General features: G+C 38.8%; 4 protein-coding genes and 1 long non-coding RNA gene across 10 annotated transcripts; 3 read left to right on the top strand and 2 right to left on the bottom strand.

The window, feature by feature from the left end:
- The first annotated feature begins 27,453 nt into the window (after positions 1-27,453).
- LOC143723986 (uncharacterized) lies at positions 27,454-37,659 on the top strand. Its single transcript, XR_013197211.1, has 3 exons — positions 27,454-27,583; positions 28,110-28,245; positions 36,099-37,659. It is a non-coding gene; the product is annotated as an uncharacterized LOC143723986 (long non-coding RNA).
- Positions 37,660-47,922: 10,263 nt separating this feature from the next.
- Positions 47,923-84,960, bottom strand: tbc1d4 (TBC1 domain family, member 4). 6 transcript variants are annotated; one of them, XM_077215597.1, is made up of 20 exons: positions 83,901-84,960; positions 76,987-77,598; positions 76,066-76,155; positions 74,833-74,937; positions 73,644-73,776; positions 73,463-73,554; positions 73,256-73,366; positions 72,505-72,624; positions 71,901-71,951; positions 68,680-68,885; positions 67,530-67,682; positions 65,206-65,357; positions 64,705-64,914; positions 62,259-62,420; positions 54,388-54,546; positions 53,855-54,099; positions 52,999-53,158; positions 52,646-52,815; positions 51,356-51,532; positions 47,923-49,930 (listed from the first exon to the last, which is right to left on the bottom strand). In XM_077215597.1, the coding sequence occupies exons 1-20, from the start codon at positions 84,306-84,308 to the stop codon at positions 49,700-49,702; spliced, it is 3,747 nt and encodes a 1,248-aa protein (XP_077071712.1). In that variant the 5' UTR covers positions 84,309-84,960; the 3' UTR covers positions 47,923-49,699. The 6 variants fall into 6 exon arrangements, with proteins under 6 accessions (XP_077071712.1, XP_077071711.1, XP_077071713.1 ...); XM_077215596.1 differs by having other exon boundaries at positions 72,505-72,627; positions 83,901-84,914; XM_077215598.1 differs by lacking the exon at positions 67,530-67,682 and having other exon boundaries at positions 72,505-72,627; positions 83,901-84,895.
- A 5,851-nt stretch (positions 84,961-90,811) lies between these two features.
- On the bottom strand, positions 90,812-92,949 carry commd6 (COMM domain containing 6). The gene is made up of 7 exons (XM_077215360.1): positions 92,758-92,949; positions 92,310-92,368; positions 92,079-92,144; positions 91,901-91,977; positions 91,563-91,731; positions 91,320-91,472; positions 90,812-91,225 (listed from the first exon to the last, which is right to left on the bottom strand). Exons 1-7 carry the CDS (start codon positions 92,780-92,782, stop codon positions 91,175-91,177), a joined length of 600 nt encoding a protein of 199 aa, XP_077071475.1. The 5' UTR covers positions 92,783-92,949; the 3' UTR covers positions 90,812-91,174.
- A 642-nt stretch (positions 92,950-93,591) lies between these two features.
- On the top strand, positions 93,592-108,533 carry morc3a (MORC family CW-type zinc finger 3a). Its single transcript, XM_077216550.1, has 19 exons — positions 93,592-93,691; positions 95,277-95,349; positions 95,730-95,862; positions 96,768-96,991; positions 97,247-97,403; positions 97,593-97,740; positions 99,929-100,060; positions 100,355-100,474; positions 100,592-100,689; positions 101,089-101,187; positions 101,274-101,402; positions 104,658-104,732; positions 104,894-104,936; positions 105,023-105,118; positions 105,207-105,285; positions 105,362-105,416; positions 105,526-106,681; positions 107,560-107,795; positions 107,924-108,533. The coding sequence occupies exons 1-19, from the start codon at positions 93,650-93,652 to the stop codon at positions 108,060-108,062; spliced, it is 3,234 nt and encodes a 1,077-aa protein (XP_077072665.1). The 5' UTR covers positions 93,592-93,649; the 3' UTR covers positions 108,063-108,533.
- A 333-nt stretch (positions 108,534-108,866) lies between these two features.
- Positions 108,867-120,379, top strand: chaf1b (chromatin assembly factor 1, subunit B). The gene is made up of 14 exons (XM_077215150.1): positions 108,867-109,001; positions 109,531-109,664; positions 109,766-109,898; positions 109,978-110,098; positions 110,560-110,663; positions 110,934-111,030; positions 111,174-111,258; positions 114,202-114,295; positions 114,469-114,538; positions 114,992-115,083; positions 115,737-115,896; positions 118,825-119,361; positions 119,582-119,661; positions 119,799-120,379. The coding sequence occupies exons 2-14, from the start codon at positions 109,539-109,541 to the stop codon at positions 119,936-119,938; spliced, it is 1,839 nt and encodes a 612-aa protein (XP_077071265.1). The 5' UTR covers positions 108,867-109,001; positions 109,531-109,538; the 3' UTR covers positions 119,939-120,379.
- The last annotated feature ends 1,899 nt before the right edge of the window (positions 120,380-122,278 follow it).

Genomic DNA, 122,278 nt, shown 5'->3' with positions numbered 1-122,278 from the left:
ACGGGGTCGCAGATCTTCTTGTATCGGCCTGGCTCTTGTGTCTCTAATAGAGATGCACGGTTGGCGGTTATAGCCGCGGACTCCACGGATAAACCGCGGATCGGCGGATGACGTGACGGAAAAAAATATTGTAATTAAATTCGGGCGGGTGGCGGGCGGTTTCTAGTCTCGCGGCTGTCATCAGCAGCGCTTCTATCAGCGGATGGCGGGCGGGAAAATTGGTCGAAAACGTTGGTGCGGATGGATGGCGGACGGATGATGAGTTTTTTGATGCGGTTGCGGATGAAATAATAGCCCATCCGCGCATCTCTAGTCTCTAAACAAACCTTTGGAGATGGACGTGTGCTGAGTCCCAGACCCTCTCGCTCTCCTGGAACCAATGATGGACTCCTGGAACTTCGAATGGCTCTCCTGACCAGGGAAACAGGGGCGGCTGGAAGCCGAGTGCACTGGAAGGGCGTGAGACCCGTGGTGGACTGTTGAAGGGAGTTTTGTGCATACTCGGCTCAGGGTACATACCTGCTCCAGCAGTCCTGATGATCATGGCAATATGACCGCAGGTATCTCCCGATCTCTTGTATTTTCCGCTCAGTCTGGCCATTGGACTGGGGGTGACACCCGGAGGTTAAAGGGGACATATCATGCTTTTAAATAATTCCTTTTTACATGTAAATCATACATTTGTGGTCTATATAAAGCGGAACTGCAATGCTTGGGTCTGAATTCCTCATTATTATAGCTCCACAGGCCCCTTTTCTACCCCTTTTCTGATGTACGTCTGAGAGCAACTCGTTTTAGTGCGGTCTCATTAAATGCAAATGAGACAATTCATACCCCGCCCCCTCTCCAGGTTGCAGAGGTGACACTCGTTTCAACTCCACCCCGTTCGGCCATTTCTTTAGTTTGATAGCAGAGATAAGATTATCTAGCGGCACAGAAACTTTTTATTCACACGTTATTAACAAAATGTCAACAACGGAAGACTTGTCCATCAAGCCTTACATGTTTCGAGCCAGAGCCAGACCCGGAGCGAGAAAAATATGACCAAAACAGAATATAAAGATATCAACGAAGCACCTGAAGAGACTAATATCAACTTTTCTGTACTTATAAACACTCCAAATATACATATATAAAGGTTGAAGAACGCTTTCCGAACCCTGGATATGAACTGTGGTCCTCAGTCTGATACAATATCTTCTGGTATTCTGAAATGGCGAAATATCCGGGTGAATAGGGTTTCAGCAGTCTCGAAGGCTGTGGGCAAACCTGGCAGAGGGATGAGCTTACATGCTTTGGAAAAGCGATCGACGACGACCAGAACACACGTGTGAGAGTCAGCAGAAGGAAGGTCCGTGATAAAATCCACACCAAGGTGAGACCAGGGTCTTGTGGGTACTGGGAGTGGTACAAGTTTACCTTCTGGGAGACCTGGGTCATATTGGGCCACCAATATCGTTGTTGTACGAGTGAGAGGCTTTGTTGGCTGAGTCCATGAGGGACAGACGTAGACAAGTCGGAATGTAGGTCCGTCCCTCAGGACCTCCTGGCGAAGCAGGTTCTGACCGGGGGGCATCAGCAATGTGATCATGTAGACTCCACTGTATAGGGCTGATAATTATGGCTGGAGGGAGAATGGATTCCGGGCTGGGGGTGATAGTGTCAGGTTGGTACATACGAGACAGAGAGTCGGCTTTGACGTTTTTGTCTTTAGGGCGGTAAGTTACTTTGAAATTGAATCTTGTGAAGAAGAGTGACCAGCGGGCTTGACGGGAATTGAGTCTTTTTGCATCTCGAAGGTATTTCAGGTTTCGGTGGTCGGTAATGACATTAAAAGGGTATTTTGATCCCTCCAGCCAGTGTCTCCACTCCTCAAGAGTGAGTTTGATCGTCAGAAGTTCCCGGTTGCCGATGTCATAATTCTGCTCCGCCGGGAACATCTTCTTGGAGAAGAAGGCAATTGGATGGAGTCGTGGAGGCTTCCCCTGCCGCTGTGATAGGACCGCTCCTACCTCGGTGAGTGCGTCTACCTTGACGAGAAATGGAAGATCTGGGTTTGGATGGACGAGGGTAGGAGCGGAGCTGAAGGAGGTTTTGAGTTTTTCAAACGCATCGGTGGCTTCGGTGGTCCAGGACAGAGACTTGGCCCCTTTCTTCAGGAGTGAGGTGATGGGTGCACTGATCTGACTGAAACCTTGAATGAATCTTCGGTAGCAGTTTGCGAAGCACAGGAAATGTGTAAGTTCTTTGATGTTGGAGGGTAGTGGCCAGCTGGAAACAGCTTCCACCTTCCATTGGTCCATGGTGATTCCGTGAGGAGTGATCACATAACCCAGGAAGTGGATTGTTTTTGATGAAACTCACATTTCTCCAGTTTCAGGTAGAGCTGATGATCGTGCAGACGTTGAAGAACTGACATGACATGATGGTGGTGCTCGGACAGGTTGGAAGAGTATATGTGGATATCGTCTATGTAAATGATTGCAAATTGGTGCAGGAAGTCTCTGAAGATCTCGTTCATGAACCCCTGAAATACTGCAGGAGCGTTGGACAGTCCGAAGGGCATGACCCTATATTCATAGTGGCCAGCAGGGGTGATGAACGCTGTCTTCCACTCGTCTCCCTTCGTAATCCTCATCAAATTGTAAGCACTGCGCAGATCCAGTTTAGTGAAGATCCGAGCACCACGGAGTTGTTCCAGAGCAGCTGGGACTAGAGGAAGGGGATACCGATACTTAACGGTGGAGTTATTGAGGGTCCGGTAGTCAATACAGGGGCGCAAGCCTCCGTCCTTCTTGCCTACAAAAAAGAAACTTGAAGCGGCAGGGGACGTAGATGGACGAATGTAGTCTTGACGGAGAGCCTCCTCAATGTACTCCTCCATGGCCTTCTGTTCCGGGATCGACGGTGGATAGATCTTACTACGCGGTAGAAACGCCCCAGGCAGCAGGTCGATCGCACAGTCCCATGGCCAGTGTGGTGGAAGTTTGGTGGCTAGTTGTTTATCGAAGACATCCTGGAACGCCCGGTAGGTGACAGGTATCTCATGATGTTCACTGGTGGGTGGACTTTCTACTGAGGTAGAACATATAGGGATATCACGGACTGGAGATGATGATGAGTGATGAATCTCCTTGACAGGATACAGACAGTGTGAGAAGCAGACATTTCCCCATTGGCAAATCTCACCCGAAGACCAGCAGATGTTAGGAGAGTGGAGTTCAGCCACGGCCGTTCCAGTATGATATCTACCGTAGAATCCTCCAGCACCAGAAACGACAAATCCTCTTCGTGAAGGCATCCGATCTTCATGGTGATGGTGGGACTGCTGTGACATATCCGCCCACGACCGAGCGGTTTACCCAGGATGGAGTGAATATGAAGAGTCTTTGGCGGGTTTGAAGCTTTTGTAGAGTGGAGAATGAGATGAAGTTGCCAGCAGAACCAGAGTCGATTAAAGCTTGCGCTGGAAGATATTGTTGGGGGTAAGTGAGCTAAACTGAAGTGTATTTCATTTGTGAAATGGGTGACTGGGGACATACTGTACTCACCGCCGGTCTTGGGGGACGAACTGGACAGGAGATGAGCAGGTGGCCGGCGGTTCCACAGTAGAGACACAGATTATTGTTGATGCGATGTTGACGTTCGACAGAGGATAAATGCATTGAATTGATATCCATAGGTTCTGGAGCTGAAGGGTTGACAAAGGTTGTGGGACGAGGAGGAGGCAGTGGAGGGCTATCGAGCTGGCAAGTAGTGCGCCGTTGGTCCACACGAATGGATCGTTGGATGAGACTTTCTAGAACAATGACATCATCGTAGGTGGCTAGCTGTAAACGAATCTCAGGATCTAAACCGTGACGGTAAGCCGTAATTAGAGCCGACTCATTCCATCCGCTGGAAGCTGCCAGGGTGCGAAATAGTAACGCATACGAGGAGATCGATGTTTTGCCTTGACGTAAACGAAATAATTGATCATGAACAGACAGAGAATTTGAGACTTGAGCAAATACTTCACAGAAGTGGCCAATGAAATCTGTGAGCAATTGGGTAACAGTACCTTTTGCATCCCAAAGCGCCGGTGCCCAGAGCAAGGCTCGTCCAATGAGGAGAGAAATGATGAAAGCGACCATCGCTCTCTCTGAGGCGAACTGCCAAGCATGCATCTCCATGTAGAGCTCGCACTGTAGAAGAAAGCCGCTGCACTCCCCTTCCTCGCCAGAGAAGGTTGCTGGTCGGGCCATGGGACTGACAGAGGCAGACGGAAAAGGATTGTTGGCGGGTGGTGGAATGGCGCGCTGAATGTCTCGCAAGACATCGGTGATGGTGACCGGGACAGAAGCTTCCTCTTCGCCAGTGATCTGTTGGTTCGTGCATGTTGGTCAGATCTTCTGTCATGAATTAGAACAACACAAACAGGTAAAGTTTGCAATGACGTTTATTTTGCACTCAGGAACAGACACGGCAGGTAAGTTGAAGAGTTGGTGGAATAATTGAATGAATGAACGGATGGTTTGGGTTTGACAAAGTCTCTTATCTGTTAAAGGAAGATAGATGAGATTCTGGCTGAAGAAGGCAGACAGGTTGACGACTGGAGATCCAGATGACAGGACGAGAAGGTCGGTGATGCAGGTAAGTACTCGAAGCAGGTAAGGAAGTAAGCGTTAGTCTTGGTATGAGGGAGTCAGTAAGTCAATGGTGGATCGACGAGACCTGACAACTGAGTGAGGGAACTGCTGGTGTTTTTAAACAGTGAGTGCAGTGACATAAGATTGGTGACATGTGAAGATGACAGGTGCAGGTGATTAGAACTCAGGGGATGCGGAACGAGTGGGCGGAGTGTAGAGGTCTGGCACTGACGCTGGTGTATCCGTGATAATAACAGTTTAAAACAAAACATTTTTGTTTTATTTTTTGTCAAATAAGATGCTGCACAACAGAACTGTATCTATAGATTTAAAAATGTATGAACAACATATCTTAGTTGTATCATATTCCTCAGAAATAATAATTTTACTATTACTACTTTGAGAAGTACAATTTTAGTATACAGAAGTGATAAATTTCTGTCATCATTTCTCGGAGTTAAACTGACGCTTTTATTCTGAAGTTTTTTTGTGAAGATCTTTCAGTTTTGGTTTCAGTTTTAGTATGTTTTTGTCTGTAGTTTTTATCAAATAAAACGGTAAAAAGCTTGTGAAGTGACTTTTCAAAGCAGCTATGGAGATGTGCTAAGTTCATGTGTTCATATGCTTACATATTGAGACGGCAGATGCTGAAAACGCCGTGAGGGTCACATTTGTGTGAGTTTGTGTATCAGATGAAACCACGCCGTTCATTCACACAGTGACACACAGAAACCATAGAATGACTGTAAAAACAGGATCAGGGACTTGTTGGGGTCAATTTTATTTTTTTTCTTTAACTAGTAAGAAGGCACATGAAATGTTTCTTTGCGTGAAGTCTGTGCATAACCAGGCAGTCTTTTTCTAGCTAACAAGTGTATTATTCCAGTAAATTTTCCTCAGTGTGAAGTTGAGAAGCACATGACCTGTGCATGCTCGTGGGCAAGGACTCTTCAGGAGGCACTGTGTGTGTTTGTGTGTGTCCACCTGCACAGAAAGAGGGGGTTCTGGCTGGTGTGGCTGCAGGGACTGAATCAGGTCTGCATCTATGTGCTGTGGCCAAGGTCAGCGCATCACTGCGGGGCAGAAGCAGAGGCAGGGACAGGGGCAGGAGCGGGGGCGGCTGCCTAAACACCACCACTACCTCCTCTGTGTCCAATAGCAACTGCATCTGCAGAAGGAAGAAGTGTGCACACTGTGGGCAACTGCCAACAAGGGCACAAACACACACTAAAACATATAGATAACAGCTAATGTGTATGGATATGTACAAACACACAAAACTACTGGATAAATGGACCTTTGCAAAGGACAGCTGTGAAAGTATCAATCGAGAGCGATGTGTTCTCAGAGTCCAGGCTGGGTATTATGTGATCTCCGCGCAGATCCATTACCTGGATCGTTTTCCCTCACAGGGTCTGACTTAGCAAAGGCGGGGCTGACATTTAACCCCCAGCAAACTGCTACCAAAGTCACCTGAGTATTGCGATGGGCGTAGATACGACTACCCAACTTCATTAATAATTAATATACAGTCATTCAGTCATTTTCCTCTTCTTTTTGAAAATTTCACAGGCTACAGTGGGTAATTTTGCTAGCAAGGTTTGAGATAAATGTTATGTTCCGAAACCTAGTGGACTCTCTACCAAGGCAGCTGTTTAAGACATCACAGTAATGCTTTCAATGGTAGTCATTGTAATTATGCTTCCCTGGATACCTTGTTTTAGTCATATTCTAAGACAGGATCACATATGCCCTTTGCAAAGAAGGCATATTCAGAATTTACTGCAACAGACTAAAGGTGTGGTCATGTCTATTGTCTTCATCTATTAACACCAATAGTGTAGCGATGTATGGACCACAGCTCATGATGACCGTAGTCACTTTCAAACCAGGCAGGTCAACACAGAGAAACAATTTAAACGTGATGTGAAATCTGCGTGGGTAATTCCCAATTGTGTGAATTTCTTTCATGAATTGATTTTGCTCAAGAAAATTCTCTGAACAATGGTAAATGTGACCACACCTTAAGTGCTATAAAATATTGATTATTTAACCAAATATATGCGTATTATGTATTTTAGCCTAGCAGCATGCTAACCTTAAACTATTGAAATCAAATTTGAGGTGTGTGTCTCCCCAGAGTTCATCAAATATTGTCATATAAAACATACTTCCCCTTCCCTTATAAAACATTGACCTTGGTTTTACTATAGGAAGTAACACTAACTGCAGAAACCATAGTTACTTTGGGTATAAGCATTGCAATATGGACTCCTCCATGGTTTTATCTGCTGTGGTATTAACACAAATGCCACAGTTCAACTATAGTTGCTATGCAAGAACTATGGGCAGTTTGCATAAGGATTCGTTTTGGAAGTTTCAGGAAGAGAGTTGAATGTAAATGCAGTGCTAATCAACCTGTCATGAGAACCGATAACAGCCCCTGGCATCATCTGAGCGGCCAAATACTGTATACAAAGCGCGCCCATCACCCAGCCACACGGACACAAGGAGAGCATTGGGTTTGTACTGAACCTTTTGTTGCTCTTTCCCCAGCCAGCAGCCTTGGTTTGGTTGAAGAGAGACCTCCCCTTGTTTCCAAGCAGCTCCACCCCTCCCACCCAGGCTCAGGGTTGGGAACAGCCAGTGCTGTTCATTGTGGGGGCTTTCGGTACACGGAGGAGGCTGCCAGCAGGTAGCCATGGCAACAACATTGCTTTCACTCTCTACTTTTTTTTGTGCTTTAAAAGGGGACTGTGGAGAATTGGAGGGGCCCTCATCACAGGCCAAATTAAAGAGGTCACAGTCATTTGCTGGCACCAGTTGAAATAATCATAGAGACGGATGTGTTGCAAAGCAACGGTGAAATGGAGGGAAAAAAATGAGCGTATTAAGCTGACAGCTCGTTCAATTGTAATATGATTAATTTATGTTGCAAGTGGGAAATTGAAAGAGAGATTACAAGAAATGCATTTGTCAGAAGAGTTCAGTGTAATTACAAGCATTCTGCGTTAGCGTAAGGAAATAGTCGATTTGGTAGGGTATAGAAACATCTAATTTTAAGTGCAGACAATGAGCAATGAATCTTTCAGTGAACACCTCATATCAATAGTCATGAGTGATGTTTACTCGAACACTACGTATTAACAATCAGAAAAGACTGACTGGTCTGCATGCATGATTACAGCGTTCTGCACACATTCAGATTTTTTTCTAAATTTCTTGCATACTGTATGAGCCAAAAATTATAATCCAGATCATGTATATTTACATTTTGGCAAGAGTTACAATTCCACAAGCCGCAAAACCCTCAACTCTGACTGGGTCTATTTCCTGTATTTTCATCAGCTTTTTGTGTCTTTAACTCGGCACGGGTGTAAAACAGGAAAACCGATATCACTGTAAAACTCTGGAATGTCTCATATTGGTGAAGGCAGTTTTGACTTTATGATACTGACCAGGGCAAGTCACTCAAAGCTGCTTATTTTTAGTTGGATTTTTCTGAACTTAATCAGGAGTGGGATTTGATTTATTGCCAATGTAAATCAAGCACTGAAAGAGGTACATGCAGCCAAGACTGGGGTGAATTGCTGTAACGAATATTACAATTAGATTACATCACAACCAAAACATTTCTATTTTTACATCTTGATTAAACACAATTTGTCATATCAGGAATTTCCATTTGAGAGGTCTAAAATTGGAAGTATAAGGCTTCCTGCTCACACAAGAACAGTTAGTTTATGAGGACATTGTTATAGTAAGAACTTTCTTGGTAAAAGTGTTTAGTTAAGCTAAAAACTAAGTTAAGCTTATACAGTAAATTTGGATCAATGATGTGACACTCACTTTTTTGTACAAAAAATATAATGCAGTGCATAAAGTAAAACATTTATCCAAAAATCATAATGAATACAAAACCTTCACTGAAAAAAAAAATATTCTTGAAAAGAAAACATTATTTGGTAGCTTTTAATAATGCTTTATTATTATTTCTTAGAAAAAAAATATTCTAACAAAACTGCTTCACTACTTACTAAAATAAAAAATAAAAATGTTACGTCAGTCTTTTACGGTAATGTGGTGCCATTTTCAAAACCATATGAAACCAACATGACTTCTATGAGTAAATAACTTGACACAGGTGTTTTAAACTAGATTTTTAAGCGATTTTCCTTATAGTTGACACTCTTTTACATCATTGACCCAAAAGTGTTTAGTTAGTGTGTTTTCACACCTGTCTCGTATGGAGCGTTTGTCTCAGAACCTGGCGTGTTTTCTCAAATAGTTTGGTTCATTTAGGCATGTACAATATTAAAGTGCCCATTTTATGTTTTTTCAAATATTCCCTTTCATGCAGTGTGTAATATAGCTGTCTGTTAATGTAAACGGTCAGCAAAGTTGTATAAAGTCGAAAGTGCATGACAAATAAAGTTATAGTCTCTTAAAAGAAAGAAGAGACTCTGAACAGGAATTAGAATCGCACAGCATTATGGCTACACGTCACTGGGAAACACATGCATAATGCCAGCCTATGTTCTACCTTGTCTGCCCGCGAACAACTTGACCCGCCCACAAACACTGTAGCTTTGTCGTGTGATTAACATTATGTTAAAGACACTGTGTCCTAGGCTGTGGAAGTAAAATTTTCACTTCCGAATGATGAGGCTGCGAAGAATCAGTGGTTAAAAATCAATTTTCAACGATACCACAGCAGTACAATTCCAATCTTTTGTTGTGTTCTTGTTATTTTACTGATGACTGCTTCTCAAATCTCGGGGAGTTCAACACAGGATTCGCAAAACGCTTGCTCTTGAAAGATGGGTCAGTACCCATTTATGTGGACCAACCTGTGTCACGGTTCTTGAATTCACTGCCCCTTCTTGTCTCGTGTGTTTGTTATTGTTTGTGTGGGTGTGGTCTGATCACCACCGCTGATCAGTGGCACCAGCTGAATCTGCTCAGCGGCACCAGCTGCATCTGATCAGCGGTACCTATTTATGTTCACAGTTTTCGTCCTTTCTTTGTCAGATCGTTTGTGGAGTTCCGGTGCTGTTCCCGCTTCCTGTTTTCTGTCTGGCGTCTTGGTCTTTGTTGTGATCCCACTCTGGATTATCTGTTCAGTCTGCACTTCACGGACCTGTTTTCACCCGCCATCATCTACACCTGGATCTGCTCATTGAGGTGCCTGCGCCACTCTACCGCTGCCGTGTTGTGTGTAAAATCTTTAAAATAAAAGTTTTAATTGCAATTGCATCTGACTCTTGAATCGTCACGGAACGATCTGACCACAACATGGAAGCAGCGAGTAAGATCAGTCTGGACGATTTCATCACACACAGCATTTCACGGATGGACTCACAGGAAGAGAGTCTTACCCACACGGGTCGGGCGGTGCAAGCTCTAGTAGCGCAGGTGTCCGAGCTCACCCATCAACTGCAACATCTGAGAGGTCCCGCTGCGCCACCCACACCGCCAGTTCAACCCGCACCACGGGAGCCGACTCTCCAGCCAGAAGCTCGCCTACCTGTTCCTGAGTCTTATTCAGGTGAGCCAAGCTACTGCAGAGCCTTCTTAACCTGATGCTCGATGCATTTTTCACTTCAGCCAAGGACACTAAAGGATACTCCCCGATCTCCAGCAAGGTAACCGCTCTGTGTCGTACCATTCTGAAACATTATCATTTCTTCTCATGAATTCTCCACTTTGTTCACCAGTTGTTGTTGGTCACCACTGGTTAACTCAACACAACCCCAGAGTGGACTGGCGTCAGAATTCCGTTGTCACTTGGAGCAATCAATGTCATGAGTCCTGTCTTGTGTCTGCTTGTTCGTCTGTGTCTGGTTCTGTTTTTCAGGAGGAGGAAGTGGATTTATCAAACGTGCCCGTAGAGTACCTCGACCTGAAGGAGGTGTTCAGTAAGTCCCGTGCTGCTTCTCTTCCTCCGCATCGTCCCTATGACTGTGCCATAGATTTACTGCCAGGTAAGTCTCTGCCTAAAGGCAAGTTATATTCACTTTCTGTTCCAGAAAGGGAGGTCATGGGGAAATATATTTCTGATTCTCTAGCATCAGGATTCATCCGTCCTTCCTCTTCTCCTGTGGGGGCGGGGTTCTTTTTTGTGGGGAAGAAGGATGGTTCTCAAGAAGGACAGGTAAGGGTGTCTGGGAACGCCAGGAGGCGTTCATACATCTACATCTGGATCTGTCCATCGAGGTCCCTGCACCACTCTACCGCCGCCGTGTTGTGTGTGAAATCTGACCCTTCTGTTAATTCTCAATAAACACATTTTACTTGCAATTGCCTCTGATTCTTGAATCGTCACAACTTGCTCCTCAGAATCACAACCTGTAAATATGATTAATTATTGATGTAAATATTTTCTATAGGGTGTTCATAATGCATAGTTTTGTGTTTTATATTGTGTACGTTTACGGCTAACCAGCTAACTCACGTTATTACTGTCTTTCTGAAATAGTTTTAGAAATAGCCAAGCAGCTGTGGGCCACTATTACCTAAAATTGTGTCTATTACTGCACTGTAAAAATCAGAAATTATGAAGGATTGAGCTAGGTTTGTTTTGCAAACTTTAATGTTACTCAGTCATTCACGTTACTGCTCAGCTAACGTATGAGCTGTCATTGATACAGTTCCCGAATGTGCACTGCAATAAATTAGAAATTTATAATTTTTTAAATTTCTGTCATGATGGTCCTTTCTTTTCAATAACATTGAATGTGTTAATAAAGAGTTGAATGTCACGTGATGAACAGAAGACTCTGCTTTACAGTGATAACAGGAAATTAATGCAACAAAGATTGTTTTGGCTGTGCAGCAGCTCTAGAAGAAAGTCATTGTCCAGTTTTAAGTAAGTTCAGCGTTGATTCATTTCCATTGTAAAAATCCTTAGTTATTAATTTAGGGGTCATTTACACAACAATGTTTTCAACTGAAAAAAAAAACCCCGCTAATCCGTTTTCGCTAGTTTTCGCTAATCCGAGTAAACGGGAATCATTTTGATAATGTTATCTATACAGAAGAAATAACTTTTTAATTTTTTTTAGTACATCCTTGCCGTGTAAACGTACCCTTAGTTAAAGGTGGGGTATGTGATTATCTTTTTTGTCCATTTTTTCAAAATAACTTGAAATCCTATTCCTAACCCACTTATAGCCACTGAGTTAGAAGCACTGAAATGAAAATTAAGCAATTTAATCATCTGTGGAATGGGCAGGACTCGAAAAACTCCAGCCAATCATTTCCAAGACCACCTAGAATCATTGGACAGTAAGTTTGTCAATCAAACGGTCATACCACACCCCCCTCCCCCCAGCGTGCGTGACCCCCTTCGTGCGCATACTCGTCAGTAAAGCCGGTTCCATGATTAGTAGTAAATCGTCATTACAATCTCCCGTGCATCGGAGTTTTCGCTCGTGCATGATTGCGCGTCCATGTTCTTCGAATGGGTGGAGTCAGGGCCAGCGTTGGAGAAAAGAAGGTAGGACCATTTGAATAGTGTATTTTCAAAATCTGCCGGTCGTTTTCCAAATAACATACCCCACCTTTAATTTATCGATACAGCAGCTCTGGAGAAAAATGTCATCGTCCACTTCAGTTCAGTTCTCATAAAATGTTTTCAAAGCAGGCAGATCAAAAATATTACGAATAATAAGTGTCCCTAACTAAGCAAGCTAGAGACAACAGTGGCAAGGAACCCAAACTCCATCAGGTGACAGAATGGAGAAAAAAAACTTGAGAAACAAGGCTCAGTGGGAGTGCCAGTTCTCCTCTGGCCAACGAATGAACAGTGTATGATTATGATTCAGGCCACATTACAGGTCATAAGTCAGATTGGGATCGTTTAGCTTCAGCTTATTGAGATGTGACGTGACAAAAGAACGAACAACAGGTGAACTAACAGACTGCATAGCCTGATGACCCAGCTAAGCAATGAATTCATAATTTCTGTTTCTCATAATTTGACCTTGGCTGCATGCATTATAATTTTTTCTTATTCGAAATGTGATCAAAGTTTGTGTAAGTAGATGTGCTAGGGAATTTGGCTTTTAACATTTAATTATATTCTGCTGAAATGAACAAAATGAAAGAAAATACTTGAAAAAAGATTCAAAGATCCGGAGTCAGTAAAATGATCCGAACTTCTCATCACTAATTGACTGTCGCACAACTCTGAATGAAATTCAATGACGTCAAGGCTGTAATGTGAGAATTAGAGCCACGGACCATCGTATCTCCCAATAATAAGACCATCTCTGGCACAGGTGCACTCTGACCAATGAGAAGACAGTTTTACTCATGCGACTTGCCTTGTGAGAGCAAAATGTTGCCTTGTGAAAATGAAGTCAAACAAACCAATAACAACCGAACCAAGAATAAAATGCAACATTTTTACAATTTAAGTCTATGTTTAGGTACAAAACAAACTCTCATATAAATTTAAGTCCTTGTGCAGTCAATCATTTTATCCATTAGCTAAAACTCATCTTTGATGATCTCAATGACATATTTAAACACTTTTTTCCTGTGACAATAATTTCTTCATGTCTTAAAATAGTTTGAATGTAACTCTATACACTTGCTTAATTTAGTATATGCGGATCCATGAATATGCACATCATTCCCCACCTCCACTCAAACACACCAGATCGGACTAACTGACCCACTTGGTCAAATGTAGTGAACGCTACAAGTGGAAATATTGGTTTAATTCATCCATATATGTTTGAACCAGAAACTGATTCAGAAGAAGAAGAGGAAGAGGGTTCTGGCCCGGTTATGGTTGCTTGAGGATGCTGGTGCTAAGCCCCCTCGGTTGATACTATAATAATATAATATTGACAAAACAGATTTGATAAACGTTCCAGTGCGAATTTCTGTTTGTGCACTGGAGAAAGCCAAATGTTTCTATTTACAATGCTTTTTTGCAGCGGTGAGCACTTTAGCCAATCACAGACAAGTTTGATGATCTCTTGAACGCAGTTCCTATGATTGCTAAGTATGACAGGAAAAGATCCACCCCGCACAGTGACAGGATTGGTTACATATTTGTGATGGTAGGAATTAGGGGCAGTCAAAAACCGTGTTTTTGAAACTGTCTTTGGTACACTGCCATTAAAAGGACAAAAGCAATGGTGTTGATAGATTAATTTGCACATTTTTTGTCTTAAAGCATATTAAAAAAACACCACATAGATATTTAAACAAAATTAAAACTTAATATAATTGTAATAACCATGGCACCATCAATAAAAAGTCATGATTCAGCCATGTCATCACAAAGGAAAACCACATTTTATCGTCCACATCCAGAGATCTTAAGCCAGCAGACCTCATGTTAGACTATTGTTTTATCTGTCAAATATGGTAAATCCTGGCTCATAAAAAAATGCAACAAATTCATACTAAGAAAATGAAAGAGAAAGCACAAGTAAAAGGTTTCATTAAGTTACATATGGCTTTTCTTCACAAGCCTAAAAACACTGGATCACTTGCAAGCCATGGCATCATTCTACCCTGTTTCGCCCACCTCTAAGTTTAATTATCTTTCAGCATGGATGTTCTTGTGTATACCTCCATTATTTACACTATTATGAAAGACCTGGGAACATTTTGTTCTAACTTGCCTACTATTTAGTTCGCATCTACGTGAGATCTCAGCACAATGGAGAGTCTTTCTAACGGTTATAGTGCTGGGTGGAGCTCTAACTATATTTGGCTGATGTACGCACCTTGCTCACAAACTACTCTTATTTCTCACTACCACCCATCCGGATCCCTCCCTTTCCTGTGTGAGAGGCTAACAGGAGACATCGCCCAACCTCGTGCTTGACTTCCCCCACATTTGCAGCAGATGGCCCTCACCATCAAGTCTGATGGAGGAATTCATCTGGCAGGGCTTTCTGACCAGGGCCGCCCCTCCTCTACAACACTGACTGACCTATTTGTATTCTCTGCACAGCAGATGAGGCACCCTGCCTTCTTCGCTCTGGGCATCTGGGGACTGGCTGTGGGAACCAGAGCCAGCCTTCCCTGGCAGTAGCTCACCGTAACCCTCTGAAGCTTTTCGGCACGCTTATACGCACAGAGTCCAGCCTCATGTCCTCGCTGTCACCTGGGTATGTGGCACTCAGAGAGTATCCTCATCCCTAAGAACATAAAAGACCAGTGGTCTGTGCCTGATTGGTTCTGATGTTCTCCTGAATCATTCCTGACACAAATGTGACACTTTCAACCTCAAGCCTGACACTTCCATAAGAAAAAAAAAGACAAAAGGATGTATGTAATGTCTAAATAATTTAGGTCAGACTCAGCATTGAGAATAAATGGGGATAAAATGGCTAACGGCTAAAACGTTCATGTGTGCGTTCAACAGTCTGCAGCACAAGCTTCCTTTCGTATAATGACGTATGCTTTGGAGTGAACTCACAGACGTAAGCTGACGCTGTGTTCGTTTACAACAGAGAGGGAGCATGTGTTGTATTGTTCATCAAAGTTCTACTTAATTGTGCTAATGCTGGATGCCACAACCCATATAAAAAATAAGATTGACTTTTTATAGATTGATTCCCAACGTTTGAGCTCCTGTATCATCATGTCTGTCACAAGCTTGCGCTCCAAACTGCCATGTGCTCAGGACCATTTGCCAAGGCTGACGATTGCAGGTAATAATGCTGTAAATAATGTTCACTTGTTTTGCCTGTTCTACTGAATAAAAAAAAACTGCAAGCCCATAAGAATTTTTTTTTTTAATCACAAATAAGATTTAATTAAATTTCAATTGTTTCTCCTAAAAAAGGCTTGAAGAAATAGCCAAAATTAAGTCTACTATCAAATGTATGAGATTTAAAAATTAACTTGTTATCAAAGCCTTCAAAGACCAAACTATCTGAGCTATGCATTAAACATTAATTTTACAGCTTTATACTCATTCAGTATGTAAACAATTACATTTTTAGAAAAAAATCTGAAAGCATAAAACATAATTACACAAACATTATAAGCATAAAACGCATGTTAAAGTAAGTATAATGAAAACAATAAGGGATCCGTGCACTGGGTCTTAAAGTGACAGCAGCCTAATATGTGTACGTCATTAATTTTGTTGCCAAAACAACAAAAACTAGCTTTAATTGTAAGGAATTAGGATTAATAGCCTATGTTTTTAATTTAGTCAGGAATAAAAGACTATCCAGAGTTATTTTACATTTGATTACAAATTGAGTCTTCTGCTTACATCAGCCTTTCCTAAAACAAAGATATAGTAGTAACGTCACATATCTTATATAGAGATAAAGATCTTGACAATGTTACAAACGGTGCTCAGATTTGTCAAAGATTTCAAAATAACTAAATGACATGTGTCAAAAAAAATCCTTTAATGACCCAATTATCTGAGCTGAGATATTCATGTTATTTGTTTATTTATTTAAAATTTGCATCTATTTTAGTTTCTCATAAGTTTCAGATAAAGGTGACACTTGAAAGAAACCCAACTGAGAGCTCAATTAAGTCTCCTGAGCCCTTAAAGAGGAACCCCTCTGAGCATTATAAAAATTCCTCTGGGTTACTCAGATGTGACACTGCTGATCCAAAATGACAGTGCAAAGAAACAAATGTCAAAGAGGAAAATAAAAAATAAAATATATTTCAGGGGTGACATATCGCACTCAGAACTGTCAAAAAATCTTTGGCAACAGTGATCCAAAGTACCTCTCAAACCTGAATGAATTTCGGATAGGAAAAAACAGGAATATTACAGTCTGATAAAGTGGTAGCAGACTGTTGCCGGCCCACTCTGTCAATCTGAGCGTCTGAATGTGGCCAGGGACCGAGGTGGTTAGGAGGTTCATTTGAAATCAGTCAGGCATTTCTGATAGACCTCCATTTCACTCTATCCATGACTCTCTCCCTCCCCCTCTTCCTTCACCGACTCTCCCTCTATCTCATCCATTCTGTCTTCCACGAAGCAGTCTACTACACTGTGGTGGAGCAGAGGAATGCAGACCAAGGTAATCACAACATCATCAAGTCAGCAGCACTGATGTGGCCGACCCAATAATGCACCTCTAATTGAATAACTTCCCACCACACATCTACCGTGGGGACACACCGGGCAGAGCATGAACTGAGAGGCAGATGGCAGAAGCTGAGCGAGAACTCATTCACACAAAAACCCAACAACCCCGCAACCAGTGTTAACAGAGAAACTTTTTCATTACTAACAACGAATCAAATCTACATTAACAACAAAGCTCATGGACAGAATAGGGATAACCATAAATAAAAATAATGAACATAAACCAACTAAATAAATAAATAAAAGTATGTACAATATGAAATCTTAATACTAATTAGCCTAAGATTTTTTAAAATGTTTTTGAAAGAAGTCTCTTATGCTTACCAAGGCTGCATTTATCTATTTGGCCAAAATACAGTAAAATATTACAATAATAATATTGCAAAATATTATTACAATTTAAAAAACTGTTTTATATTTTAAAATTTAATTTATTCCTATGATGGTAAAGCTGGATTTATTTTATCTTTAGTGTCACATGATCCTCCAGAAATCATAATGGATCTGTTTATTAATTAAAGTTCATGTAGAAACTATGATATTTTTTTTTTGCAGGACTGTTTGATATTAAGTAAAAAAAAACACTTATTTGAAATATTAATCTTTTAGTAACTTTATACATTTCTTTACTGTCACTTTTAACCAATTTAATGTTCTCTTGCTGAGTGAAGTGTTAATTTCTTCTTCTTTTTTAACTTACCCAAACTTTTGAATGGTATTGTACCATGATTTTCAAAAATATTAAATATTAAGCTAAATACAGCTAAATACAAAAATATTAAGCACCAAAAGGAATGTTTTGAACGATAATAATTTTTTTTTAAATGATTGAGGACCAAATAAGTATATTAGATATTTTAGCATACACATTTTATACATATTATATTTCAAAATATATTAAAATAGAAAAATGTTATAACAATATTCCACAATATTACTGTTTTTACTGTATTTTTGATCAAATAAATGCAGCCTGGCCGAGACTTTTTTTAAAAACATTTAAAAAATCGTTATTACTCCACACTTTTGACTGGTAGTTTATCCTTATATTATTAAAATAGGTGAACTTGATGGATTTTGGATGCCATCGGATGGCATGATGAGACTGATATCATACAACATACTAATTCATTTACGATCATATTTAAATAGACTAGCCTACTTCAAGGTAGCTAGCCTAAATGCCCCCCAAAACACCGTCATAGGTGCTTTCGTGTAACCCAGTTGTGATATTCTACTACGCTAAAACATGCCTTTACCTTCATAATGGAGTCGTTTACAGAGGCCGCAGGTGTTAGTAACTTACGACCTTCTTCATCGATGACAAACGATAAGATGTAGTTTGGTCTGAGCTGATTGTAGGTATATATCCACTTCATTCAGTACTTTTTGTGTTGTGGCGTTACTTTTTACTGTTGTTTCATTGACTGAGAATCACACTGAGAAGCGTTAGTGACCTTTTCGAATGATTCGCAAACTTCAGGCAGATTCGGTAAAAAGAACCGACTCGGTTATTCTGTCTTGAATCAAGCATCGTAGTTCTTTTTGTACATAGTCAACAGACTTGGTTGCTGAAATATTTGTAGGGTAACACATAGCCTCATTAGTTTGGTTACCCTAAACTGCTGGAAATGTAGTCTAAATAGTGGTTGAAAAGGTCTTATTTATTTTTCTCTTTGAAGAGCTTCGTCCACCTTCTCCATCCAATGGGCAGAGGTAGCCAAAAGCCTACACAACAACTAATTGCAATAGGCTACGCTTATTTCACGCAGCCGTTATTTTGAAATCGAAAGCGAGGCTCCGGTGGGAATAACCCCGGAAGTAAAGATAAACAACAATGCCTTGGACTACCAACCTTAAGCTGCTGCTGCGATTTACACCATTGGATGTTAATATGCAATATAGGATATGTGTTCGTTCCTGCTTCTTTTTTTAATTTCATGAAAAAAAAATATTTATAAATGAATTTCACTGTATATAGTCTAAAGTATGAAAGAAATATATGTACATTTTTGAATAACTAATTTCTACATTAAACACAACAATACGCCATCGCATTCCATCTATGATTCACGACTCTCCTATGATTAACGGCGACACTTCCGGTTTTCTTCCCACCGGAGCCTCGCTTTCGATTTCAAAATAACGTCTGCGTGAAATAAGCGTATACTTGGTGAGCAATCACGTGAAGTGTACTGTAACACTATTTTGTTACTTAATTTTACTTTTATTTACGCATATAAGCTCTTCTGTGACTGTGAGAGACTTAATTGGCCACTAGGTAAATAACAATAGAGAGGAATAACATTTTCATTTAATCATTCAGGAGACACTTTTATCCAAAAGGAACTTACAACTGAGGAGAGCAATAAAGACAACCTTATAAACAATAGGGCAGCAAAATGCCAGTCCACACAGTACATGTAGCAAGATTTTTTTAGTTTTTTTTTAGATAGAACAGTAAGTGTTGGGTCAAGTGTTGTCGAGTCCAAGGTCTGTGAGAGTGATTTTGTGCCTCTTTAAGATGGCACCACAATGCACCGTTCACTTGCAGAACGCAAGCTTCTGGAGTCAGGGCAAATAGGTCTGAAGTAGTTTAGTTTAGGTATGGGATACAGGGATAGTGGTTGTTCTGTAGGCAAACATCAGTGCCTTGAATTTGATGCAAGCAGCGATTGGCAACCAGTGCAAGTTTATGAGGAGAGGTGTGACGTGCGCTCTCTTCGGCTTGTTAAAGACCGGCTTGTTAAAGACAACTCTAGCTGCAGCATTCTGGATCATTTGTAGAGGTTTGACAGTGCATGCTGGAAGGCCTGCCAAGAGAGCATTACAATAGTCCAGTCTGGATAGAACAAGAGCTTGGACAAGGAGTTGCGTAGCATGCTCCGATAGGAAGGGCATGATCCTTCTAATGTTGTATAGCAAATCTGCAGGACCGGGCAGTTCTAGCAATGTGGTCTGTGAAGTTCAACTGATCATCAATCACAACTCCAAAGTTCCTGGCTGTCCTGGATGAAGTTATGGTTGACAAACCTAGCTGAATAGAGAAGTTGATAGAGAAGTTGTGATGGAGTTTTGGGTTGGCCATGACCACAAGCAACTCTGTCTTTGTCTTCGCAGGGTTTAGTTGAAGGTGGTTGTCCTTCATCCAAGAAATGTCTGTCAGGCAGGCTGAGGCCCCATCCAAACAACTACATTTTATTTTAGAAACTGAGACCTTTTGCTACGTTTGCACCTCCCGTCCAGACTAAAACGGCAAAAATGAATACGTAAAATGGAGAAGTTTAGAAATGAATTTTGAATCTCCAGAGGGCGTTTTAGTTTAGACGGATCAAAACCGAGGACTTTAGAAATGATGAAGTAGAGGCTCACGCCCGGCTCTCTGATTGGGTGTCATACAACGGAAGAAAACATACAACAACATCCTGGACTACCAGTTACGTTAGTGCAAGTAAATTCTGCATTTTACAATGCTATTACTGCCTACATGTAGAGGTCTGCGTGGGACACAATTTTCAGACCCGCTCCCGCCCGCTCCCGCAGTGTTCAGTCCCGCTCCCGCCCGCTCCCGCAAAGATTTGTCATTTTTAGTACCGCTCCCGCCCGCATCTGTGATATAATGTCCCGCTCCCGCCCGCACTTTCTGTCTGACGAAAGGTCTTGGGGAAAAAAATGCGTGCACACAAAATTCCTTACCAATACTTGGTAACATATTTATTGGTCCCATATTACGAACAGCATAATATTCACAACAGTACTTTATCTGAAGCACTAGAGGCGCTCTGTTCCTCGTCCATGCTGTCTATTTTGAACTTGAACTAGCTTTCGAATTCGAACTCGGAGCAGCGGGAAAGGAATTGTCTCTAAACAAGTGTGCGTGAGATTAGGCCCCGCCCTACCCGACAACATTCACAAGTTTAGGCGGCTTAAAACGTTTTTATTGCTGCCAATCAGAATCTCCCTCACAACTACAAATTATGTACGCTACTTTAATCATTTATATATTTTACTTTATACTCATATTTAATTTGCGGGAGTGCAGCGTATCATCCCTCCCGCCCGCACCCGCAAGTGCACCTCATCATCCCGCCCGCTCCCGCAATGACCTTTAAAAATTTGTCCCGCGCCGCACTGTTTTGCGTCGGGACCCGCGGGAGTGCAGACCTCTACCTACATGCTCCAGAGGCAAGCTATTATTCGAGCGATCTGTGACAATTCCCGTGTGCAGCGGCGATATCGACTGTACATGGAGCGTCGGTTTTGGGTTAAGCCGGGAAGAACCAGCACATGGTGGGATAATTTTATCAATGAAGTTTTTGTTCCTGAGGAATGGTGCGAAAACTTTCGTATGTCCAGATCGACACTTATCAACCTCAGCGAAATCTGAGGAGTAGTCAATCTGTTTCCTGTTTACACCGGCACCCGCATGCCCAGTGTAGTTGAATGGTCACGTGATCCACGTTTTCAGTCGTTTTAATGTGGATGGAGATCAATTCTAATATTATCTAAAACGCTGGTGTGGACGGAGATCGTATTTGTTTTAATTCTCCGTTTCTAAACTAAAATGCAGTAGTGTGAATGGGTCCTGAGATGTGAACAGCTACGATCGGGTCCACTGGTTGGAATGAGAGGTAGATTTGTGTGTCATCAGCATTGTAGTGATAGGAAAAAACATGTTTCTGGATGACAGATCCTAGTGATGACATGTAGATGGATAAGAGAAGTGGTCCAAGCACTTAGTCCTGAGGCACCCCATGTTGCAACTTAGAGACCTCACCTCTCAAATTGCATATAAACTGTAAAACTATAAGTGCTACAAACCAGTGTTTATGACTATGGTAATAATAATACCAATTTGCAGTATCAAGCACCATACTGTTGTTGTACAGCTAAAATAACTGGATGATACGAGAAAACTCTGGGGTTGAAATTATGCCTGAAAATGTTTAAAATGAGGCTTTTTTTGCCCCTCATTTTTAATGAATTCCTTATTTACTGCCAAAAAAGACAGGGAGTAGGATCAGGAAATGTTATGAGCTATATTATATTTGATCTCACATCACCCGTATGAGCACCTCAGCTCACTTTGTCAGAGCCATTCTCTCTGTGATCAACTCATACTTGGAGCCCTCTAGTAAACCATTTGCTGTAAACACTGAAGGTGTGGCTCTCATAATCATTAGGATCCTTGTTAGCATTTGCATGGGTTCTGTCGTTGTAGAGCATTGATCTACCCTTCACAGCCGATTGCACTACATTTACCCAGCCACGTGTTCAAATGAATGCCCTGCTGCTCTCAACCAATTAGTTTCCCTGCAAATAGCACTGGGGCAGTCAAAGGGTTCATTACCTTTGAGTTCTAGTCTTCCACATGTAGCCTAGACCTTGTGCCTGATGCTTTGTGCAGTCCAGCACTTTTAGAGGGATATTGAGAATGAGGGTCTTGCCATTGAACCTAATGGGTTTGTAGTAATGAACTTTCTGAGAATGTGATGCATAGTGTGTGTTAGATTAGCATACACAGGAACCGCAAAAGTAGACAAGGATACGGTCAAGAGGTTGAGTCACACTGCACTCTCAAACACGGTCCATTGTGTCTAATGCTGCTCTTTCCTAATGTGTTATTTCATTGTGATTCATTCATTCACATGAAAAGTTCTTCTGAAGAGGTACTTTCTAGTCAAGCGCTGTGCATTGCTTTTCATGTAACATCTGATCTCTCCCAATGTTAAAGCCATTTTAAAAGCATGCCCAAACTTTGACATAAAAGCCTCCTTCATTAAAATGCCACCAAGCTCCCTAAGTAATATTTTTAGAGCAATTAATGGATCCATTTACATGCTAATGTTAGCATGACTGGGAGGGTACTGTATTGCTACATGCATTAATGCAAGCTAAAACATCCTCAACGCTTTCTATTGTCCTTGAAGTGGAACGCCTAATGTCCTCTGTCGTAAATGCCAACATGGGGTGGCACCTTGGCAAAGGGGCACTGATGCATCTTGGAAGTGTAATGATTGTGCCTGGGGCCACAATGGGGGTCCACTGGGAGATCAGTGAGCTATAGGAATGCAGGCAACCAGGTGGAGTTAGAAAAAACTGTGCTCAGCAGGGGTCGGTATCAACTCTGAACAAATTTTTCATCACACCCATCTTAAGAGGTTTCATATCTGTGAAAAGACACTCATCTTTCAGACAGATTTGATTGGTCAAGGCTCAACAATATGTTTTTTTATTCTGACAAGGGTCATTAGTTTTACATTTTTACTTGCCCTGCCAACATTTGCGCTGGTCCCAAAACAAAATAATGATAATATTTTATTATTTCATTTCATTTCGATATTTTAAATGTAAAATATCGAAATGTCACCCTTAAAAATATTGGAATATTCAAATCAGCCATCAGCTCTATCATATGGGATGAGGTCATGTTGTTGCAGGATGCTATTAAAGCCTATGATTTATTTTTGACTCTCTTTAATTCTGCTCTGGAATCCAGTTTTCCTCTGATAGCTGTGAAATCCAAAGTAGTTAGAGAGAAACCCTGGTTTACGGGTGAATTGAGGAAAATATCTAGAAAGAAAAATCGGTTGTATCGCAAGTCTATCATCAAGCCCACTCCTCATAACCTAGAAACAAACAAAACATATAGGAACCAATTCACAAGAGTAATAAGGGCGACTAAAAAAAAGTTTTATGCCGACCAGTTTAATCGTGTCTCTAATGACATTAAATCAACCTGGAACATTATAAATCAGGTACTGAGTCGTAATAGGAAGGCTACATCTGCACCCACAGAGATGAGGGACCATGATAGGTGTCTACCAGACACCCTTGAAATAGCTGATGGCTTTAATCATTTTTCACCAAAATTGGTTTTGATTTAGCTCACAATATCCAGAAGACTGATAATGATCCATGTTGCCAAATAAATGGGCGGTACGCTCCCCTCCCTAATCTTGATCACCCAACTAAGCAGGAGGTCCGAGATATTATTTTTCTTTAAAAAATTCAGCCCCTGGATACGATGGTATTAAGAGTATCCTCCTCAAGCAGACCATTGATCATATTATTCAACCTCTCACTTATGTTATCTTCTTATCATTTCAATCCGGAATTATTCCCCAAGCTCTTAAAATTGCAAATCAGGTGATATAAAGGAGTTTAGCAATTATCGTCCCATATCCATTCTGCCTTGTATCTCTAAAATATTTGAGAAACTCGTCTACGAACGATTAAATAAACATTTAATTGCTAATAACATTATTTATAAACACCAATATGGGTTTCGGAAAAAATATTCAACAGAACACGCATTAATACAGGTTGTGAATTATATATCAAATGCCCTTGATAATAAAATATTTGCTCTTGGTGTTTTTCGTGATTTATGTAAGGTGTTCGACACTGTTTCACATGTTATTTTGATTTCTAAGCTTAATAGATATGGTGTGGAGGGTACTGCCTTAGTTTGGTTCCGCAATTACTTTATTAACAGAGAACAGTTTGTTTATTTCAATTGTTTCTTTTCTAAAACTTCAAAAATTTCATTTGGGGTTCCTCAGGGTTCTATTTTGGGTCCTTTATTGTTTCTAATTTACATCAATGATTTATTTCTTTGTTGTAAACATTTACTACCCATTTTATTTGCTGATGATACCAATCTCATTGCAGTGCACAAGGATTTTGTCACTTTGATACGGCATGTTAATGACGAGTTAAAAATATTATCAAATTGGTTTCGCACCAACAAGCTAACGCTCAATGTCAAAAAATGTAACTTTATGATATTCCACAATATTAATAAATTCTACCCCAAAGAACATGCTTGTATTCAAATTGATGGAGCTCCAGTTATTCAAGTGGCCTCAACTAAATTCCCCGGTGTCCTGATTGATGAAGGTTGAGTTGGCTCAAACATGTTGATCTAGTCTGTACAAGATCCTCTAAAATGTTAAATATTTTAAGAATTGTTTTACCTTCAATTCACTCATCTGCTCATCTAACGCTTTACTATAGCTTTTTATTCCCCTTTATGAATTATTGCAATATTGTCTGGGGTGCTACCTTTCCCACTTATCTTGCAAGAATTTCTAAAATTCAAAAGAAGTTCTTGCGGATGATTTCTTACTCGTCGAAATAATATGCTCCTTCGGCACCGCTATTTCTTAGATTCAAGATTTTACCAATTGAGAACGTCAATGTTTACTTATCATGCATATTTATTCATAAGTTTATTTACAAGAGAGAAGATTTTCCACCAACAGTACAACACTTTTTTACTTTTATCTCAGATACTCATATCCATCAAACAAGGCTTAGTGAATTAAATCTTGTCTTACCGTTCTCTAGAACTTCAGGCTATAAAACTGACCTCAGTTTTAGGGGTCCTCAATTATGGAGTAAAGTAAGTTTGTCCCTAAGATCTATATGTCTTCTTTGTTTGTCTTTAAAAAACAGTTGAAAGACCTTTTGATTTTACTATGACAGCATTTGGTTCTAGTCTCCTGCAGTACACTTTATCTGCTGCTCTTCACTTTTGATCCTCCTTTACCATTACTCTTCAACATCTGTAACCTTAAGTTAAAAGGATAATCAGGCTTTGGAAAATGTTTTTTTCCCTCTCTTTACTATTTAAATTATTTGTCTGCATGTCTTTATTTTTATTTATTTTTTTGTTGTTTATTCATGTAAGCGGAGTGGAACTCTGTATAAACCCAAGTGGGTTTCGTTCCCCTCCTTGTACTGTATCCTTGTGATATCCGTGCAGAACAAAAAAAAAAAAAAATATATATATATATATATACCGATGTATATTTAATGTAATATTTTATTTTTGTTAAATTTGTGATTAAACGAAAGTAGAGGCTGATCTTTTCTTCCGTATTGTGATGTACAGTACGGTGAAATTCATATTTGAAAAAGAAAAAAATTTAGGGTAGGGATCTGGTTCTATACATTATTTGTTGATTGAATAGGAGATCTGATGAGCTTACAGTTGATTGCAAGAAAGGGTTTAAGTGGACTATTGGCAGATTTTAAATGTTACATTTTCTTTACAGTTGATTTTGTTTACTTAAATTATTTTTGACTAAATGCAACAACCTGTAAATTATACAGCTAATTCCAGTTTTTAACACAGTTTTGCTGGTATCAGCTTTGCGCACCATTCAAATCATTACTGATAGGTTTGTAATTAATTTTCAACACATAATTATGCATTTCAAGTCAACACAAGTCATTTTGGTGAAAAAATCAGCCGAATTTGCAACAACTCTAAAATGTATAACAGAAAACCAAGTGTTTAAGTTTGTAAGGCATAAAAATGGATGCACAAGCTGAAGAAAATGTGTAGGTGTGGAAGAAATTGAATATGTTATGTACTATGTTTCCATTTTCTATATGTTTGATTTTCCTTTATTAATGGAATTGCTTAGAAGGCAGTAATTCGATAATAAGATAATTTGCACAAGGACTGATTAGACAGAACAAAGAACAGTTATCTTGTGAATATATGATGTATATGACCATTTTATACATGGCTGGAAATGAGAAAAGTGAGATTATATGTGCGTGACAGAGGGGCCTCCGCTCAAGTATAGAATATGATGAACAAGTCTAAATAGTGATCCATGAATGGTTGAAAATATTTCCATTGGAAACTATCAAGGAGGTCAAAACTATACAGAAGGAAGGATGCCCTCCCTTCATTGTCACACTCTGCAGCCTGACTGTACGACTGCTGACCTTTGCTTGCAAGAAAATAAACCTCATCAAAGAGAATTGGTATATGTTTGTCTCGTATTCAGTGATATAATTGTGTTTGCCACCACAGTAGGCAAAATTTAAAGAGCAAGTTATTGTTTCATCAACTGGTCAGAAATTCACACTGGCCCTGGGTTGTGCAGACCATCCTTGAGCCCATTGGTGTTATTGATTTCATTATTTATTAAACCTGTGCAAAAATGTCTGTTAAACATTAAGCAAGTTTGATATTCAATATCAAGTCTGTTATTCTGACTCCTGAATATCATTCTGTACTTCAGCAATATTTCCCCACCCTGTTTGCTTGCCCCTTGCACTCTGTCTCTGATTGTTGCTTTTGAGCCCCCTTAAACAAATGTAAATGTGATACAGCAGAACTTATTCCAATTTGAACACCATTTTAACAATACATCTCTTAAACTGACTAAAATGTCAATCCATTGTGTTTGTGAGGTGTGGATTTGGGAAGTGATCCCCTGTTTCTCCCCATCTTCCTCTTGGCTTTTAACCATTCAACCTTTTCTTTCTCTCCCTGGCAACCCAAACCATAGTTGGGCAGATCCGGCAGGACTGTATTTCTCTGGATTTGGTCCCAGCAAACAAAACCTGCCCTGTCCACTCCATCCCCAGATGTTTTGTATTGATTTCCCTGTGGTTTTGGCAGGGTGGAATGGCTGGGATTGTTTCTCCCGTTTTTCTCTTTTTTGTTGCAGGCAGAATTAGAAAACGAAGAAGAAGGAAAAGTCAGCGTGTGTTTTTGGCTTTGCAGTGCATGTCTGCTGGGCGTGGTGTCACATTTCAGGCAGAAGTGTGGCTGGCCTTACTCATTTTGTTATCTCTCTCTCTCTCTCTCTCTCTCTCTCTCTCTCTCTCTCTCTCTCTCTCTCTCTCTCTCTCTCTCTCTATCTTCCCCTTCCCCTATTCCTCTTTACACTCCCTGATTAATAATGCAGAGAGTCTCTTTATCTAATGTTCGGCTGTAGGTGAGTGCTGCGGATGGGCAGGTGAGGAGTGTACCTGTCTGCCTTTGAGCCTCAGAGACCTGGCTGACAGCCTAATTCTGAGAGGCATAGGAATATTGGACAGTACAGAGGTACAGTATGGCAATCCATATACAGTATACACTATCTAGATGGTCCAAAGCTGCTCATGGGAAGCCAGAGGTTGCTTTTTTATAACTTACTTTTAGAGTTAAAGGTTAAAGGAATATTTTGGGTTTAATATAAATGAAAGAAAACAAATCAATGATGGTGCTCTTACAAAGGTGAATGGGGACAATTTTTGCATGATTTAAAAGCTTGTAATTTTACATTTTTCCCAGTTAGTCTGGGTTATATTTTTTATATATTTTCTTCAGAGAAAGAGAAGACTTAGGTGAAGGTTGTTAAGGAGAAACAAGTGAAATATGAATTGAAGTGTGTGTTTTTTAATGTTAAAATACTTTCTCCTGCTCTAGTTTTATATAGACAATTCTTAAGTGATTGATTAAAAATAGTAAAACTGACTCCATTGGTGTGCTAGTGTGGGTCTGATTGGTAGAATGGCACTTTGGCTCTGAATTGTTTTAGATGGACTGTAACATTTAACCATGGAATGTTAATGACATTTGTCTTGCACAGGGCATTGGTGAAGTATTATGAAGCAAGCGCACACCCATTGTCTCATCCCATATAAGTTAAAAAGTCCCTCTCCATCCACTGAAATGGCAGCTAAACACTGAAAGAAACAGCTCAAGTGGAATGGCATGGAGCCATGGTAAGTTCACCAGATTTACGGTTGTATGCAAGACTGTAGACTCACACCCTCACCCACGTCATGTTTCAATAACCCTCCACGGCAACGCTTTATAAATGGCTGTCGGCTTAACTAACGATCCGCTGTGACACAAAATAGCTATGAAAATGTACATCAGCCAAACCAAAAAAACAAACAAAAAAAAACTAAATCTGTGATAGATATGACTGGAACGATCACAACTGTTCGTTCCATGCTCTGTGAATAGGGTTTTCAGACTCATTTAACCTAGCGCTAATATTCATAGCTAAGTCACTAGAAGAAGCTCATGATTTCTCCCTCTCTGCGTCAATGTGATTTTCTTTATCTGTCAGAGTGCAGCTTGCACATAGAATCTGCCCTGAGTACACGGCTGCTCCAGTGTGGGTGGAGAGTGGGCGAAGGTGCGTGGCATCTGCCACAGTCCAACGCCTGAGGAGAAATAGCAACACTTCACATTCAAACTCACTTCCACTGCAGCCTTCACATTGTTAGGCACTGGATAGATTGAAAGTGAATACCGTGTTTCAATGAATCATTTTCTTTGGCCAGGCTTTACCCTACACCTTCGACATTTCCTTACAGCACTCATTCAGAACGGTGAAGGAGAGGATGAGAATGGAACATAAAAGTTTCAAGCACACTATGTACACACAGCAAACAGTGGATAGATTAAATATTATATGCATGCATTCATTGATAAATGATCATTTTCAGACTTGTTTTTTTATCTGTTAAGTGATATAGTTATCCCAGTCTTTATTATCATTAGCATATATGAGAGCAATATACATGAATATGTCAGGAAATAATATTTTGCAAATATATTTAAGCAAAAAAAAAAGTTTCTGTTGAGGTTAAAGGCTATCTTTTGGTATTGTAATATCTCAGGTGTAATTTTCTTGCATAAAAAAAATCCCTATTACAAAATTAGGAGTTACACTTAAAGGTACAATACCTTAGATTTTATGCCGCTAGAGGGCGCTACATTCAAAACAACAACAACAACGGCTTTGCTTGATGACGACGTGAAGGAGCGCGGAATGACGGGAACTGTTGTTTTCAACTCCACCGTGGATAAATCAGTCAGACGGGAATCGAAAATTAATTTTCATGGATGAGGTAAAGTTCGATTTCTATAAATGTTGCGTTTAATGACATGCTTGTTTTTAATTAAACTGAAATAACCGCAAGAAAAGTAAGGTTTAATAGTAAATTAGTTATCACAGATGTTACTGTATTTGTTGAATTTTGATAACGCTGCGCATTTTAACGTTCATTCGAACATACCCACATCATTTGCCAAAGGACTGATTAATCTTTATGTAGAACATTGTATATTTATTTACATAGAAGTATTTGCGGTGAATATGACCTTACGATTTTTCACATCATATGCATAGACAACAAGACATTCTAACAATAATACTAATTGTTTTGAATCCTTTACTGACATGAAAATTGAATACAGAACACGGTGTTACTCACCTATCAATTAAAACACATGCAAGATCGGCGCATCTTTCTAGTTCGAGATTTTCACGAAGTTCTCTTCATTTAGGAAATGCCACACCGATGTTGATCCTGGTTTTATTTCTCTTCATGTCCCAAATTCTTCTTGGGTCGTTTGGTTGACCCGTTCATTGACGTTTGCGTTAATGAGTTTCTTTGTCGACAGAACCAGCTGCAATCGCTAAAGAATAATTGTGTTCCATTCCATAACAAATGCGCGAAACAAGCTGACGTTTGTTGCTTGATAGACGCTAACGCACAACTACACCTTCCGCATTTGTCCAGGACTCCACGCAGTACGAGCGGAAACCGAGGGTAACGCGGATATGACGCGATTGACTGGTGACTCCCAGCTCACCCCTGCTCACACGCCCCATTTCCTTGGTTAAAATCGAAATTTTCTCGCGATTTAAACATTGTTTGAAACATTTGGAATATTGTAAGTTATCACCTTAACTAAATATATAACACTGGCCTTGTGATTTTGGAATATTTTAATGCAAAAATCTTAGGTATTGTGCCTTTAAATTACTTAATTACACTTAAAAACTAACACTTGAAATGTAGTGGACACCACTGTCCATTTCATAGTCGCCAAAAAAGTTACATGGAATTAATTAAATGTGCCATGTTTAGATTTACAAATATGAACCCCCAATTTGAAATCCAGTGACTCCACAGTGAATTGTCTGACTTGGGATACTCGCAGAAGTAACATAAATTGTTTTTTTATTCTCATTCTGGCCCAGGCTTTGGTTTTCTCCTGCCAAAACTGTCTCATAAAAACACTTCCATTTTGACATCCAGCCAGTGTCCTATTTCATAATGTCCCCTTCTTTCCAATTTTCATATAAATATCTGCTTATTTTCTGTGTTTCATTAACACTCAACCACTGTCATAAACTTACACAAGCCACAATATTTATTGTCCAAAGTTCATGTCATCACTGTAGTTTGTGCAGAAAAAGTTTTGAAGGATCATGACATGGGGGACATTTTGTACAAAGCTGTTCGATATACTATTATATACACTAGAGCTGACTTTTTTAATATTGTCTTTATTTAAAAAAATTGAAGTAGCAAGCTTAAGTGTACTCTAGCAAGCCTATTTTGCTTTATTTTAAACAATAGCTTTAGCTTAGCTTAGCTAATTGTTTTCTGTGAGTATAATTGGTAGGCTATACTATGTTATATGTGTCACAGTTGTGTTCTGCTTAGTTTGTTTTCATTGGACTTGTCTGCCTGTCATCACATCACATGTCGTCTTCTATGTCATTATCAGTTCATCTGTATCACCAGTGCTCTGTTAATCAGTTTCATCTGTGTTTGCATTTAGTTCCGTCTGTTCAGTCAGTGTTTGTCCGATCTCTGTTGTATTTAGTGTGTTACATTATCTTTAAACCTTCGGTTTGGAATTATATCCTCGCCGCCGTCTGCCTTCCTGCAATCACCTGTGACAAAATGAGTATAATGGTATAGCTAAGGCTAATTTACATAAGTAAGGTAAACCAATAAATAAATGTCGTTGAAATTTTACATTAAAATTGTAGTAGATATTCTGGAACGCAGTTTTTATTTGAATACTAGATGGCTTGGTAAATTTTTTACATGCAGTGAATTGGACCCCTGTTACTCTGAAGCTGCTTTTATTCTAACAGCGAGAGTAGAGACGACTAAACGATAGTCTTCCGACAAACCTTTGTGCTGTGTGGATGCTGGTGCATTCCAGAAATGTCTTTAAAATTAAATAAATAAAATTAGGAGTACACTTATTCCCCCCTGCTGCTGCTGATCATGCACACAATTTCACTCAAAGTGTGCCACTGGATAAATTGACTCCACACTTGTCAAGGCATCAATTATTCAGCGGCTGAGCCTTTCAGCACCACCATCATGTCCCTCTCATTTGATTTGGAGGACAGGAGAGGCGAGCGGTGCTGAAGCGAGCCTGGCGGAGCGCGGCGGAAAGTGGCAGAGACTTCTGTCTGATTGGAGCGCGAGAACCGCCCGAGTGTTCATTAAACCCCAAAAAGTACACCAAGGCAAAGAGGACGATAACAAGACCCTTGAGCCGCTCGTACCCAGCTCTCTCACATTTCTGGAAGCCAATAAATATTCTCCCGCTCTCCCTCTTGCACAAACAGGCATGTCAAACGAAACTAACGAGTCAGCAAAATAGGCGATCCCTGTCCCTGCGGTGAGATCCGGCTACTTTCATTTGTTCTATAATTTGGAGCTCCTGCAAAGGATTAATAGACCCAGAGTCATTGTAAAGGGATGAGACATGGCCTCTGTGTCCAAGACTGACACCACACAAGTAATTGTTCACAGGCTTCAAAATTAAGCTACCTTTTTACCGCACCTAATGACGAGTAAACGTATTACTTCGAGGCCAAGAAACTTTTAAAAAATGAAAACGAAAACAATTAGAATAATTTAGGTTTAATGACAATTGTAATATCTTTAGCTTTTTTCAGTAACGAGTCACATGAAGAGAGTTGTTCTCAATTTTGCCACTGAGAATGTATTAGGAAGAAAAAGTTTCCTTCAATAGGCTACTTTTTCAAAGAGCTGTAACACATTTACTGAATCTATAGCGCGAAACAGATATTGCAACCATTGTCAAGTCACCTTTATTTATATCGAGCTTTATACAAAACAGGTTGTTTAAAATCAGCTTTACAGTGATAACAGGAAAATTATGCAAACAGTAGGCTACATATACAAAACAGTTCAAATGGTGTCATTGTTCAGCTAAAGTCTGTTAAGCGTTGATTCAGTTCCGTTGTAAAGATCAGCAAGTATAGGCCTACGGGGCAGTTGAATGCTTGAATCTGATTGGTTGATGAACGTTATAAGGTGTGCAATTATTTTCAGGGAAATGCACAGATCCAGGCAGGTCTTGACGCACCTTGACGCATTTCAGTTCCATTTAAAATAAAATAGTTTAACAACTTAAAGAACTACATGAATTTCTCACTAGTGAGGTAATAACAGTGCTGTTCTTGAGGCAGATAAATGTTCATTTACATGTATGCATTTGGCAGATGCTTTTATCCAAAGCGACTTAAATTGCATTTCAAGGTACAGATTTACATTCTTATCAGTTCTTGCTTTCCCTGGGAATCAAACCCATGACCTTAATCAATCAATCTCTCTCTATATATATGACTGCATTAATAACATTAGTTATGCATTAATAACATCAGACTGCTATCAGTGGCTGAAGCCTCTGTTAGATTAGATGCTTACACACAGTGTTTAAAAGGACAAAAACTATGTCAAAACTCAAATCTCTTTAATTACATCATCCGAACAATGTTTTGAGGAACATAAGCGGAATAATTGACTCCGGGCCGTTGAATTATTAGAAAAAGAAAGGCTGCATTACCACCTCGGGTGTGCATTATTTTTCTAAAGATTAAATGTCCAGAGTAAATTATTCCTTAAATTAGTTCATTTAATCTATAAAGCATTTCATCCAGCTCAGTACAGTTCTCATCCAATAATGTCAGTGCAGTCAAATCAATTATAATGTTAAAAATATAAAGGGATTGTTCACCCAATAGTGAAAATTCTGTCATCTAATCACACTCAAGTTTATTTCTTCTGTTGAACACAAAAGAAGATATTTTTTTTAAAATGTGTAGTCAAAAAGTTGATGGGCCCCCATTGACTTCCATTGTTAAAGGGGCCTTGGGCCTGTTTGGTTGCCCATATTCTTCAAAACAACTTTTGTGTTCAGCAGAAGAAAGAAATACATACAGGTTTGGAACAAAATAATAACACAATTTTAAGTACTGACAGAATTTCCATTTTTGGGTGAACTATCCCTTTAAATCTAGTCCAATCCAGAACAAATTACTCTTATGAGCTTATTTTTAGTGAATCAAATATATTCAGTGTGACCAGTGTAGTATGACTCCTGAATCAATGATTCATATGATCCTATTCATTTTAATGATTTGTTTCTTTTTAGTTAATCAAACACATAAAGCTTCTTTGAATTGAAAGAAGCTTCAATTCAAAGATGCAGAGTTAATAATAGTTAAATAATAGTAAAATAACAATTTAACTATTTAACTATTACTATTTAACTATTATTATTACTATTATTTAAGTTTAGTATTTAATTAGCTTTTATTTATATTTTTCATAAACATTTTGGTTATTTTGTTATGATAGGTGTTTGTCATTTTTATCTATCATCATATCTGTCAGTCATTTATTTATTTATTTATTTATTTATATATATATATATAAATACTAAAATGACTAACTCAAACTGAATTTTTTCAACTTCAATTTATTTGATATTTCAGTTTTTCATTTGTTCATCAAATATTTATATTTTATTGTATCCCAGCTTTGTTTCAATTAACAGAAGCATCAATTGAAAATGGTTTTAGTTAAGAATCACAATGAACTGGTCTTATTTACTTACGCAGTATGTTATATACATATGATGCTTAGTGTTAATTGTGGTGTTAATCCATGGTTGTTCCTTAACATTTCTGTGCTGGAACAGATCTTGAATCACATTATTCCCTGGATTAAAGTGGAGTGAGGTCAGTGCGTTGCCATAACTCAAGCAAGAAAACTCTACGGAGTGTAATATGAATAATGAAGTTGTCCCCTGAGCCACTAATATGACCTCAGGGCTGTGATCCAAACAGTTTGCCTCAGTGTTTGGGTGTAGTCGACCCGGGGTATCCTTCAGACCCTGCAGCCACTGAAACGAAAGCTGTCTCACTGCGGTTAGTAAAATAGTTGGACAGTGAGAGCATGTGGTGGCCACGACTCAAGGCAGTCTGGGTGAGCAATGGAACTGCTGAGCTCTGGAGGACAAAAGAGAGAATCAGCAAGAAAACACACATTGACCTGGTTTAAATTTACATGGAAGAATTTCAGGAAGAGAATTGTCCGCTGTCAATGTATACATTGTTGCTTTTACTTGGCAGCATTTATAAAAAAGAAAGTTATAAAAAAAAATGAATGTACACAGTAGGGTGTGATCTGTGACCAAATATCACTGCATGTATCTTGACTACTGCTAAACTTAATGTGTCATTAAAATGTGATTATGTGCACCTTTTTATGATCTAATGGTTGAGTGTATGTACTAATAAGGGTTTGGTCGTGTTTAGATAAGCAAATATAAGAACACAACACATGCCAGTGATATGTAACACATCTTTCTGTCATCTCTTCAGCTTTCAAAAGTTACGAGAACAGCTGGCTGGTTCAGTTTTTTGACTGCCATAATACAGTCTGAAATCTTTATTGGATTGCTTAACTCTCCTGGCAACATTGAGGGCAAGACGTGAAATAGTATTATAAGCTCCCTGATTGGTGAGTCGATCTTAATCCCCACCCAGGATCTAGAAGTTCATCAGAGTTTGGAAAACAAAAGTCTCTCATATTCTAAGCTCTGCCAGCTCCATGCAGGGAATGGGATGGGTTTCATAAATCTCTGAGCCAAGTTCCTTTGAGTCCATTGGGGGGGCCAGGCATCAGCCATGACTCAGTCTTTCAAGTGTAACCCGAGCCAAGACATCTGCATTGCTCGAGAGGAGGGTACTGAGGCGCAGATTTGGAACACTCAGCGTTGGGAATTTTGGGAAGCAGTGATGCCTATCAATGACCCACTTTGATTTCAAAATGCTAATTTGTTCTTTGTTGCCACAAGATGTTGTTTTTGTGTGACTGATTGTCTGAGGAGCACCTGATTTTAAGAGGAGAAAAGATAAGTAGCTTCCTGTCATCATTTTCCTCAGGTGCTTCCATAGCCTGTGCTAATGTTCACAGCCAAAGGGAAGGTGTGTGTGCTGTCTGAGTTCAGCAATAGATTGCAACTCTCTCTTAAAAGTGGTGAATTATTACACCACTGTACTATTATATATTTTTAAGACTTTAACAGTGGCAAGTAGTGGCAAATTTTATTTTAACTTTTACCAGCCTTTGCAGCATCTTGGCTTGCTTAGCTAATGTTTGCATTGATACACATGTGCATTCAATTTGTTGTTGGCCTAATACTTAAGATTAGGAGGTTTTTTTTACTCTAACGGTAATTAGCCTATTAGAAATTATAATACATATGCTTTTTTTCTGATATTGTATGTCAGACGTACATGTAGGAGGGAAACGATGAGAAATGCATGATGTATAGTTGCCATTTATTTTCTTGAAGGGTTTCAATTATATGTTACATGTGTAATAGTTGTTTCTCTTACACTAGTCTTTCCAGTCGAGGCACATGTGGACAGGAAGGTGCAAGGATAATCTTTCACGTTTTATTGTGTCTTTCCTTTTTTTGTTAACAGTACTCGTGTGTGTCTTTGTGCAGTCCTGTCAGTGTGTGACCTCCCATGTCCTAGAGTCCTGCCACCACACCCCCCAGCTCTCAGCGTGTCTATTCCACCCTAGACAGGAGCCAGGTTGCCAGAGCTACGCTACTCCCACCCATTAGCTGCAGGAATCCAACATAACCATGGTAACAAGTCTCTCACCCCAGGGGAGATGAGCAACAGAACTGAAAGACTCCATTCAATTTCCACATCCCCAGTCCACTAGGGCTGACAGCCTCTCATCGTTTGTGTTGCAGTGGGCAGGGGTATGTGCTCATTAAAAAAGCCAACACACACTCACTCTCTTTTCTATACACAAGTCCATGGACACACACTGCCATACATGCGCTTCACATTAGCTTCACATTAGACTGCATCCTTCCTCAACATGTGAATGCTTGAATTGCGTCTGGCCACTTAGCCTGACAGAAGATAAGATAGGTTTTAGGACTGGGCTTTTTATTCCAACTCCCTACATAGTTATGTTTTTATGTCTTGGTGTGTTTCCACCCTCAAGATTAATGGTGTCCATCTGCACTCCTAAAGATCAATACTTCTATTCACCTTTGCCACACTTTCTTAATAATTCAGATTTGTGTCCATAGATTGTTTGGGGTGATGTTGTGGCGCTGACTTATTTTGTTTCTGATTATCACATTTGGTGTGTTATTTCGTTTGTATCAAAAAATACAAACTATTAGTGAGAAAAGTAAAATGTCCCAGTACCCATACCTGAGGCACACCGGCCTTCTTTGGAAGCATATGCCTGTCTAATCTGTGGATAATAATCCATGTTTCTGCATTTAGCCACCACAATATCTAGAGACCCATCTACTCCCTCAAATGATGATGGCATTGGAGCGCATGCTTAAAATCTCGATGAATCCGTGCTGATGAGATCCAGGAAAGGTTAATGAAGCACAATGGGAAATCAGCCCTCCTCCACTAGTGCTGTGAAGAGGCTAAAGGAGTTCTCTCTAGGTGGAGTGGGAGAGAGCAGTTTCAGGTTCTCTCCAGTGAGCGATGAAGCAGCAGTGCCCACACTGCCTGAATCAAAGCCCGGCCCAGCCCCAGTGCGCAGGGAAACCATGCAGGCTTTCAATTATTAGTCAGGCTGGGGACTGGAGGATGGAAGCAAGAGGTAGGAAACTCTGCTGGCGAAACTTCATATATCAGTTACTCTACTTTTTTTAAGGCAAAATAGATTTTAGGAATAGAAAATGTTAAGACTGGAGAAACATGAGCTAGTCAGAGTTTTTTTTTAAGAGAAACTGTAATGGGCAGTGCTTAGATTCTCTTGGGGACAGTATTCAGGCTGGTGATTGCTACGCATATTTGTGCTTCGATTGTACAATTTCAGGATAATTACTTTTGTATAATTTTTGGACTTATTTACACTTCATGCGTCTTTTTTCTTTACAGCGCAACCTGTGTTGTCGAGTTCACAAACTATCTATTTTGAACTGGCCCTTGTAATAAATCGTTTAAAAAGACTCATGAACTCATGAACCATAACAGTTTACTCATGAATTCAAAGAATTTAGAGCTTTTCCACTATTTGAGAGTTTGTAACTGATTGTTCATGAGTTTGATAAGTTTATACTTTTTAATAATTTTACACATTGTTATATTATGTTTCAGTTTGACACAGGGGATGCAATTTAAAGTTTGGAAACTTTGGAAAGAAAAAGGCACATTGCATCTAAATATACCCAAAGGAATTTGTAATTTGTGAATTGTGAATTGAAATCTGGAATATTAATACCCCACCCTACTTATAAAAACATTTACAATTGTTCTTTTCATGATCGGATAGCTATCCGCCAAAAATGAATGATGTGATCAAGAGTAGCACCACTTTATGCCCCATAATTCGCCTCTCTCTTGTCTACATAAATAGTGCTTGATGGCAATGGTCCCTCCTTCAGAAACAGGAAGTAACTGGTCAGGGGTGGAGGTAGTGAGAGAGCGAGATAAAGATAAAAACAGAGAAAGGGAACGATAGAGCAAGCACATTGGCTCTTAGCCAGATACACAAAACCTAAGTGAGCCGACCATTACGCCTCAGTGCCTTCTTTAGAAACCTCATTTGGAAAGTTCAGCATCTCTACACAGCAACTTCAATGACCTCAGAGGCCCCAAAAAGGCTGAGATATGAGGTGTTTGTGTGAGCATGACGAGAGCTGGTGAGTTGTGGTCTTAGGGTGGAGGCAGTTTGTTATTAGATAGATGGGTGTGGTGTCAGCGCAATGAGATCTAGTTTGGTTGTGAAATTAATTGAGGGTGCGCCCATGGTTGCACTCCTTTACGATGTTGCCTACTCAGCAGAGCTTGTGCGAGTTTGTCTCCACAATTGTTGCACCTTGCTTTCAAACAGATGTGCCACTCAAAGGACTTCAAAACAGGCTTTTAACGCAGCTCCTCCCAAGGCAAAGTTCAATCCAGACATGTGACGTGGGATATGAGCAACAGTCTATCAGCAGTGCCTGGACCCATGTAGAAAGGAACAGGGCAGAACAACAAATATTTGGCAGCCATTCGCCCATCCAAAGGCACACAAGAGCAGCCCCCAGTCAAATGTTTGCTTTGCTGGTGGAGAGTGTCTTCACTTATCACACTGTTTTCACTGAGGTCATCACAGACGTCAGAAGAGTGTGGTTTCATCCAGTTCTTTTTCTCTCTCTCTCTCCCTCCCTCCCTCTCCCTCTCCCTCCCTCTCTCTCTCTCTCTCTCTCTCTCTGTCTCTCTCTCTCTCTCTCTCTCTCTCTCTCTCTGCCCACTGCAGCACAGTTGAGGATGTATGTATATCAGTGTAGTTTCACACCCATAACGCCCCTCACCGATAGTCCAGAAAATCCCCAGAGTTGACCTCCTCCCACAAAGGTTGTCAAACCAAGTGTTATTTTTATTTATTTAATTTTTTTGCAAAGAAACTGGCCTCTTTCTCTGTTGTTTTCTGTCTATGTAAACAATGGGCTCTGATCTGGTTTGGTGAAAGGATAATATGATTAAAAAGGGAGTAGATAGAATATTCAATGACCCTTTTGGGATCAGGTCACATTTGTCATGAGAACTTAACTCTAACGAAATTTGATTTTCTAGATGAGGTAAGTCATAAGGGTTATTGTTGATGTCAGTGTAAAAACTTACATGTTGCCAAGCCAAAATGTATCATATGTTTCTGTCCCTAATTAACAGTGAGATTTATTACTGAAAGAATTCCTATTTTTTTTCCCTAATCAGACCCAGAGAGTAGAAATGCAAGAACAAAATGTGTTCAATGGAGTTGAGAGTATTTAAATTAGCCCAAATATTAAATTAATTACTGTAACTTGCCAGATTTGGTGATGTATTGAACTGAACACCACCTACATCATTCAAAAGTTTAGGATCAGTAAGATTTGTCATGTCACCTGGAGTGCATTTATTTGAACAGAAACAATAAAAACAATAATATTATGAAATATTGTTGAAATGTAAAATAACTATTTTCTATTTTAATATATTTACAATGTAATTAATTCTTGTGAAGACTGGAGTAATTATGCTGAAAATTCAGCTTTTCCATTAGTGTCAAATGATGATTTGGTGCTGACAAATTATTAATAATGTTGAAAACAGTTGTGCTGCTTAATATTTTGGTGGAACCCAAAATGATACATTTTTTTTCAGTATTCTTTGATAAATACAAAGTTGAAAAGAACAACATTTATTGGAATTTCATTTGTAACAACGTAAAAGTCTTTACTATCACCTTTAAATTAAAGCCATCCTTGCTGAATAAAAGCATTCAATTCTTCTAACTGTATTGGCAGCTTCTGTACAGTCAAGGTGAGCCAATCCCATGATGGTTGCGCGGTAGGAAGAAAAAGGGATGCAGGTCTAGATAGCTAATATTTTGATCTAGTTCTTAATTAACAAATTATTTAATAAATTGATCTTATTGATCAATTTACCACACTGGCTTCCCAATTTCATATTTTACCACAGTAAACTAAAATTTCTCACCCTGTGGCCCTTAAAAAGTGAGTTTCCTCTACAAAAAAATAAAATAAAGATATGATCAAAATAGCTCAAAGCAGGATTTATATTTATATATATATAAGATGTGATAAGATGTGATACATGGTGGCACAAGCAGCACCAGCTGGGAGGGGGTGTGAGCGTTGTGCTATACCGAGGACGTGCATGGAACCTCCCTCCTCGCTCTCAACATCCCTCCTGGACCAAACTGTGCTTTGTTCCCCTCCCAAAGGGGAAGGAGATTAATTCAGTGCTGGATCAGGTAAACCCAGTGATTTTCCCGGGGACGTTGCAGCCGGTCTTTTGGGATTAGCTGCACACTCGCCCGGCAGCTGGGGGATGAAAGTGGAAGTGTGGCTTGCAAATGGCCCCCAGGCAGGAAAGGAGCCTTGACAGGTACACTAGAATAAACACTGATTGCATTCAAAAAACACATTGTCTGCTTTGATACATATCAAGTAGGGTTTCTCTTTGTGTTTGAGCATCTGTCCTCTGCTTTTAAAAATTGCTGTGACTGTGAAATGTCTGTGCTGATAATCTAATGAGCTGCCACAGATTCTTGACAAATGTAAAACCTCAAAAAACTGACAGATAAATATCTATGTGACTATCTGCATGATGCTTCAATAACATGGATTGTCGGTGCATTGGGAGAGTATATGATGACTTTAAAGTTGTAGACTGAACGAGGAAGGGGCGAGGGATACGGGTAGACTTTACTCTGCTCTCAAGGCCAGATGCAGTAGTCCTACACCTGCGTCTCGGTAGCTGTCTGCAAACCTCTGTCACCTGGCCTCTGTGTACAATTCCCAAACACAGCACGACCGGTACTCTTGCGGTACTTTGATGACATATACCGATTGGTCTGTGCAGTTTAGCTTCAGGACACATATGAGTTGCATCCGAAATCGCATACATTCATGCTCTATAGTAAGGTGTAAAAACAGTATGTGACAAAAGAAGTATGTCCGAATTCACAGTACTCAAAAAGTACCTGGATGGCCTACTACTTCCGGCAAGATTCTGAAGTGTGCATACGATGGACACTTTACTATCCCATGAGGCCAGGGGAGAGGATTAATGATAACATGGCGGATGTATTACATGCAGATTACATTCATGCTACACACCTCATACTATGGGCCTTTCCAAATACCCACACTTGCGGTCTTTGCCCTTGACCATTAGTCGACTTACATGACGTATTTTCTGTATTTGGCCGGAGTGTTCAAGTAGGTGTGAAGACCTAGCGTCTCTATAGCACGCATTGTGTTTATCATTGTGTGAAAATGAGTTTTTACATGCATATGATACGCAGTTTCGCGTGCATATGATACGCACTCTATTGCGTAATACACACACACCACACACCACTAATCCTACCCAAACGTTGAATACACACGTACCTCACCCCACTACTTATCCTACCCAAAGGGGTTTACAGTGCGTATCATATTAACGTAAAAATGAATTTTCAGTGCGTATATATTAACGTAAAAACTCTTTTCCGCATATAAATTGCACATTTAATGTGACCGGGTCGGAAGACCGCAAGTGTGTGTTATAACAAGGCCCTATAGAACATACTTTTTTAGCGGTCGTGAATGAATTATTCAAAATAACTACCTAGTCAAGAGAGCATGCGATTTCAGAAGCAGCCCTATGCTCTGTCCCAATTCGCCTACTTCTACTATCCTCTTAAAGTATGTACTCTTTTTGTGAAGAAAAAGTACATACTTTTTAGTGTGTAGCAAAAGAGTAGGCAACTTTGGGACATACTACTTCGTCATCTTTAACGGACAGGTCTGTCTCTTAGTCACATGCATCCTGTCACCGTAAACTGCCCTGTCAATCATCTTGTCAGTTAAAATCCTCCATTCAAACTAATTTAATTTCCTACCGTTTCGGAAAGAAATGTTGTAGCACGTTGATCTGCCAGTCGTGGGTCTTTCATGCGGAGACTCTCCTCATGTGTTTGCAATTTGAATATAATGATGCATTTAAAAGCTAATGGCTAAACGTATCTTTACAAAAGTTCACAATGCTGCTGCAGTCGAAATATAATGTGGACAACATTGCATAAATACATTTTCGTCAGGTTAGATACTGATAAATTACTCTCAAACCCCTTTATCTAAACCTCTCTAACCGCCAGACTTGCACATCCTCCATGTCTGTAAGTTTTTAACACTTTTAACTGGTGTTTGTAGTTCTAAACATATCCTCATCCAACGCGCAATGGGTTGTGGGCAATATTTGCCATTAGAGTGTGTATCGATCTGCACTTCGGTTTCTTACCGGAAATAGTAGACCATCCGGGTATCTTTTGAACACTCATTTCAACATACTACGATTTGGGATGTACTAATTCTAGTTTCGAATACTATTTAGGATGGATGGTACGCGAATTGGGATGCACCGCTAGTCTCTTCTCTGATGACTTGTTTACCGGCGCGAGGGCAGGACAACTCTCAAAAATGAATGTGTGTTTGCAGTCGATTGAGGAAGGGTGGAGTTAAGTGGTCTAAACATTTTCACCGGATATTACATTTTGATTAAACATGACAAATAAAACACATGGATAGATTTACAATCAAATCTATAACATGAATTTACAAAATAACGGACATTTTCATTTCATGCTGCCTTTAAGGTGCACCTTTTTTTTTTTTACAAAGACACATAAACAGATTAATCTACATGAGGGTGCTATGTTCATACTCAAGTAATTGTGAGACAAAATATTCATAAAAGTCTTCAGACTGTTGTTGCATCTTGTATTAAATGCAGCTCACAATTGAAAAATTATTTTGAATTCTGCAATCATTCTTCCTATACAGTTTACAGCAAATAAGACAAGATGATAAATAACCACAATGAAGAAATATACAGGCTCAGCATTTGAAAAGGAAACCTGATTTACAGAATCAGGATATTAGGCCAAAAAGAAAATTGAAGCAGTGAGTTTGAACAACACAAAAATAAAGTAATAAAAACTAGCTATTTTGAAGAAAATCACTCATTGGTGCTTACCTGTTCAAAAGTCACAGATGTGTTGTGGGGTTTTGCTATGCCATTGCTACATGGATGGAAGGTTATTCTCAGTGTTTTTTAGTATGTTGCTATGCACTTGCTATATTGGGTTCTGGATGACTTTTAGCATGTTGCTATGTGATTGATTGCTACAGGGTGTTCTGTTTGTGCATCCCAATTCGTGCTTTGCACTATTCTTCGCTTTTATGTAGCATAAATAGTGTGAGTAGTGTTCAAGCTGAAAAATACCCTGATAATGCACATAATTAACCAAAAATAACTAAGTGTGGAATGCTGGAAACTTTGTGCACTCAATTGTCGCAGCTTCCCTTACTAAGCAGAGGGTGAGGGGGTATCAGGCTCCAATGTTGAAGTAAACTTATCAAATTCACACAGTACACGGTTGAGTGCATAGTAATAGCGTATAGTGCATCATTTGGGACACAACTTATGTGGTCTTTAGCATGTTGCTATGCAGTTGCGTTCTGGGTGGGGTTTTAGCATGTGTCTAGGGTTTTCAAGGTGGTTTTGAGCATGCAGTTATTTACTTGTATAGATCCGAAATTCTCTACCTTATGTTAGTATATGGGTTTTCAACCATTTTATCAACCAGTAGGCAAAAATCACAAGTCTAATTACTTAAATCAGGCTAACTTGATGCCTGATTTGCATGAGTATACTGTCTAACCTAACACTATGAGCAATAATGATGGGTTGCCTTTGTTATCTTAACAGAAGTAAGCTTGTTAACTGATCAAAATACTTATTTTGGCTAAAAATTACTGATGCTGCTCAATTACTATTCGTTTTAGTACTCTACAATTAGTACAATACAAGTTTATGAGAATATCCCATCATCTGAATTTCCCACCTGAAGAAAAGGTTAGACTTTATTTTGATGGTCCCCTTAATACTTAGTCAACTAGTCTACATGTCAACTAACTCTCTCATTAGAGTATTAGTTGAGTATTAATAGACTGTTAGGGTTAGGTTATGGTTAGTAGTGTAAGGGGTTAGGGTTAGTAGATTAAGTTGACATGTAGTTGCAAAGTTACTTATAGTCAGTATGTCTGTTGGGGTGCATTAAAATAAAGAGTTAGCAGATATTGAGTAGAGCGTCTAATACTCTAATGAGAGTCAGTTGACATGAAGGTGCAACATTACTTATAGTAAAAAGAAAAGGCTATCTAAAGGGGACCATCGAAATAAAGTGTTGTCATTGTTGCTTTTCAAAGTAATTGTCCCCCTTTTCAAAGTAATTTTCTACTGTTCTTGCTTTTTGCCCAAAATGATTATCTGCTACATCACGAACTGTGCAATATGATTCACCTTAAATGGCTAGAGGACACTGACTCCCTGTATTAAGTCTAACCTCCAAACTCTGCTTGACAACTCCAGCCTATCTCTGGCCAAGAATTAAACTGCAGAAACAGGCTTCTTTTAAGGTTGAGGAGTGACACTAAGGAAGGCACTTAATGTAATGACTATTGTTAAGTTTGCTATATTTTATTCATTTGTCTTAAAAAGTGTAAAGCATTTTGATTTTTCGGTATTGTAATGGAGAAGTTGACAGTTTGGACCCACTTGGTTAAGGTTTAGCTGGTTAGCAATTGCAGTTAGATGTTGGTTGTTGTTGTTGTAACAGCTAACACCATTCAAATTTAGCAGTGTTTTCTGACTAAAAGTATAACCTAATAAAATATTTGTTTAAATGACAGACAGAGAAGGATGAGAGAGGACCAGGCCTGGGACATTTATGTTAGTGTCTTTGTTTTTGTTTATTTGGCAGTCATCCGTGAGGGGCTCCTGCTTTACTTTCATTTTTGTAATTTTTTTTTATTTGGTAGCACTTTAGTTGAGGGTTCAATTCTCACTATTAACTAGTTGCTTATTAGCATACGTTGCTGGGATATTGGAATTTACTCACCCCCAGTCATTCCAGGCCTATATGACTGACTTTCTTCAGTGGAACAAAAGAAGATATTTTGAAATTGTCTCTCAGGTATCTTTTGTTCAATCTGGAAATCTGTTTTCACACAAGGAGGGAAATCATGCCCCAAACAAAGCTGTTTGATGGCTATTTTGCAGCAGTCGGTCACCCTTTGACATAAACCCCTTTATTGTTCATCTCTATGAGTGGGAGGATGGACATGGTATTAAACAAAAAGCACTGATAAGGTTGTGCAGAGGAAGCTTTCCGTGCGCCAATCCCCAACTGACTTCCATGATCTATCCAGGCATTTCCCCTCCACAGGAAACACCCTCACCAGGGAACATGTACGGAATGCTGCCTTTTGTTCAGAGCGAGAGATAAGCGGCGTGACAACGCTCCAAGTGTGGTATTTTTGCATCCTCTCGCCATCAAAAGGAGGTTTATCGAAACGAAGGGTGGGTAATGCGCTGTCTCCATCTCTCAGCTGGTCCTATATCTGGTCCAATGACTCATTGTCTACTCCCTGCAGGAAAATTGGACTTAACTTCCCATCTATCTTGTAAGACTTCATATCACCACTTTCTGTGCCCAAAATTGTGATTCTTCTGAGTAATATGGTTGGGAAAGAACTGATGCTCTTTTGCATAAGCACAAACATTTATCAGGCAGAACACAATCAGGTCAGACTTTCATTAGACAGAGGAACTTGTCAGTCTAACACTTTTTCCTAATTTATTGAGAAAATCTTTAGCCAAAACTAAACGGAAATTTTGTCTTAAATCTATATCTTTGACTTATTTACAGGTTTATGGCCCAGTATCACAGACAGGGCTTAGATTAAGCCAGGTTTAGGCCTTAGTTCAATTAGGACATTTAACAGCTTTTTTAAACGTGCCTTAGAAAAAAACTGATGTGCATCTTGAGAAAAAACAAACAGTTGATTTCAGTTAAAACAGCTCAAACATTTTAGTCTGGGACTAGGCTTAAGCCTTAGGGAGTATGTTGAATATATTAACTGTATGCATGTCTAAAAAAAGTGATTATGTTTAGTTTTTTACATCCATGTTTCTTTTTGATTCTATGGACTCAAGATTCAGTTCAGCTAAGATTACGTTTTTGCACTGTAAACTCGTAATAATAAATTAAATACCCCTGCCAGTTCAGTGTCAGATGGTGTTACACTAGAAATGCACATAGGCAGATTTTATATTCATAACAGCAATGCTGTATATTAGTAAAAGTGATATGTGATGATTTATGTAACTGTAAATAAAAAAGCTCTATAATATTATTACATTTTATGTGTGCATAAAAATTTTAGTCAATGAGGAACAAACTCAAACACTAAATCTTCTGATTATGACATCACAGCAAGTTGATATGAAAAGCACCATAAACTCCAAAGATGCCTTTTTAAATGGAAAAGAACATCACTGTCATTGATCATATTGTTGAATTATATAGTTAAAAGTTTATAATCCGCCTCTTTCACAATTCAATGCATTTATTTAAAGGAGAAATGTGTTTAAAATAGCGTGACTTGATTTGAAATTATTAAATGTAAATAAAATGATGACCGTAAACTAAACATTTAAAACGGAAATCCTTTTTACAGTACATAACATTTTTTTTAAACATGCATGTATAATGTAAATAAAACTGTCCATTCTTGCAGGAGGAAATTGAGGGTTGGATTGTCATGCAGCACAGGCAGAACTTCCTTATTCTTCCTCCGAATATGTATTAATAAGAAAGGGGCACAGAACAAAAACCTTTTAATTCAAACAGCACCTCAGAGAGCAATCAATAAAATACGCTGCCCTTTTGACTTCACTAAACCGTAAACATCTTCAGGCTGTCTTCTTGTATTACATGTTGGCAATGGCAACATTATAAAAGCATGAAATTTACATCACAAAATATTGGTGGTATTACAATTTCAAACCAGCACTGGCCTTGAGATAAAGGATAAGCACAGCCAGCTCTTCATGACTGGAGTCTCAGACCTGCTGTTTAACAGCCTCAGGTAAAGAGAAGGGCTCAATTTCATATTCAAGCGCTGTTTGTAGGCTCTGTTTACTGGACGGTGAAGAAAATCATGCAAACTGGCTCAAGTATGTCATCAGTTTTAGGTCTTAAAGGGATTCTAGCACTTTTGCCATTGTAGACATAATCTGTCTCAAACAGTAATGAAAGATGCACTGGCATATTGAACTTCATATTCATACAAATGTTCAACACACACAGTGGGGTCCAAAAGTCCGGGATTCAAAATCTAATTTAAATCTGGACATAAACAGTTTTAATAGTTTGTAAAATGTGAAGAATAAAACAGATTTCATTGTGTTAATATTAAAATTTCACTGTACCTTAGTTTTTAGATGATGTAAACTTACACAGATTGATCATAATATCCAGCCATGAATATTTTTATATTTGACTGGTACCAACATTTTAAGATGTTTTTGCATCCCATGCATCCCATATTGCTGATAAACTTTTATGTAGTAAAACATTTTTGCCAGTATTTGATCTTCATGCATCATTCTTCAAATTCTCAAAACGTGTTTATATTGAGCTTAGATGCACGCATATATATTTTTTTATTACTTTTTTTTTAATCAAAACAAAAAATGTGAATTGTGCTTACTGGCCCAAGTCAGAGACTCTCCCTCAAGGATTTTGTCCTTCCTTCAATGTATGTTTATACAATTCGTTATGTTTATTATCCACTAGATAATCATTCACCAAGTTTGAACAATAATAATAATGCTTTCCTTGGCAAGCAATAATAAAAAATGGAAACAGAGGTATAAAAAGTTGATTTTAATGGAGTATGGCAGACTGACAACTCAGCCAAAATCAAGAGGAACAATCACAAGATGCTGTCATTACACATACTTTCAATGATGAACAAAGATTCATTGCAAACAAAAGTGAATCTGAAATTAATGTAGTCCAAGAAAACTCAGCATCTTTGTGCTGAAGGTGTTGAGAAGTAACAGCGGCATGTGATAATGGAAAAGTGAAGGTAATGATGAACATGTTTTGGCACACTGAATATAAAGTATGAAAAAGTATGACTATGATGCATCAAACGCACCATCAGTCCATTTGCTTTATGTTTTATGAGACGATACGACTGAGAAATTATATCATGATAGCACTGAGAAATATTGAAAAGTTGGACAATGTGATGTTGCTCTTTTCCCCCATCCTTCACATTGTTAAACTTTGGTGCAGAAGTATTGCTAGTATGTACCTTCTTTGAACAGGTGATGTATTTGCAGCCCTTTGTTATACATGTGCATGTTTCCACTCTCTCTAAAGATATGCAAGTCTTTTCAATTCGCAATGTCACAGAAATGTATTTCTTAAAAGAGATCAAGAAAACGATCTAAAAACAATCAAAAACCACTACCTAGTATAAAGATTAGACATATTTTACACACCACTGGTAAACACCACCAGCCCAGCAGTAACTCTTCTTAATATGCCACTTTTGACATATATTCACACAAGCACAAAATAGCAGAAAGAAGCTCTTGATTAAGTTTCCCTAAGAGTTTTACCATCTTACTACAATTGTGATTCATTCATTGAACTATCAAAACAAGGTCAATTGTGAGACAATTTGAAGACAGACAAACAAGAATGACTGTTCAAGTAGATAATCCTGTAAGTATTCTGCTCATTCTTCTTACTGTATATATACAGTCTTATTTAGCCACCAACAGGCAGTTTAACCCAATGCATCATCTATCATTTTTGTTGTATTAGGCCCAAATGACCTAACATCAAGTAAAACCTGTAATATATAAAAAATGATGACATAAACAAATGAAATCAATGCTTTAGCTCTTATACAACACTACAAAAATACTTGCGCAGATGTCAAGTACAGTGCGGCACAAAACTCTAAGTGATCAATTGAAAAGAAACCCAAGCTATGGTAAAATCCTCACAGGATTTTGGGATTTATTATCCACAGTGTTTGAATGATTACATGCACACATCTTTATGGCATAGTATCCAGCACAATGTTATACTTCCTCTTTGCACACACAGAATACTGTGGAATAACAAAGATGAGGGTTTAAAGACAAGAAACCCTTTCTTGCTTCAGACAGTGATTCGCTTGAAGCCCATGAGCTCAAACTAGGAAGTCTGGACAGCAGGACTGTTTGTAAGTTGCAGAGGAAACCCAGCAGCAGATGGTTTCACTTCCTGCCTGCACTTTAGGTGAAGCACTTTAAGCAAAAGGTCAACCCGGTAAATATTTGGTTTCCTCCAAACTCCAGGTTTGGAGCGCCAAGTCAAAAAAATCTTCACAGTGAGCACACAGTCATGTGTGGACATTAATGCAACACGCAACATATGCGGACTAGTCATGATGCTCTTTGGAAAGGAAACACTTCCGTATTGTTTTCAAGTTTAAGTGTAGCCGCAAGGTGACAAACGTTCACATTTCTCAAATGTAAAAATTGAATTAGGCCATCAAAGCTGAAGCATGATGGGAACATGGAGGAAGAAGCAGACTAACACTACTGATGTACCGATATGATGCATCAGTCAGTAGGACGGCCATTCAAGGCTTTTTACAGGCAGCTTTGGCTTTCCCATTATTGCTGGACTTGAGTTGTGTCATCTCCACCTCAGCCATGGCTTCTGATGGCAAACTGCTACGCATGCGCTCAATGGTCTTCTGGTAGGAAGCTTTCTCCTGTTCCAGAGAACGGATCAGGTGCTTCATCTTGCTCTCTCGTGACAGGAAACTCTCCACGCTGCTCTCCAATGTCTGAATCTTCAAACGAGCCGCCTGTTAATAAGAAAACCAAACATGAGCACTGGGTGATGAATGAATCTTGTAAAGAAACTATCGAACAATAGTGTATATGGTCACATGACAAAAATTGTGCAAAGTGTTTGAATGTTTTCGAAAGAAGTCTCTTATGCAATCTAAAAATGCAGTAAAACAGTAATGTTTGGAAATATTATTACAATTTAAAATAATTGTTTTCCATTTTAATATATTTTAAAATGTAATTTATTCCTGTGATGGAAAAGCTGAATTTTCAGCATCATTACTCCAGTCTTTGGAGTCACATGATCCTTAATATGTGGATGTAGTACTTAAGAAATGTTTCTTAGAATCAAAGAAAGTTTAAATATTTTTTAAACTTTTGTGGAACAAAAGGTACATTTCCATTGTCTGCGATGGAACAGACGATATGAGATGTAAATAGTGACCGCGTTATGGAGGATGATCAGATATTTCTTTTAATTTGATTATTAACTTGCATTAACTTCGCTCCGATAGTGCGCTTGGCCAACTATAGAGAAACTGGCAGCAGGGCAGCAGACACGTGATCAACCCTGACGTCACTACATGCATTCTACCAGCTGGTTAACAGTGCTGAAAATTCCAGGCCGTGAACGGTTTGTAATCCTACCGTGCCGAACCAAGCTCAAGTGGAAGTATAACTGGTACCGTTCTGTCTGACAGTGGAAAAGCGGCTAATGTGAAAGTCTTTACTGTCACTTTTGATGAATTTAATGCATCCTTGCTAAATAAAAGTACAGAAATCCAACTTTTTAACGGTAGTCTATTAAGAAAGGGTGTTTTTAATGCTACTTTGACATTTAACATATCAAAGTAGATTTTCTATATGGACAGTAAAATGACATTTATCCACGTCTAATATATATATATATATATATATATATATATATATATACACACACACACAGCATATATTGCATACATTTTGGTGAAATGCCAATGGCTCAAGTAATAGTATTATTGATAATCAGTTTGCTTCTATATACTATTACGTTAGTTTGGAATATTTGGAAAGCGAGCTGCATATTCACTTTCCCCTATATCATGTTTCTAGGAACAGCTTGGTTTTAGCAACAGGTTGTTTTTAAGGACAAATTGGAGATGAGCATGTTGTGACATTACATGTTTAGTCTAATGGAGTTTTATCTCTCCCACATTCATAAACACTAGTGGATGACCGCTCAACAAGCTATTGTTGATATTTGAATTCCTATTACTTTTAATTTAAATGTGAAAACCAAAATACCATTTTAATATTCTTTGGTAGTAAACGAAGAGGCGTATCTGTAAAGATATCCAATTTCAGGCTGTTTGTCTTTTGTACTGTGCTGCCACACACTGGCAATAAAGACACAAAACACTTCTCTACTTCTGCTATTTTGTGATATAACATCTACATACCTGCAGTTTCTCTAGCAAGTCCATGTTCTGTTTCTTGAGCTGGGCATTGGATTTCTCCAGTTTATCCAGCCTATCAGACTCCTCTGATGGTGGAGGAGCGTCTGACAGCTCATCCTGCAGGACGTGGTACTCCACTTCATACGCGTGCAGCTGCTTGGAGACGTCCATCTCAGTCGCCTGCAAACCACATTTCATACTGACAGGTATTGTCAGAGAATATGCCACAGGTTCTTTCAAATTATTTACACATACTGTAACACACACATATATATATATATATATATATATATACATATATATATATATATATAAATACACACACATATATATATATATATATATATATATATATATATATATATATATATATGCTAACAATAAAGGCTTTTGATTTTTGAAAAGCAAGTCACACCACCTAGTGGTTAAATAATGTTCATTCTACTCTAAATAGGCTGTTTGGCCAGTGTGTGGAGAGAGACACCAGAGTAATGCATACTGAACAGAAAACACTGCGCTGCCTGCTATTAAAAATAGCATGTGAAACAGTGCTTTACGGTATAGTATCCAGTTGCAGTTTTAAAGAAAAGGATATTTTGAGTTTGATCAAATAAGTCAAGGAAAACTTGTCAAAATCACGGGTGATCAGAGTAGTTATAAAACTAGTTTTTTGTAAATCCTTTCAGTAATTGATATAAAGACAGAAAAAAAATATTAAATGAACAGCTGAAACTTAAAAAAAAAAAGTATAATTTTGCCTTGGCAAGTAAATATGAAGTTGATGTACTTAAAATAAAATGTAAATAATAAAATGTAAATATTTTTTTTAAATGACAAAAGCGCATACAGTATGAAACTAAATTAATAAAATTTAAAAATAAAGTTTAACTCAACCCAAACCCATTAATAAATACTATAATACTATAAATAATACTAAAATAGCACTGTAACTGATATTACTTACATACTCATTTGGAGATTGTATGTAATATTTGAATAAAAAAAAAAATCAAAATAAAACTGTGAACGATTTTAAACAATTGAAGCCAAAAAAAGAGATTAAAAATGATGAAACAATTAAAAGCATTGCTGACAGGCTCCAAACCATACACTTTCCCTAAAACCTTCATAATTACTTTATATTAAAATCTTGATATTAAAAAAAAGAAAAGAAAAAAAAAGACCATGAACACATTATTTGCCAACTCCCTGAGAAACAAAACTTTTTTTTGTTGTTGATGAAATTAAGTCACCATATATGCAGGAATAAAGTTCATTCCATTTTAAATGTACCTTGGTGATCGTATCTTCCATTTGGCTGTGAGTGAGGGTGGGGATGGTGGATTTAAGGTAGTCCACGATACTTTCAAAGCCGTCACACTCCAGTATCTCCCCCTCGTGGTTGCTCAGCAAACACAGGGCCACCTTAAAGATCACCTCTGTGCCTTGGACAAACAGGAGGTCTGCCACAGAACACGCATACATGTACAAGAGTCAAAGGCTAAGCACTGGCTACAATACTTGACTTGTGTGTGAAATGCATGAATTTGAACACACAAGATCATTTCATGTTCCCCCTAACCCCATCACATACCCTACAATCGTTCAGGTCTGAATAAGCTAGTTACTCAGGAAGTGAAATATACCAAATATACGGGCAACAAAGCCGAGCGGGAACTGAGAGGCGAAGAGAGTGAGGAACCACGGTGCGGCATACAGGCTGGGGCAGATCTCGTGCTCCTCCAGGTGAGAGTACAGGTTACGGTGATAGTCATGCAGCAGACGGGACAGCTGGTACATCTGGATCTAAAGAGAGAGAGAAAGAAGAAAAAGTCCTCAATACTTACAGGTGTGACCTTTAAACAGGCTCAAACGCAACTAGCTGAGACTGCACTCACACAGGATTAAACATTGGCACATCTGATGATGAATAATTACTAACAGCTGAGGAGGAAATAGTGTGCAAGAGGTGGAGACGGCTGTTTGCATACCGATTGAGCAAATGTGCATTAAGTCATGTGTATTAAAAATACTCTGTTCTGATCGTTGTAACAATATTAGGATTTGAAATTTACAATCACTAAAAGAAAAGCACTAGTTTTTTTTTATTGTATTTCTTAAAATTGAAGGTGTGCTAGGTGACTTTCAATTTATGTTTCACTGGTCAATACATCAATGGCTTTAGATGTTATACTGACACCTGGTGGTGTGGAGGTAGCATTGTGCAAAAATGTTTCAAGGCTGATGACACTTCAAACATGTTTGGTTTTTTTTTATTTTATAAATGAAAGTGTCCGATAAAAATCTTGATGCAATAGGAAAAAATGTATATAACATTCAGTTCCACAAATTAGGACACATTGTTCTATACTCGTTCCATTATCTGACACAAAAACCAGTTCTGCTACATTTAACAATAGGCATAATCAGAGAAGCAAACATGCCAGTTCTGAAAGAAACCACAAACTAGTGAAATCTGACACTCTCTCACACACGGCGCACCTGCAGGGAGATCATGTCGGGACGGTACTGCCGGCGAATGCCCAGATCGTACATGAGGAACTTGAGGGTGTCGAAAGCCTGTTCCTCGCTCATATGCAACAGTAGCAAACCGGCCACAAAACTGATGCCCTGGCAGTAGCCCACCTCCGTGTCCAGCAGGGAGTAGGCCTTCAGGAGATTGTACAGAGACAGTTGTCCAGCTCCCAGCTGAGCACTGAAATACTGGTGTGTTGGGAATGTCCGGCCTGGAAAGGGGAACATCACTAACATCACTAATGTGCTGTGTCAAAAATAGAACTATTCTGATGTCCATGTGAATTTGCTGCAACAATATGAAAATATACAGTTGTATAGTCTGATTTGAGATTTTATAATTTTTGATAGTATTTTATGATATTTTCTGTCACATTTTATAGGTGATTTGACAATTAATAAACAAATAATATACAACTTTGAAATGCATTCCATGTATATAGTTTATCAGTATGCATATTGACCTATGAAAAACTGTACATGCTTGGTTTGATACAGACCGAGGTCGACCAGGATGGCGTGTTGCTGTGCTGTGAGCTGCTTGAGGAGATCCTGATAAGGCGTTTCAGGAGACTGCTGCCGCTGCGGCAGACGGTGATGTAGACGATACTGCTGGAAGAGGAGGAGCCACACCTCACCTCGCCGACTTTTGGGGACACCTACAGAACACACACATACAAACTAACTGAGGGAAATCTGAGCGTTATTTAGAAGAGCAAAACAATTTCATGATTATTTTAATCTACACAGCACAATTATATATATATATATATATATATATACACACACCGTCGTTCAAAAGTTTGGTATCGTAATATTTCCAATGTTTTTAAAAGAAGTCTCTTCTGCTCACCAAGGCTGCATTCATTTGATTAAAAATACAAAAATTAAAAGAGTAATATTGTTTTCTATGTGAATATATAGTAAAATGTAATTTATTCCTGTGATGGTGAAGCTGAATTTTCAGGATCATTACTCTAGTCTTCAGTGTCACATGATCCTTCAGAAATCATTCTAATATGATGATTTGATGCTCAAGAAATATTTCTCATTATTATCAATGTTGAAAACAGTCATTTACATTTTTATTTCAGGATTCTTTGATGAATAGAAAGTTCAAAAGAACAGCATTTATCTGAAATAGAATCTTTTGTAACATTAAACACTACCGTTTAAAAACGACTCGGTTACTAACGTAACCTCGGTTCCCTGAGAGGAGGGAACGAGTATTGCGTAAGTAGCTTACGCTATGGGAAAACTCCTTTTCTCGAGAATATTGAAGCCTTTATGTAAAACGCATTGCAGCTGCACAGCTGACAGCAATGAACGAAGGCAGCTCGGTCATTGGCTGTGCTGCGGCAACTTGCTCGAACCAATGACGGGGCGACTCTGAATGCGCGACCAATGAGCGCGCTTCGCGCCCGCGCGCGTCAGAGCCCGCCAAGATGGGCGTGGCCAAGAGCTATATATTGGGCGCCCCGTCATGAGAGTTCTTTAGGTTAAAACGACTGAAGCGAACTAACGAAGCACAAGCACGGCAGCTTACGCAATACTCGTTCCCTCCTCTCAGGGAACCGAGGTTACGTTAGTAACCGAGTCGTTCCCTTTCGAGAGGTCTCTCCTATTGCGTAAGTAGCTTACGCTATGGGAACACCATGCAAAACGCCGTGCGTGCTGAACTTCGCCTTATGATAGCCAGAGGCAGGTGCCTGAGCTAAAAAAGCAAAGTTATCATCCAACTAGCCGGCAGAGGCGAGCTTTATATGTGGGAAAGAATACAGAGCGGCTAGAAGGCGCTCAGTGTGACACAAGCACATACATAATCTAGATACGAACTCGTAGTTCAACTAGCATCATGCTGATAGTACATTGGAATGCAGTGTCGGGACCTGTAGGTTGTAGAACCTGATAAATGTGGACGGTGAGGCCCAGCCTGCCGCCGCACAAATATCCTCGATCGGTATCCCGCTCGACCATGCCCAGGAAGAAGCCACACTCCTGGTGGAGTGTGCTTTGACTCCCCAGGGGCATTGAAGTCCCTTAGCTTCATAAGCCAGCGCTATAGCTTCAACTATCCAGTGAGAGATTCTCTGCTTTGAAACGGCGGAACCTTTCGTACGGCCGCCAAAGCATACAAACAGTTGTTCTGTCTGTCTGAATAGGGCAGAACGCTCCAAATACACTCTGAGAGCCCTAACGGGGCAGAGTAGATTAGCGTCGTGTTCGTCTGCTGGGGACGATAGCGCAGTTAGGGAGATAACCTGTGCTCTGAAGGGAGTGGTGAGCACTTTAGGAATATACCCATGTTTCGGTCTAAGGACGACCCTGCAGTCGTTAGGTCCGAATTCTAGGCAGGCAGCGCTTGTCGAAAGCGCGTGCAGGTCGCCCACTCTCTTGACCGAGGCGAGTGCCAGCAAGAGCGCAGTCTTGAGCGAGAGCTGTTTAAGGTGCACGGTTCGGAGTGGTTCGAACGGAGGCCCTTTAAGAGCGTCTAGGACAGTAGCTAGGTCCCAGATCGGCACTGAGGGGGGGCGTGAAGGGTTCATCCTCCTAGCGCCCCTTAGGAAACGAATAATTAGGTCGTTTCTTCCCAATGGACGTTCCATTACAGGGTCGTGTGATGCTGTGATGGCCGCCACATATACTTTGAGCGTGGAGGGGGCGCGGCCCGCCTCCAGAAGCCCTTGTAGAAAAGCGAGTACGTTCGTAATCTCGCATGTTTCAGGGTTCAGGCCCTTGGCATTACACCAGACACTGAACACTTTCCATTTCTGGGCATATAAGCGTCTCGTGGAGGGCGCCCGCGCCTCAGCGATGGTTTTTAGTGCTCCGCTCGTGAGGTTCCTGGGAACCCGTTGAGGGGCCATGCATGAAGGGCCCACAGATCGGGGCGGGGATGAAATATCATCCCGTTGGCCTGACTGAGGAGGTCTGGCCTCAGTGGAATCGGCCGTGGTGCAGATTGCATTTGCATCAGATCTGGAAACCATGTTTGGTTCTTCCAGAGTGGGGCTATCAGCAGCACTGCGTTTTTCTCCTCTCTGACCCGACTGATGACCTGCGGTAGCATCGCGATCAGGGGAAAGGCATATAAGGGACGGCTCGGCCAGCTCTGGGCGAGCGCATCCATGCTTTTCGTGAAGAAAAGAGGGCAGTGCGCGTTCTCCTTGGAGGCGAAGAGGTCGATCTCCGCTTTGCCAAAGGTTTTCCATAACCAGTGAATCGTCAGCGGGTTGAGAGCCCATTCTCCTGGGAGAATTTTGTCTCTGGATAGCATGTCCGCCCCCTGGTTCAGGGCACCTGGCACATGTGCTGCTCTCAGCGAGCGCAAGTTGTGCTGGGACCATAAAATGAGTCTCCTGGCCATTGAATGCATGGAGCTCGACCTGAGTCCACCCTGGCGATTTATGTACGATACTACCGTCATGTTGTCCGTTCGGACCAAGACGTGTTCGTTTCTCAGCTGTGGGAGCAGGGCTCTGAGAGCCAAAGCGACCGCTTTCATTTCCAGACAGTTTATGTGTAGGCGCTTCTCCGGGTTTGACCAAAAGCCGGAGACAGGCCTGCCCTCGTAAAGGGCCCCCCAACCTATTTTGGAGGCATCTGTCGTTATCATCTTTCTCCTTGTGTTCACACCCAGACTCACGCCTGACTGGTACCAGTCGGCGGCTTTCCAGTGCGTCAGGGCTTTTATACAGCCGTGGTTCGCTCTGATTAAAAGGTGGCCCGAACGCCACGCGTGAGTAGGGACGCGGCTCTTGAGCCAGCGTTGGAGAGGGCGCATATGCAACAATCCTAGCTGGAGTACGGCCGATGCTGAGGCCATGAGACCGAGCATCCTCTGAAACCGCTTGACGGGGGCGAGCGCGCCCGCCCTGAATGATGTTGCAAGGCGCCGGATGGTGAGCGCGCGCTCTGATGAGAGACGCGCTGTCATTTGCATCGAGTCTAGAACTATTCCCAGGAAAGAAATCCTCTGGCTGGGAGATAGTATGCTTTTTGCAAAATTGATTCTTAGGCCCAGGCATTCTAAATGGCTGATAATCCAAGATCTGTGTGTTATTAACTGACTCTCTGATTGTGCTAGAATCAGCCAATCGTCGAGATAATTCAGTATTCGCACTCCCCTTCGCCTTAGAGGGGAAAGTGCTGCATCCATACATTTCGTGAATGTACGGGGAGCCAGGGACAGGCCGAACGGAAGTACTGTGTACTGGTACGACTGTCCCTCGAAAGCGAATCTCAGAAACGGCCTGTGATGAGGCGCTATTGGAATGTGAAAGTAAGCATCTTTCAGATCCACTGAGAGAAACCAATCTCCTGGGCGTACTTGCGCGAGGATATGCTTGGTTGTTAACATTCTGAACGAGCAAATCATTAGTGCTTTGTTCAGGTGTCTGAGATCTAGGATGGGGCGGAGACCGCCATCCTTTTTCGGGACGAGAAAATAGCGGCTGTAAAAACCTGCCTCACTCAGAGAGGGGGGAACAGTTTCCACAGCGCCCTTTTCTATTAGTTTGCGCACCTCGGTGCGTAGAACATGTGAGCACTCTTTTCTCACTTTAGTCTCGACCACAGTCGTAAAACGTGGTGGTCTGCGAGCGAACTGGAGCGAGTATCCGTGCTTTACTATATTCAATACCCATTTCGGCATATCTGGAATATTTTCCCATGCCGCTGCGTGTACAGATATGGGCTGAATACAGGCTAGGGGCGGGCCGCTGTGACGCAGGGACCCGGCCAGCGAATCGCCTGAGCTCATAGCTCTCAGAGGCGCGGGTGCGCGCTGAGCAGCTGAGTGAATGGGCGCGTGTGTGATTACAGCAGCGCGCGCTGTGTCTGTAAAACTCGCAGCCTGGGCTGGGGTTGTGTTTGACACTGTAAGGACAGTGTTTATAAGTGGGGGTGCATAAACAGTGGTAGGCACACGCGTCACTTTTATAATGTTTCCCGCTTTTACTGGGGATGAATTTATAACTGTGTGAACAGTGCTTGTGTGTAGTGGTGCGTACATGACCGTAGGCACGTGATCTACATTCATGGGGTGCGCAGCTTGAGCTGGGAATGAATTTGGCACTGTTTTGACAGTATCTGGGAATGCACACTTTGTGGACATGTGAACCCTTAGTGACACAGGCAGAAAAAGACTCTTTTTGTGTTTTCTGTGCATCGCCGTAAAAACGGCGTTTGTTTGCAGGTGAGCGAGCTCTGTGACTGGCCCATTGACTGCTGTATGAACATATCCAGCCGCCTGTAAGGGGACTGGGTAATGCTTGAGCTTTTGCAGAGAGAGTGGTCCGGCTTTTGCGAGACACGGACTCTCTCTTTTCATTCTTGTGGCTAGGACGGCTTTCAAGGCTCGGGGTTCAGCACAATCTTGGGCCGAGGACCCCGTCGCTCAGAAGGCGGCTTGCGGTTGTGAGAGCGCGAGCGGCGTCGAGCGTCAGCCTGAGGCGCGGGCTGAGAGGCGGTGGGGGCTGTTCTAGCCCGCTGCGGCTGCGGCGGCCTCTGTCTGCTCTGCGATGAGCTGGAGCGCTTGGGCAGGAAATGCCGCATAGCTTGTGAAGCATTCTGGGCCTCAGTGAAGCGTTCGGCGAAACCCTTAACCGCCGGTCCAAACAGCCCGCTGGTGGAGATAGGCGCGTCGAGAAATGGCGCCTTATCCGCGTCCTTCATCTCAGTCAGAGTCAACCACAGATGGCGCTCGAGAACAGTCAAATTAGCCATGGCACGGCCGATAGACTGGGCGGTGGCCTTCGTGGCTCGCAGGGCTATGTCAGTCGCGCTGCGTAGGTCCTTAAAGGCTTCGGGTTCGGGGCCAGACTCGTCCATAGAGCGGAGAAGCTTGGCTTGGAACACTTGAAGTACCGCCATAGAGTGAAGCGCTGATGCAGCTTGGCCGGCGGCGTCGTAGGCGCGACCGGCGAGAGCTGAAGTAGTGCGGCAGGGCTTCGAGGGGTGGGAAGCTTTGGCTTTCCATCCGGTGGTGGAGGGCGGGCAGAGATGATTGGCCACGGCCTCCTCGAGGGGCGGTGTTCCCTCGTAGCCTCTTTCCTTCGCGCCGTCCACAGAGGAGAGCGAGGAAGAAAAAGAAGGCTTTAGGCGCGCAGAGTGGGGGGCTTTCCACGACTTGGTGAGTTCGTCGTGAACTTCCGGGAAGAAGGGAGAAGGCCTTTGCCGAGGGGCCTGCTGGCGCCCCTGCAGAAACCACTCATCCAGTCGGCTCCGGGTTGGTTCTTCGGGAGAAGACCAATCGAGCCCGAGGTCTTCCACGGCCTTAGAGAGAACACGGATAATCTCGCTATCCATGGTGGAGCCCCCGCTCGCGCTAGCTAGCGTCGACGGGGCGGGGTCGAGAGTGGAGCCCGGCCAGTCGTCCGATGCAGCGTCGATTGACAAGCTGTCATCCATTCCCCCGTCGTCCTCGGACGCGCCGAAAGTCACAAGGCCCACCGCTCTGCTAGAGGGGTGTGGGTCCGGCTGGGTGAACTGAACCGGCGGTGGGGAAGGCAAGAGCGGCGGTGAAGCACGCGGAGACTGGCTCGGCGTGACGTCACTGAGCTCAGGTTCAGGAAGCCTCTGTGAGCGGCGCTTTTTCTTAGTGCGCGGCTCGAACAGAGGGATGGCGGCGATGGGCTCGCTCACGGCGAAAGCGGCGAGGCGAGCCCGCAGTGCGGAGAGACCCAGGTCGTCACATTCGGGGCATCCGCCCTTGGTCAAAGCAGCTTCTGCGTGGTCCCGGCCCAGGCAGCGAGCGCAGATGATGTGACGATCCCCGTCCGGGAGAAGGTCTCTGCACGACGCGCAGGAAGGCATTTGAAACAACGCCTTGGAAAAATTGCTCTTTTACAAGTGTCGCAGAGCGAACAGATGTAAATACTTGCGTGAGCAGTACGCCGGATGGCTCAGTAGGATCGCGTTAGAAGGCGGCTGAAGGTGCCGACGTCCTCGTAGCAAATCCCGCTGGTATGCTTTTCGACGGCGAAGCTTCAATAATCCGGAGGATCCAGCGAAGAAGGTGTTCGCTGAAGGAGATTAAATCTAAAGAACTCTCATGACGGGCGCCCAATATATAGCTCTTGGCCACGCCCATCTTGGCGGGCTCTGACGCGCGCGGGCGCGAAGCGCGCTCATTGGTCGCGCATTCAGAGTCGCCCCGTCATTGGTTCGAGCAAGTTGCCGCAGCACAGCCAATGACCGAGCTGCCTTCGTTCATTGCTGTCAGCTGTGCAGCTGCAATGCGTTTTACATAAAGACTTCAATATTCTCGAGAAAAGGAGTTTTCCCATAGCGTAAGCTACTTACGCAATAGGAGAGACCTCTCGAAAGGGAACTTTGGGGTCAGTAAGAATTTTTATTTTATTTTTGGGGGGAAATGAATAAAATAAATAAATACTTTTATTCATCAAGGAGGAATTAAATTGATCAAAAGTGACAGTAAAGACATTTATAATGTTACAAAAGATTATATTTCAAATAAATGCTGTTGTTTTTAACTTTCTGTTCATCAAAGAATCCTAAAAAATGGTACCCAACTGTTTTCAACATTGATAATAATCATAAATGTTTCTTGAGCATCAAATCATCATATTAGAATGATTTCTGAAGGATCATCGAAAAAAGTTATTTTAAATTATAATAATATTTCACAATATTACTGCTTTTACTGTTTTAGTTGTATTTTTAATTAAATAAATACAGCATTGGTGAGCATAAGTGACTTCTTTTAAAAGCATAAAAAATCATACCGATCCCAATCTTTTGAACGGCATAGTATATGTGTGTGTGACGAGCAGGACGAGGCTGAGGGCTGTTCTCCCACACACACACATATATACACTGCCGTTCAAAAGTTTGGGATCGGTACGATATATATATATATATATATATATATTTGAAAGAAGTATCTTGTGCTCACCCAGGCTGCATTTATTTGATAAAAAATACAGTAAAAACATAAATACTAATATAAATATTAATATGAATACAATTTCAAATAACCTCTTTTATTTTATTCTATTTTAAAATGTAATTTATTCCTGTGATGGTGAAGCTGAATTTTCAGCATCATTACTCCAGTCTTCAGTGTCACATGGTCTTTCAGAAATAATTCTAATATGCTGATTTGGTGCTCATTAAACATTTCTTATTATTAATGTTGAAACCAGTTGATAAAAAATGTTTTCAAGATTCTTTGGTGAATAGAAAGTTCAAAAGAACAACATTTAAAATATTTTGTACAATGTAAACATTTTTTTACTGCCCCCCAAACTTTTGAACGCTACTGTAAGTATTTCTGTAACAAGTGTAACAACAAAAGATGTAGAGTAGCACGCCAGAGACCAGAATATCTGAAGTTAACAGTTTTTACCCTGGCAGACAGCACTGTTGATCTCTTCTTTGTCCCATTGTACTTTAGTGCGGCAGGGGCTGCTCAACTTCCTGTCCCACAGGGCCTGCAAATCTTTGGAGCACTGACACACTTCCTGGTAGTCCAGCTTCATTTTACGAATGTGTAATTCATCACGGCTGGCTGCAGGGTGAGAAAGCTGTTTAGCATTCATTTATTCAGACTAACATCAGAACAACTAGTAATTAATACAGTATATTGCTTTTATATTCTATATAACTGGTTCTCAATTTGTGGATTGTGACCCAAAAATGTGGACAGAAAGGGGAAATATGCTAAATGCAATTTTCTTACATTAAAATTAATTCATATTTTTAAAATAATATTGTATCAGTTTATGATTTATAAAATGTCATTCATCATATTTTAAGAACAGATTACAATAATATACTGTATGTTCTTAAAACAATTCATATAAAAAAATGCCATTAATCAGATATTTAAATAACATTTATTAGCAATTTGCGCTAGTTTGCTACTTGATATTCAATGTAAAATATGGGTCCACATGCAAAACCAGTGGAGAGCCATACATCAAAGTCATGCATACAATAATTTAATAAGTTTCTGTTTGAAAAAATAAAAGTGCCTTTACAGCAGTGCATGTAGAAGCAGGCAAGCGCACATCACTGTCAATAAAATGTAGCATGCTGCTGACAGATCGAGGAATATTAAGCACTCTCCATTTCCATAGCAACTTCAGACAATGTTCAAAGTATACCAAGTCATGGCATGGCCTTTTACAGTAACCTTAAAGCATCACAACACATTTGTACTATCCAATATAAAAGCATAATATGTACAGATGAATAAGAGAACGGTGCTCTGTTAGACTCCAAATTAATGCAACTCTGCAACTATTGCACTCGACAGGAGAAAATTATATCTTTATTTTGTTTATGGGCACTGGAGAACATGTAGCTATCTGCCTCATGCTGATTTGTATACTACATTGCAGCCAAACAATGATATCATGCCAACAACTGCCTAAAGTTCAGCCTGTTCAGGCAAGATGTCAATGCCATGGCTGTATTTTCTTACCTTCTACAATGACATGTTCATTCAGTTCGGCCCATCCAAGAGCACACAAAAACAGACAGAAAACATCAAAAGTAAAAGGGTAGAGGAAGCGACTTGAGTCTCATGCGTGATTCAGTTTGGCCAACAGAGGGCAATGTTTCACATTCTTTTTACTTTGCTCTTCCAAAGCAAAGTTGAAAATACACAATATTAAACTTTCATAATGTGTTAAAGAGATTGAAATACTGACATTATTAAACTATTCTGAAAGACTAGATCTACATATGTAGCCCAGAGGTCACAGAACTGAAAGTGCACTCTTAAAGAACGTGAACGTCATCCAGACATTCCCACCTATAATTAACTTTGCTCCGGAATGTAAAATAGAGGCAGTGACACTTGCCCCTCTTAAAATAAGACCATGGCAAATACAACAGTCTAATCAGAGTGGCAGGAATAAAAACACTCCCTCTCCTCTGACTCCACAATGTACCATGAACACTGGACTACTCCTGAAGGTTTACATTTTTATGCATTTGGCAGACACTTTCAGTCAACTTGACTCACATTGCGACTGACTTGTTCATACATTAGGTTTATTTTATCAGTGCATGCATTCCCTGGGAATCAAACCTATGACATTAACCTTGTCAGTGCAATGCTCTACTGTTTGAGCTACTGGAAATATTTTAGTTCACCTAAAAATTTTATTTTGCCTATTATTTACCAACCCCTATCTTGTTCCAAACCTGTATGACTGACTTTCTGTTGAGCAGCACAAAGGAAATGTTTTAAGTTCTCTAAGCCTATAAATCTTAAGATCTATTTAATATATCTAAGCCAGTGTTGTTTTAGTATTATTTATAAACTATACTATTATATTATTTAGATAGATACATCAGATATTAAGTTATGCAAGCCAGGCCTAAAATCAGTCTTGCTGGTCAGAGTGGTTTTATAAGTTTAAAAAGGCACTACAAAAATGTCATACAATAGCTTTTTCATGCATGCACATTTTCAAACTTGGTGTACCATGTGTTTTTCACACAAACCTACCACATGGTTTCAGAAGAATTAGAATATAGCACACAAGTTCTATGGTTCACGTTTATGGGGATTTGAGGGTGTGTTTTTTTTTTTTGGAAGCCCCTGGTGACCCCTCCATTCATTATTTGGAAAAAAGCTGGATACACAAAATTTCTCCTATTGTGTTAAATTATAAAAGTTAAATTATAAGAGAGAGAGAGAGAGAGAGAGAGAGAGAGAGAGAGAGAGAGAGAGAGAGAGAGAGAGAGAGAGAGAGAGAGAGAGAGAGAGAGAGAGAGAGAGAGAGAGAGAGAGAGAGAGAGAGAGAGAGAGAGAGAGAGAGACAAGTAGAAACACTAACCCTCCAGGCGCTGGTTCTCTTTCTCCATGCGGATGAGCAAAATCTGTTGGTGGATGGCTTTCTTCCACAGGGCCCTGTAGTCAGCTGGGCAGCGCCGGCCCTTCTCTCCACCAAAGCCCTCCTCTGGGGACATAGGGCTGGCCTGAGGGTCTTGATCCTGGTTCAAAGCCCGAGGAAGAAGTGGCAGCAGCTCCCGGCCATCCATGTGGTCTAGAAAACAGCAGATGCTGACCAAAATGTCTAAGATCCATGCTCAAATGGCATGAAAAGACAAAGTGATTTAAGGAATGGAGTACTATGCATTTGCCTGACAAAAAAAAAACTTTTAGGGTGTTTCTTTTTCTTGAATCTCAGTAAAATGGAGAATTATCTTGAAGTTCAAAAGCATGCAGAACAATGATTTATACTGCAGTGTTGACTATAAATAGACTGCTGGGAGAACAGGGTGTAATGTTGCACCTGTCTGCTTGTCTGTGCGTACGCTCAAGCATGTGTACCCACCCAGGTTATGCATAGAAGCAGAGGGTTTGTTCATGGGTGACGCCACCCTCAGGAAAATCTTCTGGCGCCAAGAAACTCTGCGTGGAGGCACCAAGGTCAAAGAATCGGTGCTACAGCCAGACAGAGACCTCTTCCTGCACTCCCCATTACCACTGCAGGCAAACAAAACAACACATGCTTATTCAAATAAGACAGACCGACATTTTTTTACCATGTGCTCTCAATACAGGTGGCCAAACCAGTTATAAGCTAAAAACAACATACATTTATGTAACAAGTTCATTCAGCAAAAGCTCATAAGCAATAAGAAGCAGAGCGTTTAGAGGTTCATTATAGATGTTAATAAGTTTCATGCATAAGCTACATAAAACACAGATTACCTGTTTAGAGGAATGAGAAGAGCTATTAGGAAGTGAACAGAATGAAGAATAACTGAATAATGCATTGCACACAAAAACTTTGTGCAACATATGACTCAATACATGTACAAAAACAAAGAAAACAATCTTACAATATTATCGTTTTTACTGTAATCAAATAATTACAGTATGAAACTGAAGTTTAATACTCAGAATTAGGGTTTATATTAACTTTAAAAGCTGAAAAAGATAAGACATCTTTCAAGGCATTCCAAATCTAAGAAGCTTTATAGATCAATATCAGAAGCAGGAACAAGGCCTGCTTAAAGTCTAATCAAATCTGTTTTATCCCCCAGGTCTCTGTCTATTTTCCCTGTTCCCATCTCTTTGCTTAGTTACCACAGCAATACACAAGCAACAGCAAGGACAATACAGACGGAGTTAATGAACGCGTGAAACGGGGTTGAATGTTATGCATTAACCCTGGACCAACCCTGACCGCCGCTCAACAGACAGGTGTTCTCCACATCCAATTATAAAAGACAGCTGGTGAAAATCAACATACAAAGAGGAGGACCCTCTCTACAATTTGTACAAAACAGAGCAGGGCCAAGGAAGTGACATTTTAAATATCTCCTCCTTTCAGAGCATTGGATCATTACAGCCCGCTATTTCCAAAAAAATGAAGGGCGAATACACATCAAGGAACATCATTTATCAGTGATCCCAAGTTAGCTGTTGTTCAGATGAAGGAGAACTCATAGTTCAACTATTATTGTCCTGTATAGAAACCCTTGAGAGAGGGTCTATATTTCACACATCTACTATTCTAATACACTCACCCTTGATCCTTTAAATTCTACTTAATAGCGTTAATGACAGGAGCTTTGTTAAAAGGATAGTTCTCTAGAATAATTTACTAACCCTCGTTCCAAACCTATGACTGTCTTCTGTGGAATATAAAAGAAGATATTATGAGAAATGCATCAATGTTTTTTTTTAAAGATAATGGTAAACAATACTGTTTGTTTACCAACATTTTTTAAAATATGTTCTTTTGTGTTCTGCAGAAGTCAGTCATACAGGTTTGGAATTACATGAAAATGTATAAACAAAGGCTTTTGCACTGGTTAGTAATAGGAACTCAGTTATAGGAACTAGCCACCAGTGCGGTCCCCAGAGAAACTACATTTTCACCGAGGGCCATTTTACTGACACAGACAGTCACTTCCATCCTGTCGCTCTGGCTGTTGTGCGGGATGCGGGATCATAAAACTGGTTTAAGATGGTCTCCCAGCCTGGATAAGCTGGTCTAGCTGGTTGACAAGCTGGTCTTTAATCCCAAAACCACTCTAAAATCAGCCTGACCAGCAAGACTATGATTTTAAGCCTGCTTTAACTGAATATCTGATATATCTATTCTGAACTATTTCTAAACTATTTACAAAAAAGAATCAGGTCTGGTACAAAAATCAGTCGGCTAAAAAGAGAAATCAAAACACCAAAGATGAACTAAAGATCATCGCAATTGTTCAAACCAACCTGGCAATGCCTTTTCTCTTAAAAAGGAATTCTGAAATTATTATCCAACATAAAATAACATAAGTTATTCTCAATATTTAAGCACAATATATTCTCAATATTTAAGCACTATAGAGTACAAATGAGAAGAAAGTTCTGTGACAGTTGATGGATGCAATATAGATGATAAACACTTTTGTTTACCACTAGTTAGTAAAGACGCCAACATGCAATTGAGGTTTAGCATCCCTCTTGTCCATTGGACAATGACAAAGTCCAACAATGTTGACACAAAGAGAGAGTAAGTTACAGAAGTGGTTCTCCTTAACTGACGACACAGTGACTGAAGCCTTTGGGTTAAGAAACAGACAGGTGCAGAGAAGGCCGCTATCAGCTCGAACCTCAGGCACCCCCGGGGGAAACGAGATCGACGCCACCTCTCACCTCTTAAGACTCCCGCTGTCCGACAGAGAGGCCAGTGAGCCAAGGGAGCCCTGGTAAAAGCTTTTCAGGAAAGTGGGGGTGTGGAAGGAGGACGAGAGACTGAAGTAGGAGTCACTCTCAGAGACACTGCGCGCTCTTGAGATACCAACAGTGCTGAGGGAGCCGAAACATAAAAGGCCCACGACAAATACACATTTCATTACAGAGGTCCAAACACGGCCATGGAACCACAATCTAGAACACATGAGCGCTTCTGGGTAGATGAAAGATCATAAAAATTTTAGGTTTTGCCTGATTACTGGAGAATTTTTTACTGTTACTTTTGTAAATGCTGAAAAAGTAAAAGCTATGACAAAAATACATATCAGAAGCATATTATCATTTTACCTATATTAAATCTATGAGATATATAAGTGTGTGTGTGTGTGTGTGTGTGTGTGTGTGTGTGTGTGTGTGTGTGTGTGTGTGTGTGTGTGTGTGTGTGTGTGTGTGTGTGTGTGTGTGTGTGTGTGTGTGTGTATATGTATCTGTATTTAAAGTGATTAAAAATTCCTTACACTATAAAACAAGAGCCATCAATTGAATGTCTTGATATAGCACAATTACTTATTTTTTAGAAATGAATGCCAATTACCAATTTTAGCCCCCTGACCTATATATTTAATTCCTAAATAACATTAAGACTCAATTATATTCTGTCCTCATTTGGGGGAAATTCTCAGTAAAGGCTGATACTGGTTAAATGAACTGGCATATAATATAATTAATTTGAATAATTTTCAAACAACTGACATACCCCATCAATAAAATGTTGATTCATTAAAATAACCAAAATACTGTAGTTCACAAAATTCAACAATAAAAATCATAGGCATCACATTGTCTAGATTTAGTAATTTTCTAAATGATTTGAATTAGTGCTAAATCCAACAATACACAGACATGCAACATGCACTCTTGTCCATGTAAGCATTCATGCTAAAATTAGAGTGTATATGTATTAATGAATATTTATGATTTAAATAAACACAAGCGGTTTTCAGCACATCAGCACATTGCTGTGACTGTCTATACATCATATGACTGTTGAACAACAGAAGTAAAGATAATGGCTTTATCACATGAGAGCAAACAGGAAGTAATGCATTACCTGCTCTGCAGCAGCTCTGGGGCCAAAGACTGTTGCCGGCGCAGTGGAGCCTTACAGGCCTGGGAGGAAACCTCAGTGAAGGAGATCTTCTTCTTGATAGGCGTGTGGCTGAAGGTGTGTGCCCGGCGACGGAACTGCGGGGCATCTGGGTCGTCCTCAAGGTAACTGGGTGGAGTACCAGGTGGGGAGTCACCAGGAGAGTCGCCCTGCAGGGTGAGCAGATATTAAACCGGGTCAGCGATGAGTTGAACCCAACAATCTTAGACGATGAGACTATATTTAATGTCAGACAACTCAGCTTATCAATGAGTCAAACCTCAAATTCAACAAGGATCAATCCCAGACAAAAACAAGCAATTTACTGAGATATGAATGTACAACCTTCAAATTTCAGACAAAGCAAAGTAAAACAACTGACTTGACACCAGCTACATCAAACTATTGATTCTGAACTCACTCAGCATTTTCCCTCTCCCCGTCCAGTCTCGTTCGCTTCCCCAGTCAGAAATGGCTGTGTTGGCGGTAGAGTGACTGCACACTTTGTGATCTATTGTATGTTAATAGTCTGTCACAGAGCCACATCACACACACATGAGCCGTTGAAGGTGGACCGCAGCACAATGGAGGTTTTTGGCTGCTGTTTACTGTGATGGCTATAGGAAGGGTCTCTCTCTGGCTCTCTTCCTCGCTCTGTTTCCTGTCCTTGTGTTATGGCAGTTCCTGAACCCATGCTCTCCTGTAAGTCAGTACACAGCAGGGCCAGGAAACCAGTAACGGCTGCACAAAGCTCTCTCTCCTTTCACTCGCACAAATCACAAACCCTGTCCTGTTCCTTCGCCTGCCTACAGCTAAATTTGGGAAAAACAAATGATCCAAACAATATAATAGCTCTCTTGGCATGGTAATACAGAGGGAACGGGAGCCTTCAAACAGCGCAAGATTTGATCGATTCTGAGAAATAGTATTAGCATAATTTGTTTACAGATGCTACTTAATTTGTATACAAAATTATTTTGTAGCATTTTTGTTTTGCACACATTTTGCACAATGAATCTCCGTGATTTTCCCAGTTGTTTGAGATTTCTGAATAAGGATTGTAAAAAAGAAAACAGAGGAAAATTCACTCACATACCCATTACTATGGCTTGCAACTGCAAGCAAGTTTTAAAGGAGACTTATTATGCAAAATTCACTTTTAAATGGTGCTTGAACATAAAAACCAGTGTGTGTACAAAACCACCATATAATGGTAAAAATCCACTCACCACTCTTTTTTAATCCCCATAAACTCTCTCAGAACAAGCCATTTGCAGATTTTAGCCGTGTGACATCACATGAGCTTAGGCCTCACCCATGACCACTGACAGACTTCAAAGCCATATCAGTCTAAACTTCTGATGTATGGTTTTTCCCTATTAGCATATACCCTGCCCTGAGTGAGCTGTACACACACCGCCATGTTTATCTCCTCACCAGAGCATTTAACAGCAGCATTCAAGTATTCTTACTAAAGTTATTCAGTCAAGAGCAGTGAGTGATTTTCTGATTTTCTTTTCTTGTTTGATTCACATTAACAGCAGATATAGCAGTAAGTTATGCATATTATGCTGCTTCCACTTTAATACACAGATCTAATATACAGATTTCTTTCCCTTCTGTTTACATTCACAGACATAACCACCTGTGTTGATGTGATATGAACTTTGTGTGTTTTTGACATAACCTTGTGTGTATTTGACAGTTTAAGCGCAATAAGATGTGAAAGAGAACTAAGTTTAATACTCATGGGACATGCTGTCTGACATCCAGCTCTCTGTGCGTGTACTTCAGATGCATGCGCATCAAAAACCATACATCAGAAGTTTAGACTGATATGGCTTTAAAACGCATGCAGATAATAAACTTTCATGATGATGAAGAACTGCAATGCCAAGTGACCATGATAGAGATAATCAAAACAAAACAGATGTTTTAGTTTTTGGCAGACTATCGGAGGCACACGCTGTAAAGGCTCTGCCCTCTTCTGGAAAGTGGGGTGGGGAGCAGCAGCTCACTTGCATTTAAAGATACATGAACCAAAAACAGCATGTTTTTCCTTCCACTCAAAAATGGCCATTTACAACAAGGTATAATAAATGATCTGTGGGGTATTTTGAGCTGAAACTTCAGACGCATTCTGGGGACACCCGAGACTTACATTACATCTTGTAAAAAGGGGCATAATATGTCCCCTTTAAGCAATATTTAATCACATAAATATTTTAGAGCAGAGCATGACTAGACAAATGGATATTCACTACATAAACTTCATAATACATACAAGACCATAAACTTTCCTGATATTTCCTGGTTTTCCATGACCTTGAGAACCCTGTATTTATTTTATTTTGGTTCATTATTATTTTATTTCATTCAATTAATTTTGCAACCAGTTCTTTTAGTGTTTTCACTGTTATTTTTCGTTAATTCTTTAATTTAATTTTACAAAATGGTTTAAAAAAAAATCTCAAAACATCTTTTATTCCACAGAAGAAAAAAGTAATTTTGAACAACATGAGTGTGAGTAAAGGATAACAGATTTTTAGATCAGATTTAACAGATAAAAATATCCTTTTTGGGTGAACTATGCATTTAAATCAATCATTCTCATTGTTTTAGAGTAGACTCACTATATGATGATAACTCTATTGGAGCTACTGTATTCTCAGAATTGATTCACAGTACACAGAGAACATGGAAGAGAGCCATGAGTAAGGAACTGTTAGATTGTAACATGTTATTGAGAGTTTAATTTTAAGCATGAGAGAAGGCTGCTCACATTGACAGTGCCTCTGAGGCCAAGGTTCGGACCCTGTGGGAAGGTAGAGCTGACTGATTTGTATCCCATGGAGTCCAGAGACCCCGTCTTACCATCACACACACCTCACATTTCACACCCCACCAAGACAGAGAGGTGGACAGGGTCAAAACAAGCCAACCCAAACAAGTGAGACCCCCTGATGAGACGGACAGGCCAGCTTGTATCATATTACTCATGCTGATGCTTAAGAACATGTAGTGTATTATAACGCATTGGTATTATGTGGTGAATGCATGTGGTGGTAACTGACACCACAGAGGCATGCTTGCTCGCAGGGGCGGAACAGAGATGTGATTCTTGGCAGGGAGAGAATAAGAGCTGGGGTTAAAATGACAGTATTCACGTGTTGTGTGATACTCACGCGGTCAAAGCTTCCCATGCTGCCCAGACGCATTCGCATACGGTTGGCTCCCTGGGGAAGAAATTAAGCAACTTGAATGTCAGAATTTACATCTACACAGACTTTTTGAATAATGAATAAAATGAATAAAATAAAAATTCTGTTATCCTTTAATCAACATGTCATTCATCATCACAAACCTATGATTTCAGTCTTTCATGGAACACAAAAGAAGATATGTAGAGTTTGAAGTATTTTAATGCTGCTCTTTTCCATGTATCAAAAGCAGATAGTGACCATCCAAAAAGGATCTTAATTTGAGCTTCAAGAAAGAAAGAAATTCATACAGGTCTGGAACAACATGAGGGTGAGTAAATGACAGAAGGTTAATTTTTTAGTTAACTGTCCCTTTAACTGAACACAGACGTCTAATGGAGAATTCAGGCTTAGCTGGTCTTTATCATTATGCAATGATATTGCTTTGTGAGTAAATACAGCAGATGGTTGAGTTATTATAGTACTGTACAAAAAACAAAGGTATTATTCATAGTACAAGGGTCGGTAAATGGGTCAGTCCCCATTCATAGACCAGTAAGACAAAGACGGGCAACACACACACACATACCCGTGAGAAGATGTTCTCCAGGGAGCTCGTCAAAGAACTCCGGGCTTTGTTCTTCAACAAGTCCAGTTTATTGCGGCCCGCACTGGAGTTATCAGAGGTCAGAGTGCTGCCAGAAGCATTCTGCTGTGACACAAAGGAATAAAAAGGAGCAAATAAGTGAGAATGAATGCCCTGTACGATTAGACAGTTTTTTCTGAGGAATGCATGTTCTGCACTTGGTGACATTTCACTTAATAGATTTTAAAATGATGGAAGCAAGACCACCAGGTATCAGGGATAAATCGGCCTTTGTCTAAACCAACACTCTGTCACAGTATCCAAAAGAGCTTAAAGCACAGATTTAGCACATTGGAAGCCTTGCCAACTATGACTTTCTCAGCAAACCATTGTTTTCACTGCAAAGTTCAAAGGGTAATCGTTGTTTCCATGGTACCTTTTAAAAATTGTCTGCATGTCTGTATATATACACACATTTTATATATATATATATATATAAGTAAATGGGGATCTATTTGTTTTCATTTCAACTTTAAAAGCTAGATGAGAGAAATGTTAACAGAGGTGAACTACTCTGAAAACTTACAGTCTTACACATGTTCAGAAAGGCACCTGCATTCATTCAGGTGCTCTGTAATCTCTAGTTTTATTCTGATGACTCTTCAACCTGTCTTATCCTATTAGAGGGAGGTCACATTTTCGTGACTTTGCAAGGCGGTGTGGGTGGACGAAGTAAATGGTGCATTTTTGCTACCTGTGAGACCTCTCCAATATGAACATGAGATTTCTGCTTGGTCTCACACAACTGTCGGAGGTGAAGAATCACAAGCTCGTTTTCTTCATGATCAGATGCTGGCTTCATTTTCTAATGCGTGAGAAAACAAACTAAATATACAATAGAGAATTGGAATGAAATGATATTTAGTTACTTTGTTTTCAAAATTTCTCCTGGTTTGCCTACCTGCACCCGTTCGAATATGTTGACCTGCTCGTTGTCGCTCAGTTGTGACAGGTACTTCTGAATGGCTAGTTTCGCCCTGGGAGGATACAAGCCTGGGACATTGAGAGAGACACACACTGGAATATTGTGCTAAAACTGAGTCGAGTACATTGAGTGAGTTGATGGAAGCTGATGGCTTTACCTTCAATTCTCTCGCAGAGCTTGTGCAAGTCGTGCATTGGACAAGCCTCACACAGTTTGATTTGGTTCTTGGAGCTCTCCATAGCTGCTGCTGTGGTAAAGGCTTGTTTTAGGGTGAGCATTACTTCATCCACCTAAGAAAAGCATTTGACATAAAATTAAAGTAAAAAAATAAAATAAAATAAAAATTCACCTTTAAAAGAATATTCTTGTTCAAACTTGGTCAAAATTCTTGGTCAAAATTAATATATATTTTGACTACACAAGTCTTAGGCAAGTCATACTGGAGGATTTAAAAACAGAAATATGAAGCCTGTATTTTTTATAAAAAAATATATATTTTTTGATTTGTGAAATCCTCAATTATCATTTTGAATGATCATAACCTTTCCACACAAATTAACATCTGGTTATTCATTTATGATGCATATCATGTGCTTGTTATGGCCATGAAATGAGTTGAAAGATTATATTACTGTATATTTTTTGCTCAGATAAAATTTGTAAGTTGTAGCATATACTGCTTAAGAATTATGTTTACACTTTTGGCAAAACAGTTTCATATTTTAAACATTTATTTATGGTGCTGTACATTCAGTCAAAACATTTCATTATTTTTTTTTAGGTAATCGACAGCAAAGCGTCCATATAGACCAAAAACAAGGAAAAACCTTGATGTTTGCATTTCAGTTGTACTATATGAAGTTTTATGCAACAAAGTTCGGGAGGACCACGTTCAGGTAATCAACCAATCAGCACAAGAGGAAGCCGGTATAAAAATAGCCTTCCCTCACCTCTGTCCCATGACAGTTTCACAGCATCCCTCCACCACCCCATCACCTCACTCTTTCGGCTGGTTTCTATCCCAGTAAAGGGGGGAGTACTCTACGTTTGGGACAAGTTTCGAGCTCGGAGCCCTCTCCCAGACAGCACGCCAGATATGCATAAATTACTACATCTGATTTCATGTACGTGTGAACTTGTGAAGAGACCTTATCTGTACATCGTATGCAAAAACACAGGTCTAATCCTATTCATTCTCTGGGTGGCATTCAGTTGGCAGAGATATCAGCGTGCTAAAGGTAATGTCCACAAGATAGGCAAGGCAGAGTCATTGTTTCCATTGTACCTTAGGATGAATAATTAATCAGTGTGGTGACAACAGGTGCTGCAAGCAGGTCAGGACTCACCAGAGACTCACTAGCGCACTGGAACACGTAACACACATACTGGGCTGGGCCAGACTCCTCCACATCCCGACAAATAAAGCCAAAGTGATCTGTCTGTTTAACACCCTGCGGGCACAAGAAATTACATCCATAAAAGACTAACAGACATTCAGGTCTGCAAGTCACAGTGACACACAACATGTAAAAATTAATTTCTTACAACAAATTATTCTACCTCTGAATTCTGATAGGAAGAAAGTGTGATTACACATCAACTGAATTTTATATTAATGCTCCACCTTGTAGATATTAATATTGGTAATAAGGAGAATTTTTCTATGTATCCTTTATAATATTTCTGTTGCTGTCATTTTATGAAACCAATAAGCACTTAATCAAAATTGAAGTTTTTTGGCTTTTAGAATGAATATGTTAGCCTTACTGTTATCTATAAGCTAGTGTTCTCCAAAACAATGCCAAAATTCCCATTTAGAAGATATAAGCCTTTAAAACTTAAGTCTCCTCACTTTCACCCAATATGAATCAATGATTTTGATGACATCATGCAGCACTTGTAGTTTCTCAGATTTTCTGTCCAATCAAATGCTTATAAATGCTCATTTAGAAGCATCCCACCCTCTACATTATAAATAGCTGCTGAAGCTGGGCTAAAATCAGTCACTTGTTCACACATTTACCATTTTGTACATGATTAACGGCTTTACTGAGCTGTGATATAAACAAAACGCTATTGGCTATTTTTAAAAAGGGGAGGAGCTGCTCAATATGTCCCGCCCTGTCTTAATGTTTCTCTGGAAATTACGTCAACACATTTAATAATGCTGCGCCCTTTAAGGATGAGCATTACAAAAATAAAAATCAATGACGCGTAGTGTTGTTCCTAAAACACCCCTTAACTACAGTAAAATCACTTAACTCATGACCTTGTCCTTGAGTGACTTATTGCCTTAATATTCAAATCACTGTCCTGTTATACACATGCAAAACATGCACTTTTATCGTAAGACATAGACAACAGTAAGAAATATGGCAGTTTGAAAGGTCTTTTTATAAGAACATCAATATATGACAAAAAAAATATATAAATATTCTAAATTAGTACAAAACCACATGTCAGTTGCTTGGTACTTGTTTTGAATAGCACTGTGTGACAACATATGGTGACATTAAATATGAAACGTACAAAGAGCTTATCTCTAAAACCAAACAAACCTAATCCTTTCACACACAGACCTGTGAACAGGACGAGATGTCCTTAAAATTCTTCTCCAGAACCACAGTTTTGGTTTCAGGGCTAATGAGATTCACTTCAAACCGCCCAACCTGCACACACACAAAAAAAAAAGCCGTTTGATAGCATATTTTGTTTATTGAGAAGCAGTAGGAATGAAAACACAAATATCAAGCTAAATGCCTGATAACTGATAACTCAGCTCGCAGTGTTTTCTGAGAGCTGTATTTCCATTTAAAAAATCCTACTTGACAACCAAGGTCATAGAGGCTGTGAAGTGATTTCTTAACCAAATGACCATAGAGACACCACCCCCTAAAAACTGTTTAAAGGGAAACGTGTGACTGCATGACCATCATGCATGCTAATTAGCAAGAATTTGACTTTTTAAAAAGAAGACATTTACATGCGTAGGCCTGTTTAAAGCTTAAAGGGGATAGTTCACCCAAAAAATGGAGCTTAGAAGAAAATATTTTAGTGTTTTGTCCATAAAATGAAAGTCAGTTGGGTCAAAAGTTGTTTAGAACTCCATCAACCCTCTATTCACACAATGGAAATAGAATCACGTTAGTTGTGGTGTGGACTTCCCACCTCTCATAGAATCAGAACAATTATTAAAACATTATAGTTATCATCCTTTGTGTTAACGAGCCTTTGGCCTCTAACTCAATCACTGGTGAGTGAAATCTAACAATATACAGCCATTATTTATTCACTTAGTGTGAAATTTAGAAGCATATGTGAGCGATTTACTCACAATGTAGAGAGGGTTTGTCCATTAACTTTCATTGTATGGACAAAAACAGTTGAAAGACTCAATATCTTTTTTGTTTCAACATGAGGGTGAGTAAATGATGAATTTCATTTTTGAAATCATCTGTAAAGGTTCATGAAATCACAGACTAAAAGTTTGTGTGTAATACCTGGAACAGCATTGTGCGATTCCTGTCAGCATCAGTTGGCTGCACGTTATTGGGCGCGCTAGCATGTCTCCTACGCGTTGACCCCTTGACAGTCTCTCTGGGCTTTTTCTGCAGGCCGCCCGCGAGGCTATTACAGCGCGTACGAATCTCCTGCTGCTCCCCAAATCCCGAGTCCTCCAAAATGCACTCAGGAAAGGCCCCTCGCAAGCTGCCTGTACTGGAGGAGCTGGTCAAGGCCAGTTTCCCATTGGTCAACTCAGACAGGTCTTCCTCAATCGAGCCGGGTTCTGCCTCGGGTTCGTCAACTTCGCAGAGGGAGGAGCTTAGAGGGTCATCACCCATGAGGAACTCTACAGGGGCTTCGGTGGAGCTACGCTGGCCGCTGAGGAGCCGCAGACGCTTGCGTTCAATCTCGTGTTGGCGGAATTTATCAATGCAGTCGTCGATTAGAGTTGAAGGGGCTTTCTTGTGGTTGACAGTCACTTTTCCACAGTAAAGTACTTCAAACTTCTGGGAGTTGTAGAAAGACTCGTCACTATCTTGCTTGGGCTTGCTTTCCTCCTTAAGTGCCGCCTTGGACACCTGTCTAATGCTGCTAATAACCTCAGGCACCTGGGGAACAAGGTAAGACAATAGATCAGCCATACAAATACTAACTCAACAACACACTGAAAGGCAAACAAGGACAAAACTTCGATAAAAAGGCTCAGTGACCACGTTAAACTTTTGCAGTGAGACACGCAGGTTGCATAACTAACTAGGTTCAGCTCCTAAGGAGCAATTTAGGAGTCAGTAATACAAAAGCCAAGGCAGACTTTTCTCTGGTATCTGATACTACTATCTGTCATTTAGAATGAAACCTGGAGCTAAGAAAACAGATCTCTGTTTTTATAAGCCTGAACATCAGTAGAAATCTTTTGAAACTAGGTGCATGGGCATAGGTTTAATTATAACATGGGTTGAGACATTTTTAAATCAGCAACACTATACATATCTGCACAAACTAGTTTATCTTTATGTATTAAAGATCTTTTCCAGGATCTAACACTCATGTTTCAAAAGTAAATAAATAAATATAATTTATATATATATATATATATATATATATATATATATATATATATATATTCAGGAATTCAAATTCTTATGTTTTGTCTTGAACAATCCTGAGAAAAGTTTAGAACAGTCTTAAGAATATTTTGTACACAAAAAAAACATTACTCACAAAGTTAAGTAGGACTACATTCTTAAGAATGTTTTGTGAATCCAACGCCTGCATTTTGCTGAAACCCCATTTTTGGAAAACTTGAGATTTTAATTGGCTGTTTGATTAGGCTACTCACTGAAAAGCAGGGGACAATAAAGAAACTGATTTATAGCGGCTTGGGTTTTGAACACAAGCAGCATTTGCATAATTCCCATAAAACAACTCAAGCACAGTCGCAAGCCATGCAAAAGTGTTGCCCTTGTAACGCTTAATTTCACTTATTACAGGAAACAAAGTATTAAATTTTGGCAGACGACAACATGACATTAATTATATTACGTAGTTTTATTACATTTAATCACAGCTGCGATCGAAAGAAACTTTGGTATAGGGTCATGACTCAAGTCCCTACCGTCCATACTCAAATCTGCATTCATGCTTTTGGATTTAAAACTGGTATATTAACTGGTTGCAAATGTCAGATATACCTCTAAGTATATTACGCCAGTGATCTCTTGTGCCTTTGCTTGGCTTAGAAATGTTCTGGCTTTTCTCTCAGGCAAGGTGTAAAAAAAGTGTCTCCTAAGTGTATACAAGGTTATGGCAACGTTAAATAAAACTGATTTACATCAGCAAGACACATCTTGTTTGGGAGAATACAAAAAGGAGTCTGGTGACAGAATTGGGCCTCATGCCAGCAAGACTCAGAGGTGAAAAGAAATGAAGCTCCACATACTTTAAACACTAGGCTATCTCAGACTAGGCTGGAAGAGCATGCTTAGCTGGCCTGATCTAGATGACTACCATAAGCCTGATAATGGTATAAGATTCAATTCTGAGCTGGCTCAACATAAACAATAAATCCCTGAAGTTACATTCAGGGAAAATAAACATAAGTAGAGAAAATTATGTTCTAAGAATCTGAAACGGTTTCAGGCATGTTTCAGTTTCCTTCGACACCGCAAGCTCTGAGACACATTAGCATGTTAAACAGTCAGTGCACATAGAGCTCAAAGCACTAATGTGAACAAGAAGCCTGTCGATATAAACAAATCTTCCAGGAACTAAAGCCCTGTAATGGATACAGAGTGCTTGCTGCATAAAAATACAGTCACATGGATTACTTGTTCAAGGCAGTAGTGGAGAGCAAGTCAAACATAACTGCAGGCTATGCACACTGTTCTATCTCTTGTAAAGCTAACCCATGAAACTTTCACATTGGAGACTTGACTTGTTGCTTTACCATGTCACTGGCATAACTACACCCATGATATAAATCATCTTTTTATGGGCTATCAGGTACAACAAACACTTAACCTACCATATTAAATTTCAGCGCATAACTCAATATAATATGGCTTTTTGAGAATAGGTGTGCTATTACTTCAATCAGCAATCAGCCTTATAATTTTTCTCTGGTGTGCAAAAACCATTGAAGGAGGGACCCAAGTTATATATAGAACCAGAATTTCACAGAGACTTGAGACTGGGAACGTAACTATCCAGAAAACCTTATAAACCACAATAAAGTCCACTCAGAATGCTTTGGCAACCGCATAGCAACACCCTGGCAACCACCCAGAATAGCATAACAATTTAGCAGCAAGTTCTACATGTGTAAATTATCTTTACTTTGCAATTGGTTTTATGCAATTATTGCAGGCACTTCACGAGTGAGTCAGGAGTAAAAAATAAAGACAATTAAGACCTCTGTGGTCCACTGCATGTCGGTCACTAAATATAGCTCAGTTTAATGCAAACATTTCATTGAAACCCTAAGGCTAACTGGTGGGAAATCACGGTGCAGCTGAGAGAAAAGGTTCTTTGAGATCAGGAGGAAAAGCAAACAATCCTTCAAGCAATCGTCTGCTGCAATGGGCTGCCTGTGTAAGCAGCACAAAGGGTGTGGCTGCTTGTTTTTAACTGACAAATGGCTTATTTCCTAGAAACTCACAGATTTCCAAAAAGACTCCAAGTACCTAGTTTAAGCAGCCTGAATAATCTGCAAATGCAGATTTTTTTAAAATCTGATAGTGAAAAGGCAATGCACACTAGTGCTGTGTTGGATCATATACCCAGCGTACAAGAAAAAGCAAAACAAAAAGATTCACCTACAGTAAACTTCTATGACCTCACCAGGCATCAGTGACAGTGTTTAAAACCCTTAAATGGTCTGAATTATTCAATTGCAAGATGATGCTATACCCCCTTTAGTCTAATAAATTATTTTGCACTGAAACAAACATGTAAGGATGAAAGTAGGAGGGTATGAATTACAAAAGCTGTATAAAGAAATAAAAAATAAAATAAACAGTTTATTATACTTTATTTAGTGTTCAAATAGAATCGGATTCAAATAGAAAAATAATTTTTTCCCATTTTTTTCACAACGAAGTTCACTTTCCTTTGTTTATTTGCCTGTCATCAACTGGCGTCAAGGGCATTTAGTGAATATATGACATCAGTTCTCCTCAAGTTCACTAGCAAGAGTAACCACGTGTGTAGTGCATCACATTAACTATGAGCATGTTTGTTTTACAACCAGAAAGTGTCCAACAACATACATTGGCGTCATTTTGAACAGAATATCTATTCTTTTATCATTCAAAACACAATGCTTGCTTTTGTGAAGCATTTTGATGTTTATAATTATAAATAAATGCCACTTGGTTTTATTTTCTGTAACCAAATGCAATGACAATCATACATTTTAGGTGCTTTACATATATGTATGACACAGGGGCTTGATACCAGATTAGGACTATAAACCTCTTTGATTTATGCATCAAAGCTGTGGGATGAAAAATAGTTTAAACACAAAGAAACTCCTGCTTTTCATTAAAATTGACAAAATTTGAGAAAGACTGATTAGTGTACATGACCTCTTAAATCTCTCAAGATTTAAAGAATGTGCAAAATTTCATCAATGTGCTGCCATTGACCTCATGTTTAAAAATGCTTAAGAATGCGGTTTAAAAACTAAAATATAAATAGCAAACTGCACTGGAGGCTTCTCAGGAAATTACCAGAGTCGACCCACATAAAACTACCAGTGAAAACAGGGAAAAGAGCACTGAAAGATGATGAATCTGAACATTTAAAAAAAAAAGTGTATTTATTTTTAGTATTTCATTTAAATCTAAAGTACATAAAATAACATTGACAGCCCTAAAAATATACTGCACAAAATCCTTTTATTTCTCACAATTTTTTTTTGCGAACCCCAAGCACCCCCAAGTCTGAAAATTCCTTACATAAAATCCACATTAAAATATTGATTATTCATAGGTATAACTTTGCTTTCTCTATACAGTACCAAAACACAATGCACTAGAACAGGACACGCATGTCACTGATCACTTCTTGTACAGGACGCAGATTGGCATGACATGAGTCATGGGTACCAGGAAGACCGACCACCTACAAGGTATTCAGAGCAGCTGGGTAAAACAGGACACTGTCCCATATTCCAAAAATCTAGCTTGGAGGTCTTAGTGGGTTATTATATCCTGTGCAACATTGTTTTTGCTTCATACTTTGATAACAGCTCCAAACCTCAAAACAAATAGCCTTGTCTTAAACTGCATAAACAATTTTAAAAAATACATCAGAAGGACCCCAGGCTTTTTTTTTTTTTGCCCACAGCATAAACACACTGCAGCTTAATCACAGATAAAGCTTTCCTTTCATTTCTATCAATATAATGAGGCCAGGCATCTGAGTGCACATAGTATATCATTATGAAAAGAAGCATAACCTTACTTTGTTGCCCTTACACTGGGTGGGCTATTCTATGCTGAAGGTGGAGTTATAAATAATGGACCAGTGGGTTCCCCCACAGCCTTAAAAGTTGAACTATGTCACTCCACAAGCAACTGGAAAGGATTGATCGGGCTGCATTCAGACTAGGAGATATTTATATGCCGAAATGCCAGCTGACTATAGTGCACGGTAGCACTTCGAAATGAGCCAGCAGCCATCTTAAGATGTGAGCAAAGACACATTCCTCATGGACTATCTAGCACGTCTTGATATCCAGCTATTTTATTGCAAAACACATGACGGTGATGTATGCATGTTGCCTCTGGAGCTCAACATGCACACACAAGAGGACCGACACGAGGAAGAGAAACTTTCCCTTCCTCACATTCACTTCTGAGTACTTTTACCTTTGAGACTATATACAACAATAGTATAAATAGCAAACATAATGTGGCATGTGCAAAGAAAAATGATTTATTATAATGAAATCCACAGAGAAACAAAGAGATATACTATAGTAAATCACTGAATATACACACATTATGTGCAAATTCATATTTCACCAAAAACAACAAAGCACATTGAACAGGCTTCTCAAATACAGCTCAGTAGCAGAATAACATTAGGGTCACATTACAACTAATTTCAGATCAATATGATGGAACAAACTCAGATGTAACTGCAGTGCATCATGGTTATTATTATTGTTGTTTCAAGGCATCATGACAGAGAGCAGAGGAGCAGGTGGGGGTATTTCAATATTCTAAGTCTGTATTGTCAAGCTGATCTGATTAATCCTTCCTCCTCGTGTGCCAGGAGAGATCTGACCCGCCTTTACATGATGCTCTGTAAAATCTAATTCCTCTGGTGCAACGGTGCCCTACATACTGGCATTTATCCAACTGACAAAGACCTGTCAATCATACATGAGACTAAACGTCAGGGTGCATTAACCCTGGCATTGTAAAAGTTTAGCATGATTCATTATTTCTGTTGAAAAGGTAAGGGGGACAAAGAAAGGAAGGTTGTTTATATATATATATATATATATATATATATATATATTATATACATACGAACACACACACACAAACTACAATACATTTGGTAAAGAGGCAGTCCCAACAAACACCGAAAAAAAATTCTAACATAAATTCACGTGAGAAATTCACGCAAGTGATGAGATTTTCAGGTTCAGATCATGTCGCTGATCTGGTCATAGTGGAAATCTGTCTGTGATAGATAGATAGAAATAGATATAAAAAGATATAAAAAGTGTTAATTTCATGGGGAAAAATTAAAGAATAAAATAATGGTCAGATGATGCCATTTTTTTCATAGCCCGGAAAGAACTGATAACCAGTCTACCTCTAATTAAATCCCCACAAAGGTTTGATTGAATATTTGTAAAAAAAAAAAAAAAAAATAATAATAATAATAATAATAATAACAAAATGAGGTCATTTAACAATAGACCCGATATTTAAGAATATATAACCATTTAAATTAAAAAGCTGTTAGGCTAATATCAGTAAAATAAATAAATAAAGTGAAAATTATGGTCAAATCATGCCATTTATTATATATATATTTATTTATATACCAAAAAGAACCGATAACCAGTCTACCTCTAATCCAATCCCCTGAAAGAGTTTATTGAATATCGGTAAAAGAAAATTAATTAACAAAATTAGGTCATTTAACAATAGACATTTAAGAATATACACCAATTTAAGTTGAAAATGTGTTAATATTGGTCAAATAAATAAATAAAAATGATGGTCAAATGATGCAATTTATTCATATACAAAAAAGAACCGGTAGCCAGTCTATCTCTAATCCGAAACCCAGAAAGTGTTGATTCATAAACTATAAACACTTTGCCCTCGAGCAACACATTAAAACAAACAAAACACTTACCAGCTAAATCAGTGGCCAAACATACCTGATTTGGATCGCATGCTTTGAACACATGGCATGCCATCTCAGACTCTGGGTTCTCAGGTTGACTTCGAATAAGGTAGGCAAAATAAGACAGGTCATGACTATTGTGGATAAACCTGGATATAAACTGTGCTTTGTGCTCGAATATGAACACGGACGGGTTGCTGCTGTTCGCGGGGACGCAGCGGATCAGAGTGGGCGAGAGATTCAGCTGAACTTCTCTGGCCTGTGCGGGACCGGACTCGTTCTTCTCACTTTTCCTCCGGATCTCCGCCACCAGCCACGGGAGCATGGGCAGCGTGGTTCGCCTGTCCAGAGACGACCAGCCCATGTAACACAGCGCAAACCTCTTCTCTGCCTTTTGATTAGTGTCATTATTATTATTCCCTTTGCCATCCTGTCCCTCCATCTCTCCAAGCGCTCCGGGACAAAGACTTTAGTTGCTTTGAGCAACAACTATATGCCTTTATACCACTAAATACCTAAATAAATACATGCACCGGCCAGTAGGCTATTATGTGAAAGCAGCTGGAAACATCTCATGGCGCGTTAATGGTATATGGATCACTCACGCTTTAGGCAAAAGTGCGTGAGGATCGTGTGTCCTGAAGAGCTTAAGCTACAATAATACTGGCTTTTAAGATGCACCGAGGCTTTTATTCCAAGGTCATATCGCTGTTTAAAACTAAAAAACCTCCCTTCGAAGCGAAAAATCCATATATAAAGTTAAACGATTTGCCTCAGTGTAGCTATCAATACACAATTGCTAGAAGGACTGCGCGTCTTATTCCTGCAGATTTCTCGAGTCCCGACGCCTCAGATTGTGGACGTCGCCGCAGACAAACGCCTCATGTGTGACGTTGCAGATCAGCTGGAGTCCTTTAAAGTCGATGCACATCACTTTTTAGTCGTTATTGTGTCATTTAACGGCGTTGAAGAACAGAGAGTGCTGTTGTTCCAGGAGGAGTGGCCGCAGTAGCCACATGAGAGGCGTTCACTTAAACGCACGCGCGCGTGTATGTGTAGATCTCTGGCTCCCCTGCGTCTTCAGGAAACACACGGCACTGGCCTGACTGAGGAAAGCAAGTGAACTTTATTAATGCTTGGGATATCGAAATACTTTATAGCTAGTTGTCAAACTTACTACTCCATCTGAATATTTTATATTTTTGTAAGTCAACTTTTTTATAGGCTAAAAAATGATTGCCCAGGGGCTGACATTTTGTGACAACGTGCCCCAATTTTGAATATTGATATAGTCCTATACAACTATTTGTCCTATTGACACAGTTCAACATTTTGTTTATAATGTCAGTGTGGTTTTATTGTGTGCACTTGTTTATTAAACACTAAAGTGTTTAGCTAGGATATTAAAATTTTAATATAGAGAACACAATTCACAAAAACTACTTTTTTACTTTTCGGACTAGTTATCAAATTGTAGGCTATTTCATAAACCAACATCTCAGGAAAACGTTATGAGGTTTTAAATCGAAATATGCCCTTCTGTTAGAACATGGCATTTATTTCATACATGCACTGTTAGACACCATGACTTAAATCATTTTTATCAGGGATAACGATAACTGTGTGAATAGGGAAAGGAATTATATCAATATTCCTATGAAATACTATAGCCTATTAATTATTACTCCCATTATTACACTTCTTTTTTCATTACATGTGTCCCCAAAAACAAATTCAAATGCAAATTAGATACAGTGTACAGATACATCACTACACATGTATGGCCATTTTACCCACATATTGCATAAAATGGTGTATCAATTCATTCCGTTATATCTTTCATAACATAGTTGAGAATCATCTTTATACAAATTTTGGTTTTAAAAAAATCCGGAAACCCCAACATTTTAAGTGATTGAAAAAGAAATTTTGTTTTTGCATGTACTTGTAATTTGTCATTTTATTTTTTAAACAGTTAAGGTCTGGCATCCACTAAAGAGGACATAACCTATGAACAAAATATAATTTTTCAAAAATGTTTTTTTTATTACCATTTGTTTCTGATGATCTAAACATATATAAAAATACTAAATTCAGAAAACCTTTTTTTTCTGGGCCAATGAACACTAAAAGTTGAGACAATAGATTTTACTGTGGATAAAGCATTCTTCACATTTCTAGTAAATGCAGGGTGTGGCTCAGGGTGTTTAAGGTGAGCATACTTGTAAAATTCAGTGTGAATCAATGGTATCCTATGCAAGGGAAGTTTCCTTCTAGCAATATTTGTTAATAGTATTAAATAATGATTTTGCCAGTATAGTGAACTGGATAAACATTACATGTGTAGGCTACTGACAGGTTTGAAACATGAAACTGTACTTTTGCACAAAAATTATTCAATATACTCAAGAGCGCCCTCTGCTGTCTCTAGAAGCTATCATGTTTTTTTTAAAATGATATATAGGTTACTGTGGTCATATTTCGGAATCAAATACTAACATAACTGCATACTTTGTAGTATACAGAGTAAACTGTCTACCCTTCATTTCAGACAGCGGCTGAATTGGAAATAGTATGTTTCCATAGGCCTACTTTTCTTACTATTTCTGCCATTTCTTTAGTAGGCCTATAGTAGAGTAGCTACTGTAGAAATCGTAAAAGTAGTATACTAGTATGCTATTCAGAAGTAGGGGAGAGCCGGGACAATTGAAACGCGGGACGGATGAAACATTGAGATTTCCTTGAAAACCACTCACGTTATGTACGTCAAATTTCGTCAGCACGTACCGGCAATGCCTATCAGACCCGCAAAAACATTTCTTCTTTACGTCTTGCCGTTTTAAAGTTAGAGCCGGAAAGCTGTTTTTGAGTGTGGTTAGTGAAATCTTTTGTGCGGTACTTTTTTTTGACTGACAAGTTGTATTTATTGTTTCATGTGCCATTGTAATAATAATATGGCAGGTGTCTTAGTACTGCATCACACCCTTAAGTGTATAATATCAGAGTTTTTTAGTTAACGGACAAAACAGGTTTAAATGGCTGGAGGCGCTGTCGGGACGGTTCATCCGTCCCACCCCTGTGTTTAAATCGTCCCGCTGTGGAGGGACGATTGAAACAAAACCCAACTCCCGTTCAAAGTAAATTTTTACTTAAATCATTCTATGTTTCTACCGAATAACACATGATACTAAGAGAACACATATGTGAGTTGTTGATCACACACACAAAAAAAATCTATCTGTAACCTTATCTTAGAAAACGACGTTTATCTGAAAAGTGTTTCAACTTTAAAGTGGTTTTCCTCTTACTTGAGTGACAGAACCTTTTCTGTATATGTAAATAATATACTGTCTGAACCCACTCCATTCTTGAAGGGAGTTCCACAGGGCTCTGTCCTAGGGCCACTTTTGTTTTTACTGTACATTACCCTTTTGGGAAATTTTTTTAGCCATTTTAACAATGTGTCATACCATTTTTATGCTGATGACATACAGATGTATTGCTCGTTCAATGACACCGAGTTCCACAAACTAACAGATTTATTGGAATGTTTTTCTTCAGTTAAATCGTGGCTTGCAAGTAACTGTCTTCAATTAAATTCGGAAAAGACTGAAACCCTAATTGTTGCCCCAGACAATAAAATAGCATCCATCCTTCAAAACCTTGGTTCTCTGAGCTCCTCTGTCCAGTCGAGCATCAGAAACCTGGGTGTCTGGTTTGACCAGTCAATGTCTTTGGATTGCCATTCTAGACTTTTGGTCAGAAACTGCTTTTATCACCTAAGAAATATTGCGAAATTGAGGGTAATTTTATCAGACTCTGACCTCGAAGTGGTTATCCTTGCTTTTATTTCTTCACGGTTAGATTACTGTAACTCTCTTCTTACTTTTTGTAACAAATCTACTTTAAATCGCCTTCAAATGGTTCAAAATGCTGCGGCAAGGCTTCTATCAAGATCTGGCAGGAGGACACACATTACACCCATTTTGTCCTCCTTACACTGGCTACCCATCAAATTGCGTATTGATTTTAAAATATTAGTTTTAACTTTTAGAGCTTTACATGGTCAGGCCCCTCAATACATTGCTGATTTGTTATGCACATACTCCCCAGGCCGTGCACTCCGATCCTCAGGCCAGAGTCTGTTAATGGTCCCAAAGACTCGCTATAAACCCGGGGAGACCTGTCCTTTCAGGTTGTAGCCCCCAGACTGTGGAACGCCTTGCCTTTGTTCCTCCATGTGGCCGACTCGGTCGATTCTTTTAAAAGACATCTTAAGACACTGTTATTTAGACAAGCATTTAGTTAACTGGGTTTTATTTTGGGCTCTTTAAATGTTGTAATTTTTACTGAGTGTATACTGTTTTATTTTGTGGTTGCACTTTGTAAAGCACTTTGTGATTTTATCTGTGAAAGGTGCTCTATAAATAAACTTTACTTACTTACTTAAAGCGACACTATGCAGGATTTCCGTTTTTGTCAAACAGCGACCCCTAGAGTCACTGTAGAGTACTTGTATTTGACGTTACTGTCGTAAATACAACTCACGCAGAGCGTGAGTCTATGATCTGGACTCACGGCCTCTGCACTTTATAATGATAAAGTAGCCTACCTCGTTAGGCCAACCTGAGCCTAAATGCCAGATGACACCAATAAAGTTACATCATGTACGTTGCATTATTTCATAACAATGTCCGTTATTATGATGTTGTTAGACATGATTATTGCAATTTATCATAATAGTTTGCAAATTCCGCTCATTTACACTATTTACAATGTGTAGGCTTATTTATGTCCTGATAATTATGTGAGATATTGACAACTGTTGTCATGATAATCGCAGGAATCAACTTTAACAGTGAAAGCCTGGGACTCTTGTCCGGTTCCTCGCGCTGTCATATTGTCATTACCTTTTTCTAGACTCTTCCGACCGCGCTTTCTTCCTTTTGTTCTCCATTCTGAAAACGCAGGTCCGAAATTTACTCGTGTCTGACTCCTCGCTCAGTCAGTCTGCCGTTTCCTCTTTCTCTGTTCCTCCGACAATGCTTTCCTAGCTTTCTGCTTCTTATATGCCAGTTTAGCCATGACGATAGTTGTTCTTATAGCTAGCCGGATCCTGTATGGGAGCGTGTATAAGTGTAATGCGTGCAGTGCCGTAAAGCAATACGTTACATCGCGAGAGCTGAAATCATGCGATACTTCCTGATGCTGAGGCTGGCGGTCCGCCGGCCCAAAGTTGCAAGTGCGGTTTTTCCACTCACAGGCACCAGAGGGGAGCGAGACGACCACCATTCAACCCGAAAAGAGTCATATAACCATTCCAATAATACTGAAGCTGTTCAGTTAAGCTAAAAAAACTGCATAGTGCTGCTGTAAAGGAACATTGTGTAGGAATTTCTCCCATCTAGCGGTCAAATTGTATTTTGCAATCAAACGAATTGTGCGCGCCAGCGCTTTCTTTTACTGTCTATGCCAGCGCCTCGCTTTTTCAAATGCGTGTTGCATCTACGGTAGCAATTTACCAAAAAGCTATGACAGGATGTCTTCTAATACCAATTCGTCGAGTTTTCCTTCGGGTGAACAGGTTTGTTATTTCAAACAAACTGCAACTTGACACAACGAGCAAACGAATGTTACAGTATGAATTACTGACTGTGATAAACATGAACTATTGTAATTAGTAGTTATGCCTTCTTTATTTGTTATATTTTCTGAAGTACGTGCATTGTTAGATATCAAAATAACAGTGCAATGCAGCCTTTTAAACTTGCCGGGGCAGTGACAAGCACCTCTCACTGCTCTGCTCCTCTGTTTCTGCTGCTTTCAGTTATGTGACGCTGGCTCTGAAAGAAAATGCGTTGTGGAAACGCGTAGGCCTAGTACTTTTTGACCCTCTCTGCTATTATAGTTTTTCAAGATGGCGGAACTACATGAAAGCCTCCATAACCCGTCACATGAATATAAAGATAAGAAATTCTTCTTTTACGAGGATAAGTCAGATAATTGGCAGAGGTATTTGTACACCATTGAGGACATATTTATGAGTAAAAATATTGATTTTAGATAATAAAATACCTAAAAAAACTACACATTGTCCCTTTAAAAAAAAGAGGGCATTAAACTGAAGTCGTGTTTTCTTCCCTATTGTGACGTATTTCGTTGTGAAAAAGCTTCTCGAACAAGAACAAACGTAGGACAGGACTTGATTTTGTCCATTGGGAATTGATTGGATCATTGTGGTTTGCTATTGTTGCAATTTCATGTGAGTGACAGGTAGGTTGTCTCACCTTTGCATCAGTAAACACATTGCTTGTCTAACACAATGAGATATGATGAGATATCGAATTCAGTTCAAGGCCAACTGAGGACCTGTATAATAATTTTCATTTATGTTTCATAAAAGTACTAGTTGGTGAATAAAATAAATTGAAAACACATTTTTAAAAAGTTCTCTCATGTTACTATTGCTGCCATCTAGTGCTGACTAAGTGCCTAGATTAAAACAAGATGCTAGACAAATATCACCACTTCCAGATGAATATGAGAGACCATCAGAGACAACTGTAGCCCATCATCACATATAGCCTGTAATATAGTCTGTTAAAGTTGCCATCACTAGGCACATGTTTCAGGGATTTCAAAAGTATTCACGCCCCTTAAATTATTTCTTTCTCTGCTGTGTTGCAAGGTCACATTCAAACATATTTAATCTGGTATCTTTCAGCCAAGACAAAACAACAAACCAGTTCCACTGTCAAGACAACGAAGCTGCCAAAATTAGATTTTTGGAAATATTATTAAATAAGTCTATTCAAAATAACAGGTCATCCTAACGAATTAAACCGAATCCAACACCATCTTTACTGTTAAGCATTGTAAAGGATTGTGATTGTGATGTTAAGAAGGTGCAATACATTAAAAAAAAACTATAAACAAAACACAAAATAGTGGTTTGTGACTAATTTTATTGAAAAATATTAGAAGAAATTCATGTTCTTGAACATCAACTCATAAGCGTTATTTGTTATTTGAAAGGGGAAAAACATGTCATTAATGTTCCTAAAGGCACTTTAGACAATTTTGAAGATCAATTTTAATGACAAATGGAAATTTGTGTTGATCCATGCGGGATCTAACACTATAGGACATGTGTTTGGATGTCTTTATTCAGTGCTGACAGTATTAAAGGAATAAAAAAGAAAAGAGATCAGTGCAAAATTATTAACTGTTAAATACTTAAACGTAAATATTTAGTCAAAGACAGAATGGTTCAGAATCACTGCTGCAAAAATCAGATGCAGAAAAATATTAAACAGTCTCTAAAACGGAGGCCATTTCCTTGAACTGCCTGTGGAAGTTCTGAGGGACAAAAAAAAGATAAATATGAATATATTTAGAGTTTAGACACTTCAGATGGTTTAAAATGAAATTAGAAAAATGCATAATTCCATACCTGGAACTGCTGTACTGTCATCTCAAAGGATTTATATGATACCTCCCCTGACGTGTCCGCGATTTTGATTAGAACCGAGATGAACGAAGAGTTGAGGGATCGGCAGGTATCTGAGCTCACTGCCATTCCAAGCTTCCACTGGATATCTATAAGCTAAGAGTGAAGAAGCTTTGATATCAACAACCTGAGAGAGAATAGCGGCTGACCAATAGCGACACTAAAAACAAGAATCATGTGACACACCTGTCCAATACTAGCCATTGTCAGGACCTCCTGCTGTGCATGTAGAAGAGCACCATGCTCAGTCCAAAGCTGGTGCACCAACTGTAGCTTTGTTTTGGACCATTTACTGCTGTATTCAGTCAATTTACTGACCAAGACATCTGCACTGAGATTGCTCTTTGCAGCTAACCTGTTTAATAAATATTTATCATAAATGTAATCGCAGCCGACACCAATAAAACAGGCAAAATCAACATGTTCCAGAAATGTGTATACACACAGGGTTTGAAATAAGTCCCATTTTACTTCAGAAACGTTTACATCAATGACATTTTGTCCTTTGAAAGATAATACTGTACCTAAAATAAAATGACATCAGTCTTATAATATCTTGAAGAGCTTTCTGATCCAGGTTTATCCCAGCTCTTTGAAATTTCTGAGTTAGGGAAATAAAAGCATTTCAAAGACATAAAAAGCAAGTACATGCTCAATTTACAATGTAATTACTGTACATCCCTGTCAATTTTGTGAGCTTACATCACAGTTTTCAATCAAATCTACTGCTCTGCTCTGATCCTGAAGATGAACAAGGATCACCTGGAGCTGGAAAATTAAAAGACAGTATCAGAAGTCTGAATTAACTTTCAATACCACATCCAGTAAATAACTTGATGATATGTAAATATGAACTGTGAAGTGTTGCAAATTTTTCAAGCACAATTTGTTTCTTCCCATTGTACATGACCACACAATACTGACAAATCTTACCGTTTCTGCAAACAAGTCTGTGGGGAGCTGTTCAATTTTTTTGACCACATCATCCACATCTGCAATAAAACAGGCAAAATGTCAGGGATAATCAGAATCAAATAACTTATTAATGCTTGGTTATACCAATTAATGCCTGTGTGTGTGTGTGTGTGTGTGTGTGTGTGTGTGTGTGTGTGTGTGTGTGTGTGTGTGTGTGTGTGTGTGTGTGTGTGTGTGTGTGTGTGTTTATAGGCCAACTTGTGACATTCGGTTCAGGTTAAAGTAAAAACGGTACCCAATTATATGGCAGACAGTATGAGTTATGTCAAAATATATATTGATACCAATTATTATATTCATATAAGGTTAATTTTGTCGTGTTTAGTTTAATTAGAGCACAGATTGTGAACGAACACGAATTGCTGCTCTTTAAATTTGCAAGAAAGTAGTAATACATTCTGCTCACCAGTTGACAGCTCCAGTCCAAACATCTTTGTCAATTATCGGGCTATTTATCAACTGTAGACAACTGTATTCAACAATATGTTAAACAGCCGAGTTTCGTGGTATTGTGTCAAAGCATAGATCAATTAATTTGGACCAGTACTGTTTACTTGTCTTTAGCCACTTGCAAAAAGAAGACTTCCAATCCGGAAGTGATGGGTTCCATTGAGAATTTCTTTCAAAATAACAGTACGATTGTTGGGCAGGCACCTTTTAGAACATTTAAACTCAAGAAGAATCAATAAATAATTGAGCAAAAGGAATGATTGAACAAAACAATCGTAAAATTTTCGTTGCATTCTTATCTTCTCTCGTCTTCTCTTCTTTTATCTCATGTAATATTAAAAACATCATAAAGTAAAAATCCTACAATACTTTCTGAACAAGAATTTATATGTTTTCAAGGTCCTTTTTTAAAAATCCTATATTTTAATAAGAGTTACTTACTATTTGACCTCAGTAATATGTGCTTTTTATTTTATTTTATATATTTTTTTATTCTAATTTTAATTTTAAATTATTTTATTTGACTGACCTTAGCCATTGATTGGAGTCTAAAAAGATATTCTCTTTGTGGTCTTGTCATATGACAACAAAACTGGTCTAATAATTTATTTATATTAATACTTGATACTATTAATAACTTAAACATATTAACGTTAAATAAATAATACATCAAATAAATACAAATATTTTTTTAAAAAAAGCATATCATTTTACGTCCCCTTGTTTGGGCTTTTATTTTGAAAATCCTTCGGTCAGTACTCCCGGATGTCAGAGTCACACTCATAGACATCACACCTCCCTTGAAGGTTTGTACATGGGTTTGTATCGTCGCGGGTTTGTACATATCAATGATGGCGGTGCAAACGGAGAGAGGGATCCCTCTCAGTGCGGTATGCATGTTTAATACATTTATTATTACACCCTGACGTGTGTAATTAACGCATGGTAATAGACACCATGTTAATAGACCAATTGGAAAGTGTATAAGTTAACGTTACGCAATAACGTAATTTCTCGCACTGTTAGCATTGTCATTGGCAGGTTGATGGTTTATATGTCATCTTAAATTATCTATATGTTTGCTCTTAACAATAAACAACAACAAATATTTCACAGTGTGTGTGGAAAATGCTGTAATCGGATAATGTTATGTTCACGCATTTGTTTTGCTGTGACGTATGCGTTGGTCGTCCTATCAGAAAGGATCCAAAATCGAATTATACTTTCAGTTTCGTTTCTCTGTCAACGGGATGTGCCTAATCGAGGCTAAATCTGCCCGTTTATTCGTTTCACCTTAAAAAACGCGACGCTTGCGCTTGTTTTTAAACTCCTTACCCTGGTAATGTTAGTCCACCACACTGTATCAGTCCCCTCAGTGTGATCAGTAGGCTACTGACAGTAGCTCACCCATAAAAATGAGAAACAGTGGCTCCAACTGGAAAAAAATGTAATGATACACTAAAACTTTTTCTTTTGATAATCCGGTACATTATGCTCAGGACAACTGTTATTTCTAGCTCTTAAGTTCAAAAGTTATTAGCATAGACATTAGTGAAACCTTTGAGCTGTTGGTGGCGCTACACGGTTTAGACAGATACTCAAAATCCGCTGTGGTTAATGTTGAGACTGTCCTCTATATGTGAGCCAAATTTTATAACTTTAAGTTTCCTTCAAGCACCATAAACACAGGAGCGGTGTTGGAGTAATAACCTTATGGTCGCAGCCTCTTCAGGCGACCTGAGTTCAAGTCCTTTGCCTGTCCTGTTCCCCTCTCTCCTCACTGTTGCTTCCTGTCTCATCTCATAAAGGGATGAAATATAATAAAAAAAAGACACAAGAGTGGAAGATGATTAAGAAAAATGGATACAAATAATAGGTGCACACACCTTCAGTGCTTGTTGGCCCCTAATAATAAGTAGAAATACAGATTTGTTGCAAATATATCACTTAACAATAACAGTAAACTCATGGTAGGCCTCTCATAAAAGACTTATAATTCATCTGTAAAAATATAATCTATAGAAAAAATAAGTTTTTACTTCCAAGTGCTGCTGTCTATTTATGTTTTTTCTAAAACCAACTCAGAATAAGACTCATCCAAATGATATATTAATTATAAAATGGTTCAGAAAATAAGTTATTGATTAAATAAATACATTGTAAAATGTAGAATAACTTAGGGTCTTTTGAAAATCCAGATTAAAAAAATTTAAACCTTCAAATTTGCAAACAGATAATATGGAGAAAAATCTATTTGCAAGTCTTATATTAAAGAAACATCCTAACACAGAACCCTATCCTGTCTGTTCAGTAATGGTAGAACTTTTTCAAATCTAAAGTATTAAGATAAGAAGTTTCCTGTGACCAGAGATCCACAATCCTAGAATACAGCTTTTATTAAGAAATCCATACAAACATAAATTGTGTTTTAGGGTGTTACTTATAAAGTTTCCTGTGTATTTGACCCTTTTATAGCTTAATCCAAAGTTCCTTCACACCAACTCCACTAGCCACACCTGGCCCTTCAGTGCCATTGCAGAGCTGATAGGTAAGCGGACACTTCTGATATCGCTCATTGTGAGAATATGTATTAGCAAACAATGGGTGTGTTCCCCCAAGTCTTAGATTACTATGTATTTATAACCTAGTTTCACATCTTAAAAACATTCCTGGCTATATTACCAGTGCATGATACTATTTAGTACTGTATGTAATAAATTAAATAAATAGTTTTATTGCATTCCATGTATTGCTCATTAACAGCTAGCCATGAAGTCCTTTATTGTGTTTAATTCCTGCCAGGGTCAAGTAAGGAATTAAAATATTTTGTAAGAATAGTTTTCAGGGCTACCTCAATAGAGAGCTACTAAGACACTAGGATAAATATGATAATTTGATCATAATTTAAATGTATATTTTCTACTTTAGACAATGCTTACGACCCAGATGTGAGTGCCAAACAGTTTTGGATTGATAAAGCAGCAATCAGAGGTCACGACTGTCTAATTTTCATGGATAATGGAGCAGGAATGGATTACGATAAGATGCACAAAATGCTCAGGTGGGTGAGAACACAAACCAGTATGTTGACTAGCACACATTTGGGGTTCATGATCCTAACAGTGATTCTTACAGTGTCACATGATATAATGTGCTGTTTTACCCTTTATTTTTTGAGGCGGCATTGTTACAGTATAATTATATATTTAAGTACTGAGTAATATTAATTAACAACATGTACTTACTCTAGGGTAGGATTAGGATTTGCTTGAGGTTTAGTTGCATGTAAGTATGCATAATTGACTGTCATTACTATGGTAAGTACATGTAACATATGTAGGATACTGTAAAATAAAGTGTTACCAACTTTTCTTATTATCATAGTTGAAAATGGTTGTTCATGAAGTGTGGAAACAGAAACTGCGAAACTGTCTTTTATCAGGATCTTTGATGAACAGAAAGTTTGAAGAACAGCATTTATTATAAAATAAAAGAACTTTTTTGAAACATAAATGTCTTTTGTAAATATATTTACACTACTGTAATTTTTTTGGTTTTGAAAGGGGCGTCTAATGTTAAAAAATACAGTAAAACTCAAATATTGTATAATATTGTAAAAATAAACTTTTTCTATTTTAAAATGAATTGATTCCTGTGATTGCAAAGCTGAAATGTCATCAGTAGTCTGCAGTTTCACATGAACCTTCAGAAATCATTCTAATATGCTAGTTTGGTGCATTTTGTGAAACATTTTGTGGAAACTGATCCATTTTTTCATGATTCTTTGATGAATAGAAAGTTCAAAGGAACATCATTTATTTAAATTAGAATTTTTTGTAATATTATAAGTATCTTTAGCGTCACGTTTGGTGAAAAAAAGCAGCGTTACTGACCCCACGGTTAAACAGTAATGTAAATACAAATTTTAATATATAGCCTAATGTATTGTGTTCCTCTCCCTCTCAGTTTTGGCTTCAGTGACAAGGAGACTATAAATGGCCATGTCCCTGTGGGCCTCTACGGCAATGGATTTAAGTCTGGTTCCATGCGCTTGGGAAAGGACGCCATTGTGTTTTCCAAGAATGGAGAGTCCATGTGTGTGGGCCTGCTGTCCCAGACGTACCTTCAGGAGATACATGCAGAGAATGTCATTGTACCCATTGTCTCCTTCAAACGCATTGGACAGTCATATATCCTTACCTTCCAAAAAAAGACAAGAAGAGGCTTTAATGGATGGGTTACAAAGGATATAATATAATATAATATTTAGCATGATATAAAAATAAGAAATTAGAGAGATGATTTTAGACATTGTAGGAATTCAGTGCCTAATGTTCTTTTGCATTTGATCAGTTTCACCATTTGTTGTAAAAGTTGTTTTTTTAAGTAAGAGTTTAAGCATATATTATCTATATGACGTCTTTATCCTTGACCTTTCCTCTCACTCCGACCTGAGTCACAACACACAGCAAGTCTCCAAGCTATCCTGCGCTTCTCTCTGTTCCAGACACAGGAAGAACTGCTCTGTGAACTCAATGCCATCAATGCACACTATACCACCGACTCCACAGGAACACGAATCATCATCTGGAATCTCCGCAAGTAAGCATGCTGGTAGAAAGTGAGGCAGAGAATAAGAAATGTTAGAAATAATGAGAAGATCTGCTAATAATGTAGTTTAGAGCAGTTTTTCTCAATATCTGATTCAGCTTGGTGTTGCTTGCACCATACTCTTTACAGGAATGCATAGTTGAACTTGTTTAAATAATGGGTTTTTTTCCCCTGTGACAGAACATCCACAGACAAATCTGAGTTTGACTTTGAAACAGACCGCTATAACATCCTGATTCCATCTGAAGTATATGAGAGTGAAAAGGATAAATACAAGCAACCCTGCCACGTATTACAGTCAAGCCCAGAGAGCAGCTTCTCCCTGCGGGTGAGTACTTCACCCTCCTACTGTATGTTGAGCAGGTCTAACAGATTACAGTCTACATGCTGTATCATCAGTGTGTCTGTGATGAGGGACATAACTTCATTATGCATTACAGTTTGAACCAGCTGCGGCTTGTCTGTAAGGTAGAGCAGTGCACCACCAAAATATTCATGCAAAACATGGACCTCTACATAAACGGAATGAATAATGAATTGTAAAAGTAAAAAGATATCAGTATTAACAATCTTTAGCACAACTAGCAATCTTTGCACTGCTGTAGCACAAGCTGCATCTAGATGTATTTACACACTGTTTAATGCTGCTCAGAGGTGGCACAAATGCAATTACAATGGAATATATTATGTCATGAGATCATGTTTAAAAAAAAATTTCAATAGAGAAATATGAAATGATGGTAAAAAATTAAGTGATACTTTTAAATATTAAAGGAATAGTTCACCCGAAAATTAAACTTATCCCATGATTTATTCACGCTCAATCCATCCTCGGTGTATATTGATGTACAAATCACAAAAGTCCTCCAATGTCTTACAAATACAACAGCTCCATCCTGACCAATAACTACCCCTGGTCCCTTCCACTCAGGACAGACTGCTTTTTGTAATATACCTTGTCTCCTGTCACATACATGTCATCCGTGGGCCTGAGCTTCTTTCTGTATGTAGTGCCCTTCTTATCCGCTTATAACGCCCGTTTCACACATGTATGCACAAATTGTGCATACGCAGTGCGTATGCGGTGCGTATTTTTTTACATACCCACGTTAACAGGTTAGGGCTTTCACACTGCACGCAGGTGCGGTCCGGCGATCCGTTCCAGGTGCGATGCGTATACAGCAGTGCAGAGATCGTTTCCGGGCCGAGTCTATTTTTGCTGTGCTGCACCGCACTACTAAATTAAAGTGGCAGCGCATTGTTCACATTAAAATAGACATAGATTGACAAGAAACTGTATTAATTTCATCATATACGCATAATTACAGTTAATGTGTTCTACAGTTACTAAATTACAGGGTCAAGAAAAACAAAAAAGTATGATTATAGACCCAAAAGTTGAAAAATGCCATCATATATGATTTTTTTCCCCCTCAAAAAAATATATGATATATATTTTGGGGAGGCGGTGGGGGGAACACTCGCATCACAGCAGGCAATCACATGATAACTGGTGGACAGAAAGTGCAGATCAGTAGCGCACTACAAACGCAGCATATGTCAAAGCACTATAGCGCATGCTGCTCCTGTACCGTATACGCACCGCATATGCACTGCACACGGAGTATATACAAAATAGTCCCTGCCTTCTTCAGGGATGTTTTACTTAGCAGGAGTGGAATGTCAGCCTTGACAACTTCAGTTTCAATTTGGCAGTTTGTCAGTCCTATTTTAGCTGGTAGTTTCACATTTCTTGTGGAATATACCAAATTCTCAACTTCGAACCAAAATGGTCTGCAACTGGGAGTTTCTGTTTGCATCAACTGGTTTAATTGATCTTGGCTGAGGCCATCAGTGTAGCTTTCCAGACGTTTTTCCCCACACACAGTACGGGTACAGGCAGTGTCAATAATCGCTAATCCCAATGATTCAGTCATAAATATTTCTGCATCTGACATCTGCACCCAGCGGCCTTTGTAAACAATGTGAAGTGCAGAGTGTAGAGGGGGATTTACATCTTAACATACACTGCCGTTCAAAAGTTTGGGGTCTGTAAGATTTTTATGTTTTTAAAAGAAGTCTCCTCTGCTCACCAAGGCTGCATTTATTTGATTAAAAATACAAACAAACCCAGTAATATTGTGAAATATATATTTCAATGTAAAACAGATGTTTTCTATGTGAATAGATAGTAAAGTGTAATTTATTCCTGGGATCAAAGCTAAATTTACAGCATCATTACTCCAGTCTTCAGTGTCACATGATCCTTCAGAAATCATTTGAATATGAGGATTTGATGCTCAAGAAACATTTCTCATTATTATCAATCCTGTCAATCAACATTAGAGCTCCACCCTCAGACTGAATAAGGCAAGGACACTAGACCTCTTACAAAATGTTTATCATAAACTAGTGCAAAGACCCAGAATCTGCCCTTCCTAAATTTACAGTCAGGAGCTGCCACTGGTTTGAACACAAAAGTAATTTGTGTCTGTATGTCTCTTTTCTTTTTCTAGGCGTACTGTAGCATCCTGTACCTGAAGCCCAAAATGCAGATTATCATTTGTGGACAGAAAGTGAAAACCCAGCTGATCTCTAAAAGCCTGGCGCTCATTGCCAAGGATAAATACAAACCCAACTTTCTGAATGTATCCATGCAATCAAAAGGAGCAAGCTGTGATTCCCTGTTTCCCAAAGAAAACTATTGGGAAATTAGTTCCCCAAGATGCTACCTTTTTAATAAGAGACAGAAAATGTATTTATTTTAAACATAAAAGCAACTTGACATAAACCTTTTAATGAATGTATGGTACAAAATATTTATATATAAAAAAATACTTGTTACACAATCAGATCATTATAGTAATTTCTGATCAGAATACAGTACTAAATTGGCTATGAATACACACATACGGACCTTTCCTTAAGTCTTTTCTTCTCAGAAAGAAAGCATCCCCATCATATTTGGATACAACACCAAGAGCAAAGAGCATTACGGAGTCATGATGTACCATAAAAACCGGCTAATCAAATCCTATGAACGTGTTGGATGCCAAAACAGGGTAAATAGTTTTTTTGTCACCTAAACACCACCTTTTTTAGAGTGACAAAATAATTGTTTGTAGTTTATTACTACTTTTGAGTATCCAAATGCATTTTCAATCTTGGTTTTGCATTAGGCAAATGGAAAAGGAGTGGGAGTCATTGCAGTGATTGAGTGCAACTTCCTCCACCCAACACACAACAAGCAGGACTTTGACTACACAGATGAGTACAGGCGAGTGTGAAACGTGACTAGAATTCAGTTGAATATAGATACTGTCTCTCCTTTTACTACATTCTGTATATGGTCAAATACATTAAATATATGGCAATATTCACTGCACAAGTATTTGCATTTAAAATATTTTGACTAATTATGAATATCTTATTTTGTGAGCTCATTTGCTATTCAGCGTTTGATTTTTGATGAGGCAGGCAGGGTTACAAACAATTCAGGTAATTGCAAGAATTGTTCGAAGCCTTGTTAAGATTTGTTCTCATATTGGACTGTTTTATAACTAAATAAGCTCTTTTAATAAAAATAAGCTCAAAAGTTTTTGCAAGCCAATTTTGTTTTCTAAAACAGGAAATCAATACTTTAACAGTCTAAGCTGTTTATTGTTTGTCCACGCAGGAGAACAATGAACATTTTGGGTGTGAAACTGGAAGAGTACTGGAAAGCAATCCGCCATAAGAGGGGATTGAACAGCACAGTCCCTATGGAGGATATCCCGTTAGTATACACTGACACACACTACAAAACATTTTGTTTCTTTTTGACACTTTATTCATAAACTTTTTTCCTTGTTTAACATAAAGGAAACGACCTGATCAGAACTGGGCTCAGTGCGATAATTGCCTGAAGTGGAGGAAACTTCCCGATGGCATCGACGTGAATAAGCTGCCTGAAAAATGGTTTTGTCGATTGAATCCAAACCCCCAGTTCAGGTTTGTTAAGGGTTGCTGCACATCTTTAAAGTCAAATTTAAGTCTTTTTAAGACCCTTTTTAGACCTGAAGAAATACTGTACATTAGGGGTTTGCAATATTGACAAAAAAAATTATATTTCGAAAATTTCAAAGTTTTGGTGATAATAATTAGATGATATTTTGCTGAGTGTGATTTTGTGTTGGTACCATGGATGGTTTAAGCCTGTTGTAGACTGTTGATGGACATTTACAGTATATTATTCATATTCTATGTGGTGTTCAGATCACAGCAGTGACAGAAATGAATTTTTTTTTTTTTTTACTACGGAGCAATATTTGCCACCTTAAATTGATTTCCAAGGGCATTTTTTCCTATACAATTTTCTTCCCCTAAACTTATTAGATGTATGAATCACCCTTTATGTCAAATTCTAACATTCAAATTAAATTAAATTAGAATGATAACACAGTATAGTCTGTTACCAATCAAAATAAATTATTATCGACAAAATCCATCTATGCACTGCAAAGGTGACTTAGAAGTGGCATTAATATTTACACTGCATTTAAAATTGCATAAATGCTATGAGATTGTTTTTTAATTCGATATTTGAAACTAAAATGAAACTAAAACCGGCTGTAGCTGGTGGCAAGTCGCTGTCTTACTGAGTGAGACATTCATTCAACCGATTTGTTCAAATAGCTGATTCATTCAGGAACGAGTCTTTATTAAAAGGGTAATTAATTTAACTGATTCGTTCAAAACACGGAATAAGGGCAAAATAAAGGAAAAACAAACAATATTGACAACATTGTGTCTAAAATTATTGTTAATTTAACTGTTATATAAATGAAGTATCTAATTTACAATCATGCAGATACATGGGGAAAACGGCACTCTTGCTCATGTGATATTGTAATATAACTTCATCATATGATATAAATGACATAAACTCATTGGGGCAAAAATGCCAAAGTATTTTGAATTTTGGGGGCATATAAATGCGTACATCATGTAGTAAAAGCGCCATCATAGATGATACATATCGCACACTCCTACACACAAAGAATGAACTTACAATTGAACTGACATTTACCCATCATCTTCTTCTCTCTTCCTTTCTCGTGGAGGAGACTGTACGTAATATGTTGTCGTAAATGCCGTGAATTGCCACGTAAACAAGCAAATCCACAAAGAAAGAATAAGAAAAAATAATGTGTACTCTAATTAGATAGTTTTAATTTGGTAAAGGATTTAAATATGTCTAAGTCAAAGTGTCATAAAATGTAAGGCCTGTCATAAGTAAAAATAAGACTTTTTATAACCTTAAATTTTACTTTTTAAACTTTTTAAGGATCAGTGGGAACCCTGTTTGTTTAATCTGACTTTTTATTATTTAGCTTTTAATGTTTAATAAAACCTCCAGCACTACTCAAACAAAAAGTTCCTTGAAGAGTCATTACAATTTATTATATTTTTTGTGCCTTTCCATTTGCATTATCCATTATTATTATAGAAAAAAGTATTACCTCTGCAAACCCTTAAAGGGTTCATTAGAACTCAAAACTCAAAAAAGTCCAAAAACAGCTTTTATTGAAACCAGTTTTCAAAACGACTCGTTTCAGATTTTGTCACATTATTACATCAAAAATGCCGCCTCTTCAGAAGAAGATCAGTGCCTACTTCTACATCATTGCCTCTTTAGCCTCGCCTTGATTCGCGCATGTCATGTAGTAGTAAATGCGAGACAGACGCAACAAAACGAAAGAGATGCCTCTGGGATTACATGATGTTTTGCAGTGTCAAGTTGTGGAAAAACACAGTCTTTGCATTGCCTTCCTTGTGATCCTAACATTAAGAAAGCGTGGATGAAGAACCAGATCGCGTCAGTAAGACTGTTCGTTTGTTTGCTTCATTTTACTGCGGATTCATTTTTAAACAAGACACAGTTTGACACAGGCTTTTCAGAGAGACTAAAATTAAAAGAATTAATGTCACAACACACAATTGTGAGTAAACATTGTTTTTACCATGTGTCACTATTGCTTTGTTTGATACAGATACTTGATATGTTTACTTTTTAATTTAGTTGAAATGATGAACGATGAATAAAAGAACGACAGTGCGGCAAACGATGGTACATTCATTCGTAATTTGTTTACCCTAACCACAGTGTCATCCTGTCATCTATAACTATGGTAACTCTAAGTACTTTTTTGCCACGACCAAGACTTATAAAGCATTTGTAATGCACATAAATGTTTTGGCACAGTTGGCAAATATTTCAACTATGTCTATGCCAAACCTTAATTTTAAGTGTAAAATGACTCGCAAAGAAATACTTGATATTTCAAAAACTGAGAAGACATTGTATTGTGATTCCCATATTTATTTCACAACAAAAGGATGAGGAATATGTAATAGTGTTTTATTAATAGATTGGAGGCATGACTGCAAAAAATTATTTTTTACAGTTATATGAATTACAGTTTTTTTATCAATTAAAAGCGACATTGGGGAAAAGAAGCAGTAATATCTTTTAAAAAATTATAGTCATTCTACACATTTGAATGGTAGTGACTTTTAACCTACAGCAATTATAAGCACTCTTGGAAGAGATATCAGTGAAATGGGTTTTTCCTGAGAGATCACATATTGCTGTGACATCCCAAGGCTCTGTAAAAGAAAAACAACAATCTGACAGCAGCCCGTGTGTGTTAGCCAATCAGAAATGTCGTTTAGGTAGTAATGATCATAATACAATTATCAAGGCTGTATATTAAATTCAGAAATGGTAGGGTTTCGTTATGGCACCTACACACTTGAAAGCTCTGATGGGGCATTTGAAGGATAGGAATGCTTACGTTTTCAGGTTGTTTTGCGTGAACCATGGAGAGAAGGAGTGGATGAAAACGAACTGAAATTACTTTTGGCAATTGCTATTTTGCATCACCGGAGAACAAGGCAAGAAGGAGTCCATTGACTGTGGGAAATTAATAAAATGCGTTCAACAACCTATGTTTCATATTTAATATATTATGTTTAATTTTTTTTTATTACTAGAATTATCCTTTTCCAACAAAACAACCTGTTGGGTTTGCATCCCTGAACAGATATAATGTGCGAAAACACACAAAAAGAACCCCAGTGCATTTTAGCAATGTATCATTTGTAGAAACTTGTAATATTTATCAACAAATGTAATTGCTTCTGAGTTTGTTTGCAAATCTCTAAACGTGTCTTAGCTCAAACAGTTGTTCTTTCTATATTCAGGCGATGTGAAGAACCAGAAGAAGCTGAAGATTCTGAAGATGAAAGTTCAGACTGCCTAAAAATATACAAACAGCAGTGAGTGAATTATTAGTACAACTATTAATTTATTATGTTATCTAAATATGAATAAATAGACCCATTGATTTATGCAAGATACAATTAAGCCAGTGATTCTTTTAAAGAAATGGATCTGAAATACCTTAATATGACATTAATTTCCTGTTATGTTGACACAGTGAGAGAAACCTCAAAAAAATGCAGGAACAGAAAAGAATTCAGGTAATGAATGGCTGGTGAGTTTGTGTTTTGTACTCAGATTTCTTTCCAGTTTTTTTGTCATTTATTTGGCAATTTCTTTGGATTAGGAGGAAGAAGCAAGGTTGAGAAATGATGTGCTGATACAGCAGAATAAGGATCCGAAAAGGAAACGTGAGGACTTTGTGCGTGAACTCCGGCAAAATGTAATATTTTTTGTTACCCAAGCTTAGTTAAGCAATTATCAATTATAAGAACATATTTAAGTTTCGCTCTCTCTTTTTGTTTCCATAGGCCCCTCCCTCACCCAGATCTCCTACGGTGTCTCTGACAGCACAGAGCCCTTCAAATTCAACACCTCTCTCACAATCTGGTGAGGCCAAGTATTGTGCATGTTTGTTTTTGCTATAAATTTTTTATTATTTATATTAATAATATTATTTATATAGCCCCGGACAACATGCCAGTGATTTCAAATGTCATGTCCCTCTCCACTCCTAAAAGGTACATCATTCTCTTACTTCCTTTCTCTTTTTTCAATTGTTGTATTTGTGATAATCTTCTCTTAATTCTCTTTTTCCACACAACATGATTTCAAACATGTCTTCTATAGGATGAAAAGAAGTCTAGGACTGACCCAGAGCCAAGCTGCAAAAAGAACAAGAACATTTCAGGATGACTGTAGCAACACACCAGATAGCCCATCAACGTCCACAGCTACATCTGATTTCATATCCTCACCTTTGGAGATCACAGACAATAATGACATAAAAGTTGATGAAAACAGTGATGATGAAACAAGCAGTGTGGGTGATGATGACATTGCTATTGATGAGACCAATAGCACACCAAGACCGAAACCTTTGACCTTTGACCTCTCTAAGGTAAAGGCAGAAGAAAGTACCAGCGAGGATGCAGTAGGATTAAATATGGAGTGCAGTGATCAGGCAACAATGAAGACATCAACTTCAAATGACCAAACCAACATAACAACCCAAACCGAACATTTCATTGTAAAGGTGGAGGAAGAACAGCAGATCAAGAGGGATGAGATTGTGAATGATGCTAAAGGAATGGAGCAGAGTGCTACTGATGTGAAATGCAAGATGAGTAACAGTGCAGAAATAATCCAAGACCCCGGGGAGGTTGAGACATGTAGTAGTGCAGAAGGTTCCAGACCAAATCTAGAGGGCACAATTAAGGAGAATAGAATCGGTTTTGAACATCCAAAGTCAGATGTAGAAAACCATGAAGGTACGACATCAACAACTTCTAAAAGCTCACTTTTCTCTAACATAGAAAAAGACCTTATGCCAACCCATGAAGCACAGAAGCAACAGGATAACCTGCTAATTCTCCTGGAGGCCACAGCCCGGGAAAGAGATGAATTAAAAGAGCAGGTTCGGGAGAAAGATATCGAACTCCTGAAACTCACTGTGAACAAGGACTACACCCATCAGAGCATCCAGACTGATCCATCAGAGGGACAGCAATATAAGACTCTCTACTTACAGGCCACCCAGCGCATCAAAGAGCTTACAGAAGAGAGGGATGAGCTAAAAAAGAAAGAGGAGGTGTTGTTGCAAATCAAAGCTGAGAAAGAGGCACAGGATGAGGTGCGTCGTGGCCAGTTGAAAGCTGAGGGGGAGGGACACTCATCAACAACAAATGATTTTGAAAATGTAGATGATGAAATGGCTCTTCAAGTAGACTTTTTTCTAAGGGAGCTGGACAAGCGCAACACAGAATGCAATGAACTGAGAAGTAAGGTGAGCATCTGATATTTTTGACTCTCAAAGTGCTCGTAAGTAATAAGGAATTAGTCCCTGCTGAAAAGACCAGCATAAATTTCCAGACTGCTTAGAAATGCTTTAATGTTGTTAAAGGATTAGTTCAGCCAGAAATGAAAACTCTTATATTTACTTACCCTCACGTTGTTCCAAACCTGTATGACTTTCGTTCATCTTGAAACCTGAAAGATTTCTGTTTCTCCACTGAAAGTAAATTCCACCAAAACTTTCAACACTAGTTAATCAAATATGGTCAATAGAAGCTCAACCATTCTACGTATGGTAATCGTAATACGCAATACCAAACCTTATTGGTTCTCACACATTAAGCAACCGATTATGAGCTTCTGTTTACCATATTTGATTTGCTGTATGTATATGCAATGAGTTTAAATGTGAATAAAAAAGCCAAAATTAAATCTGTTCATCATATAAAACAAGAAGATTCTACAATCTCTTTCTGGACTTTTTGAAGCATGAAAGTTTTACTTGCATGGACTTTCAATGGAAGGACATATCTCTGGTTTTAAAATGTCTTCATTTCTGTTTCGAAGATGAATGAAAGTCTTACAAGGTGGGAAAGACATGAGGGTGAGTACATGATGACAGAAGTTTCATTTTAATGTGGACTAACCTTTTAACTGGTAAATCTTGCCTGTGAAGGTAATTTATACTGGTGAAGCTGGCTGACCATGGAAGCCTTGCTGGTTAAACTAGCTATAAGGCATGATGTGGACATACCAGCATCGTAGTCTACAAGAGCTGGTCTTTTCCATTATTTGATAGGTCAGGCTTTAACTGTTTTTCTTTTTTCCCTTCTTCCATTCTTCATTACCCACAAACTTTTATACGTAAAGTTGGACAGCTTGGAGCAGGAGAAAACTCAGTTACTGAAGGAAGTAGAAGAGCTGAGGAAAAACAAAGAGGAGTCGAGTAATGCAAAAGTAGAGAAAGAGACTCTGAAAAAAAGTAAAACTAGTTCAAATCAAACATGCAGCACAAGCACAGCTGCAAACCTTGTGAATGGGATCACAAAGGAAGAAAAAAGCAATGAAAGACCTGTGGAGGCAAATAATGCAGTGACACTGGCCAAGTAAGAGCCTTGTTGACTTATTTCAAAGATTTTCAGTATTAAGGTGGCATTTTTGTACATACTCATCAGGAGTCACATTTGAATGCATATACATATATATAAATCCACTCTCTCTGTTCTGTCCTTAGGTTGAGGGAGCTGAGGTGCAGTGTCGCCCGTTTATTGGTCACTTTTGTTCCTGCACTGGATCCTGACCAAGTGAACTATGACTGTGAGGTCATAGATGAGATTTTAAATCAGGTCATACAGGAGATTCCCCCCTCTTGAAACCACTTTTATGTAAAGCTAGTAGCCAAAATGTTCAACTTTGGTTAATGTTTTGTGTATATAGAGACAAATTGTTCAAATTCTTTTGCACTTTGAAAATATTAAACTTAATGTTAAAATGTTAAGATTTATTTATTTACAAGTTCTTCCTTAATTACCACTTGCAGTTCTTTGTGCAAGTTTTACATTCTTTTTAAAATATTTTATTAGAATGAAGTTAATTTGTCCAGAATAATATTTGTCCTTTTTGCCACAAAGATTTAAGATTACAAATGTTATGGCATTTTAAGTTACTTATTCTGTAATTTTTCTGATATGCAATTGTGTGTATTTGTATGATACACAATATTCCTGATACATAATTGTGATAACAGCTTTAGTAATTTCTACTTAAATTGTGTACAAGCAAATCTGTGTATAAAATTGAAAAAGGGTTAAATATAAAATAAATTTTTTATTTGTTTAATTAAATATTGTATTTCTGTCTTTCTTGTTTATCTGAGATATTATTTGTTATAATTTTAAATTAACTTAAAAGGTAACTTTTCTCTAAAATATAACGCTGTTGCCTATTTTTAACTCTTTTCCAAATAGATACATAAACGTTTAAGTCGCCACATACTGTTTACAAAAATTACAACCGAAGGATGTTCGATTTTATTGTTGCAGTACAAACAGTATTTTACACCTCGTTTTTATACAATATTATTTTAGTACACTATTTAAAAACTCATGAAACTCGTACACTTTGCATGTGATAGTGGAAAATGTCACAGCCCGACGTCGGATTTTTTGTGCGGGATCAGGCAACCCTTGAAACCGGAAGTTCTCATTCTTACAACGCTGCGCGGGAAAGGCTTCTGTTTGGGTGAAAGCGGGAGTGACACGAAGTAACTGTGTTGAACAACTGTTACGACTATTGCAACTTTAATTGTCAAGGTAATTGGATGAATGTTTTCTATATATAATATGCCTTGTGACTTTTATCATTCATTATTAATTGACATTACGTGCGGTTACCATTAATGTTCTACAAGAACTGTTGTGTTTGTTGAGTTGGTCCAGATTACGCTGCGGCTGTAAGTTAATAGTTCATAATGCAAGATAATATTACTCTGTTAACGTTACACACAAATGTTACTGTGTTTCACGGTTTGCTATAACTTTTATTAATGGTTCTCGTATAAACATGATTTATTGACGTTTAAGCTTCAAGTATATTCAAATGTCTGTCTAGTTTGTTTACTTTATAGAAATGTAGAATTGCATTCAACTCCACTGGTTATATAGTAATAGGACAGTGTATTGCTGTTGTGACGTTGTTAAATGAATTTCTATTTTGCTTTTCAGTATACGTGTTTTACTCTGTCGTGCCATTATCTTTTACCTTCAGTCACTTCCCTCCTATTCATCCTGCCTTTATCACGATCATAATATCTTTATCTCTATTTGTATGCACCTCCATCAGGAGTCAGAATGAAGGTGGTAACCTGTGAGATTGCCTGGCATAATAAGGAGCCAGTGTACAGTCTGGATTTCCAGCAGAGCGGTGAGGGAAGGACACAGCGGCTGGCTACAGCTGGGGTGGACACCACAGTTAGGGTGAGAGAGAGAGCCTCTACCTCGAGGTTATACATCACATGTCTTAAGTTAAAACTGGTGGTGTCATTACAGACTGTAAGATGAGAGCTGCTCTTTTTCAGATGTGGCGTGTGGATAAAGGGCCTGATGGGAAGGCGGTCGTTGAGTTTTTATCTAACTTGGCACGACACACTAAAGCAGTTAACGTAGTGCGTTTCTCACCCACCGCTGAGGTCTTGGCATCTGGAGGGGATGGTAAGTTTAAAGTCAGATCATCACTGGGAGTTCTGAAATCACTTATAAATGTCTAAATAAAAATATCTGCTTTCTCAAGATGCTGCTATCTTGCTTTGGAAACTGAATGACAATAAGGAGCCTGAACAAACCCCCACCTTTCAGGAAGATGAAGATGCTCAGCTCAATAAAGAGAGCTGGAGTGTGGTCAAGACTCTAAGGTCTGATTTTAACCTCTCCCAATTAAAATGTCCTTCCTTGACTGTCTTTGACTTTAAATTTGGCATGAAATGAAAATTCATCTTATCTATTTTCTGAATGCATGTTATTGATCTGCTTGAGAGCAATTTACCTGTCCATATGTCCTACTTTTTTTTAGTTAAAGTTATCTTGGTCTTCTGGGGAAACAAGTCTTCTCTCTGGCGATGTATGCTTTCGTTTAGTCCGCTTAAACGCTGCCCCTTTATTACAAACAACCTCAAGCTCATACTTAGCTGTTAACTGCCTCCATCAATCAACAATCAATGGATTGAACCAATTCCCCATCCAAACTGTTTCACTCAGATATGGATCACAATACAGAAGAAACCATTTGCAGCTACTTTCATTTCATTGCAATTTTAAGTTATAATTACTTCTGAAGAAGTTTGACAAAGCTCATATTGTTGTTTATGCTTGTTAGGGGACACATTGAGGATGTATATGATATCTCATGGACCAGTGATGGGAATTTGATGGTTTCAGGCTCTGTGGACAACACTGCCATCATGTGGGACATCAATAAGGGTATGAAACTTGAAGCAGTACTGAAGTGCTATGTGACTTAAATTATGACAGTATTGTAAAATGATAATAGTTGTTTAGAAAGCAGAACTTCATGAAGTTCCTTCATAAAGCTTGCTTCCTAATCTAATAAACCTGACATTATATATAACTTATATTGTTGGCTCTGTGATGAATTGCTTTTGTTCCTCTATTATAAGTTGCTTTGGATAAAAGTGTCTGCTAAATACATAATGGTAAATATATTGAATTCAGTGCCTGTTTTGTTTGCAGGTCAGAAGATGTGCATTTTTAATGATCACAAGAGTTATGTGCAAGGAGTAGCATGGGACCCACTTGGGCAGTACATCAGCACATTAAGCTGTGACAGGTTAGTGTGTTAATTTTAAGGGCTTTCAAATGAATTTCAAGCCATTAAAGATTATCATAGACAAGAGTCTTGTAATGAGCATTTTGAAATAAAATCTTTAATGGTTTTACAAACTGACAGCATGTAAAATCTCTGTGTTTTAGGGTAATGCGCGTGTACAGTGCTCACAACAGGAGAAAAGCTTACAGCGTGAGTAAGATGGCATCAGCCGCTTCTGCAGATGGAGAGGTAAGTGTCACTTGCATCTCCAGCCAGCCTTTATTTTTATTAAGCTGATAATTAAGAGATTGGCTGATGTGGACAGTGTCTTCCTTGTCCTTTCAGGGCTCCAGACTATGACCAAATGGGATAATCTTACAACATTTTTCCTGCTGGTGTGATTTTAAATTTTGTAAGACATCGCACTCGGGCCACCACTACGTTGCCCAACTTATAATTTCTGTTTCAATGAGAAACCGTAAACTTAACTGATATTGCGCTACTCGCAACGCTGAGATATCCAGTAAGAATGTGTTTGAGTTCACCGCAGAATTAATAACTACTGCAAGATCTAGTGAGAACTATTCAAATTTTCTGAAGAATTCTGTTATAAACCATATATGAAGCCGAAACCGAATATGAAGGCTGAATACCAAACGTGGGTTTTCGCATTTCTAAAAAACAAAACAAATCACAATATAATTATTTGGCCATCTTTGAACCCCCCTTTTTGGCTACAGGCCTGGTTCTAGAATCATATCACTGAGGGTGCTTCTAAAATTACTAGAGCCTCTAGTACAGTTCAGATGTAGACTAAGCAGCGACTCCACGATAGCAGTGTACACCATTTCAATGAAGCTCCCAACAGTGCACAATAAATCTCTTACTTGCACCGTGTCTACACTTTTTGTTAATGAGAGGTTTTGCGTACCTGCATGACTCTGAAATAACACCTCTGATTGGCCATTGCGTTCAAGAGATCAACAACTATGTCTGTGATTGGCAACATTGATCACTGCTGCAAAAACACATTGGGTCTCATTCATGAACACGAGCAGAACGATTTTTTGTGTAAAGTGGTTCTGGCGTAAATTTTCGGATTCATTAAAATGTTCATATTTTCCAAATGTTAGTTGGTACGCAAGAAATCTACACCTGCTCCCAGCCACGCGTAAATAGTGCGCTTAACACCCGAACGTTTTGCTCATTAATAAGGCTGCATTTTAATTCACCTTAATCGGGTACATATTTACACTTTGAAAAGTGTTTTGAAAAAATATTATATATAGTAATTACATACAGTTTTTCTTATTATGAGAACCAGTAATAGCATCTGTGATGGTGGTCCTTCTCCAGTTTTAATACGATTTTTCCGAAGTGAACTAATTGGTTTTCTGCTCTCAAGCTTAATGTCGAACCATTTTCTTCTCACTTCTGGGAATGTTCGATTAACAGATGAAACTCCATTGACTGCATCTGTAATGCTGCCAAGCTTCCTTATTTTTTAGGACCCGATACGCCACTATGTACGCTTGAAAATAAAATGTGGCGTTTTGAATGAACTTCTGATAATAAAACTTCAATTTCTGCATCTGAGAAATTTTTCATTTTCATTCGCATTCATGTCATAATATGATGCCCATATATAGTTGTCAGTCGGATTTAATGGGCGGGATTTATGGTAATTGAGAATGAACGTGCACGCGCATCCTATTTACGACTGATTGGAATTAATTAACACACACACATTTCACGATCACATCTGACGTTTACGAAGTATTTGTGAATCAGGAGAAGAGTTTTCGGGAAGGTCTCTACGCGCAAATCACTTGCATATTTACTCGTATATTTACGAATGTTTCATGAATGAGACCCATAGTAAATTGATGCATTTGACGTTCTTCAGAGAACAAACACAAATATAGACTGGTGCGTTTGCCGAATCTGTTTCGCCAATATATATTACAGTATCAACTGAGGGTGCGCTTGCTTAAGTTTGAGGGTGCTTAGACAATTAAGCAGAACAGTGCCAACACTTTAAAACACACTTTAAAATGCTTACACACTGCCAACATGTTTGCTGCATTTATAAAATGTGTGCGCATATTACTCATGCTGGTTGCTATTTGATCGTGTCAAAAACTTAATTGTTCAGTAAAATTTATTTGGTCTTTTCACTTATTTGGCCGAACACAGATAGTGCTTTATTTGTTGTTGCTATTTTCGGACGAACATTTGGTGCATCCCTAATTGGCTCAAACAGCACTGACCAGGAAAAACAAATGTTTTTGTATTATTGATTTCAGGGTTTGTACAACCTTTTGATGATGAAATTCAAGTGCTTCACACAAGCTCTGCACAAGATGTTATTTGTAATGTGATAAGTATTATTTGTTAAATTTTCAAAGATTATCTTAATATTATTATATTTTTCACACTTTTTCTTTTGAATTAACATATAGACGTTATGAAATCGCTATTATAAAATATCAAATACATTTTTGTCAAAGTTTGGCAATTTTGTACTTAGGGCTGGGTACCGAGTTTCGGTGCGTGCGTGCATGCATGCGTCTCAACCCAGATAGATAGAAAATGTGGAAATGATCAAAAGTGGTCTATGTACCAGACTCGATGCCAGTAGCCTATATTTAATTTAATTCACATTTATTTGTATTGCATTTTTCACAATACATTTCGTTTCAATGCACTTTTACAGAAATTCATGTGTCTAAATTACTATTTAGAGTGATCTGTTATCAGAGGTGACTGTGTGTAATGCATTTCAATTAATTTTCATTCAGTTTCATTGTTAACAATACATTAAGTTAAGGCAGAAACAATGAGCTCATTGAAGTAAAGAATACATGTTAAATGATTAGGAAACAAACTCTTTAGCATTAGTGCTTTTTTACAGACTCAAAATATGAGTGTAAAAAAGTCAACAAACTGAAAAAAGAAAAGTTCTTTTTAGGTAATGTTATATTGTTAAAACTGGTTTCATAAAATTGGTATCGAAAAAGTATCGTACACGAACCGGTATCGAAGTCAAGGTATAAGTATCGAAAAAAAAATTATGATACCCATCCCTATTTGTATTGAGGTATGAATTAGGAAATGTGTGGGGGCTTTTTTAATTTTTTTTAGTAAATAGTTTCTTAAATGTGTTTTTAAATTGTAATGACTTTTGTGCAGGTGAAGAACTACAGAATGTTCCATGATGACAGCATGAGATCGTTCTTCAGACGTCTCACCTTCACACCAGATGGGTCATTCCTCCTTGCACCAGGTACACTTTCTTTAAAACACTATCATGGAAGTGTATATACTGTTCATGTAATGTATGTGACACTTCTTATAACAAGCTATTTAATATGCATTTTGACACATTATACAGTATGTATTTTTGGCCCAGTGTCCATTTACATGTACTTTCTTTGTGTGGTTATTGAATATTTTTAGCTGGGTGTGTCGAGGCTGGAGAGAATGTCACAAACACCACATATGTGTTCTCCAGAAGAAGCTTTAAAAGGTTTGTTTTCTAAATGTGTATGGTCAATTGTAAACATATGCATTAATCACATATACACTACCATTCAAAAGTTTGGGGTCATTTTTAATTATTATTAATATTTTTATTTAGCAAGTGTGCATAAAATGTAGCAAAACAGCATGCTTTTTTGAATAAATGGCATTTTAAAATACATTAATATAGAAAAGTTATATTAAATTGTAATAATGTTTCACCATATTTTTTTTAACTTTTTTTTTGATAAATGCAGCCTTGAGCATAAGAGATTTCTTAAACAAAATTTTTTTTTAAAAACCTTATCAACCTCAAACTTTTAAAAAGGAAGTGTAAATCCTAATTCTTTTTTTTTTTTAAAGGCATGAAAAACTTGTGGTTCCAGTATATTAAATAAGAATCTGTTTTTAATAACCAGCCCAAATGCTTTAAATGTTTAACTGTTTGTTTGTGTGTTAGGCCCATTGCTCATCTGCCCTGTCCATCTAAAGCGACCCTGGCTGTGCGCTGCAGCCCAGTGTACTTTGAGCTGAAGACAAAGAGAACTGAAGGTACAAACTCTTTCCAGAGCTATGTTAGTGTTCCATGCAACGGAAAGACGGTGCTCTTCTCTCTTCTAATGTCAAAAATATCGATATTTCGATATGTATCGATGCTGAAACATCTGAAACTGTTCCAATATTCCTTTTCTGCATTGTGTATATATATATATATATATATATATATATATATATATATATATATATATATATATATACCGATACCAGCTGCGCATTCTAGCTCTCTTTTCTCTCCAACAGCAAGTTGACACACACCCGCCTCCTCTCACTCGCTCATCTCATTAGCTCCGGTTGAATAGTCCATGTACTGCACGTAATTTTAATCATTCCCGCAGGGTTTGCGCTCATACTAAAAGCGTGCTTTTTGAAAACATAATCCACTAGATGGCGCGTATGGGCAAAACGCGTCTTTTCGCGCTCACAGCCAGTTACTCTTGGTGAGTATTGTAACTAGCTATTGCAACAATTATCCAAGTTATCAAAAATTGAGATAATAACAAATTATCTGTATTGCAGTTGTCCCCCTTGGTATCTCAAATTGTATACAATATATATTTCGATACAATATCGAAATATTTTTCAAGGTATCATATCGAAGTTGGAAATTTCAGAATTGTGACAACACTACTCTCTTTGTCCTACAGATGGTTCACTGAAGCCAGTGTCAAACACGTTTAATCTGCCATATCGGCTGGTGTTTGCGGTTGCATCAGAAGACTCTATCTTCTTTTACGACACACAACAGACGATGCCGTTTGGATATGTTTCCAACATTCACTACCACACACTGAGTGATCTGAGCTGGTAAGACACATAAACGTAAATAGATGTTGTACAGACTAGTTAATGCGTTGGGCCTGTGTTCTTTTCCCATGACTTGAGTTGTGCTTGTTCTACGTTATGACAGCAGGTGGAAGATTCTTCTTTCCACAAAATGCATCCCAATGCAGTTGCATGACTTTTTTTGTGTCTGGTAACCTGTAACAGCCATATATATTTGGAACACAAACTGAAACTAAAGAAATGCTTTGCATTTATTATCCTATCAATAATATAGCATGTTATTTATTACATATAATCATAAGTAGTATTATATTTTAATAAATTTGTTTTTAATGGTTACATTTTATTTTTATTCATTTATATTTCCAATCCTGGCCTTTAGCTGCTTTATAAATAAGTTGAAGAGTGGGAAATGTGCAATTATTAATAAATGCCACCAATACCTATTTCTCATGAGTCACAGATGCATACCTTACAGACAAGAGTAGCCTGAAACACTCCTTTATATTTAGAAATGGTCTTGGTCTATAATGAAATCCAATTGACCAACCAGTGTTATTCAAGTTATAGAAAATGCAGACATCCAGTGTCTTCAATCATTTTCAGGGTTCGTATGGGTGCTTGAAATCCTTGAAAATGCTTGAATTTTGATGTTGTGATTTCAAGGTTTGAAAAGTGCTTAAATTTGGGAAAAAATGCTTTAAATTTTAACTGTATTTCTTTCACAACAAATACCTATCTGACTGAATAGTTTGTTTATTAAATGGAGAAATAAAATGTAGTGATTTGCCCTACGCTGGCCAGAGCAAAAGTAGGTGGAGTTTTCATTTTGATTTCCGCTCTTGTTTGGATGCCCCATTTTTACTGGCCGCGCAGGTAATCGTCACAGAGCGCAGCGGCAAAAGTTGAATTATTTTTAACTTGGACCGCGGCGTGCGCTCCGCTTTGGTCGACTCGGCAACAAAACGTCCTCACGCGGCGCAAGCCATTGAAATAAATGGGTTACATAGCGCAGTGCATTCCATGTCCTGTCTGAAAGGGCCATTGTGACTGAAAGTACTTAGTGTGATAATGTTAGTATTTCATGTCCTTTATGGCACGTTCATTTGTGGAATATGTAGTGAACAAAGCCAAAGTTACAGCACAGTAACTGTAATAGGGATGGGAATTGATAAGATTTTATCAATATCAATGCCACTAACGATTCTGCTTATCGATCCGATTCTTTAACGATTCTCTTATCGATTCCTGATAGCACTGTGTGGGAAAAAGTAGTCTTTTTCGGGGGGGAAAACAAGTCGTTTTAATGCTTACACTTGACTAAGCAAACTGTACTTTTTATGTAATTTCTGTAATAAATGGAACCTTATTGTAAAGTGTTACCGATTAGTTATACACCGATTAAACGTCCCGTGAGTTCAGTGTTGGAAAGATCAGTTGTTTTAACCATTCATTAAAACGAATCGGTTCAAATGAGTCATTAGTTCGCGAATTGGACGTGTCATTATCGGACGTGTGCGCGTTGTGTGATTATCCCGCCAGTTGGGACATCCCACAAGATGTGTGTCATCACAGAAAACATTTAATCACTGGATCGTTTTTTTTCGTTTATTTGAAGTGTGATTATGTCAGCTGAATGTGCGGAAGACTTTTCAGAGAAGATAAGGCAACGTATTTTAGCACAATTCACACCCAGCGGCAATTCAGGAAAAACAAATCTCCGAATGCTCCACATAAAACTTTAGTCTCCCTACCTTAACATCGTGTCGTTTATTTTGATTAATATGTGCGAGGGAGAGAGGAAGACAGCGCTTAGTTTTGAGACGGTGAAGCCTACTTTCGCCTTGCTCCGAAGAGAGAGAGTGCGTGCGCGCGACCGGGGCTCTCTCTCTCTCTCTCTCTCTCTGCTCGATCAGTTTAACATGCGCCCTGTCACAAGCGCAGCGGTTCATCTACATTACCAGAGAGAGACAATTTTACTCACTGATCAAATAAGACTTTGCAGGACAAAGATTATCTTTGGACGCGGTGCTATGGTGCTTGATAAAGGACAAAAGGGACAGTTGTGAGTTCACGGTCTGTACATACTATGGCTGACTCAGAGCAGGAGCATCGATAAGAGGACTCGTTAACGTCGAGGGCATACAATATCGATGGATCGTAAAATTTAGAACCGGTTCTCGAGTGGAACCGGTTTTCGATTCCCATCCCTAAACTGTAACGTTAACTACCCCCAAATTAATACCTGCAAACGTTAGCCCAGTGCATAACAACAGTCGTTGATTGCTGAACAGAAATCGTGTCAGATGAAGTGTGATACAAGTAGCTTATTGTATGGTTGAGGATGGCCTTATGCAATATTTACACTGCCAAGAAATATACATTAATCTACTGGAATAGAGCAATGAAATAATTTTTTTTTTTTAAATAATATAGGCTATTTATCAGGCACTGTTAGAGTCTTCTGGGTTAAAATTGAATTACAGGTTGTTGTTCTATCTCAGATTTTGTTCAATACTTTGTCATATACTGTATATACTATACTATATCAAGAATGTGTCCCAAAACCAAGGCCTGTAAAATATTTCTGTTCAAATCCTAGGTCTTCATATTTCCAGCCCTTGAAATTTCTTCAGTTTTACAGCCTGAAAATCATATTATCTGGGAAGCAATATTTGGACATTAATATAATGAAAAGTATTATTCATAGGCATTATCTATTTAGACAGTGATACATTTTGTCATTTGCTTAAATATCTGGTCCTTCTGCTATTAAGAAACACAATTTTCCCTGTTTATAGCATTATCTCTTTTAATGGGATAAAAACAGGTGCTGGTGTAAGGTGCTGAAAAAGCTTTAAAATGGACCTTGAAAGTGCTTAAATTTGACCTTGGAAAAGGTGTACGAACCATTCAATAACATTTGTTGTTATGCACATTATTCCACAGGTCTCGTGATGGCTCCTTCCTGGCAGTGTCTTCCACTGATGGCTATTGTTCCTTCGTGTCATTTGAAGAGGGGGAGCTGGGCACCCCGTTGAAGGAGCGACCTCCACTGGAGATGGTGACCCCATCCTCTACCAATGAGAAGAAGGGAAAGAGACACTCAGCCAATGGTAAGACTGCTTCCCCAGTGCCTCGCCAGGCCAACATACCTGCCGTACAGGAAAAGGAGAAAGAAGGATCTACTGGGCCTGCATCCTCAAAGACCCCCAGCGTATCTGGGACAGAAGAGAAACGCACACCGCAAGGGAAAACCAAACCTCAGCCCAGAAGGATCACACTCAACACCCTGGAGGGCTGGGGCAAACCCAGCACCCCCAAATCACCAGCACCTGCCGCCAGTACAGCCCCCAGCACACCCAGATCTGCTCCCTCTACCCCTGGATCCAGCAAAGGACCTCTTACACCTCATACAGCTCCCAGCACTCCTCTTGGACCCCTCAACTCCAAAAGTACCACAACTCCAAAAGGACCCACTCCTAGGTAGGGCGGCACACCTGTGGTGTGATCTGATGTAACATTGTGTTTTAACCATACCACCATTCCAAATTGGGCCGTGGTAGTTTTTTTATTTTTTATTTTTTATTGTCATGGCAACCCATAAATATATCCCTTGAGATTAGATTTAGTTTTACAGACTAATCCATGACTTCAGCAGTAAAGATAATGTTCACAATAGATCAAGTATGTACTTCTCTTTCAGACGAATTTCACTGACTCCAGTTGTACCCAGATCCCCCAATTCCTTTGTCACCCCATCTTCCACTGAGAAAGCCAAGCATGGTTAGTAGAGCCATTTATTGCATGCTTTATGTTTGTTTTGTTTTTTTTAAGCTTTCTTTTATAAAGATTTTTTCTTCCTAATGTTTTAATTATTTGCTTAAATTGTGTTTGAATGGTCTGTAATAATTTTATTACAGAGAGACCATCTCCTCCCAGTGACCCAGCATGCAAACCTCCTGAATCCAAGAGGTCCAAGACTGATGTTCTCAATGGTTCTGCCCAGAGCAGTGAGCACAAAGTGGGCACAGAACCCAGTGCCACACCTCAGGAACCATAGGCACTGAACATGGTGCTTTGTGCATCTTTATTAGCACTCACATCCTCAGAAATGAAATATACTCATAAACTAGTAACTTAAAACAACTGATCTCTCATGGACATGGAGTGTCAGATATGGACTTTCTGAAGCTTATCTTCACTTATTTCTCAATGTTTTTCTATGAACAAGTGTGTATGTTCTTTAAGAGGTAAATTCATTGAATTAATCTTAAAAACAACCTTCTCCCTCGTGTCTTAAATTCCTTTTATTTTTAGGACAGGAATGTTTTACTGTTGGACCATCGGTTTAAATTTTCTTCATAAAGAATTCTTAAGAATGTGGAAGTTTATTGTCTTTGAAGTACTAAATGTTTAGTTATAATCGATTGTCATGTTTTGTAAGATTTGCTTGAGCATTTTGTGATTCTTTAAAAAAAAAGTACTAAATGACTTGCCTGGATTAGATGTGACTGCTTTTTGTTGCGTTCAGCAATTGAAACTGAGTTTTATAGAATATGAAAATGCCATCAAAAGTCTATATTATATTTTAGGATGTCATTACAAGTTATATTTTATCTTCTTTAACAGTAGTAAGTTGTGTGTTAAGGGAAGTATATGAACTTAAGTTCAGTATCACAAATGCAAACACTTATAATGTAAATCCTAATAAGTGAACACATTAAGTTCGGATGACCTTAGTTTTTGATTTTATACTACACATACATTTGTTAAATATCGAGTAAGCCAAGTCATACCAGTTAGTTACAGGTCAGTTTAAACATGACTGTGAACTGATCTTTAAGGGAAAATTACAGTAACTTGTTTTACATGGCCTAATTTTGTCTTTCCCCATTTAAAACCAATTTCAGTGTTCTGTTTAATATAACAACCAAATGTATTAAAGCATTTCTTCCAAAGTTTGAATCAAAAAGCATTTTAAGTTCTCATTTTACATTAAACCACTGACAGATGAAGTGACTGGCATTGATTATGTCAAGGGTTGGGATATATTATGCAGCAAATCAACTGTCAGTACTTGAATTTCGGAAAGATCTGACTGACTTTAACAGGTCAAATAATGATGGTTAGATGACTGGGTCAAAACATCTCCAAAAACGGCGAGTCTGCTGCTGTGATCACACAGGAGAGCCACTGTAGTTCAAATTGCTGAAAAACCTAAAGCTGGCGAAAGTGCCTATGGGGGAATGTGAGCATCAGAACTGGACCATGGAGCAAAGGATGAACTTGAAGACTGCCTGGGGTGTATTCCAGAAAGCAAGGTTAACTTATCGTCAGATAAACCTTGAACTCTTGGTTGGTTAACCCCAAACTTGCTTACTCTGGGTATGTCGGTTCCAAAACACCTATGTTGAGTTAGTTTAATCAACCTCCTATTGGTTACCCAGAGTTAATGCGCGCGCACGGCGAGTACATAAAGACATTTTCAATGGATCGCCGATTTCAGGAGTCACCATGGAAACCAAGGGGGAAAAAAAGTTAGCTACATACGATACTTCGGTGAAACTGAGTTGGAGGTTTTAATGCTTGCTTATGAAGACTATAAGCCCATTATAACAACAAAAAAAAAAAGCAATACTGCTGCATCAGCAAAAGAAAGTTGGCTTGGCAAATAATAATGGACAGAGAAAATGCGTGAGTTTAGAAAGTTATATGGGTATTTTCCCCTTGTGAGTCACAAAAATATGGGAAAATACCCCATTTATAATTTGTGACGCAAAAATTCTTTGGGGGCATGTAGTAAAAATAGACAAGTATTTACTTGTTGGCCTCCATACATTTCTTAATATTACAGTAGTAATGCGCATAATTGGCTAGTTATATTGGCTTCTTGTTTTATCAGGTGTAATCCTTCTGGAGCCAGAAGAAGTGTAAGTCAAGTCAAAATGAAACACAAAAACATTCTCCAACAAGGTAATATTTTCTAAACTTACTAAACTTGTTACTGACGCCATGTAATTTAGTATTAAATGTAATTTAGTTTTCTATGTAGCCAATAGAAAGAAGGCTGAGGCCCGTAAAACAGGTGGGGGTCCACTCCACCGTCCCTCACCGCAGCTGAGGAGCTGGCACTGTCCCTTAATAAAGGGCGACCTGTGGCCGATGGGATTCCAGGGGGCAGTTCGTCAGACTCGGCTACCAAGACAAGTGGCTTAGTAAAATGTAGGTGTACCATATTAATACTTATGTTTATTGATAATACTTATGTTTACCTACTGTTTTTGTCAGTGTTTTAATAAAGAAAATCATCAACACTGTCACCATATTAAAAAGGCATTTTGAATTCATTTTACAGTCAATGATTCACTTGTGCAGTATGCATGCTGCTTTGACTGCATAT

This window comes from Siphateles boraxobius, unplaced genomic scaffold, assembly GCF_051911475.1.
Source record: "Siphateles boraxobius isolate OS27281-9 unplaced genomic scaffold, OSU_SipBor_1 7, whole genome shotgun sequence".
Taxonomy (NCBI): Eukaryota; Metazoa; Chordata; class Actinopteri; order Cypriniformes; family Leuciscidae; genus Siphateles; species Siphateles boraxobius.
This window is presented reverse-complemented; position numbering and strand designations above follow the sequence as displayed.

Coding starts and splice junctions, on each gene's coding strand:
- tbc1d4 (XM_077215596.1), bottom strand. CDS start 84,308: ATGGAGGGACAGGATGGCAAAGGGAATAATAATAATGACACTAATCAA. Junction 64,915..65,205: donor TGCTTCTATGCATAACCTGG/GTGGGTACACAT, acceptor GCTGTTTTCTAG/ACCACATGGATGGCCGGGAG. Junction 54,100..54,387: donor CGCCATCCTGGTCGACCTCG/GTCTGTATCAAA, acceptor TCCCCTTTCCAG/GCCGGACATTCCCAACACAC.
- commd6 (XM_077215360.1), bottom strand. CDS start 92,782: ATGTTTGGACTGGAGCTGTCAACTG. Junction 92,369..92,757: donor TGGACTGGAGCTGTCAACTG/GTGAGCAGAATG, acceptor GTTTTATTGCAG/ATGTGGATGATGTGGTCAAA. Junction 91,978..92,078: donor ATTTGATTGAAAACTGTGAT/GTAAGCTCACAA, acceptor TCCCTAACTCAG/AAATTTCAAAGAGCTGGGAT.
- morc3a (XM_077216550.1), top strand. CDS start 93,650: ATGATGGCGGTGCAAACGGAGAGAGGGATCCCTCTCAGTGCG. Junction 93,692..95,276: donor GAGGGATCCCTCTCAGTGCG/GTATGCATGTTT, acceptor ACCCTTTTATAG/CTTAATCCAAAGTTCCTTCA. Junction 107,796..107,923: donor AATGCAGTGACACTGGCCAA/GTAAGAGCCTTG, acceptor TTCTGTCCTTAG/GTTGAGGGAGCTGAGGTGCA.
- chaf1b (XM_077215150.1), top strand. CDS start 109,539: ATGAAGGTGGTAACCTGTGAGATTGCCTGGCATAATAAGGAGCCAGTG. Junction 109,665..109,765: donor GGGTGGACACCACAGTTAGG/GTGAGAGAGAGA, acceptor GCTCTTTTTCAG/ATGTGGCGTGTGGATAAAGG. Junction 114,296..114,468: donor GTCATTCCTCCTTGCACCAG/GTACACTTTCTT, acceptor GAATATTTTTAG/CTGGGTGTGTCGAGGCTGGA.